The sequence below is a fragment of the Condylostylus longicornis genome, unplaced genomic scaffold, assembly GCF_029603195.1.
Source record: "Condylostylus longicornis isolate FDR11 unplaced genomic scaffold, ASM2960319v2 ptg000017l, whole genome shotgun sequence".
NCBI lineage: Eukaryota > Metazoa > Arthropoda > Insecta > Diptera > Dolichopodidae > Condylostylus > Condylostylus longicornis.
The window spans coordinates 1,410,835-1,532,730 of record NW_026577986.1 but is presented as its reverse complement, the minus strand read 5'-3'; the positions used below and the strand labels follow the sequence as shown (position 1 = coordinate 1,532,730).

At 24.0% G+C, this 121,896-nt stretch overlaps 1 protein-coding gene across 13 annotated transcripts; it reads right to left on the bottom strand.

The window, feature by feature from the left end:
- Positions 1–856: 856 nt before the first annotated feature.
- Positions 857–117,446, bottom strand: LOC129606067 (liprin-alpha-1). Of its 13 annotated transcripts, none has more exons than XM_055516137.1 (22): positions 116,892–117,446; positions 60,220–60,321; positions 37,317–37,481; positions 37,066–37,140; positions 36,007–36,084; positions 34,894–34,977; positions 33,433–33,588; positions 31,576–31,743; positions 29,519–29,638; positions 21,832–21,969; positions 15,282–15,815; positions 14,996–15,189; positions 14,690–14,873; positions 13,707–13,796; positions 6,096–6,268; positions 5,003–5,056; positions 3,309–3,683; positions 3,034–3,236; positions 2,846–2,953; positions 2,442–2,761; positions 2,218–2,334; positions 857–2,151 (listed from the first exon to the last, which is right to left on the bottom strand). In XM_055516137.1, exons 1-22 carry the CDS (start codon positions 117,348–117,350, stop codon positions 2,062–2,064), a joined length of 3,987 nt encoding a protein of 1,328 aa, XP_055372112.1. In that variant the 5' UTR covers positions 117,351–117,446; the 3' UTR covers positions 857–2,061. The 13 variants fall into 13 exon arrangements, with proteins under 13 accessions (XP_055372112.1, XP_055372117.1, XP_055372113.1 ...); XM_055516142.1 differs by having other exon boundaries at positions 3,309–3,551; XM_055516138.1 differs by having other exon boundaries at positions 21,844–21,969.
- Positions 117,447–121,896: the final 4,450 nt, after the last annotated feature.

The window sequence follows — 121,896 nt, the reverse complement described above, 5'->3', positions numbered from 1 at the left end:
TTTTAAAGTTTTTTTGTTTTTTTTTATGCGTATATAATTTTATTTATAATACTGATTTCTTTTGTTAATACGTTAATTTTTCGCTGAAAATAAAAATACACAATAAAAAATATATTATGGGGTTTTTTTTAATTTTAATATTATTTACATTTTTGTATGTAATATTTGATGGTAAAATAATTATTGTTAAAATTCATTTTGAAAATAAACTTTTTTTTTATTTTTTTTTTTAATAATTTATTCTATGCTGCTGCTTTGGTATTTGCACACTAAATATAACATTAATGAATAATATTACAATTTTTGATTATAGTATGAATTCAGAAATTTTAGTTCGATTCTCGAAAATTTGTTTCGATTCTCAAAATGCATAGTATGCGACTGTTATGATTGAATATTGCTTTAAATATAATTTATATATTTTATATTTCTTCTTTTTTGTTTTTTTTTGTTATCAAAATACATTATTTAGTTTTTGGTTATAATTTTAATGTTTCCATTGTGAAATATATAAAATAGGATATTTTCATTTTAATATATATAGATATATATATATATATATATATATATATATATATATATATATATACACATATTTATGTTTTAATATATATATATATATATATATATACACATATTTATATTTTAATATATGTATATATATATATATATACATTTTTATTTTTGCACTAACTTTTAAAATGAAATGAAACTATAATGGCGGCAGCATAATATTTTTTTTTTGAAAATTTTTTAATTTATAAAATACATATTCTATTTTAAATTATAAAAAATATTAATGTATACAATTATTTTATGTAAAAAAGACATTTTAAAAATAAAAAAAAAAAAACATTTTTTCCTTAAATTTTCATATTATTAAATTTTTTATTTCTATTTTTGTTTTTTGTATTATTTGTGTAATTTGACTATTTAAATCTTTAATCTTTTGATTTTCTCTTGTTATTTAATTAAGAATTATATTTATGTAAGTTTTGTTACATACCTATATCAAAATAAAAAAAACAAGCTTTTTGTATATATGTATGTATGTATGTATTATATTATTTATTGTTTTCAATTTCCTTGATTATTCAGCCTCCCCTTCTCATTCATAGTTTAAATTATCTTTATATACTTTTTTTTTGTTATTTATAATTTTAGGTAGTTTGTTTTGTTGTTTTTTTTTTCAAATAATTTCTGTAAATAATGATCTTGATGAAGAATAGTGTCAAAAAAAAGATTTAATTTCATAATAATTATAAGCCGCCACAAAAATATTGTCACAATATTTTATGAATTTAAATATAGAATTTAAAAAATGTCACGATCTATGTATGTATTTTCCCATATGATTTTATGTAATGAAGTTTGACACCATTTTATGACTGTATTATTGATTATATAACATTTGTATCCTTTACGTATCACCGGGCTTTTAATAAAACTTTTAAGTTTGTGTGATATGATTTTAAATAAAATCATAAATGAAAATAAAAAAACAAAAATTAAATTTAAAATTTAAGTAAAATTTTAATTAATTTTGTCAACATTAAGCGATTATTCGATATACTTAAAGACATTTATATAATATTATGCTGTTGAATTTATATATATTTATATATATAATAATATGTAGAGTAAATATGATCGATGGTATTTTTTCTTTTAATGTTTCTAAAATACTTGTTTTTTTTTCTTTTCTTTCCTAAATATTTTTTTTTTAATTTGTTAATGCATAAATTTGTGAAATATTTCTCAGCCTTCAATGAATGTTTTTAAATTTTTTGTATTTTTATAATTTTTTATTTTGTTTTTTGTTTGTTGTTTTTTTTTTCTTACAATAATACTATTGTATAACAAAAAAAATTTTGTTTTTTAATGAAAATATTTCATATGCTTTTTTCTTATTTCTTGATGTATCAAATTTTTTAATTAATTTGGATATTTTTTTTCTTTATTGCATTTTTATATAAAAAAAATTAGCAATTTTACTCTCTGCCTTTAATTATAGGTGAGTTTTTTTTATTCATCGCTTAATGTAGACAAACTGGCGTTTGATCAAGATTTATCCAATTGTTCATTTTCTGGCCTTCTATCAGTGGCAACTTGGAGTAATGTATTAAATTCCAATTGTAAAGTTTGTCGCGCCTAAAATTTTAAAATATTTAAAAAATTTAAATAATAGAAAAAATTTATACATGTTATTTTATTTACTTGTGTATTTTGTGTTGGAATTTGTAATGCTAATGCCATTGAATTGGCACTGAAATTTTCATCTAATGCTATTAAAGCTCCATGAACACCTGATTCTAATAAATTATTGCCATATTCCTATAAAAGTAAAAAGTAAATTGTTGTATTTAAAAGTATCAAAATTAAATGAACTTTACTGTATAATTAAAAAACAAATAATAATAAAATAACATAAATCAACTCACTTTGAGCCCAATATTGGATACCCATCGTATAACACGTTCATTACTCCATACTAGTACATCACTAATTGAGTTTTCACATGCTTTTCGTCTTTCTTCTAACATTTGACGATCATAATTTAAACGTTTCAAACATGAAATACCATATTGTAAACTATTTCTATGAAAACTATCAACCATTTTTAGTTGCCCACGTAAGTCTTTTTTGGTTAAATGATCTAACATTCTAGCATCAACTAAACACTCCATGAAGGTGGTACGATATTGTGGTAGACCTAAACTAGGAAGCCAATAATTTCCAATCCATTCATGATTCATATCACCTTAAAAGAAAATAAAATAAAAATATCATTTTAAATTTTAAAATTCTCAAAATTTTTCAACTAAATATTAAAAAAATATATTACCAAAGGCAAGTGTTGTGCGTGAAGTTTGTGGTGCTGATGGTGATGTTAACGACACCATCTCCTGTATGGCAAGACGTAATTTCAGTCTATGTAAAGGATTACTTATACCTAAAATTCACAAAAAAAAGAAATTGTTGAGAATTCATAAATTTAAAAAGAAATTGCTAAGCTAACAAAAAAATTATTACCGATTTCTCGTTGAATTTCTGTATCACTGAGAGCACTCATAATTGCTCCAGATTTAACATTTGCTCTACAAGCTGCAACATACCAAGCTGGCATACCAACCCATAATTCTAACCATGCAACAATTGTTGGTCCATTCCATAGAGCAAACGGTGTTCCAGCTTTCATAGCTTCACCTAGTAAGTCATGCCGATAATCGTGTTCCCTTTAATGAAAAAAAAAAAATGGGAATGATTACTTCGTTATTTTTCGGTATTATTTGAAAATCAAAACTTACTTCTTTTTCTGTCTACCATAGTCTACTTTACTACTCAATTTCAATGTTGATATACTCATTGTATCGAAATTTGATTCAACATCACTATATTGTGAAATATTACCAATCGACATCATACTAGCTGAACCATCGGGCATTGCATCTTTAACACCTTTTACTTTTTCTTTTTTACTAAAGAATCTTCCTAAACTAGATTTAATTCCTTTTTTCTTTTGTGCTGCTGCAGCGGCTACCACGTCACTCCTGCTAACAGTTGAAGTTGGTGTTTGTAACATCATTGAACTCATTGAACCCATTGTGCTTAAATGCCTTAATGATTCTTGACTACCATGACGTGAACTTAATGGTGATGGACCATAATTACTAACCCCAACCCTGTTAGTTTTTTAATTTGTTTTTTTTTTTTGCAATGTTATTTTGTTGGATTATAATAACAAACGTTTATGACGTCCGAAAAAAAGTAAGATTGAAAGAGAAGGTAATATTTGTTTTAATATAAAATTTAATTAATAAAGCATTATTTAGAGAAAAAGAGGATTAGAAAAAAGGGAAAACAATAAATTTGTATTCAATTTAATGAAAATACTTTTTTTTTTAACCGAAAAAAAAATTAAAAATAAGTAAATTAATAACGTGCATAACATTTTTTGTTTCAACTGATATTTTACTGGTAGCGAGAACACAAACATGCATGGTATTCTATAATACATTTTTATATCATATTTATGTTTTAGTAAACCTTTAAAATGAGAAGTGACATAATGTCATTTTATCAATGTTTTCTTTTTTCATTTAAGTAGCATTTTCTCATTTACGAAATTTGATGCCATCTATCAACTTTTTTATCAGACGTCTTGATTTTTTTTTATTAAAATTCACTTTACAAAATATCCAAATATACACTTACAATGTTAAAATGACATTACAAATGATTATGTTTGATATGACTAAATGAATATGAGTAATGAGATGAATGGATGTGTTGAGATTTAAAATTTAAATAAAACACATATATTTTTTCACCCTTCAACCAATTGTAATAAATTAAACTTAATTCTTACATTAGAAATTTGTAATTTTTATTTTAAATATGAAAGATTAAAGTAAGGTGTGTTAGACAATGGCTATTGATAAACTTCTTTTAATTATTTTACACCTACAATTATTGTCAATATACAATTATCGTCAGTGATGATTTAATTGAATTTATTGTACTTAATTTATGTTTAAAGTGTTGATAAATTCAATAAATCTTAAAATACTGAAATTTTATAGAAAATCTAAGTAATAAAAAATTTTCTTTGCATAATTTCTCTTTTAAAATGGGATCATTTCATTAAACTACGGAAACGACAAATTGTGTATGATCATTGCATTAAATAAAAAAATTTACAATTTACAATTAAAGTTAAAGTAATAATTAAATAAAGATTAAAATTATACTAAATATTAAACTAATTAAATATTTTTTATGTAAAACCGATGTGTTAAATGTGTATTTACATGTTATATATTACATATTATGTAAGTGAAATGTATTATGTATGGATGTGTATAATTTATGATTAAAATTATTTTGTTTAGTTTTGTGTAAATGTGTGCTTCTATATATTTTATAAAAAAAATAAGAAAAACTTTTTCTTTTGCTTTTGCATTAATTTGAATAAAACAAAATATACAAAATTAATCTTAACCTGTAATTATTATTATTTGGTCCAGGTGGATTAGGCTGCAATCCCATTGATCTTCTGTGATGATTTAAAATATACAAATTCCGAATGATTTTATTTTTGATTTGTTTTTTATTTTGTTTATTTTTTTTTTAGTATTTTAAATAATAATGTTATTTAATTTTGAAATTATTTATAATGACATAATGATGAAATATATGTAGATATAAAAGCAAAAACATTACAAAAATTAATTTTAATGAAAATATGAAAATTAACTTAAGAGAAAAAGGCGCCGAGAAATATTCTTTCAACTTCAAGCAAAAATTAACGTTTTATACATATTATGTAATATAACAATTTATTAATATTATCTTTGAAAGCAATTATTTCTATATTATATATGTATAAATTTTTAATTAAATTAGATTAATAATTTTTATTCAATTTCAATTAATAAATATTATTTTTTTATATTGAAAAAACTAATGCATAATGATTATATTCCAAAGTTATATTAAATTCATAATTTTTGGCAATAATATCATTTAAATAGCATAAAATTAAATAAATTCAATGATTTTAAATTTTACGCGCCCGGGTTATACAAAAATGGCTATTATAATTACTAAATACAATCGGTTTTTGAAAATTTCGGTTTTGAAAATTTTAATTACGTATAATTATAGAACCTCTAAACAAAATAGTTTTGATTTAAGAGAACGTGATAAATAGAATAAGTTTATAAATTTAATTTTTAGTACTTTAACATCTTCAGCTTTATTTTTAAATTCATCACATGATATCAGTCGATAATATTGTAATTTCTGTATATAAACTCAAATTTCAACTTTGACTTAATTCTGAAAACTACAATATATTTGAATCATGTGATGTCTCGAAACACATTAAACGGAAAATTGTGTTTTTCACTTAAATTTACTTTAAAATTATGCTATTTTTTAATTACCAAGCAAAGATACTTGATTTTTCTGTTTGTTTTAAAGTAATATGGAAAGTATAAAATTAACGCAAATATGATAATAATGAATACAATTGATGTACATAATATGTAAATATATTACAGTAATATATAAATACTATTCTTTAAACTTACCTTCTTAATTCTTCTTGACTATGTGCTAAAGCTTGAGCAACGCGCTCTAAACGTAATGAACGTGCCGTTAATGGTGATGCTGCACCACCTGAACTAGAATCACCTCCAGGTCCTAACGTCATACCATGTAATTCATCTCTAGAAACATCAGCCGATAATGCTGGTAAATTAAGCTGTAATTTAAAATTTTTCCCCCCAAAGAAAAGAAAATCAAAAACATAAAAAAAAAAATCGAAAAGAAAAAGAAAATATTAAAATTAGATTATATAAAATAAGAATACAATGTATAATTTTCTAAATATTTAATTATAAACTGGCGATTTTTCATTAAATTTTTATTATTTTACAACAAATAAGATTAAAATTTTAAGTTTTCCAAAGAACAAGAGTAGCAAAATTGCATGCTATAACAATAAAACACATTATGAATAAAGTGACATTTTACAATGACAATGTAAAGAAAATATAAAATATGGAATGACAGGAGGTAGTTACCGTTAATGTACAAAAAAAAGGAGTGTAATTAAAAATTTTTTGTAGTTCTAATTTTTAACATTTTTTTTTTTTGTTTAAATTATATAAGTATTAATAAGAACATTTTTGGAGTATTGCATGATAGATAATACTCATACCATAAAACTTATTGTCGTTCATTAGAAAGTGTTTGTCAATAATTATCGATGATAGAAAAGATAATTTGAGTATAACTTGAATAGTCAAATATGGTCATGTATCATGCTTGAATAGTCAAGTATGGTTTCCGAATATTGTACAAAAATCTGTTTTCTACCCAAAGTTCATATTTAATTTTAATATTTTTAAGAATTTAATTCAAAATCTTTATGTTTCTAAAATTTAAAATATTCAACTATTCCATAACAATTTATTACGTTTCATTTAGTTATGCAAAAATATTTCGAGCTGAAAGTCACTAATTCCGAATTATGTAATGTTGAAAGTTTACCAGAGCTGCAGCCGGATGATTCTTGTAAAACTTGGAAGATGAGTACTATCAGTATGCACTATTACAGAATCATAATGACATAAAACTAGTTTTTTACTTTTAAAGTAGAATATCGGTAGTTGGCAAGAATGATAAGAATGAGTTTTAAAAATATTGCATATTTTTCAAAAATTCGAAATTTGTGATTTGTTTTATCTTGCAGTTTATTTAAGATTTAAAACCGGTTTATAGGTTCTTGCAATTTTTGACAATACAGAATATTCATTCAACTTTTTTGATTAGTGATAATTGAAAGATTTTATATTCTAAGAAATAAATACGTTTACCGAATTTATTTTCATATAATTTATAGATCTCTGGATTCCAGATTCCGGATACTGTTCTTTATAAACGACATACAGAGGTAAGATTTAACAATTTAAATTAAATCGATAATTATGATTTTCTGAATTGATTCAGGTAAGTGTATGTAATGTAAAACTAACTAACGTATTATTTAGATATTATACATGAATTAAATTACAAAATTAATAAATGAAATGAAATCAGCGATAAATTAAAAGCAAGTTAAAACTTTAACGTATATATTTTAATTATATACCTATAATTTTATTAAATAATTATTTATTTTGTATGAAAGAAAGAGTGAAAATTATATTTTTTCATTACTTTAATTTTTTTTTTCTTGCAAAAATTTCTTGTGTTTTATAACAAGTTTTTATTAGTTATTTAGTAGTAGTATTAATCAGTAGTAGTATGTTGATGATAATATAACTTGTTAAGTTGTGTGTGCACATAAAATAACAACTTTTAAAAAAAGTAGTTGTAATTAAGCTACGGAAGACAAGACAAAACACAATATAATACACATCAAATAATTGTTTTTTTTTTTTAAATTTTTTAAATTTGTGAAGTCCTTAAAAGTTCATAAATTTCAAACTGAAAATAAGAAATACTATCCTGAGACTATTATATATATATATTTTTTATGTATAAATGTCACAGGATAAAATTTAAATAGTTATAAATCAATAATATTAATAAGGAAAACATAATATAAAAATATAAAAAGTAACATTCATAAATAACATTAATTAAGTATAAAAATCGAAAACAAAAATAAAACTAATTTACTTATATTAATATTATAACTTTGTAAAAAATATATAAATTACATTTCAACATTATTAAATGGATTGAAATTGATTCAAATGGTATTAAATGAGTGAAACATGTTGAAATAATGGAAAACATCGGATTCATGCTATATTTGAACATTTTACAAATTAAAAATATTACAAATTAAAAATTTGAGTTTTGATAATGTGAGTGATTATAGATTTCAATTCTACTTATAATTTCCTTAGTTCTGTAGATTTCTCATAAGTTAATTTATTCAGTTTTAAAAATATCTAAAAATTAATGTCTTTCTGTCAACTTTTGACAAAGTAAACTGTAGATTCTTCAAATGAATTAGATTTACAAAGAGGAAACTTTTTTACTTTGAATTGAAACTTCAAAATAGTTCAAACTGAACTTGAATATGTTTATACATAATATGATTTTAAATAATACTAGATGTTTCTTGTACTATAAACATTACAGAGATTCTATAAATTTATTGTATATAGAGATTACAGCGATTCTATAAATTTAGATCCTTCTAAATATGAATAAGAACAAATTATTTTACCGATAATTAAATAGTAATAATAATTCAAAGTAAACTGATTTCAATTAAAATCTATTTAGACTTCCAGAAAAAAAGATCTTTTAAAATTCTTATCCTTTTTTAAAAACCAAGATAAAATGTAAAAAGAAAAGTCCTAAATACTTTTCAACAATTCAATTTGAAATGTGGAAATATTGAGAATTTAATCTTGATTTAATTTGATATTTCAAGTAAATTCTAATACAATCTTTGTTTTTAAAATTTTTTTTTTAAAATTTCTTTTGTTAAATCACGTAGCTATTTCAATAATAATTAATGCAATTGCATGTACTTATTTTATTAACATTTTTTTTTAATTTCTATAGATGATAATCGGATTATTTTGAATTATTTCTTGTCTTTTACTTTGAAACCATTTATTTATCGTTCTATAATTAAGATCAAAAAGAAATATAATAGAAATTTGACATAGAATTAAAAGCTACTTAAATTCTCTTGTGAACAATTCATTATAAATAGATAATTACATTTTATGTCCCATATAAATTTCAAATGGAACGAAGATATTACAGAAAAAAATGTAAGTTAAAATTAAGTACTGTTTCTGAAAATTGCAGTTATGCATATTTTTGGGCAAATGTTTGTTATTTTATTACAAATTTAATGAGCATTCTCAGTTTTTATAAATACTTTATATTCAATTTTCTTCAAATTTTTCTATACTTTAAAATAAATCGAAATTTATTAGTAAAACATTTTAATTATTTGTTAAATTAATTAAATATCAAATTACTGATAAGAAAGATTAACATTGCTTCGTTTATATTGTTTTAATATAACAATTGTCCTTCAAATGAATTATGATAATCGTTTTGGAAAGTGTAAATTTAAAATATTTTAAATTTAAGAAATCAGGCATCAGGTTATAAAAATATTATGCAATTGAATAGTAATTTCCCTAAAAACTAAAGTAATTATTTTGTGTATTTTATTTTGTGAATTGCTTTTATGTAAAATTGCTATACAATATAAACTTTTTATTATATTTTTTATTTTATTTACTATCTTTGCAATCGCTTTATTTCGTTTCATCAATTTTAATTCAACCTTTAAGAATTTATGACTTTCTTTCGTTTTTTTTTTCTTTTTATTCCTTATTTTTTTTTTATAATAATGATACATTTTAAATATAATATTTGAAAAACTATACATAGTACTTAAAATGTAACAAAATATTAAAAACAAAAACGAAAAAAATGCAAAAAAAATAACATTATCTTTCCGATATCAATTTCAAATGTACTTAAGGATTTATTTTCATTTTTAAAAAAGGATACGTTTCAAAAAAAAAAGTAAGTAAATAAAACCAGAGATCTCCGCATATACAACAGAACTTTAACATTTTTTTTTCCATATTACTAAAGGGTCTACCAGCATTTCAAGTATAATAACAAACAAAAATGATAAATACATATTTAATATAAGATGGGGGAGGAGGGTGGTAAGAAAAAATAAACAAACAAAAAGTGGAAATTTCTTATTTCATTGAAGAATACAGAAAAAAAAATATGATGAAGGAAACGTAGATTTTATAATATAAAAGTATCCTATATAAAAAATATTTTAAATTTTAAATTATATTAGGTACAAATGTGTATAACTAAAGTATGGAATATGGCATGTATGATGTATGAATATGGTAATATGGCATTACATTATTATTTACATTTCATGCTTATATGGTTGGAACACATTAAAACATACAATTTTTTCCCTAGGAAATTATGATTATTATTATTATGAATGTAGATTAAGAAATTTAAATTATATAAGTATACATGGTATGATATGTACAGATTTAAATGATTTTTTTTTCATAAGCTAACATACATTTTTTTTAATAAATGTTACACAAAGTATCGAACAAATGCGTATTTATATGTATATATAGGTTAATATAATAAGGGTATGAGTAACAAAATGTGTTTGAAACTAGGTTAAACTTATGTATATTATTATTATTATTTTTGTTATATTTCATTTTTATGAATGATAGTATATAAAATAAGTAAATGAAATAAATGATTATAAACAATGAGGATTATGAATTCGAATTGATTTTTAAATTGTACTATATGAATATTTACAAGTATAATATATAGCGCACCTTAAGATAAATAACGCATCATTTCGAAATTTGGTAGCTTGAAAGTAAATTCATTCATAGTAAAAGTTTGGCGTTTTCTTTTTGGTATGAAAATACCATATTTTGACATAAAGGCAAACCATTCTTGTTATTTTAGTTTACTTAGTACAAAATGTAGAGCAAATTCAGAGATTTAACTTGAATCCAAGAGAGTAATGAAATTTTAAATTTTGAGATGTTGTATAACTCTTTTATTAATAGATTTACCCAATACGGCAAAATTTTGGCTTTTAGTTGTATTTCTTTGTTGTTTTAAATCGTAAAGAAGAAAATAATAAGTGTTCAACCGCAATAATTTGGGTTTTCACATTTTTTTTTACAAATTACTTTAGAAAAATTGAATTTTGAAAACATTTCACTTAAAATACGAGAATTATGTGGCAAAATTTCAAAATATTGCAGAATTATACAAAAGAAAGAAGAAAAAACGATTGTACTAAAAAAAAATCTGATTTGATCAGCACATAACGGACCGCAATGTGTACTGTCTAGTTAAGTGAAAGTTTTACAGAATATTATAAAAATGTCTGTTAAATCCTTCTTTCCAATTCTTAGGACATTAGTAAGCTTATAGTTAACATACCTAGAAAAATGTAAATTTGGCTCTTAGTAGAGTTTCGCTTTGTGCCACCCGAATTCCCTGAAATGCTCGCCAGTTAGTTTCGGTAACAACCAGAACTCAAATATCAAATTTCGAAAAATTCTATCAATTCGTTCCGTAGATATGGTGAAAAATGTAAAATCGGCCCGCAGATCAGTTTTCGAGCCCCGATCTTTCCAAAAAATTTATATGTTCATTGTTGCAATACGATTAATTTAAATATTAAATTTAAATGAAATCGGTCGATTATTTCTTTTTATATACGCAAAAATGTATATTTGGTCCGTAGTAAACGCCCAGTTGCTGAGTTTTTCCAAAAGTTTGGAGGTTTCGCGGACGTCGAACTGAGCTTACATATAAAATTTCAAGTAAATCGATTGAATATTTTCTTCAAAATGTTCAAAAATGTAAAACAGACCCGCTAAAAAGTGCAGTTCCCGAGGCCTGATATATACCAAAAGTTGATCAATCCGTGCCATGGTGGAAATAAACTTACATATAAAATTTCATCAAAATCGGTTCAGCCAAACTTGAGATACACGCGTACACACAGACCGACAGACCGACAGACTGCTAAAAATAGTTTATTTACACTTCCCTACTATGGAGAAGTGCATCCCCACCGAAAACTCGATATGCAAAATTTGTTGCCATCACATAACCTACCTATTGTTTACACAATACGGTCGGTAAAAATAGAATTAATTTACTCTTTTAGCGTAATTGAGTACTTAAATCAAAAATTTACTATTTTATATCAATATTTTGAGTTATTGCGCTATTTTACTAAGGGTGCGATATTTTAACATAATATATAAAATTAAAAATAAATTTATGAAATCATGTAATATGAATGCAATACAGAAATTGTAAAGACATGGGGAAAAATTAAATATATATAAAAGGAAGTTATATTTTCTCTTATTAAATTATGCATTTCTTGAATTACTGTTCTGTGAATTTATCTTGATATATTTAAGAATTAAATAATTGAATATTCAATTGAAAACAAATTGAATGAATTATTTTACGAGTATATTGAATGAAGTTAATAATTTGTTTTTCTAAAATTTAAAATTTTATTGCTGAAATAGTATGTAATATAGTTTTTATTACTATATATAATTTATGGATCAGTAATTTTTTTAATACGAGAATTATAATATTACAAATGTAAGAATAAAAAAAATAAATTTAATCATTAATTTTTTTTTTATAAAAGATTTGGTAAAAACATATTTTGACTTGAAATTATTTACTTTTTAAAGTTAGTAAAAGAAATTTCATAGAAAAATAAAGTTTTTCAATTTAAAGTTTAGAACAGTAAGAAATAATATTATTAATTACTTTATATAAAATTTAAAAATTTTGAATTTGAAAAGAAATCATTCTTATTTTTTAAAAATAAATTTTAAATGTACAGACCTTTTCGAATTAATAGTTTCACAAGAATTTAGTTATAAGATAATTTTGACATGCATACAAACATTTTAATATTTAAAACATTTTTAAAATTAATTAAAAAAATTAAATGTTGACAAAGAACACATCTATATTATGTTATATATGTACATTACGTAACAATATACATTTTGGATTTTCCTATTTTTTTTTAAGGGAAATTTGTACAATTTTAAGTTTATACATGCTTTTCCGAAAAACAAAAATATCTACTGATATTGAGGAAGGTTTTGAATATTTGAGAATTTTGAAAATAAATTAAAAACTCATATTTTGTATTTAAATTATGAATAATTTGTGGTTTTGGTTTTTATATATAAATGTATGTTTTCTATATAATTGAAAATAAATGTTTTTTATGTGTTTAACATGAAATTGTGCTTAAATTTATATGTATATTTTTTAATGTAATACATTTTATATAATATATATATAAGAAAAAAACCAAAGATATTTTACTATTTTATATTATAAATTTTGTTTTTTTTTTTCGATTATTTTTGATTAATAAAAATATTATCCAAAAATTTTTTATTATAAATAATTGTTTAAGCAATATCTATGCAATTGTTTTCTTAAAATTGAATTGTATCGAATTTTAATATTAAATATAATTTAAATAATTAAAATAAAATAAAATAAAAAAAATATTTTAATTTTTTTTTTGGTAAAAAATATATAAAGCAATTAAATTATATATTTAATACCTGACTCGAAGGAAGAGATTCAGATAATTGGCCTGGACTTAAAGAGGCCGCATATTGATGTAGATGAGCTGGAGACATTGAGGCTGGGGCCTGTAAATTGTTTTTATATTTTTTTTTTGGTTTGTTTTTTTGTTTCTTTGCTTTTTTCGCATTTAATTATATTTATATATGTATATATTTTTTTATTAATTTTTGTTTGATTTTGTATTATATGTTTATTAAGTAAGTAAGTATTAAATAAAAAATTTTATAAATGAGGTTTTATCGTAATGTAAGAGTTCAAATAAAAATTAATAAAGACAATAATTTTTTTTTTCTATTTTTTTCTTTGTTTAAAACATGAAATGACAATATTTTCAATTGTTTTAAAGATTTGTTATTCATATTGAAAAAAAACACAACAAAATTAAGTTAAAAACAAAAAGAATTTGTTAAAAATACAAACAAAATTTATTTGAAATATACAATATTAGAAATTTTAAAACATATTTTTGTTTTCATAACTTTAATTAAATTTTTAATTAATCGTTATTTTACAATAATTAATTTAGTGTGCAAGTAACTAATTTGTAATTATATTGTACATTTCAAATAAACTTAAATATTTCTAATTTTGTTTTTGAAAGTGAATTTTTTCACTAGACACAATGCACCAATTTAATTAAATTTATTTAATCTAAAACAAAAAAAAAACTTTTAACAAGAAATGAATAGAATTAAAAAATTTTCATTATTTTTTTTTTTTCTTAAAAATTAAACAGAAAGAAAATCCATTTTTGTTCATTTAACAAAAATCATAAAACCCTCTATACAGTCAGAAAATTTCATATTATAAGAAAAAGTTAGAAATTTTTTCTTTACAATCACATAAAAGAAATGAAAATTATTTATTTTTTTATTAAACTTGAAAAATCAAGAAATAAAATAAAAAACTTTAAATATTTTCTTCTTTTCCTTCAAGTTTTCATGCAATCAGAACTCACCGTATGGTATTTATGTAAGTAATCTCTATTTGGACTATTTGGTGTACTACGTCCACTTAATTCTGGACTTTGACGATCCATTGATCTACCACGTGCTAATAAATGCATATGCTCTAAACTACCAACTCTTGATTCTAACTCTTCTGCACGTGCTTCTGTTGATTGCTTTTCTTCTTGTATTAACCTAAAAATATTTTCGATAGATAAAGATTTATTCAATTTAGGAAAAAAAAACATTATTTTGTATTTAACAGTAAATTTTCTTTGAAATTTATTATTGATTTAGACAAATTTTATTTATTATACCTAATCTCATTATTTATAGCATCTAATTGTTCTTGCAACATCATTGCAAGTGTTTGAGCATCTGTATGACCTGTTGGTGACATAATTTCCCCTGTATTAAATAATCCATCAACAACTTCTGGATCTTCGCCTGATAAATCGAATGCTTGTTGAACATTTGATAATACATGCGCCTGCTGTAATTTTCCCCATTCCTATTTTATTTAAAAATTAATTTTTTAATTGAATGCATTGAAAATGATTAAGAAACTTTTGAAATATTTTTACTTTAATAATTTAATTATACCTGTTCTGCTAGACTTCTAGCATATTGTTCATTCTCTTCCATACGTGATTTTGCACGTCGTAAAGAATGTGTATCAAAACTAGTATGTGAGGTACTCCTTGAAAATGCAGTGCCATCAAGAACACTACTTGGTGATAAACTTCTAGTTAATGCTTCTGTTTGTTGTATATTATATGCGAATTCTTGTTGCAGTAATTGCCTTTTGAAATTTTCAATTTCTAAACGTGTTTTTGATAATTCTTTTAATATATCTGTTTTCTCTTGATGTAATTCTTCTGCAACTTTTCTTGCCTTTTCTAATTCTTGTGTTAAATTATTTTTTTCATCTAACGCATGCATCCGTTCTTTCAAATGTACTTGTAAACGTTCATTTGATTCTGATAATAATTTATCAACGGTGGATGAGAGACGCTGATTATGTTCCTCATTCATTTTAAGTCTTTGGTTAAGGCGTAATATTTCAGCATTCTTTTCTTCTAATGTAGCTTCTAATCTTTGGATACGATCTTCAGCCGAACCATGACGTTCTTGTGCCTAAATTTATGCAATTTTTGGATTTTCATTAAATTAAAAGAAAATAAAAAACAAGAAGAAGTTATTATATAATTTTTTTTGTTGTTGTATTATTGCATATTTAATAAATATAGTGAATATAAAGAATAGAAATTCTTTAATTTAAATTTAGAATTTTGAAATTTTTATTTTTTTGAATCAAAAATTAAATAAAGTATAAATCAATTCAAAGAAAAGTAATTTTTATAAGAAGGGGCTAGTAAAATTAGTAAAATTAGAAAATTTCGAAAAAAAAATTCATTTATAAATCCACAAACCAAGATTTTTTATGTTATTCTTAAAATTTTGAAAAAAGGTCAAAATCATAAAAGAAGAATTAATTATACATTCATTTAACACAAATATTATGTTAAAAACAGTAATTTTTAATAATTTTAAACCATTATTTGTAGCATTACAAAAAAAGGAACAAGAAAATTTAAATAACATATAGCTTAAATTTCTAAGATTTCTTATACTTTTTTTTACACAATAAAATCAAAAATTTAGAACTTAAAAGTGTAAACACACATTTATATTAGAAACACATAATAATTAAAATTATTATTACAAATTTGTTAATTAAAAAAAAAATTCGAAAATTTCTAGACAAATTCAAAAATTTAGTGTAAAAACCACCAAAATAGTTACAAAACATTTAAAATAAAAAAAAATAAATTTATATTTAAGCATATTGTTTTCAAACAAATGGGATTTTATAATAAAATCAAAATATCTGGCAACAATGGAATTATGAAAAAAAAAATTGATTTTTATTTAGGAATTTTGGACAGAATTTTTTTTTAAGTAAACTTGCGGGATTAGTATTTTTCTTACAATATTTATGGCATTTTTCAGAATAAACAAAATTTTAAGTTCGGGTTAAATAGGACGGGTAACTTTTACTTTATTTGTTTTATAATTTATTATTTCAGTTATTAAAAATTCATGCATTTTTTATATAATTCATTTTTTTTTGCAATTTAATATGAAAGTATTTACAATAGAACAGATTTTTTTCCTATATTTAAATTGTAATTAAATATTAACAATTAAAAGTTTTAAACTCACTCATTATTTTTTTTTTTTCAAAACATTTTCAATATATTATAAATAAAATGATTGTAATTATATTTGTATGTAATAGTAAAAATTAATTAAGATAATAATTTTATTGCCCCGAAATTATACTTGTCGTACATAAAAAAATTACAAAAAAATTATTTAAGGGTTAACAATTCATTTTAACCCCGTAATTAATATTGCCGCAACGCTTCTACATTCTGAGATGTTGCTCAACTCAAAAAAAAAATTAGAAATTATGCCATTACATTGTAGTAAATGACAAATTTTCATATGTAAAGCAAAATTTAGTGTAAATTTACAAATTTAAAAATTGAGTGGCTATTTGTTCACTTCGAAAAAATATTAAAAACGTTAAAAAAAACGTACAATACAAAAACAACAAATATCCAACTTTTTTGAACAAATTTTTCACAGAACGACTTTAAAAAATGTACGACTAAATAATGTCGGAGCGATAATTTAATAAATAAATAAAATGGTGTATATATATATATATATATTTAAGAAAACTTAACTCAATAAATTCTAAACTTAAATAAGAAACTTAAAAAGAAATCAAATATTGGAAAAATATAAAAACTTAAAAATAATAATAAGGTGCAAGGTGTGTCAAAAAAGATGTTTTTTCATTACCTGGTTTCATTTCAAAAAGTAGGTTTTATTATGTAATGTATTTAATATTTTATTTATTATATTATTTTTTTTATATATACTTTAATTAAAAATAAAATTAAAATTATTTTAGAATATGGGAATAAAGAAAAAAACAATGTAAATGAATGTAATTTAATTTAAGTTTAATTTTTCTTTTACAAAAATTATTTTCACTTTTTTTTTAAAGGAAAATTTTTTGATTTCTATGCTGCTTTCATAATAAAATTTTGAGTAACTGTAAAATTATATTCGAATTAATTTTTTCAAATAAATTTTTTTTTTTAAATTAAATTAAAGTGAAATTAATCAATGAATAAATGAATGAGAAAACAAATGAATAAATGAATGAATGAACGAATGAGTAAATGAATAAATGAATGAATGTAGAAATGGAATGAAGGAATTGTTCGATGAATATTTTTTTTTATTTAACCATGAGAAAGTGAAAGTGAAAAAATCTCTTTTTGTTGTAATTTGAATTCCATTTAATGGATATATTAAAGGAATGTAAGGTGCAGTAAAAATTATAAACTAAATTTTAAAAAATATATATAAAAAAAAAAAGAAAAAAAAATTTTATAATATATTTTTTGTTTTACTGAATATTATAAATGATATTTGAATAATTTTTTTTTCAATATTGTTCAAACAGTGAAATAATTTGGCTGTTTTTATTATTAAATATTTTATGTACCTAACTGTTAGGTAATAATAAGGTAACCTAATAAGGAAGTAATAAAGAGTCTTCTTTATATGATTTAATTTCTTGGTTTTGCTTTTCAAAATATGTATTGGCATTAAGTGCATAAACAATATCGGGTACATAAAATAAAACTGAAATATTTTAAGTGTTTGTATCACAAACGTACAAATTCTAATCTATCAAAAAATTCGTGTAGAAAAAAGATTCTTTTTATCTCGGTAGGCTCTTAGCTAAAAATTCTTGTTCATTTTTATTATCAATAGGACAATAAATAGCATACTGATTTAGAATTTTATGTGCTCGAAAAAAAAGTTGCTGATTTCATAGAGCTCGTCAGTGACGTAATATAACAATAATAATTTTTAAGTTGTAATAGTAAATACCAAAATTATCTTTTCTGAGAGTTAAACCTTGTAACTTTAACAAAGCGTCTAAGTAGGAAAGGTTTGGAAAATTTAATTAGTTTTTAAAAAACAAAATATAAATCTAAAATTTATTAAAAAAGTCTTTGAATGGCAATAATTTCAATTATTGCTCTAAGATTAAGCATGATTTTTCTCTTTCAATATGATCAGAGCGTGCCCAAATTATAAATATTAAGTGTTAGGACGATTATTATAATTTCGATTAATATATTGCATTTGAGCATATGATTTTTGGCACTTGCGATTCCATTATAATTTAAAATCGGTAAAAAAACTAAATATAATAAAATCTATTGAAAACGTTTTATATTTATCATGTCAAGATTATATCACTAATGAAGTTCAAATCTATAAAGAGACTCATCAATTACTTCCAATTATATAATTTGTAACAAATTGTGCTAAATATCTATGTGTTTGTGCTTGTAGTTTGCATTTTTTTGCTACCATTAATTGCACTTAATGTTGCAAATAAAATTCGAAATGAAAAGTGCTTTATAAATGCGATAATAAATATGCTATGTATAAAATTATTGATTTTTGGGAAATTGAATAAAATTTTTCAACATCTTCCTGTTTAAAATTACTTTTAGGCTTACTTTTAAGAAAATTTTTTAATACAACAACAAGCATTTTTAGATATTTTTTTTTAGTTTTAAAAGCGCTTCTAACCCATTGGTGCAATTCGTTTCAGAATCGTTGTTCATTTTGTAAAAGATGAATAATAAAAATATTATAAACATGAGTTGTCAATTAACCCGTTATCTTTTAATGTATGAAGGTATGCTAATTACCTTTCACAACTATAATCATTAATGACTAAAAAGTTTGACGTGTAGCGGAGAATTATTTTTTCCCGCTGTAATATTAAAGTATGCTTTATAACAGCATACATTATTTTTTTGTGTTTTGTGTGTGTATTCTTAATTAAGATGGAAAAATGCATGAATGAATAAATTTATAAAATTTATGAAATTCTATTGAAAATATTTTAATATACGTGTATGTATAATACTAAGTAATAAAATAAATTATTTACTTACGTTTTCATTAACGTACAAAAATTGGAAATGATTCTAGAATAATTTTATTTAAATATTAAAATAATTAGTTGCTTCTGTTTTCTTCCCAATTTTACATATATTTTTACTCTAAATTGAAATCAAAACTTTAATTGTATAATAGAGATCGAAAATAGATTTATAAAGGAGAATAAAAAATTAATCAATAGAATGATCAGGAGCACAATTGTGACAGTCTTAGTAGAAAACTGTGGAAAAATTATCTACTCCATTTGTAGATTTTTGTTTATGACAGTAACATGAACAAAAAATGTCGGTACGTAATTTTCATTATTATTTTTAAAAACAAAGGGTACTTTACTTTGAAGTCTTACAGATGGTTTCATTTTATTTTATTAAGATTTTTTCATAATTTTTTTTCAAATCATTTGTTAAATCATTGTTGAGTTTTAAAATGAGTTAAAAATATTTTTTTAATATAATTCGGAAATCTATTTAAAATACACACTTATAATAAATTTAAATACAATTTTTGGAATAAAATAACAGCTAAAAATTTATATAAAAAAAATACAAAATCATGCATTTTTATTTTTTTAATTATTTTATTCATTTCTGAAATTTCTAATTATTTACTTATAAAAACAGCCAAAAAAAAAACAAAAAAAAATATATATTAAATTTCTTAGATAAATTTTTCAAATAAAATTATAATTTTGCATCTTTGACAACACTTCAGTGGTAAGCTTTTTAAATATTCGCGTAAGTGTTTTCGTTTTAAAAATTAGAGTACAGAAACTATATCATTGAAAGTGGTAATTTTTAATTAGTTCCCATTTTAATTAAAAGTAAATGTCTCAGTAGAAAATTTATTTATGTAATTGAAAATCAAAGATACAAAACCAGTTGAAAGCTTGACTTCTAAAAATTTAAATTCACTGCGGAATAAAACAAAGAAAGAAAGAATTACAACAATTTATGAATGAAAAATGTGTCAAAAATAAAATCTTTAAAAAGAATTTAAAAAAATCGTGAATTTCTACCAAAATTGTAGGTGCCAAAACAAAAAAAAATAAATAACATTTTAAAAAACAAAATGTCAAATTTTTCAGGCACAATATGACATTTAAAAAAAAAACTATTCAAAAAACAATTCTAAAAAAAATTCTGTTTTTGCAATTTGACATTTTGAGTTGGTGCAATTTTCTATCTTCAAACTTTAAACTTCGAATATTCACACTGCATTTCCTTCTAAGGAACAATTATTAATAAAGAACCAACAAAAAAATATCTACGGAACTTTACGTGTTTTTTTTCACTAGAAAATAATTTAATTATAATTAAATTTTGTGTACTAATTCAACTTTTTCTTTAAAGAATTTAAAAAAAAATTAAAATTATTTTGAAAGAAACCATTGTTATAGAGAAAAAATATTAATTATATCTTTTAAGAGCGAATAAATAAAATTTTAGAAAGGTAAGTGAATCTTTTTATAAAACGAAAAAATTCAAAAAAGTTGAATAAGCACACATTTTTTAATTAATTAAAAATTCTATTGTCAAAATATTTTTTTTTTTGTTTTGCTAAAAATGAAATAAAATCTTACGTTTTTCTGCAATTGCAAAAAGTGAGGTTATGAACAGTTTTGTTTTGATTGAATTGACAATTTCGAATGATTTTCGAATATTATCGCAAGTAGTATTTTTTTTTTTGTTTTTGCAATTTGTTTGTGTTTTTTTTTCATATTTTTTAATAAATTTTTTTGACAGTTGTTGTAGTTGTTGTTCATATGTTAACATTATTTTTATCCATACATGTTGTATATTTGACGTTGTTGTATATTATTATATTCGTAATTATATTTCAGAAATAAATATACATCATGTCATTAATTGAATATGTATGGGTTGAAATTTGATTTGATTTTTTTTTTTTGTTATTTTGATTTTGTTCGATGACGTAAGTTGACATTGCGAAATGAGACAACATGATGAGACAAATTATGCGTGTGGGTGTGTGATTTCGAAAGTCAAAAATATAAGAGAGCGAGAAAAAAAAAGAGAGAAAAAAAACATCTTATTTGACATTTCTGGTTTCCCTTGCCTACCTTATTTCCTACCTGAGTTAACGCTTCCATACGGGCCTTTAATTGTTCTTCCATTTCAGGTAATTTGGCTTGTTGCTGTAATTTTTGTTCAGATAACTCCAATTTTTCTTGAATTGCCGCGATTTTCTCTTCATGTAACTGTGAAAAATATAATGGATTTTTTTTTTTTTTGGTGACAAAACAACACAACAAAATGGTGGATGATACATTTTTTTAATTATGTACATAAAAAAAAAATATTTAAAAAAATATTTTACATACTTAAATATTAAAGGATATTATGTTTTTTGGAAAATTATGTTGTAAGTACGAGTATAATAATAGCGTTTTTTTTTACTAGAATCTCATAAAGAATCTAGACAATATTTATATAGTTTAGCTAAAAATTATATTCAAATATAAAAAGCAATAGTGTTTCAAATAATAAATTCATAAATACTTTAGAAATTATTTTTAAAAAATTGTCAGGAATTATAAAATTAAATTTTTTACTTTAAATTACGTAAAATAAAATTACAAAATAAAAAAACCAAAAACTTTATTCAGCTTTATAAATTGAAAATTTTAAATAAATATTTAAATTCTATGCTGTAATTTTTACAATAAAGCAATTTGTTTAACATATAAAATATTATTGTAGAGAAGCGAACTAACTGAACAAAAAACAATCACTCAATGGTAAAAAGTTGCGATCTGAAAATAATTAAATTTTTTTCATAATATTTTGAAACTCATGAAATTCATAGAGTTCCAATTAAATTGTTTTTCGAACGATTTGCCTGAATGGTATCCGAGAGCGGTAGCAGAAAATTATAAATTTGTCATTACAAATTATGTGATTGACGTTTTTACACAAAACATTTAGAATAAAACTTTGGAATTTGGAATAAAACTTTGAGGCATATACGATAGCCGTATGCTACTAGTAGCCTTATTTTAGTATTATTAGATTTTAAGTACAGGAACAATTTTCTTTTTTTTAAACGAGCATAACGGATTCCGTGTGAATTTACGAATTGTATTAAAATTTTTATAAGAAAAATTAATCGGATACAGAACAAATTCAACATACGTTATTATAACAAAAACAAATAAGGAAGGTATCGAAAAAAATTTTTTTTTGAAAATTTTCAAACAATGGATCCATATATAGAAATAATTTTCTCTATATAATACCAATTAAAAAAAGTTCACATTTACTTCGAAATAAATAACAGTGATCTTGTATAATTAGTTATTATTAATTAAAAAGGATTAAGATATGAAATATCAAATGAAATTTATTTTTTTCTGGTTCTGGATGATGGTAATTAATGCTGGTATGAAGTGAAGAATTTCGCTTGCTAAAATTACTTACTTGATTTCTTTGGAGAGAATTAGAAATAGATATATTTTCCTATCTAGATATAAATTTTCAAAAATAAAATAAAAAAAATTTTTAAATGAATTCAAACATCACTCAAACATTGTATAACAACATTATAAATGTGTTGTTCTTCAAATCAAACATGCTATTCAAACATCAATAATTTGTTCGTTTTTATAAATTTTGTTTTATTAAATTTGAAAAAAAAAAAAAATTTGTTATTTTACACTTTTTAAATAAGAATTAAAAAATAATCATAACACAGAGAAAAAAACCAAATTATGCGGTGAGTTTTGTTTTATTTTCACGATAATAATCATAATTGACAAACGTGAACGAAACCAAAAACCATCAAAATTACAATTTGATTTCGAATTTTTTTGTTTAATAAAAAAAAACATTTTATAACGTGAAATTTCTGAGGAACGAATATTCACACATACACTGACATACATCTCTATACCATACAATTCTGTACATACTCGTATATGAATGAACCTCGTACTTAATGTATTAAAATTTCATCAAAAATTTAAGAGCAATTCTATTTAAAAAAATTTATTTATTTCCAATTATTTTTTTGTTAGGGGAAAAACACCGAAAAATCCTTAATTCTATAGAATTTTTAATATATGAATAATTTTTTTTTTCATTCCAAATGTTATTTTCTTCATGAATACATCCTCAAAAAAATCACATACACAAACGAACAGAACAAATGGTTGGAAAATCATCATGTAGAAAATCTCAATTTACAGGATATTAGTGAAATTGTAAAATGATTTGTAATATATCAAAATCAGGGTTCGAAAAAAAATAAGAATAAGACTAAAATAAGAGAAATAAAAATGTAGGTACCAATTGTACACATACATACATGGTATTTAAAATATTTGTAAGAAAATTTTTGCAGTGAACACCAGGTTTAAAGAGAACCTACCATTTTATAGAAGTGAAGAAAATTTTTCCATACTTATAATTGAAATTGAAATCTGTGAATTATTTTTCAAATCATAAACTGTTAATTGGAAATTTTATTCAAATGAGTACGTTTGTATTAAGCAAAAACTTAAACATGAAATGACACACGCTGTAAGCTCAATGTTAAACTTTTTACGATTTTATTTTCCTATATTTTTTTCATTTTATTGTAGAAATGACATATTCTAAATTGTCGAATATCTATTTTTGTAACCGTAGAATATTTAGATATATGTACATATATATGTAGAAATAAATGAGAATAAGATAAAATTTTACAAAAAAAAAAAAGAACAGCTTATATGAAATAGGATAATCCAGCTTGCCCTTCTCATTTTTATATCCAATGACCATGTATTATTTAATCGGATATCCTTTTTTTCATATATTAACTGAAATACATAACATATGCTTGTATATAACGCATATGTAATTTTGTACAGTTAATATAAAATAAATAGAATAAAATGAAAATTCTTATTTCGTTTTCCCTTATTCATACTTATATACGAGTACATATGTACATAGGTACATAAGTACTTACATAATCGTATATTTTATTTTCAAGTTGAATGATTTTTTATACATACATATATAATTTTGAATGAAAATTTATTAATCATAATATACATGAGCAAGTACATACATAATTATTTGCTCCTATATATATGTAGAATATTAAATAAATAAAAACTTTAATGAAATAATAATAAAGAATTTTATTTCGCATATATATAATAAGCTATATACAAAATATTTTAAAAAGAAAAACACCGAATTTAAATTCAATCATCATCGATAAATTAACAAAAAAATATAAATTGTAATTATTTCCCCCTTTAAACAATTATAAATTCAAATATAAATCAATTTCAATTAACTGGAAACTTTGTTTTTTTTCTACTTTATTTTCTCCCTCATTTTTAATAATAACACCCTTGAGAGAAATTATTTCAAAGGATTAAAATATTGAATAAATACAATGGAACAAAAACAACAAAATAAATTATAATAACAATTCATGATTTACGATGACGATAGGATTTATCAATCCCATTTAAGATTATAAAAGGATAATGGACAAAAGAAAAAGGAAAAAGAGCTAAGAGCTAAAAATTCAATTAATTTTCATCATTTTTAATCCTAAATTTCTATTAAAGCAAATTCAAATATTCTTATATATTCAATTTTTACTTTTTAATTTGTATTTACACTTCTGTTAACTTTCTATCTCATTCTTTCGCTTTGAACACTTTCCCAAAATTGAATTCTTCAAAAAAATTTTTTTTTTTATTTTGAATTTCGAATAAAATTCAAATAAAATAAACATTTTCAATAACATGAAAAATTTTAAGAATAAAAAAATTAAATTAGAAAAAGAAAAATTCTTTTTCTGCTTTTGTTTTGTTTTGGTTTTCGATTGCCAATTAATTGTTTTACCCAAAAAGTGTTCTAAAATATTTGAGTTTTTGTAGCAAATAAAATTAAAAAATTTTTTTTTGCCTTTTATTTCGTTGAGAGAATGAAATTTTAGGCATTTAATATTTCTAATGTAATTTGTAAAATTGTTCGAAATATAAATAAGGACGTGTAAAAAAATATCCCTAAATTTGAAATTCCGATTGTAATAAAGGTTGAACGAAATTCCTACTTAAATTTAAATTACCTTATTCTAAATATTGTTCCCATGATTATCTTATATGAACTTATCGAAAATTTGAAAGCTGCGAATTAGAGTAACAATGCAGGGATCCTACACAGATCTATTCTGTCTTATGCAAAGCGTTTCTTTTAGAACTCTCCCGAGTATCAAAATCCTGAACTCGAGCAATTTGTATGGAAGTTTAAAATTTACAGTAATGTAATCTCAAAAGTTTAAAAAAAAAACCTATATTTTAAATTTAGTTAATTGATATTTTTGAAAATCGAAAGTACTCTAGAAAATAACATCATTTTCAAAGATAATCCGGTAAATTCTTTGAAAAAACTTTTCTTCAATATAAGTTATGCAAGCATGCAAAATCATAAGTTATACCGCATTCAAAATTAATTTAGTAATTTGTTTCTAAAAGAATTTCAGCAAACTATGTGACAGGTTAAATTAAATTTCACTAATATAGAAAAAATAGTGAATGAAATTCACATTGAGATGGAAAGAATAGTATTATACATATAACAGAAGAAAATAATGGAATTATTTTTCTAATCTATAATTTAATATTTCTGTTATACTTTAAAACAATAAAAATTCAATTATTTTTCGTTTCTTATGTATACGGACTCAAAACCTAGTAAAATAATTTTTATTGAAAAAATGATTAGGTATCTATTTTTTTACCATTATTAATTCTTACCAATTTTCAATATTCGTAGGTCTGAGTATAATATCTTGTAGGTGGATTTAAATACAATGTTCTTATCAAAAACAAATAATTATTGTTATTTTAATACAAGGATAATATTGGTTAATTATATTAAATTGTTGTGTTCATCCGTCTATTAATTAATTTGTTAAGAACACAACATGTTTTTAATCAAATTAACTTTTAACAGCATAATATCCTAGCAACGATGCAACTCGCAAGATGAAGTAAATGAATATGCGACGGGGGAGAAAAAACCATTTCAGAAACAGTTTTTTCATGAATTTCGAATTTATTATTATGAATTTTAATTTATATTTAAAAATGTTTAACTAATGAATTAATTTTCTTTAAAATTTCAGGGAGCATCTTGAAAAAAAAAAAACATTTAAAATTATTTCCATATTCTTTCTTGAATTATAAAATAATTATAGATGTAGCGTTTCGAATTATTGAAATTAATTTCAAATATTTTTTAACTGTTCTATAATTCACTAAAAAAAAATTTCAACTATGTAAAATAACGGAATATATAATATTATAAATAATAAATATTATACTACTTGTTTTATTCATCCTCTGTATATATACAAGAATTTGCATAATTCATTATTCAATTCCTCATAATACAGCTACAAAGAAATACTTTCAAAGAAACATTCATACACAAAGAAAAAACGCATGTTGTAAACTCACAATTTTTTTTATTCACATAGCAAAAGCAACATTCCTCTAAAAATGCTTATATATAGTAGATTGAAAAAAAACATCCTCGATTTTTTGCCGACAAAGAATTTATTCAAGGACATCAAAAATAAAAAGGATAATATTATTAAATAATAATAATAAAAGTGAAAAAAATTAGAGGATAAACAGTAGCGCGCTATTCGTTATTTCAGAAAAAACAGAAGAAAACCAAAACTATAAACACATACACAATAAAATAAACAAAAAAAGTAAAAAAAAATTAGTTATGCATAAAAGTTAGTTCTTTTGTTTTTTTACTTTAAATCTTCATTATACATTCTCATTGACTATTAATTATCCTTGGCACGAAGATACGTGGAAAAAATAATTAAAAATTATATAAGATTAAAAAAAAATCATAATTAATTAGAAAATTTCAAAAAAAAAATTAAATTATAAATTGCTATTTCACATTCATCTCACCAAAAACAACGAAACAACCAATTTAAGAGGGAAAGGAGCAACAACAATAACATATTTAGTACAATATAAAGGTACGTTAAGAAAGCGGGAGACACTCTTATCCACTATTAAAGGGACATTCATCAAATATTCACCATTACATGTGGGGATTTTATAATCAAACCATCCCCCTCCAATACATTCTAAAATATTTTTCCTCTTAACAATTTATTACTTTTAATTTTACTAAAAGGATTATTTGCCTTTTTTATTGCTGTTATAACAATAACAAAAATTAACAAAAGTGTTATTTTATTACACAAATTAAAAAAAAAATTGGTTAAGTAAAACACAATATTTATTTTATTTAATTTTCATTTTAGTATGAAAAACAAATAAGGAAAAAAATATTATTTTATAAACCAAAATTTAAATAATACCACCACAAAGAAAATTATAAATTTGTGAGAATAATCACACTCAAATAACTGACACTCAAAATGCAAATAAAGTTTCTTAGTTTTCCATTTGATTTTGTTGTAAATTAAACGCTTACTTTATAGTATGCATACTTGATTCCAAAGAACATACCCTGTTAAGTTGTTACACATTGCAGTTTAAACAAAAAAAAAACAAATGTTTAAAATTTACTTATACTTCGTTACTTTTGCACACTTTCACTCAAAGCAGCTTTGAATGTTTGCGTTATATTGTTTTTTTTCAAAACTTCAAGTATAGAAGAGTATACATTGCTAGTTTTACACTTTATTTGCATTTTGTATGTCACGTTTTATATATTTGCATATTATATAGAAATTCCACTATCCTTGAAACTAAAAAAAAAAAATAAAAAAAAAACACGTTTCTTCCTGACAAAGAAATAATGTTTTTAAAACAGAGAGGAATAAATTATTATATAAAGAATGCAGAGTGTTGCCGTCTATAATAAGCTTTAACAAATTTTGATTTTTTTAAAGGTTTTTTCGCAGTATACCCAATTTTGCCGCAGGTGCTTAAAACACATTGGTTTTCAAAAATTGTACTCTTGTTTTTGAATTACTTTTGAATTAATTTTATTCCACAGGTTTTTACAATTTATACCAGTATAATAAAAACACAATGGGACATTTTTGAAATCTTTATAAAATAATGTGATCATCAATTTTCGTATACAAAATTTTTTAATTAAACATTAAATGAAACATTTCAATTTCGAAGAAATGAAAGAAAATTATTTATCAATTCTTATTTAAAAAATTTAAAAATTCTATTTGTCTAGTATACTTTAAGTAAAGTAGCTAATTTAGCAATTAAAATTAAATACCTTTCCAAATATAGGTAACTAAAAACCTTTCCAAATAAATTTACAAAACAAATCAACTTATAACCATTTAGAACTTTTGTATAAATTTGGTGCTTCGTAAATGAAAAAGTATTGTCAATTTTATGCTTTTAAAAATTTCATAAGTAATAGGTTCATTTTGTTAGAAAACAAATTTTCCTTCACATCCTATTCTTATACTCTTCATACAATTCTTAGTAAATCGGCAACACTCTGTTAACTTAAAAAAATAAATCGAAAAATAGAAAAAGAGTATTTTGCAAAGAAAAATAAGAAAAGAAAGATAAAAAAAAAATAATCTTAAAATTATAGAAGAGAACACAAAAAAAACAAAACATTGAAATAGAAAATTTTGCTGTCTTTTTTTTTTCTCTTTTGTTCTGTTAGTTTTAGTTTAATATTGTAAAGGACATTGCAGAAATCAAAATTAAAGAGCAGTTTTATAGAAAAAAACCTATAGTACCATACCATTTTGTATAAACTTACCTTCAATTGAGCTTCTTTATGTCGCAGTTCTTGTTCTAGTTTCTCATTCAAATCATGCAATGATGTTGATTCTCTTTGAGCATTTAGATATCGTTTCTCTAAAGTTGTTATTCTCTCCTCCTATAAAATTAAAAATTATATTAGAAATTGAATAAATTTATGTATATATATATATATATACATTTGTGTGTTTTGTTTAAAGAATAATAATATTGCACATAAATTGAGAAGAAAATCATTTACAAATATTTGAGCATAATGCTATAAAGAATAATTCTTTTAAATTATACAAAATGTAATAAAATTAAGAAAAATGAAGTTACAGGTGGTTTTCATTCTATTTATATCCAATTCTCTGAAAATTTTGTCCATTAGTTCTGGTGATAAAAAGAGCACAAATATTAACTTTCAATAAATTTTGTCAATTAGTTCTGTAGTTACGAGGAAAAGTATAAAATCATCTCAAACTAAAAACTCAGTTACCGAGGCCTTTACATTACTCTTATTGTATGTAATGCGGACGACAAAAAACAAAACTCAGAACTAAAATAGTAAAGCAGTAGTTCCGACTCCAGCAATATTTTTTTTTAAATCTTTATTTGTTCTCAAGAATAATAAATATACGTTATTTTAGTTGAATCTTTTTCTTTTCGTACGTTACTCTTTCGTTTTTAATTTCAATTAAAATTTATAAATTTACATTAAGAGACTTAAATTTTAAATTTAATTTTCCAAAATCTATTTACATTTTCGAGTTAAATTTTCAAAAATTATTCATATTAGCTTTAAAAGTGTCAATTGTTGCACATTAAAATACTTTTTAAGTATTTCTACTTACTAATAGAATCAATTTTATTTTATTTGTATATGTCGCAGAAAAATATTTGAATTACTTTTACCTTCATTTTATATTTTCAGAAATAAAATATACTTAAGAATTTCTAGATTATTTTATATACATATGTATGCATATATATGTCTTCACGTATATGCAGAAAAAAATTGGATAAAATAACAAAAAATGGAAGTGATTTTTAGCTCATCACCTATTTTTTTTGTTTTTATTTGTGTGTTATTGTGGCATGGCATGAATTACTATCGTTCATTTTGTTATTTTATTCCCATATGATAAATGGGTACAAAAACTAACGCCATATATTTTCAATAATCCTTCAAATATTGCATTTTAATATAATAAAACACACACATCACATACTTTTTAATATACAAAATTTATTTAAAGTTCTATTTACCTCAATTTAATGAGGTGGAAAAAATGTTCTTTACACACATTACAATTTGCATTTTGTTTAAATAAAACAGTAACATTACGTGCACGAGATTTTAGCATATGGGAATATTTTGTTGAATTTAGAACTCCTTTAAATTATTTATTAAAAACAAAAAAACTGTCAATGGTAATGCAGTCAATACACCAACAAAATGTAATTTTTTTCAGCAAATACATTTTAGAATAATTTAAAAAACAAATTTTTTCTCGATTTATTGTCACAAATGTCTATTGATTTATTTGTGCTGAAGGTTATATCAGACTAAAGAGCATCTTTAAGCTAAGAGGGAACGTATGAATCAATTTGATTTAAATATTTTTAATAAAATTTACAAAATCAAAGATTACTTATTTCTCACTATAATCAATTTCTGCAATACACAATTTCTTAGTAAAAAAAAATTAAATTTTAAAGCTGAACATGATCTAATACAGTCAAGGGAGTGCTGGTTCTTACTTGTAAATTTTAACTTCTTCCCATTATTATTAATATGAATACGTTTCTGCTTAGCAATTTTTCGTTTTCTTTCATTTTTTTCACAAATTTTAATTCCTTTTTTAAGTAAAATGTAACAGAAAAGTTTAGAAATTTCATTTTATAATAGCTTTGCTTTAACCATGGATATTAACATTTACAATTGTATTCTTCTCATATTTATTTTTATTATATAACCATTTAAACTTTGTATTATAAAAATATACATATACGAGTATGTGTATACTAAATATATATGTATATACATTTAAAATTTTTCATATAAATTACCTGATCTTCTTTTTGTGCAACATTTTCACGTAAATCACGTTGTAATTTCGAGCATTGTTCCTGTGATTTTGATAACTCCTTTTGAACTTTCGTTAAATTTTCTTCAAGTTCGCTAATTTTATTATTTAAGTCGGATACACGACGTTGCCATTGTGATAATTCAGCAGTCTAAAGATTTAAAGAAAAACAAAAAATGGAATCAAAAAAATATGTATACAAATTATGTACATACATACTTATATAAATATTGTATAAGATAAAAAAAATTAGTATATAAGTACAATGAAAATAAAACTGTAGTATAAAAGAAGAGCAAACTATGTTTATTTTTTTTTCTTTGCTTTTACAACAAAGTATGAATAAAAGAATAGAATGGTAACTATAAAAAGAAATAAAAAATAAAAAGGATAAAATGATGAATACAAATTAAAGGATTTGCAAAACAAAAAAAAAATAATATCAGAAAAATGAAAACTAAAAGAATAATAAACTTAAATGAAAAGAAAAACTCAAAGTTTTTTTCTTACTATTTAAATTTTGTAACGAGATCAAATTGAGAGCAAATAACTGGCTTTATAATAACTGGCTTTTTATACTTGTTGTCTTATACTTAAAATATATTTTATAGTGATGAAAGCGATTATCTAATTTTCCATAAATTTTTAATATTAAATTTTATATAGAATGATTTCATAATTTTTTCTTGTTAAAAATTTATGTAAATTTCAATTTGGAATTGTTTACTAAGATGGGAATAAATATGAAAATAGAAGAGCAAAGAGAGCGCATTTTCTTAAAGGAGCAAAAGAAATTTGTACATTACAAAATATGTAAATAATGAAAAATTTATTCTATAGTACAAGTTGGTAAAAATATTATACTTGTTCAGGAAATATTAATTAGGTTTTTTAAAGGGCAAATTGGAAAATTGAAGTATTTCTAGGTTAATAATTATTATTTACAATTCAAGCCCTTCTAGAAGTATGCAATAATTACAGTCATCTTCAATTATATTAGAAATTAATAAATTTCGAGTTAATTTTAACTCCGGCAATAGTGGAAATGAAAAAAAAAAATTGTGCTACGCAAAAATTAACTTGGTTAAAGTGGGTGAAAAGTATAAAAAATATTTAATAGAATAGACGATTTCTGAAAATCGACAGTGTCTTTAGAGTACGAAAAAACACGACAGATTATTATTATGATTTTTTGCATAATATCGGGGGGCAATATTTCACAAAATTTTGTAGAAGTTAGTAAGTGTTGAATAAAGTACAGAATCACAGCAAATTACTGAAATATTTATATGAAATTTAAATTAACTTCGCGTATTAATTTGCAAATAACACAACAAAGAAAATGTAATCAACTTTCAAGTCAGTATTTTTATGTCTATAATGCTTTGAAGTTAGAATTTCTATTAATAGAATTATTTTGCAAGCAAATAAGTATTTCATAAAGAAAAGGAGTATCGATTGCTTTGATATCTTAATATATTATAGGGTATATTCATTTGGTTATGTAACCAGTAACATACGGACCTTTCTAACAGGGTACATATCGCATATCAAAATCTTCCTCTCATGAAATTTCCTCTGACGCACATACTACGAAATAACACCCTGACCAAGAGAACATACTACGAAACATATTTTCCAGTAAAAATATTGGATTCATTAAAAAATTTTTGAGTGAAATTAAATACCGTAAGAAAATATTTTATATTCCATGTATACATATTTAGCATTAATTTCTAATATAAAAGAAGATTGTATGCATACATTATGTCACAAAATTATGTACTATGTACAAAATAAATTGAATTATCATTAAAATAATTTACATAATTATAATTACATTTTTCACCTGATCTGTTGAATTCAATTGATAATTAAAACGTGTTAAAATTTTTTCACTCTCTGGTTGTTTTAAAATACTTCTTTTAATATTGGCAAAATCATCTAATTCAAATATTGATTGCGTACCTAATTTTGTGTTTTTCTTTAAATGCCACTGTGACATTTTTTTTTTAAGATAATTACAAAAATTATTTAATAAATTTAACATAATAGAAAATATATGTAATTCTGTAAATAATAATTTTGTATATAAATGCATGTTCTTCCTCTAATAATTAAAAAAAAATTAAAAATATTTATAACAATCAGTTGAGTCTAAGTTAAAGCAATACAGAAAAAATATCTCGGTTCCTTGGAATTTTGGTTATTCAGACTCAACAGTACAAGTATACATATCTATTATCTAAATACTAGTAAAAGGTACTAGAGATTTCAGTTTCGCACGATGCTGAATAACCACAGAATTGAGTTTTAATTTTGAAAATTAAGTAATATTATGAAACGTATAGATTTTAGTATACTAATTCAAAAAATTCTAAAGGTATTCAGAGTAGAATATAATGACTATATCGATCCATATGTTTCATCTATCGATTCAAGAGATTCCAAACTAAGATCCGCGTACAAAATCTAATATTCCAGTATGTTCTATAGCCATACAGACGACACCTTTGACATACCGACACATATGCCTTGTTATTTCAATCAATTATTTAAGCTAGAATTTTTTGAAATATTACTGATAATAACAATCTGCATTACTTAAAGATAAAAAACATAAAGATGAGGAAAAAATAAATGAATACCTCTGATCTCTAAAAGTGGCAAATTATTTTGTCGAATTAATTTAAAAATTAGAGTTGTTTAATGGCGTGATTCATATTTCTTTCTCTATAGACTTGCAGAAGCTATGTAAAATATACCATGTAAAATGTTAGCTAATTATCAAACTACAATTTCTTATAGTTTGCTTTATTATTTCAATGCTCCCTAAAATTCTCCTAAAAATTATCGATAAAATTAAACAAGGTTTTACTCTTGCAAGTTACACGAATAACGAAAAAAGCCCTAAGGCTAAAATATTTTGTAGATCCTTCAGGAGATCCTTCATATATCTCTATAATTAACTAAATTTATAGGTAGTCTCGTGCATAAAATAAAATTTTGTAAAATTACGACAAATATAACATTTTGAATATTCGATTTAATTTTATAAACTAAGATCACTTTCGTGCCAAAATAAAATTTCATGGATTATAAATTGTAGTTATTTAAATAAGAAATTTTAATCGAAATTATTTTTTATAAAATTCCCTTAATTTTAACAATCTCCATTATTTAAAAAAATTAAACACTTAAAACAAAATTTAAAATAATTAAATTGAAATTTGATGTAAATATTTTCTTAATTAATGCGAAAATTATAAAAATGAATTTTGAAAAATGAATTCTTATTTACCTGTTTCTCAATAATTGTTTGTAATTCATGTGTTTTGGCAGCATAATCAATTGAATCCTGACTTTCACCATTAATACCACTTTTCTGTTAAAATGAATTACAAAATAAAAATAATAAATATTTAAATTAACATAAAAAAAATTTTGCAAAAAAAAATTCAATTACTTTAATAAGAATGATAATTTTTATTAATATTAAAAAAAATTGTCTCATAACTTGATAAAATCATTATTTTGCGTTCAACATTTTGGTTTATTTAAAACAAGAATACATAAACAAGGAAAAATTAAAAGATGGTCCATCAAAATTATGGTTTGTAAAGTAGCATAATTTCCGTTTAACAATTTAAGTTAAGAGTTTCCATTCACATAATGTCAACGTAATAAAGACAACCTATTCGAATAATTTTTCTTTTATAATTATATAATATTGCATAAATTTAGGGGAAACCATAAGAGTAATAATTTTCGAAAAATTTATACTAATGCAACACAATTCAAGCATAACGCATTGGTTATTCGTTCAATTAAAACATAAGAGCATAGAAATTTTGAAGTGTAATGATTGTCAGAGGCGGAAGATGGGTTACAAATAAATTTTGTTCTGGTAAATTTAATTGTTGACAAACTGTTCAAAATTTACACACAATCGTGCTATTATCTGGGAGAAGAAGAGCTCTAAAAAATCTAGGTTAAGATAATGGTAAAGGTTCAATCTGACTTCCTGATAATTGCTTATAATTTTTATTATGAAAAAAGTACTCCCTGATGTTAAACAGTTTACCAATAGTTTAAGGCTCCGACACAAATGTTCATTAAAAATTTGAATTTTCATTGTTTTAAAGATGATACAAATTGGTGTGGGAAGGAGGATACCGGAAAATGTTATTCTAGAGATATAACATCCTCACTAACATCAACTTGTGTATAATTTTCTATTTGTATTTTAAATAGTCTAAAACAGTCGAGAACGACAAATGAACAGAGTTACAAATGAACAAGCAGACAAATAGAATTAAACTATAATACACATTTTTTTTTAGAAATATTTAAAAATGCGCTAATGATGAAAAAATATCATTATCATAAACACATAAAATAATTCTTTTCTTACCTTATCACCATCACCATTTTCTTTACTACCATCGCTATTACTATTATGTTGTATTGCACCTGACTTATATTGTTGAAGCTATAAAAATAAAGAAAAACAATAATGAGAAAATTGTGTTAAAAAAAATATTATTAAAATCAAATATCCTTTCTTTTTTTTGATGGATTTTATTCAACAACAACAAACACATAAAAAAGGACATTTCAATTTATTAAAGGATATTATATAAAAATATATAATTGCAAATTATGTTTATTTTTTATTCTTTTTATTATTATATTTTATATAAAAATGTTTTAAGTGAAATAAATTTTTCCAAAGGAAAAAAAATTGTGTTGACAGACATTACTACCATTAATGAAAGAAAGTCATGATTTTAAATATTCATAACTATTTTCACACTATATTCATAAAACGAATGTAAGCGTATAAATGTGCTTTATATAAAAGAACGAATAACACTGACAAAAAGCAATTAAATATTTTAAAGTAAAAAAATCTACAACACTTTTAATTTTATAATATTAATAAGGACTTTTCTTGTAATACTATAATAATATTATATTTTAATATAAGAGAAGAGTAAGATAAATATTGGTGTCAGATAAGATTATCCTTATTTTAATTTCAGTTTATTTTCTGCTTGAATTTCTTTTCCCTTTTAGTATGAAATATAAGTTGGTTTACTATGAGAATTCAACAAGAAATTAATATTTAAGATTTTATTAAAAATTTTGCGAAATCTAAATGTCCTTTTAATCGATCATATTACAAAATTTAAAAATTCATACTCAAGACATATTGTAAAAGCAATTTAATTTAATAAAAATTCTGATTTTTCTCTCAGAGTTTAATAGAATAAATTAACCAATTACAGTGTTAAATTTCGTTATTATGTTAATCCAATTAATAATTTCTTTAAGTATTAGAGTTATTCAAGTAAAATTGTTCTTTAAGTATAAAATATTAGAGCACTGTTAAAGAGCAAATAAAAATTTTTCAGTTTTAAATTAATAGAGTTAATTATTAAATTTATATATAAATACATAAATCACTTACTTCATCTTTGGTTGAATTCAATTCCTCTTCTAACTGTGAATTTTTTTCTAATGAAATTCGCAGTCGTTCTCGTACCTATACAAAGAAATAAAAACAGAAACATTTAATTATAAAATTGTTACCTATATTTCAATAGTTTTGTAAATATAAAACTATTATATTCAAAGAAATTAAAATGGGGTGCTCATTTACATACAATAAAATTATTTAGGAAAATAAGTATAAAAAGTATTAATTAAAATTTATATTACCTTTTCATCTAAAGCTTTATGATGTTCAAATAAACTTTTTAAAGCTTTTAATACTTCAACTTCACTAGAAACACCACTTTGAGCTGCCGCTTGCCTTTTAACAACAGTCATACGTAAGGAACGTTCATGCCGTGATACTAAACATTCTAAATGCTCAAGTAAAAGCTGAAAATTTTAAATAAAATAATAAGAAAATTATTTTAAAATACTTTTAATCCAATCACATATAAATTATATTTTATAAAATGTTTTATTTTTATTTTTGCAGAGCATAATTTTATAATTTTAGTAAAAAAAATTATTTTATAATTTTTTGTGTGCAATTGAAATAAAAAATTATTTCTAAATATATGCACGTATTATAAAAAATAAAAAAAAATAAAAATAAAATGTACAAGAGGAAAAAAAACATTAGTCAAGGAGTTAAACTTATAATTCGTAATTTTCTCGATTTGAACAGCAATGTATAGAAGAATTTTTTATTTAAAACAGTTTTGATTTTTAGAAAAACAAATCATCAGTCCCCGTATTATTATTTTTTTAGGCTAATTCACTGAAAATTTTGATTGAATTGATTGCTAAAATTACGATTATTTTATTTTAACTACGGTTAAGTGGCAATAGTCTAAGTCTAGTTTATCAGGTTTTAAGTTTTGTTACAAATGTAAATTCATCTTTGAACATTACTGAAAAATTAACAGATAAAGTAGCATGAAAAACTAAATTTGAAATAATTTTCCCAAGCACACGTCTTTTTTTACCTTGTGTATTTGAAAACCACAGAAAAATATTTAACATTTCAGTAAAACTCGAATAGTTTTGCCAACAATTCAGAAGCTCATCTTACGAGTAATTATAGCTCATTATTATTCTTAAAATATTAGAAATACAGTCATACTTTCATTACAACACAAATATAAGTATGTAAAATCTCTAAATATAATCTTATAACATAGGTTTCGATTTCTTCCTTAATCGGGAGCTTAACGAAATATAATCAAAAATTTTTTCACTTTTTCCTTTATTTAAAATTTAAAGTGTTATACACAGTATTAGTGAAAAAAAAAATTTAGTTTTTGAATATAAAAATTTTTATTTATTGTCCGTGACACAAGAAACAGGAATAACATAACCAAATTAAAAAGGAACTGTGATGGTATTTATGTTTGTGTATTTTAAATTTTCATTGTAATATTCTTGCCGCGTTCTTTATTATCATCATTACTATTATGATAAATTTAATTAAAATAATGTTTTTCCTTTTCATAAATTTTGCTGAAATTCTTTGTAGATTATTTAAAAATAAAAATTTTTAAACTCTTTAATAGAAATTTTTATTAAAATTGAGAAAAAATTTTTATTAAATTTTAAATTAAATAGCGTTCAAACAATATCCCCTAAGACATTAAATTCGTAAACTTATTCTATTGCCGAAAAATTAGAATAACCCAGTTAAGGCTGCCTTTCTACCGTAATTGGTAAGTACTAATAAAATCCTTTGTTTTAAACATAAAATTTTATTTAAATCGGGGTCCCATTTGTTTTTTGAAGAAAATAATATATTTTTTGGTAGTTTGATCGAAAAATGCGTGTAACTTTAAACATACTTTTTAATTTTTTTAAGAAAGTCAGTATATAAACGATTTCCCAATTTATTCTGCATTACGAGTACATAGCTTCTTATAGTTATCAACCAATAAAGCAACTTCATTCAAAATAAAATCTTCTGCAGTTGCAGAAAAAATATTTACAGTGTATGCAATATGCAATGTGCGTGTATTTACAGTGCACTTTCAACCTATTGTGTTGACTTTTGGTGCAATAACTCTTAAAGTTTTTTTTTTCTTTTCTGCTCCCTACTTCCCTTAAAAGCAATAGTTTTTTTTTTGTAATCATTGTATGTAAACAATGCCGTCAATGTGTAACTTGTTATAACTATGTAGAAAACAATAAGAAATTGACTTCCATTTTCTTGTTTCCTTTCTAAATAATGAGAGAAACGTATGTGTATGCGATACATGTATGTACATATGTACATATTATATAAATGAATTTTAAAAAAAAAATCCTTGTAGATTGTATACTCCTATTGTCTTAGAATAAGTTAAAACAAAAAACATTAAAAAAACAAACAATAAAAGAGAAGTCAGGAATCATAAAAATGGTATGGGACGGATATGTTTTTGTACTTTATTAGGTGAAACTTTCGTTTTGATGGATTTTCTTAAAAATTATTTTCTTTGCTAAGTATAAGAGTTTAAAAAAAATCTTTTATACTAAAGAGTTCATCTTTTATATTTATTTGTAGAAGAATTTATAATAAAAATTTTAATATTGATTTGAATATTAAATGTATATATATAGAAAATTTTTAAAACAGCAACAACAAATATTAATCTTTTTCTACACATTCATTAATTGTTATGATGTTTTGTTGCTCTAAATGAATAGAAAAATATAGGGTAAATATGATTAGAATACAAGATATTTTACTTTAACAGAACCCGTACAACAAATTCGCAATCTCGTTTTCAATAAACTTAAAGAGCAAAATATACAATGTAGTTCAACCCTTGCTCATAGGCTTTAGCACACTTTGTCCATATTTTGTTTAATTTTGTGTAAATTACTCAACTACTTAATTTGAATAATAAATGAATACAGTAGACTAAACTATATCGTATAGAGAAATATGTAAATATTTAAGATCTTAGAAAATATGTGAAAGAAGTTTAAAAAACAGTTTTGATAAATATAGCCATACCTTTTGGGTTATTAGAATTAGTTTTGGAAAAGTTTTTTAATAAATATCTTATACTAATTTAATAAAACTAAAGAACACTTACTTATAAACATTTAAAAAATTCAAAAAGTGAAGAATTTAAAGAGCTATTTTCGACAAAACACAGATACATATATTTTAAGCGAATGAATTCCAAAGAAAATGACAAGAACAACTTAATTTTGCTTATTATCAAAATAGAATTGCCTGCCTATTCTAAACGAATTTGCTTTCTTAAATTTTTACGATAACAGGCTGAACAACAAAAGGGTTGCTTGCAATTTTCTTTAATTCCAAATGCTTTGTGAAAAACTGATTATTTTAAAAAATATTTCAAGGATAATATAAGTAATGTCTGGACTAAACTGTATTAAGAAACAAAAACTTTCCTACTCGTTTTTTCTTTATTCCATTTTGTTTAATATAATCTCTTAAAGAGAAAGTAAAGTTTACCATTTGTTATAAATCGAATTCTCTGTACAGATATAGTAAATAAGGATAAGCTCACGAAACTCAATACGCCTTTTAAATAAAAATTTCAAAATTACAATTTACGTACCATAATTTTCACAGTAATTTTTGTAATTAAAATAAAAATTTAAATACAGAGCCTATGTAAAATCTACTTAATATTTAAATAAAAATAAATAATTCAAACTAAAATTATATTCTAATGCAATACATACATGTAATATAATATAACCTCGACATTACTACATGTACTTACTATGTACATAATTAATAAAACTTTTGCCATCCTGAAGTCGTCTTGTGGCTAAAATTCTTCGTATACTCTTCATATATCCATGATCTTTTCAAATTATTATCTTTCAATTTGTATAACACATACAAACTTTATGTGAAATAATAAATGTATTGTCATATTCGACCATATTATGTTCATAACTTTATTTTTCTTCTTTTATTTATTATTTATAAGAAACTATAAGACGATAAACTTTAAGTTTTGTATGCATATTGAATTGGAAACTTAATGGAGTCCCAGAACTACTTATAAAAATACTTAATTTAAGGATTCTTATATACAATATTTCTTTTGTTTCCTATGAATTCACTGTGCACATTATTTCTTTGGTCTTTATATAACTATGTATGTTGCTATACATATATTCCCGTTTCAAATATAAAATACACATATTTTTAGATACTTGTACTTGTATAGAAAAAAAATTGTAATACTACAGCACTTACAATTACTTACATTATTTATACATAGTGTTAATATTGAAATTTATAAGAAATACAATATAATTATCGCAAATATACCTATTCTTAAAATTATAATGGCTTCATAACATTCTATACTAGGGGGTCGGACACCTATCGCTCTCGGATAAGCGAGCGACTCATTTAATAATTTCAAGTAACTCGTTTTAGTTGAGTAATAAAATTAAAAATTAAGAGCAATTTTTTAAATTTTATTTTGATTGCTGTGCATTTTGTACGCGTACTAATCGAAACGATTGATTTTCGATGAACTTTTTAGTTCAAGGGTTAAAAAGGGTTTGGAAAAAAACAGAAAATAATTTTATTAATATCTCAACGACAATATCACTGACCAGCGCACGTTTCTTTAATTCTCTTACCGTTTGAGAATGGCGATTAAAAATTGTTTCCAACGCCTGGTACATAAAAACCTCGCTATATAAATTTATAAAATATATATAAATTATACCCTAACATAAACGACTTCAAAAATTACTTATTAGTATATAAATAAGAGCTTGCATATATGCAATTTTTTATTAACACCATAAAATTTGCAAAGTAATTAACATCCTTTCCTAAAATATTCAAATAGAACTATAACTATAAAAATGCAATTTCAATGCATAAATAATATTGGGAACTGACAGGATATGCACGTCATTAAAATATTATTATAACGTATAATATATATGTATGCAGCATGTATATATTAAAATGTATATTTGCATACAATACTTATAATATCGATATTATGCATTTAGATACAAGTGGAAAATTTTAATATTAAGTGTATATGTGCAATAACCGCCAATAAATTTAGGGGAAGTAAAAAATTTCAGTTTGTTTGCTGAAAAGTTTATCATAATAAACGAGAGAAAATAAAAATGCATAATAATGACAATTTTTTAAATATTTTTTTTTGTTTTGACATTTACAGCGAGTCCTTAGGGGAATATGATGTCCTTGAATTTGTTTTATACCAAAACTTTATTTAAGTGTGTGGTTAAAGTACTGAAAACAATTTTTTAAATTAAAATAAAATCGAACTCAATTTTATATTTTAAATTTAATAAAATTTTTAATTTTTGCGAAGAGAAAAGTGACATAAAGTGTGTATTCACTCGTATTGCAAACCAATATAGAGAAAATATTGTTAAATTTCTATAAACTCAATAAATCTGTTACACGTGTCTTACTTTTTTAATTTTTTTTTTGTGTGAATATACACGGTATCCGAAATTCGATGGTATTTTCGAAGCTGGGTAATAATGGAATAAGTTCAGACGGACAAAAAATACTTGGGGATACTTCAATTTGTTTGCTATGCTCTAAGAATTATTTCTATTGAACACACTATTCATGTAAATGTCTTTTGGTTTACGATATATTTAAATATTTTGAAATATATGGGAATATTATTCTTATACTATGAAGTCAAATTATTAAATTATGAAGTTACATAATTAAAACCTGGGCTCTATTGCGTCAAGTTTTTACTTTAGCTTTTACTTTTTAACCTCTTAGAAAAGTACTTTTTTTATTAGTATAATTCTTTAATGATTTACCTTTTAATACAATAGAAAATTTCAAATTTTTTCATTAATCGATTAAACAAAAGTAAAAACTGGTTGACGCAATAGGACTCCCAGATCTAATTATTGAAAAGAAAGGAACTAAAAACTAAAATTAAAAATCAAGTATTTCAACTGAGTGTGTAACAAGTTGAAAAAATTAGTTATGCATTTCAATAAATGATGCTATAATACTAAGTAATATGTATTAGGAACCCAGCCACAAAAAATTATAAATAAAGTCAATTTTTATAAAAAAAATTGTGCTATCCATCAATACAAATCATTAATCTTTCCAGTATTCTGATTAGTTCACATGCTACATGTTACAAAAAAATCTCGTTCATTTTAAACCCCAAATACAATTGATGTCTCTTTCCTGTTTAGCCCTAAAACCTGATAATTTATATGCTTATATTTATTATTCTCTTTATACATATAAAAGAAAATAAACTAAAATTTAAAAATTTATCATCAAGAATTGATTGCAATCTTTTTGGAAGAATGAAGAAAAGAAAAATCCGAAGAATTTTTCTCTTTCTGATTGTCTTATTTCACGTTTTCCTGTTTAACTGATGGTTCTATTACCTAATTTAATGGATCAAAAAGAAAATACATTGATGTCAATAACTTTTGAAGAACATTGCTGTTTTTAATAAAAAAAAAGGATTTTTTCTTCCTTTTTATAAAAGAACTTCTAAGGAAAACAGAATGTCATTTTCAATCCTTTAAAGGCATATAGAAAATTTTAAACAGATGCAAAACAATCAAGGATGTCTGTATAAGAAAAAAAAAACTAAATCTAGAGTGATTTTACAGAAATTTTTGAATTAATATTCGAAATAAGGGTTCTCCACAGGAGATTTTGTATTATTACTCTCAAATAATTCGATGATGCAAGTATTGGTGCACTATTTAGAAAAACTAATTTTTCAAATCATCCAGTACTGCATCAACACTTAAACAGTGTAACTTGGAACATAGCGCATCCATATGCATATGAAAACTAAAAAGTCAAGTACCTACATGCTGACTTCACATTGAATAGTACTGCATGAATAGACTGCAGTGAACCAAATTTCATAGGCGAGAGTTAATTTTCATATTAAAATATCAAAAAATCAGATTTGTTTTTGAAACATATTTGAAAAAAATCTCCAATAATTCTGTTTTTTATAAACTTTTGAAACATTTCTAGATTCATCATCACAATTTTGCCTTGATTTTAAGCTAAATGCAGAAACTCACCATATAAGAAGAATTTTCACGTTTCAATACCAAAAATATTGTAGAATAAAATTTTGTTAAAACTTAAATAGTATAAATCAAAATAAACTATATTCCCTATAGAATTAATTAAACAATTCGAATGCAAAAGTGTTAACAACATTGTCAGAAATCTACAAAAAAATTTTTGTTAATGCTTGTATACACAAATTCATTTTCTTTTAAATCTACAGAAATAAATTTGTAAACTCACTCCTATAACTTTAAAAAAAAAAGTTATAATAAAATTAAAATAACTGCACCGAAATCTTACAACATTATTTTTAAAAGAAAAAAAAATAAACTGAGAAAAGTTTGTAGACAGGATAATGAGTTCCTTACAAAAACAAAGGAAAAACTAAAATTTCATTAGAGTATTGAATAAATTATCCATTTATTTCGCAAGGTGTTAAAATTTTTTTTTTTTAATTACAAAACTTTAAACTATTAAATAAATTTTAAAATAATTTCAAAGTTTAAATAGGAACTTGGTGCTGAAAATTGTCCATAAATGAATTTTGAAAAATTTATAAAAGTAAGAAAATTTTGTTTTGAAAACTTTGTTATAAATTTATAAAAGTTTATAGTTACAAATTCAAAGTTTAATAATTAAAAATATTTCAGAAAAATATTAATGATAGATTTTGAATATTAAAATCGAATAAATCTCTACCAGACACACCTGATTAAAAATTTTTAGGAAGAATTTAATTAACAGAATTAATTCAAAAATTCTTTTATGTATTTTACCAGAATTAAATATGCTCGCTAATTAGGTACTCCGTTTGCAAAGCTTTAAAATAATGATTTGAGTTTAAATATTTTAAATATGCGTTTTAGTATAGTTTTGGTTCCTAAGATTTCACTATCTATCTTCTATCTCTCTGTTGATCTGACCCAGTGATAACTCAAAAAATGACTAACATAAATTCTTAATTTTTTTCATTAAGAGTTTAAAATAGTAAACGCTAAATCTAGAAAATGATTTCTGAAATTGCAACACAACTTTAAAAAATATTTTAACTTATACCTCAAAACTATTCGCGGTAAATTTTTGAAATTTTGTACAAACAAACGCTATTATAATTTATTCAAAATTGTAGAAATCTATTTATAATATTTAAAGCTCTTCCTTTTTGCCATAAAACGGACAAAATGGTTGAAACAGAAAATTTCTTGAAAATTATGCGACTATATTCTAAAATTTAATATGACCTACTTAACAACAAGGCCACTTCATGTATATAGCACTTCGTTTATAGTAATTAGTTATTTTAAAGTACGGGTAGTTTATGCGTTTAACACTACCTCATCAACCTTTTAAAGATATTCTTTACATTTAGGTAATGCTTTCACGATTGTTCCTGAATTTTCTTATATTCCTTACAATAAAAATTTAATAATCTTAATTGAAAATTACTGGGGTACAATAATTTTTTATAAAATAATTGCGTTCCCAAATTTATTTACTTAGACATTACTATGATTTGGTGGCGCACAATTTTCTTTTAAAATGGAATTAAATAAATTGGATCCCTTTTATATTTTTATTTCTCCCTATTATGGAGTGGAATTAAATTGGTTCAGCTCAAAATATAAAAAATATTTAAGGACTTTATAACACCGTCAGCGTTTTTTTTTTGTTCTCAATTTTTGTTTTACATAAAAGAAACAAAAATTACAATGACATTTTATTTGATTTATCACCATTGCTCTTTAGAGATTAAAATATAATTTGCTTCTTTTTTTTTATTGTTTTTAGGGAATATTGCCCAGATACAGACATTTTACTTTTTTTTTTTAATTTGTCTTATACAAATTTTTGTATAATCCACCTGATTCACCTTTATTGTCTATTAAGCATAATAATTTCACTTTATATACTTAAGTTAAAAACGATTAAAATAAAAGATCACATATTCTACATTTCTTTCATCATAAACTGAACTTCTACTTATGTTCTTATAGCTATGAGTCTGTTTTCTATATAGAAGGTAAAAAAAAAATATTAAAATAAAATGAAAATGGATATTTTTCTATCCTCGATTCTCAATTAAGGTAATAAAAATTTAAAAGACACAAAGGTTCTTCAATATATGTACACAAAAACATACACTTTATATTTATTGTGTAGCTATAAAATATCTTAAATTCGTTTAATATTAACCCTCCTTAAATTATATTTTGTGGTTTTTATAACAATTTTCAAAATAAAAGGAAAAAAAAATCTAAAATAATTTGACTCACGTGTGTTCAAAATTTTCATAGAATTCCATGCTTCTTATACTATATATCTTTATCTTTATATCATACTATGAGTGGAGACTGAACATTTTACCTTATTATAAAATAATTTTCAATCTTAAATGGTTTATTATATCACCTCTATATAAAAGAGTATATATAGAGTGTTCCTTACCAACTTAATAGCATCATCCCATTTTGACTGGGATAAAATGAAAAAAAAAGAAGACAATAAACATTTTTATTTTTATATTTTTTATAAAGGTAATTTTCTTGAACACGTTTTTGAATTTTCCGAAATTAAAGAAAAAGTATAACAAAAAAAATTATTGAACAAAGAAATTATTGTATTAGTTCTATATATTTATCTACATTGGTAGAAAGAAAACGCAATATAGCAATAATTTCACACATGTTTTTGGAGACATTCTATAGATACAAATTCCCAAATACAGTCAACTTTACACTGCTGAAAGAATAATTTTTAAAATGAAAAGTAAAATTGCTCACACACACGCATTCAAAAAATATTTAATATTGAAATGAATACGAAGTTTAATGGTTAAATACAAATACAATTGCAAATCATTGGAATTGTACGTACACTAATCATTCTAATTTGCTAACTATTTAGTGTTTTTTTTTAAGTTTATAAAACGAAGAATTTCTTATTTAAAAATGAATAAAATTTTATTGAAATTATCGAAAAACTGTTATACAAAAATACGGGGGTTATGGCAGTACTTCACTGTCATAACATTCAATTATATAAATAATATAAAATAAGTTGAATCCGATGATAAATTTACTGACATTGTGTTATTATTCCGTTTACGAACACAATTTAAACTCTAATCCACCTTAAATTTAATTATTCCGGTTAACTACTGTTATTCCAGTGAAATTAATATTCCACAGGATTTTCTGTTTTGACTTAATGTAAAAATAATACGGCTTATTCTGAATATCACATCACTAAATGATAATGCTAATATAGTAATAAATTCGAAATTAATATTGTAAACACAAACTAATTCATACAGGCGTATCTATAACTTTTTGAAACTTTTACAATAAATATCACTATCACTTAGTGATCTGATACATATTTCGAAAATTGCTATTTGAAATTCTTATTCTAAAGCATTTTTTTTTTGTTCTGTTACAACCTACATAAAATTAATTCACTTCTAATGCATGCTTTTTCTGTACCTTATCGAGTTAAATAACTGTTATACAAATCTGAATAATTTTAATATTGAATACTGATGTGAACTTTTTTTTTTAACTTTTAAAAATGTTGATAACACTTGCAAGAAATGGTTAAATTAAAGCTCTTGTTCACTATTTATGCCTTCCAATAGGTAAATGGACTAATTCAAATAATTCAAGCTAGAAAATTCATAATATAATGGCAATATCAAAACTATGCCAAAAATTATCTACTATACATACAAAAATTCGAATAAATATAATATCTCGCTAAATCTATATAGAGCTGTTTTTTAACAATTAAATAACTTGAGAACTCAGTTACTAAATTTCTGATTAATATTAAAATAAAATCAATCTTTCGAAAGACTGAACCTGCACTGTTTAAAATTTAATTCGATATTCTAATTTTATTTGAAAGCAAAAATTCAAAAACGTTTTTGAATAATTGAAATTAAATAGGAAAAAAAATTTTCATTAATTTAATTTTAATAAAATTTTATATGAAGCTAAGAATATCATGAAATTTTTATATATGTATATGAAAAAGAAGTATAACAGATTTGTAAAGGATTCTAGAATTTTACATTTTTTTTTCTTTTAATTTACATTACTTTGCTTATTGTAATTTTTTTTTCGAATTTTTTAACTAGTTAAATCTTGATAATATTTCATATATATGTACATATGTATACATACATGTATATGTATATTAGAAATATACATAAATACTATATATATAAACAAGTAAATACTAATGTGTACACCTGAAAAAATTTAAATGGATTTGATCAAAAGTAATTTTTTCGATTATATCTTTTTCAACAAATTTCGAATACAAAAGATTCATGTAGTACCTACATATATATATTAAATGATATGTCGCATATGTATATATGTAAAATGAAAAAATTAAAATCAACAAATATAAATATGGTATACGCTTCTTATATCGAAAAAGATATTTACAGATTTACAAGGATTTAAAGATATTTGAACAAACAAAACAGAAGAGAGAGAGAAAAAAAAACAAATATAATGAATAAAATTTGAAATTCAGAAAAAATCGAAAAGAAAATCCTTTTATATGCTAAAGTAAATTTGTTAACCAATCAACCTAGAGATTTTCTATATTGATTTCTCAACATATTGGGTATACGAATTGGTACACCTATGTCCATATATGTACGTATATGTATATATAAATATTCAACAACCATCTTTATTGATTCATTTCTCTCCATATATAGTTTTCTATTACGTCCTTATGTAATATATGTGACTGCATTATAAAATCGTAGCTTCTACACATATTTCGTACATACATCTTTAGTTTAAGAACATATTATTATAGAAAAAGTAAAATATTATAATCGAAAAACATAAAAGAAGAAAAACGAAAAAATTTCTAATACATAATATTTTACATGTCCTTCGCTATTATTTTTTATATATTGAAATTTTTTCATGTACGTGTAGTAGTTATAATATAACAGCTTTTATGCTTTATATGCATGCATATGTAGAGAATTAGAAAATTGATTCACACATCATTATCATTTCGATAACCGTTTAAGATAAAATTGAAACCAAAGAATAAATTATTGGAAATTATGTGATAGGATAAAACCTTCGTGAGATGGCATAGAAGAAAAAAAAAAAGAAACAGAATAAAAAAGAATTTAGTTAAAGGTGAACAAAATCACCATGAATAAAGATTATTTTCATATTACATAAACTCTTGTAAACAAATGTACATACGTACATATATGTATTACAGTATGTACACATGTATATATGTTAACATTTATTTATACATATTTATTTAATATAAAGTTATTCGGAAATGTGATTCTAAATCAATAAATATATATTCGTGTGAACAATTCTTGAAACAATGTATACAGCGATACACTGATAAAAATTAACATATAAAATGTAATAAAATTTTTCGTATAAAAGTTATGTAAAAAATTTTTCGAGTTACAAATTTTTTACAGGAATTTATCAAATTTCTTCGCGTTCATAGGGTATTACAATACTTCATGTATAATTAATATGCGAAAGTTACAAGTCTTCGGTAGTAAATGCTTCAAAATTATATGTAGAATGTTCTGCCCAAGAAGGATCATAAACCAAGGGCTGTGAGAGTGATAACAAATCAAGATCCAATAGAGACACGAATAACAAGAAGAAAGTGGGTACGGATCAGCCACATTTTAAGAAACATAAAAAGTAGAGTGAAGGACAAAGGAGATTCGGAGAAAGAGTATGCAGAAAGAAATAGATCCATCAGGCAAAACATTTTTAGAAATAAAGAGATTCACACAAATCAGAGAAAATTGAAGATGCTATGTTGAAGCTGTATGTTCCTTAGCGGAATAACAAGGAAAGAAAAAAATGTTTTCAATTACTAATATATATATCTATATATGTATGTTTACTATATATGTATATGTTACTATATATACGTATGTAAGTTCCCGGTTGGTATGAACCTGTCTCTGAAATCGTAAATTTTAAAAATAATTTAATTAAATTAAACAATAATTACATCAATAGGAATATTATGAAAATTATTTACAGGATCCAATTGTAATTTAACAGTATAATATTATTTATATTGTCAGTATAACAAAAATAAAATTTTAAATTTAATATTGTTTCATGTATTTCAGTTTCACAAACGCTACAATTATGGCAAGTTAATAAGTCTTTGATAATCTATCAATTTCAGGAAAAAACATTTTCAACTTCCAGCGAATTATTTAGGCCAGGGATGATGTGCATGATGTGCATGAATACAAAAAATCTATTAATTTCATACTTAAATTTTTGACTGTGCACTTTCAATGTTTCAATAATTAAATTTTAGTTGATAAATAATTAGTTTCTTAATATATTGGGAATAATAATTTTTCATATACTTGAAATAATACTTCCGTTTGAATAAGTTATTTTGCAAAATTGGTTATAATTAAAACTCCCAAATTTAATTTAATTATTTATTTTATAACATAAAATATACATAAATATACTGAATTAAATAATAGCTTGCATATGGAGAATCAATTTAAGTTTGTATTTATTTAAATATTCATTTAGTAATATGGGATCACGTAACTCAATCAGAAGACTTAAATTTAAGATTTAGAAATAAATTTAAAGAAAACTTTTTATATAGGTTATATTCTGAATCTCGGACGAAACTTTTAACTATTCAGATTATTTTCAATTTAAATAAATCTAGAGCACATTTTGTGACAAACAATAAATATTTCTTGAATTCCAAATAAAAACTTATTTCTTAAATTAAATTATTTTTGAATCATGTACAACGTTTTGATTATATTGCAAATTTAAAAAAAAAAGTTCTGCCAAAAGTTATTTAAAACTTAATTTCACATATGCAAACATATACCAATATAGCATTTGTTTATTTATGCATAGAGGGCATAGTTTTCCATAAATAGATGTACATGTACACGGCATCTTTATATTGATTTAAATCTTCTGAAAACATAATGTTTTCCAAGTCATTTCCATACCTTTGTGTTGTTTTTCTCAATTTTTAGGTATACACGATTTTATTTTGTTTCATCTTTTAAAAAATTTTTTCTCAAATCTTAGTTAATATTTATTTAAAAAAAATTATATATATGAAAATTTAAAATAAGAACACAGATCTAAGGAAAAAGAAATAGAAAATAAGTTAATTTCACATGTTGTAGTCCTTAAAATTTAATCGTACAAGTATGACATTATTTTCATTCGCATAAGTTTCTTCTTTCTTCTTTTATATCATCAAGGATTCATTTTCACTTAAAAATATCACTCTTTAAGAATTTTCGTAAAGCAAATCAAAATAAAAACGAATAAATAAAGGAATACCGCAAAAAGAAGAAACAAAAAAACAAAATAAATATAAAAAAAAGGATAAAATAAAATAAGAAATATTTTTAGAAATTTGTTTTCCTTTTACATGTTACCAGAAATGTTTTCTTGCTTCAAAAGCAATTTAAACTAAATTTTAGGCCTCTATAAGAAAAAAATGTTATTCCTCTCTTTTCGTTTTTTTTTTTAATACAACTTTCATCTTAATATCATCACTTTAGTATTCCTTAACGATTATTTTCGTCATTTAAATTTTTTTTTTTGTTTTCAGTTTTTGTTCGACGAATTTCTGTTTCAAACAAAAAAGGACATTCCAACAAAATGGTACATCGATTTAGTATAGCTTATGTATTTTAAGAAATAAATATAAAAAATAAAATGATAGGAACAGAAATACGAATAAACCCGCCTGATTACAATTCAATAGGTGTAGCAATAAAGATATATGGGAAATTCGATACAGCAAATTAATTTGATTGATTTTTTGTTCGTTACAATTTCAATTCGAAATATTATATATAAGTATATGTATATGTGTATAGTAATATGTTATATAAAGTTGGTATACATCAAACATAATGTATAAATTATAGCGAGGATTTATTTTTAATACAGAAAAAAATGTTGAAAATAAAAAAAAAAATAAAGGGAATAAAAATAAAAATTACTTTAATGAATTTAAGTCATTATAATAAACGTATATCATTGGCAACTAAGTAATTGCCAGGAGCATTTGTTGTATATGGAAAGTGATCTTATGCAAAAATTGTGATGGTACACAAGTAAGTGGTGAAAATTTTACATTTTACTTTTAATGATTATTTTAAATTTAAATTTAAATCATTTTTTTTGTTTATTTAAACTGTGCAAACCCTTAAATACTTGACAAATACTCCAATAATTATAAGAGAGCTACCAACATGAGGTTTTGGATTCCCATTTTTAAATTAAAGTGGTGATTTAAGAAATCGTTATTTTTCAAATAGTTTTTTTAACTTTTAATTATTACAGCAAAAACGGCAGGACAAGCAACACTTTCATTATTTTTGTGAACTTATCGAAATAAAGAATTTAATTCCAATTGTTTAAGTTGTATTGGCGCTCAAAATTATACTCTTTATCATAGTAAGCTGTTATTAATTTCACCTGTCGCAAAATACAGGACTAATTTTTCCATGTATTACCGCAACTTTTAAAAACAAATCACCATTGAAACAAAGCAGGATTATTGCGAAACCATTTATTGTCGCTAACCAAAAGAGAAAATGGCAATGTATTAATCATTAATTGCCTTTCATTCATATATATATCAATAAGGACATGTACACAAGGATATCATCGATTATTCGAAAAATGATGAAAACAATTATCTTAATTTTAGCAGTTTTCTAAATTCAATTAATTCGTTTCTTATTTGAGTTTTCTGCTCGTTGAATCAATTTAGGTTTTTTTCTGTTTGTCTTTTTCTTTCCCTTTTTTTTTATACATTAAAGAAATTATTTAAATGTTTTTGGTTTCACTTATTTTTCTTTATATATATTTTGTTAATTTGATAAGGTTTCGGTTTTCTTTATTTGAGAACTTGTAATATTTAGAAACAACAAGTATAATTTAAAAGATAAACACAATAGTTTCCAAATTTTTTAAGCAGAAATCATCAGAAATTAACCTTAGTAGCAAATAAAAATGTTCTTGCCTATTGTATAGAACCAGTAAAATAACACAAATTTTTTTGATAACTTATTAAGAAATTAAATAAAAAGTTGATTAAAAATTCTTCTAGGTTAAATAAATAAAAAAATTCTTATTAATAAAAAAAAAAACAAAGTAACCCAACAAATATTCTGAGGTTTAGATGGAAAAGAATCCCTAATGAGATTTAATTTTTTCTTTTTTATTTGCAAAAACATAATTAAATAAAAAATTACAAAAAAAAAGACAACTTAAAAGAGAGAAAAAAAACTAAATTTATTAAAGAGTCCATGGAAAATTATAAACTTTGTTTTTCTTTATGAGAACCTATGGAATTCTTTATGCACGAGTTCTATATTACACGAATTAAGTATTTATAGTAAGGGGGAAATTTTGATTTTTGATTTAAAGCAAATAAAAAAAATCAAAGTTTATTGTCAAAATAATTATAAATGGTTTTCATAGATTTAATTAAATGATTTTGTATAAGAGAAAAATTCTTTTGATTAAACTCAAAGATAATATGTCAGAATAATGTACGATGATGTTCATTTTTTATATACATACATGTATGAAAACGATAATGAATTTAATTTGAAATTGAACAAATTGCGCTCAAGAAGAAGCACTGTAACAAAAATCACATTTTTTATGATCGATAAATTTAATTAATTAATTTCTTAAACTTTCTTTTTGATTGAACCTTTTCTTGAAATTTTTATTAAATTCAAAACAAATTTTATATTGTATTAAAAACGCTTATTGGTACTTATTTCTGGTATAAAACTATTACTTTTCTATTACGTTTAAAATAAAATTTGTAGAGGTAATATGGTTTCTAAAAAGGATAATATTCATTCTATAAAGAAAAACTAAATTATGCTCTCAAATTTTTAATATCTGAAATTGTTTTAGGATATCTAAATTGTTTATCGCCTGTAACAGAAAGTTAAAATCCCTGTTATTCGAGTAGTATAACGGTAATAGAACTGACCCATAGCTATTATACTTCAGATAATACTACATATTGAGCAAGTATATGCCATATTCATTCATATTATTATACGGAATTTTTCATAACCTCAGACATACAATATCACATAATGTTTTCCATTTATATTTCTATGGTCTTAAAGTGATACACATTTACAACATACGAGATACGACATCTTCTTATACGACATTTCCAGTTACGACACAATATGAACTTGGAGCATTTTTATTTGACTTGCGACAATTTGCGACATTTGATACGACATTAAAAATTTTTAATTTTTTTTTTCAAATTGTACGGATTGAAAAAATAATTTGTCTAATTTACTTTTTGTTTCCATACTTTTTTTTCCTGCTCAAGCAACAATGCGAATTACAACATAAATTTTTTTTAAAAAAAATTGTCCTATTAAAGTATTTAATTTTAGACAGTTTTTTATTGTGATTACTCCTTTTTTGGCATCGACGTCAGTCCTTCTACTCATTCTGGTATTGACGTGTGTCGAGTGGAAAAAAAAAGGAAAATCAAACTCATCTTTTATTGTTCCCAAGTTTAAAATTCTACAAAAAGCCTGATTGCAGGAGGTTTAATAAATTCTTGGTAAATATTCCAAGTTTTAATAAGAGTTTTTAATTTTAACTTTAGAGACATTTCCTTAACCTAATTAGAATTTTGGAAAGAATTATAAGTAAATGATCATTCTTTTAAAAATTCATTAATTGTTATGATTATAGTCCGCGCTCGGAGAGAAATTCCCGTGAATAGAATAATTGTTATACATATTATATTTGAGTAATTATTTAGTTTCCTATTAATTGAAAAGGTTTTTGTTAAATGGGGAATAAATTTCAGATGTAAAAAACAACTCAAATATTTAGGTCACAACAATCAATTCCAAAAATACCAATTATGTATTTTGAAATCATTAATTTTTATATACCAACACGAATTCAATTAAGAGGTGTGTGCAAATAAAAATTTTCTTTAACACATCATTTTTATTTAAATTAATAATTATAAATAATTATGATTCATTACTGACATTATTTTTATAATTAAATAATAAAATTATAAATTAAAAAAATGGGCTACCATTATTTAGGGCAAATAGGAAATTAATTACAAATTGATTAAAAAAAACAAAATCAATTGCTTTATTAAAAATTTTCCTCTTCACTATTAAAATAAAAAAAAAAAAATCGCTTATTAAAATTTAAATTTTTCATTGATACGAAATTATTCATCTTTTTCATAATAAAAAATTTATAGCTGAAAAATATTTTAAATTATTGTGAAATTTCTCTTAATTATTTTTAGTAATTTATTTATGAGAAGTTAAAAGAATCATTAATGGAAATGAAAAATGTACAATCAATTTCCTCTTAATCTTCTGTGAAACTGTTCAGTTTATTTTAAAGGCTAATTAACACAAGATTCAATTAATTAATACACATGCAAAAATTTAACTTTTGGAAAATTCAAAAAAAAAAAAAACAACACAAGCAATTAAATTGAAAAATATTTTATAAGATTATTAAAAGGCTACTTTAACGGTAATCTGCGGTAGTTGATTTAAAAAATATATAACAACTTTGCATGTTACGTACAGAGTTAATATTTACGTAATTTTTCCATTTTAATCACAATTTGTAAGGTTAATACTGCAAAATATGACTTGACGTTAAAAAATGTTATTTTTTAAAAGAACCTACCTCAAAATCAAAATTACATTTCTTATATACTACAACAAAATTATTGAATATTTTCTGTATAATTTTCATAATTTTATAGAATTGCCATAAATAATAAGTATTAAATATTTCTTTAACAAAATTAATAACCTTACTTGTATAAAATTTTAGACCTGAACACAAAATTGAATGACGTCCTAAATGTTGTTATTTATTCAAATTTTAAAGGTCAAACAAAACATTAATTTAAATAATAATTAGTTCAGTATTTAATATTTTTTTTGCATTGTTTTCCATTGCAGAATAACAATGAAATTCAGTGGCCTCAAACACAAACCGCCTAACTCGAGTTAAGACAAAAATGAGATATGTTTACCAGCGAATTCTCCGCTTTGAGTTTCATATGCTCACAAAATTTGGTGGTTCTACGACTGTTGTAGCCGGAGTTATTGTCGAATTCACACATGACCTAACTCGAAATGGTAGCTATGTGCACTTGCACTAACCGCCTATTTCGAGTTAGGAGCAGAAAACATCTTTTTTATGTTTTTGACAAACCACTTATTTCGAGATAGGCTATTGTTGCAAATCAAAATTAGTGACATTTTTTTTTATTTGTATGAATTTTTACAACCGCTTATCTCAAGTTAGGCTTTTGTTGCAAAATTAATTTTGAGTTTTTTTAAATACTAACTCGACATAAGCGATTTGTGTAAAATAAAAATTGGTAGTTTTTTAAACTCATCTCGAGTTAGGCGATTATTGCAAATACAATTATATTCCAAAAGGCTTCTTATGTCGAGTTAGGTTTTTATAACGCGTGCAAGTAAGAACAAAACATCAAAATTAAGCGTTTAGTGTTCAAAATAATGCATAATCAGTATAGAATATTTTTTAGTTTTTTATAATAAAAAATATTTTATAACGCTTAACATATTATTTTATGTGATATATAGTGTAGGTACTTTATGTCCGTGATTTAAAACTTGTTCACTATAGTTAAAATTAAATCTTACATTCAGCGACAAGTAAGATAGTTGTATTTTTTAACCCAAAATATAAAACATCTGCACAAGTTACCTGAATTTTTAATGCTCTAATTACCCAAATATCCCATGTTTAAGATTTGAATTTTTTTATTTAACAAATAATCTTGTAGGTCATTTCGTGATTTACCTGCGACAAATGTTTTTTTCAATTGACGAAGTTCCCATGTTAAAATGACACGTGGCTAGCTACCTGATGGCAGATTGTTTTGCCTTTGTGGTCTAATTGTATTATTAAAGAAAGTGTAAAGTGTTGTTTTATTACGCCCTTGTAAAACACATGTTATTAGGAAGATCAAATTTTTGTGTTTAACAAGAGTTTTTATTTTAATTATTGTATTACAAAGCAATACTTTTATTATACACTAGTAAAACACATTTTGTTAGGAAATTCAAATTATTATAATATGCAAGGGTTTTCAATAAATAAAATTGTTGCATCTGGGAATAACAATATTTTGTTATACTTTTCATTACTCATTTCCGTGAGATAAAATTTCTTCGATTTTCAAATATTTATGATATTTTTGTTATTTCGAAGGAAGTATTTTTTACAAAGACAGTTATTTATTATTGTTTTTAAATGTGCTGATGTTGGAAATTGTTAAATAATGCAAAAATTATCCAATATAAACTTTATTCACGCTTAATAAATGTACATTAAAAAATTTGGAACTTGCTAGGAGAGCTTAGATGATGTGGCGGATGTTATAGGTATTGCAATATATTTGAAACTAACATAACGGATTCAAAGTGTTTTAAAGCATAGAAATTAGCGAAACTGGTCCTATAGTAAATAAACAAGTATTTACACAACAGATCTTACTTTGAAAACCGAAGTTAATACAGTTTTGAAAACCGCAATTGACTTTGGTCGTGATGAATGTATTAACGATCCTGATTTTAAAATTGACAACATTCAAAAGCAAGTTTTCGGGTCTTATTGGGCATGTGAACATATCTGTAGAGATAAAAAAATATGAAAGGCTTTCTACTTTTATTCTTTTAAGAAAAATCCTTTTACAATTTGCCGAACGGTTAGAAAAATTCGCTTCATCTTTCGCGACCGGGCTTCCTGAATGCACTCAAGTACATGAACGCTCGAAACTGACTCGTGGTCAATTTGAATGGAGTCTTAATTGAAAAGTAAATGCTGACAGCTAAAATAAAAATGTCGAGCAAACTTACAATATTCTTTGTTTATTTGATAATCAAATACTTATATACTCTATGATAGGAGAGCGAATTCCGAACCAATTTACTTTGCCACAACTTTTTACGAAGATCTATATACTTTTTACGGCAGAACTTAGAGAAAAACTGACTCACAAACCATTCTCTATATGTAATTAATAATACGTCTCCAAGATTTAATTTTCACAAGTATCGAATTATTATTTTCTATACGAGTTCGAGTTCACTATCAAATTTGACTTTTCATTACAGTAGTTGTAATGACTCACACTCGATTTCAGTTTGCTTTCGATTTAAAAATTTTAATTAATTCGCATTTAGTATCATTATGAACAAGTAAGAAAGTCATATGGACCATAGTGCATAAATAAAATAACAAACACAAAACTCATAAACTCATTTTAGAGATTACTTTATGTGCTCATTTTTACAATAATATAACGACTTTGTCAGATCCGTTGCACAATGAAGCCTTTTTGTAGTTGAATTACCTTTTGAAATTCTCTTAAGTGGAAAGAGTCGCACCACAGATTTCAAAAAATTGACTTCCAAAAATATTTTACAAGAGCAGTTTATACAAAGATTTTTTATATTTTAAGACGAGGTGTTAATTAGTTAGATTTTCAAGATATACTTCGAATTGAAGAAGAAGAGAAAATTAGTCCAAAAAAAGAAAAACTTAGAGTACTTGATGCAATTTATTCATCCTTTGGTTCACAAATTTTACAAAAAGATTAAGACTGGAGATTTAGCAGATACTCATCCATATTTAGCTGGAGAATCCGAGAGAGAATAAAAGATACTGTCACCTTTCTTAAATTTAATAAAACAATTATTTTTAAATTTTTAGAAATAATTTTTACTTGAAGTTTATTCATTTCTTACCTCAATTTATTCTTTTTATGACAATGATTTGAAAAAAAAGTGAAAAATCAAATAATATAGAAATAATACATATATTTCTTCCCTTTTTAGTATAACTTAAGTCACCTAAAACCATATCTTCAGTTTTGCAACAACAGCTTAAGTCGACTTAAGTTTGACGAAAATACAAAAGTAATTTTTCACAAATCGCCTAAGTCGAGTTATGCTTTGCAAAGTGCTTTTTATAAATTTTGTATAACCGCCTATCTCACTTTTTTCATAATTATGAGAATACTATTATTTGTTTTACTTCAGTTTGTGAGTTAATCGCTTCCTTTTTTAATTATCTTTCAATCAAAAAAAAAAATTGGTTCAAAAAACTTCATAACTTTTTTCAAAATTAAATTTAAAGTTTAAAATGCATTTATCTCGAAATCACTAAAACAGACTTAAGTCGTTTGTGCTTGAAGCCACTGAATTATTGTCGTTAGTAAAATAAATTTATTGTACGATAATCACATAATTAACACGAAAATTCAATTTCTATATGAGAAATTATAAATAAATTCCTCTGTAATATTTTTATAATAATATAGAAACAATTTTTTTTTAATTTTATAGCATAAAATAACAACATTCTATTTGAAAATATTTAATTATTTTAAAGAAAAATTACCGTGTCCTACACCATTTCTAAATTTATCCAAATCAATATTTTTAAGTGAAATTCCATGAAAATTGCATATATTTAGGAGCATGGTATGAAAAACTTATAGTATTTTTTTCTGTTTTACTACTTCCTTAACTAATTTTGCAAAAAATAACAAATATTAAAATATATGAAACAAAAAATGGCCAGATTTTCATCATTTAATTACAAGTAAAAAAAAAGGGAAAAATAAATAATATTAAAGGACAACAAGTCTTTTTCTATCTAATTAAATAGCAATAAATCAAATGAAGGAAAAAAATAATAACGTAAGAAGAAAATTATATATTTTTTTTTTCCTTTTTTATTCAACCACACTATTATTAATAATGGAAAAGGATTCTCGAAGAAAAATATTAATAACTGTAATTAAGAAATGTGTACACACTTAAATACGTGTGCAAATTTTTATATTTGTATATAAATATGTATATGAGAATTATATAGATTAAAAAAAGGTTTATGTGTTAAAAAAATTTTCTTAGAATAAAGAGAAAAAAAATTTACAACTTACCCTTGTATTATTTCGTTCAGCTTTTAATTCAGCAATTTCTTCATCTCGTTCTAATAGAGTTTCACGAGCCTGTGTTAATTCCTTTGTTAGTGTTGCAAACTCCTATTGAAATATAAACAAAAAAAAGAACAATACGTTAGTACATGCTCAAAAAAAACAGAAAAACAAAATACAATTAATTTACAAATTAAATATGAAGAAAAAGGACATTTATAAATCATTTTTAATAAAACAATTTTTTTCACTGCTTTCTCGGTTTAACATTTCCATTTTTTTTTGTATATACACATATAGGGTGTCGTTTTATGATTGAATTACTTGTACATTGCTAAGTATATCAATTTATCAATAGATTCAAGTCAGTAAATTTAAATCCGGTCATATTAAAAATGAAAACTATCATTCAATGTTTTCAAATGTAGAATTTAAAACGAAGATTCAAGTTCAGTATCGGCATAATAACTGAAGGTCTATATTAGAAGCTTCAAATAAATCAGTATAAGAGCTGAATTTTAGACTCTCCCTTCCCGAAATTCAATTAATCAAGAGTTTTTGCTACAAAATCGCATTAGAAATTTAACAAAAATTTTTCATATATTAAAGTGGTGCCCTAAAAATGATTCCTACTGTTCGAACAACATATAAATTATATATTAAATTTTCTCAGTTCTAATAGGATATAAAATTTATTATTTTAATTTTCGAAATTTATGTTATATTTGTAAAGAAAAATATTATGTATAAATAACCATATTTTTTCGAAGGTAGAAACTATAAATTAAAAATAAAAAAAAATATTTTTTAAAAATAGAAAAAAATGAGCAGATTTATAGAAATTCTACAATATTTAGAATTTTAAAGAAACAACCAAAAATATCGTTATTTGCACCCTCTTTTGTACCCTCAAAAATTTTTCTAGAAAAAAATTCTCAACAAAATTTATAAAGGTAATATAATATTTCTGTGACTACAAGTTTGTAGTTTTAATTTATACTGAAGAAAATTATAAATAAAAATTTTTTATAAAATTTTCTCCTTATACAATTTTGATTTTTTACCAAAAAAATACTCCAAAATAAAATTAACATTATTTATAAAAAAAAAAACGTGCTTTTCGAATTTTGAAATAAAAATCGTTTTCCTCGCCTTAAAATTATTTTACATGATTTTATAGATTTTTTTTATTTGCATATGAGCTTCAGTATTTAAATACGGTGTAAAATAACTTAAGAAGCTATCAGACATGCATTTACATTATAGTTCTTAAAAGACGCGACTAGTTTTCCAAACTGAATTATACAAGCTGAAAAGAATAAAACTGTTCTTTAGACTTGCAAGAAATTCTTAAAAAAAGGAGACTTTTAGACTTTTATTTATAAACTACTTAAATGAAATCAAAAGTTACTCACTTTTCCCTAGCAGAAACTACTCTATTAACATTTATTCTCCTTTAATTTAAATAACTCTGATAATTTGTAATTCAAAAACTTCATGGTAACTAATTATAACATGCAAGAATAAGGTAATGCTTCTTTACACTTTTAGTTAGTTAACTATACTTTAATATGAACAGCACATGATCGTGTTGTCGGAATCAGTAATAAGTAAATCGATTCGTGTTAATTTCAAATTGTTGTAAAGGGATCAAAAATATTGGTAGACAATATTGCTAGGCTATTGTACTTAATTTTAAACGTCAAATTGTTTTTACAATAAAAAACTGCATTTGGAATTCGATTTCACTATTAGAAATTCATAGAATAGGATTTATTAATTCTATAATCTAAAATAAATCCGAAACACAAAATTTCAGAAAAATGGTTAATCATTGGAATCCAATATAAGTTTTTATTTATTCCAATAAAATTTGATAAGACCTTCATGAAACAGTCTAATAGATATGAATTTCCATTCGAACTCATTAAATTGGAACAGAAATTCAGAAGTGCATATTCATACTAACAAATTGAGAAACAAGCAGGTAAAAAACCATGACGTTGCAAAAAATTGTTTTATTTTTTATATATTTTTTAACATTCAGTGTGAAAACTACACCCATCTTATTGCATAGCAATACAGTAAAATATTCTTGTAAATAAACACTTAAAATTTTAATACCAAAAGTCTCGAAAAAAAACGCAATAACTTTAAATATTATGGATGATTCCTTTACAATTCTTATTCAGGAATAAGAAAAGCCATATAAGTGGATACCGAAATTTTCCATTCATATTGTATGGTTTTTACCGAAAGGATCAGGTGAATAACGACCAATTTAATTAATTTACTTTTATTATTTTCTTTTATTACTTTTTTTTTGTATGTTTTTATGATGCAATCAATTTAATTACAAAGGACATTATATGAATGACTTGAATAGTTTTGATTTTTTTTCTCACTTTCCATTTGTAATTTTTATTTATTGTACTATATAATCGCATGTATGTCTCGATTTACTCTATAGTTACATTTGAAATTTCATTTTGTATGTCGTGCCAAGTAAAAAGGATAAAAGAAAAAATCATTAAATTTTTTTTTCTCTTTGTTAATTAGCTAATTATTTAAAAAAAAAAAAGTTGTATGTATTCGAATAATTGTTAGCCTTAATTCATTCAAAATGGTGCACCTGTACATAAAATATCTTTTGAATTAATTTATAAAGATGCGGTTGTTGGAAAACCAAAAAAAAAATTATGGGTAATTACTTAAAGGATCTTTTAAATTGTCATCTAAAATCGATAGACGATTATTAATTGAAACTATTTTTGCTGTACACTTATACAGTGCGATAATTTGTTGATAATTTTCTATTAAAGAAGTTGAAGGAAAATTATTTACATACATATTTAATATGTAAATGTAAAAAATAAATTCTGGAATAGAAATATTTCTTCTCTGTATACATACATGTGACGTGTATAGAAACTGTGAGAGTTGTTTTAAAAGTTTACACTTCGAAATGTCTGTAGTTGTTTCTATTGGTTCGCAGTTGTGTGTTCTCATGTACTTATTGCATATTAACATGTAAACATTTTTATTAAAATATTTTACACTTTAAGTACATTACACAATTTTTAGAATATCATAAATTTTTATAATTCACAGTTGAAAATGCATTAATAGTGTTGAACTTCACTTATATATAAACTCAATTATGCGAACAAAACTTGTTAGTACATTAAACTTTATTTGTATATATTGAAAATTTTTCAAATATACATACATTTCTAAAAACACTTAGGAACTATAAATTATTAACCTTCATCTACAATAACAGAAATTTTAGGTCGATATCGAATATTTCTAAAAGATTTTCTTTTAAATTTAAAATTTATTTTATTTAATTAATTTAAATTTATTGCAATAACGAGATTTTCATCTAGTTGATCTAGTGCTCATGAAAAATAAAAAACAAGTAAAACCGTTTCAGTCGGTATAAACCGATTGAATTATACCCTGCACCTTTCGTTATTGTGTAGCAATTACTCGAACCTGTGAGATCATTCTATAGAAACTTCACGGACATGTCTGACCTATGATTGGACATCCGACTGCCAAGTTTCATCAATCTGACCTTATAATTTTTCAAAATATTTAAAATTAGCTTTTGGAGTTGTATGGTAAGTACCTAAACCTGTCAAGCAATTCCATCAAAACTTCACAAATATATCTGATCTATAATCGGACAAACAACTGCCAAGTTTCATGAATCTGACTTTATTATTTTTCCAAATATTAAGAATAAGCTTTTAGACTTGTATGGGATCTACTCGAACCTGTTAAGCAATTCAACCACAACTTCAGAAATATGTCTGACCCATAATTGGACACATGACTGCCAAGTTTCATGAATCTGACTTTATTATTTTTCCAAATATTAAGAATAAGCTTTTAGACTTGTATGGGAGCTACTCGAACCTGTCAAGCAATCGCACCAAAACTTTAGAAATATGTCTGACCCATAATTGGACACACGACTGCCAAGTCTCATGAATTTGACTTTATTATTTTTCCAAATATTTAAAATAAGCTTTTGGGGTTGTATGGCAAGTACCCGAACCTGTCAAGCAATTCCACTAAAACTTCACAAATATATCTGATCTATAATCGTACACACAACTGCCAAGTTTCATGAATCTGACTTTATTACTTTTCCAAATATTTAAAATTAGCTTATGGAGTTGTATGGCAGGTACCCGAACCTGTCAAGCAATTCCTCCAAAACTTCGGAAATATATTTGACCTATAATTGGACACATGACTGCCAAGTTTCATGAATCTGACTTTATTATTTTGGCGAATATAAAAAATTTGCTGTTGGAGTTGTATGGCAGCCACCCGAACCGGTGCAGCTATCCCATTATAATTTTTAGAGCATGTGTAGAATATAATTGGACACATTTATACAAAATTTTATATTTATAGCTTTATTAGTTTTTGAAATATTTAAAATAAACTCTTGGAGTTGTATGGCAGCTACCCGAACCCGTTGTCCGACTTAATCCAATAACAATAGGGTTCGTCCTTGGCACAAAAGAAAAAACTGGTGAAAGTTTGGTGTCGATTGCATTATTCGTTTTTGAGTTATCGTGCGATCGGACGGACGGACGGACGGACGGACGGACATGTCTAAATCGACTCAGAATTTTACGCTGAGCAAGAATATATATATATGTCCATACCGCAGATGACTCCTTCAAGTAGTTACAAACTCCATACCAAAGTTAATATACCCTTCACGAAGTGCAGGGTATAATAACAAGATTATTAATTTTATTAACGTATTATTAATTTTTCTAACATGAAATAATACTATGAATGAAAATGTTAAACCGCATATGTGATTGAGTTTAAAATTAAAATAAATGAATAAAGTCAGATAACTGAAAAAAGATGCAATATGATGCAATAAGCATAGCAACTTTGAGAATAAAAGAAACATTTATGAAAATTGGGAAGGCTTTGTCAATCGTAATTGTTATTATTCAATAATCACCGTGACCTATGCGTTAATTATAGTCAACACAAAATTTGTCTCTATATATAACAAATAGTCTTGGGCTTCATATCTAAATTTTAGGAGATCAAAAGTAAATTTTAAAGTAATTTTAAAAACAAAAAGAAAGAATCACTCCCATAAAGGGTTAATTAAATAGACATCACCAATTTATTTCCAGATGATAAATATAACTGAATTCATAAAACTATGAAATAATTAAATTACATAATTATAGTTTTTTTATATAATTTTAATTCCTAATAAACCCTATTCATTAAAGTTTTATAACAACAAATAATTAACATAAGAATTTCTGTCGCTATACTCTAAATCTAATAACACTATATGCACTTCAACTTCTTCCTACACTATATAATACAAATGAATGTTTATATGTAAACTTATACAATTGAGAGTGTATATTTCTCTCAAAAAAAATAATATTTAGTTCAAATTCAAGTAAAATTATGTACACTTAGACAGATAATTGTAACATAAAAATGCAATTGAGAAAAAAATGAACTTAAAGTATCACTTGAAATGTCATATTAAAAATTCTTTTCCCTTGTAGAAAAACAAAAATGTTATTAAATTTTGAAAAATTCATTAAACTTTTATTCACATGAACGTATACAAATACAAAATTGAATTAATGTTTAGTTTAATTAATGTTTTTAAATAAATTCCTTAAATTCTGGAAAGAAAGGGTAAAAGAACTCAAAATAATGAAATTACCAACTATTATAGATAGAACAACAATATTATTTGAATAAAAATTGTATAACATCATGGCTTCCTTAACATGAACAACATCATTTTACCAATCTTCATTATTATTAGTAAAGTTTGTTATTGTAACCTGGCAAACTGGTAATATTAATTATTTATAAAACATTTAACCCTTAACACACAAACAAAGTCACTCAAATTTAAAACTTCAACGATCTTTCAAAAACAAATTTAATGGAAATTCAAAATTCGAGTGAGAGCTATAACTGCAGCAGTCAAGAGCTACTACTAAAACAGTAGATGAAAATCTAATCAAAACCAAATTAAAATAATGTCTATATCATAATTGAAATTGTTAGAAAATTTAAAAAAAATGTTTGTTTGTAAGGGTTAATGAAAAAGTGTTCAAAATATAAGGGTAAAATGTTTTAAGCGTTTATTGAAATTAATAACAATAACATTCATTTAAAATATTTACGTAAGATAGATAATTAGCGTTACAATGCCAATAAAGTCAACAAAATAACACAATCTTTTAAAAGAAAACATTTTTTTTTAAATTTTAAAACGTAGGATGGTAAGCAAATAAAATCATATAAGAAGTGTATTGAAGGTTTAAAATTACGTTTTTCATGCTCTACATACTATTAATCTATATAAGTATGTATGTAATTATTTAATTTTCGTATTATATAGGGTTCTTTATGAAAATAATCGCCATACACAACATACATCCACACCTACATTTATAGAAAATATTTTTTTGTTATTCAGAAACAGAAAATTAAACGTTTACTCACTCATTTTCAAAAAAAATTAAAACAAAAGCCAAAATATAATAAAATTTTATCTCATCAACAAAAAAAAAAAACAAAAATTTTTGTTTTTAATAATAATATGCTTTTAATATACAAATGCAATTACAAACATATGCTACTTTTGTAATCTCGACAGCCATACCAAGCAACATACTTATAAATATGTATGGGAGCTATTGTGTTTTTTTTTTTGTTTTTTGAGCAACAACATCTGGGCGAATTCACTTAACATCTATTTAACATAATTTAATTTTGACATTCTCTTTTAATTTTATTATTTCCAATTTTATCGACCGCATTGCATACAATAAGGGGGGTTATGTGACAGCATCGAATTTTGCTTCACGGACTACTCCAGTGTAGGAGTACGGTAAGGGTAATAAAAATTCTTTTTATATAAATAAACATAGCCTATTTTATGTTGTGAATCTGTCGATCAGGGTGTCTGCTCGCGTATCTTTACCTCGACTGAACCGTTTTTGATACAATTTTTGATCTATCTTGGTATATGTTAGACGTGCTACAGATTGATTAACCATTGGAATATGTCAGGTCTCGAGAATTGAACCTTTACTATTGATTTTACATTTTATATATTATAAGAAAAAATTTATAATTACATAATAATTTTCGGCTGATAACACGACAAGTCGCCTAATTTTTTGAGAAAATCAGGTGACGGTAACTCAACTTTTACGAGGAATTACATTTTTCCTCAAATACAGAAGAACAATCAACAAATTTCCTTGAAATTTAATATTTGAACTCAAGGTATTTGGGTGTATCATAACAGAAGTGAAACAAAAGTTTTCCATAGGCTTGTGAAATGCTTTCACCAAACCAAAATATATGAACTTTACGGTCGATTATGTGCTGATCACATCAGATTTTTTTTTTATTGAAATTAATTTTTTTAATTTACACATGTTTGCATGTAAATATATAACACAAACAATATCTTTGTATGTACGTCGTCATTGAAATTTATTAACCAAAATGAAATAAATTTTAAATTTGAAATCATTTTTTATGATATTAAAAAAGAAAGTCATATTCCTCGGTCAACTAAATAATATACGAAATTAAAGGAACTGCAAGAAGTTTCAATAGTATTGTTATATATCACAATATTTTTCCTTCGATTACAATGATAGGTAGGAATTTTCAGTATGGGTGGAATAATATTAAAACGAGAAAAAAATAGAGTTGACCTTGTCAACTCTGTGATACCCGTACGAATTTGTTATCCTATGTGCGAATAACTAATGTGCCATAACTAACTATGAGGCAGACTATGACTTTAAGTTGCCGTATTACCATATTAATTTATGCAAAATTTCAGTACTATGTGTTATTCAAAATACTGGTTGTGCCAAACTACTATTGATGTTGTATGGCAGCTACCAGAAAGAGCCAAGAAATTTTAGCGAATTTTATCAAGCACATCGGCCCTACTAATATACTCACTTGTGTGAAATCTCAATATAACAGCTTTTATAGTTTCTGAGATATAGTCAAATAACTTTTGAAGTTGTATGGCAGGTACCAGAAGGAGCCAAGTAATTTCAACGACTTTTATGAGACACATTGGCCCTACTAATATATTCGTTTGTGTGAAATTTCAATACCATAGCTTTAATAGTTTCTGAAATATAGTCAAATAACTTTTGAAGTTGTATGGCAGGTACCAGAAGGAGCCAAGTAATTTCAACGACTTTTACCAGACACATCGGCCCTACTAATATATTCACTTGTGTGAAATCTCAATATCACAGCTTTTATAGTTTCTGAGATATAGTTAAATAACTTTTGAAGTTGTATGGCAGGTACCAGAAGGAGCCAAGTAATTTCAACGACTTTTACCAGACACATCGGCCCTACTAATATATTCACTTGTGTGAAATCTCAATACCATAGCTTTAATAGTTTCTGAAATATAGTCAAATAACTTTTGAAGTTGCATGGCAGGTACCAGAAGGAGCCAAGTAATTTCAACGACTTTTACCAGACACATCGGCCCTACTAATATATTCGTTTGTGTGAAATTTCAATACCATAACTTTTATAGTTTCTGAGATATAGCCAAATAAATTTTGAAGTTGTATGGCAGCTACCCGAACCGGTACCCCGATCATGTCCAATTTAAATAGGGTTCTGGCACTTACTACAATAAATCATTTGTGAAAATTTGGTGAACTTAGCTCAATTAGTTTTTGAGTTATCGTTGGGACGGACGGACGGACGGACGGACGGACGGACGGACGGACGGACGGACGGACGGACAGACAAAGCTAAATCAACTCAGAATTTGACACTGATCAAAAACATACACTTGAGTCTATATCTAACACCGTTAGTTCTTAGCGTTACAAACGGTAAGGCAAATTTAGTATACCCTTCGAACATACGTTCGTACGGGTATAATGAGAACTCACATGAACAAAATAAAAGTTAGCTTATTGGCTATACGGAAAAAAATTTCAAATAATAAAATCTGGGGAGATTGAAAAAACAGAAAATACAATTAATATTTATGAGTAAATAACAATTAGCATTTGGATGCACAATAATGTAAACTTCAATTTCAATAGCATTAATTTTTTTATTTTAAATAAAATGTTATTGTAACACTATCGAAATTCCAGACAGTTGCTGGACTAAAATATATTTATTAAAATCAAATATTTGTTTAAAAAAATAATCAAATTTTTTTTAATATGATAAACTAAAGTACATAATATACAAAATAATATTAATCAGATAATTAAATGAAATATTTGATTTTAATTATGCTATAGCATGGAACAAAAATATTTCATTTTTTTTAGAAATACATAAGTTATCATGATTTTGTGAATTAAATTCAATATCTATAAACAAATATTTAAGTATGTATATTAAAATAACTGATTTGTTCCTAATAAACCTCAAACTCATAAGCGATATAATCTTGCAGATTTTTTTTTTAATTTACAGAATATAAAAACAAAAAAAAAAGTTGTGTCAAATCAAAGATTGTAAAGTTTCACTTTGTCCTTCAATAAGTGAAAATATTGTCTTTAAAAACAATCTACTACATTATTAAAATTTACATTCATTCATATACCAAAATTAAATTCTAGAAATTGCATACATTCCGGATGAGGCAAAAAAAAAAATTTAAAAGAGGCGGTAATACAATGCTCCAAGTTCAAGGTTTAATTAAAAAAATTATTCTTTTTAATGGCATGGAATATTCCGCCAGTTGTGGAAATATAAGCTTACAGTTGTGGAGTTGAAGGTGGATGTGTCAAAAAATATTTCTTCTAATGAAATGAAGAATTTATTTGTGTCTAAAAGTTTTTTAAATTTCAGACTTTCACAATTAAGTTTTAAAGAAAAACGACATCAAAAATTTGGAAAAAACGAATTTTATATAACAGTTAATTTTAAGGGCCTTTTTGTTTTTTTTTAAATTCAGCATTATTGAACACAGCAATAGAATAAACCAGCCGCTACTTTTCTGCAAAATTTGAAAAATATTTATGGTTCATCACAATAAATAGTCAAAAATTGACATTTTAAAATCTTTGAGGGGGGCTGATAGGTAAAAAATTTTTTCTACTAATTATTTTTTCTACTCTAATTATTTTCCTAGAAATAAATTTCTAGGAAAATATTCAGCTCCCTATATTAAAGGGTGTCGAAGTTTTTTAAACATGCCCACAGAATGACCGCATGGAACTAATAATCACATTTTTTCCTAAAATATTTAGAAAAGTGCTAAAACGCTCGCGACAACTAGTATATAGAGACAAGTGTAAAGCTTTCAATAAGTCGATAGATAGGTAGGTAGATTTATATCCATCAAAAACTACACCTTGCAACATAGTCCCCAAATCAATTTTACATAAATGAAATATTTTCACAATTTAATTAGCTTAAATTTATTACTAAATTTAATTCCAACAATATGTGCTACAAAAAATTAATAAATGCACGATAATTCAACGTACGTGTTAATTTTATTGTAATCTGTTAAAAATGTATTAAAAACAGATTTAAAGTAAATAACATTTAATTCACATACGTAATACAGTAATGAATTTTGTAAAAAAAAAATTCTAATAATGTATATAAACATTATAAAAGTATGAGGTAATAAAAAACCAAAGAAAAAATACAAAAGATCATAAATGTCAAAAACTTTGCTACTGTAAGCCAACAATATATTAAATTTAATATTAAATTGTTTTCATTTTTAATATAAACTTACATACGTAGTATAATAGTTTTTCATATCCTTGATGTTAAAAATGCCGGAAAAATACCATTGTTGAAAATAAAAATAACAAGCATTTTATGTTTTGCTTTAAACATTTGTTGACCCCAATTTTGCTTTTAGATTTCTAATACCCACACAGATATCAACCTACACATACATTTAATACTTAGAAATAATATATACTATAGTACAATATTACATGTTAAGAGTGCAATGTAAATCCAGTGTAACGTACGGTGTCATCAACATTGGCAATATTTTGATATTAAACTTCTTTGTAAATAAAATGCTTTTGTTCTCATTGTAGAATGACCTTGAGTAATTAAGTTTTCAATTTCTTCCCTCTCTTATCACTGTTGCTGTTATTCTTACTTAAATTTTAGCAGAGTATTTTATGCGGAAAACAACAATAAACAGTGAATCTCTTAATTATATCAAGATTTATGCATGGCAGAATAGAATTTACAAGCTTATTCTTAATTTATTCTCTTTCTTTAAGGTTACTCTCAATTATTACATGCATATATTAAGTATGTAGTAGGTATTAAATTACAGAAAAGATGACAGCAGTTTCTTATTAATTGTTAAAAATTTACCTGTGGGTAAAATGGTAGGAGTGTAGTAACACAACTATACACACAATTTGTTTCAAAGTTGTACATTTTTTTTCATGTAATTATACAAATCAGGGTTGATGTAAGGATTAAATTACATTAATAAAAATGTAGGTAGCTAATATTTAAATGTTTTGAAAATTAATATTAGAATCATGTAAAATTATTTAATTGTAATAGAATTAAATTTCATTTTGAAGAATAGTTGTTCTGTTAATTCACACTCGAATTTTCTGCATACATATCTTTAGTATACCCTTATTATATTTTGTTTCAAATGTTATATAATTATATGTGCAATCAATTTATAGAATTGCCGTATTTACCAACTATTTTGATTAAATATTGTACATAGTTTTTTAGGTACTTAGATTTTTATAAATTTACATACAATTCTTATAAATTTACATACAATTTTAATTTCAGCATTCATTAGAATTTTAATTTCACAAGGCATTAGAGTCAGTATCACGTTTGCGTTTATTTTGTGTAAATTATTAACCAAAGGAGTGTTAAACAGTGTAAACAATTGTAACTTCCTTTTAAAAGGAATTTTTACTCAAGTATTGCAATAATTTAATTTTTAATAAAATATTTAAAGATTTCATTCTCATAAAAAAAAAATTTCTTGTCTGTGAGCTCCTTTTGAACCCCACGGATTTCTATATTTAAAATAATATGTGTGTATGTATATAACACAATTATTTTGGAACCTGTATTCACAGCTATAAAAGCCAAATTAATGTCAATTATAATTTCATAAATTAACACTCCAGTCTTTTAATTTAACTTTCAATAAAGTATAAAACTTTAAAATTACAAAGTTTTTTAGATCATAAATAAAAATTTAATTTTTGTTTTTCAAATTAATAAAGATAAAAAAAAAATGAAAATATTTTTTACGATTTAAATGGAATTTTAAAAGTGACCTTTTTGTTTTTTTTATTTTTATTAAATTTTAATTAAAAAATTATTCAAGAAATATTTCATATCCAAAAATAAAAACAAAAATTTTAAAAAATATGGAAAGTATCCTTAAAAAAAATACTGGTAGTTTTTTTAAATTTTTTTTATTAAATTTTAATATTTTCTTTAGATCTTGCATATCAAATAATTTTTTATACTTATTTCGAAATTCTTAAATGATGAGAAGTTGTTCCTGACACTTAAAAACGTCATAATTTTAGAAAAGTGCTATTCCAAATTAATGCAATTTCTATTTAAAATTATTTAACGTGAGGGTAACCATCTGTAAACTTTTGTGGGTTATAGGCAAATATGTACTATGTGAGTATGAGAATGGGCCATTCGAATTTCTTACATTACCTATGTATTAAGAAAAGATTAAATTATTATATAAGAAAAAATAACATTTTCAACTAATTTTATTGACTCTTTTGTTTTAACAAATAATTAATTTGTATGAAATTTTATGTACCTATATCTATAACGTATTATCTATGATATCTAACATAACGTATTATCTATGATTTCTAAAGAGATTTTTGAAAATTTTTTTTCCAAATTTTAATAGTTACAATCGAATATTTTTCAGTTCTTATAAGTAAAATGATGGGCCGCATTTTGAAGTTGAATAGGAGATTGTAATTGCAAATAACTTGTAAATATACAATACTTTTGTTTATGAAGATACCCTTATACAGAAAAAATTATAAAATGAAAAAAAAATTAAAAAATATCTAAGATTCGAGACGAATGTGCCTAGCTATATGTTTTTTTTAATTATTGCAGTGTTTAACAAAGCTTTAAACCGAATTGAATTGTTAGGATCACTTTATTAACATTAGTTAAAAAATTATCTAGTATTACGAGTATAACAGTATTTTATGACTTCAGCATGCACAAATTTAAACATATGCAATTTGCAAAGTTTGATACTTCCTACGACTGCCTTTAACAATTCAAAACAAGTGTTAATTTTTAATTCGTAATTCCCTTGGAAATCTACCTATTTCCAAAAAAATTTAAATTAGACTGCTATTCGGAACAGATTTTTAAAGTGGAGAGATACGGAATAAATAACATAAATTTTTTTTTAATCATTAATATCACCTTCCCTCAAAACAACACACTGCCTTATCAAAAACAAAAACTTCAAAAGAGAAGCGTTAAGTTTCATAATTTCATTATCATATTTAATGAATTTTTTGTTATTTTGTGTTTTTCTAAAAGAACCTTTTTTGCTTTCCTATAACCTTTAATGCTCTTTAATTTACAAGAGTGAATTTTTTTTTTCTCATATACATAAACACACGCTATGTTGTACCTTTGAAAAATATAAGAGTAGTGTACTCATAACAAATTTTGTATTCAAGTCAGGTATTCTTTTATTATTAAAGTTCTAGGACAACATGAAAAAACATAAACACAACAGAGAGAGAAAAGAAAAATATAAATTTACTTTTTTTCATATTTCTTCTTTTCTATTCCTTCAAGATGTCCTTTTCAACAGGATACAAATATTTTTAACCAATTTTCGAATATTTTTGTTTTTTTTTTTATATATGAAGGTATTCTTAAAGTTGTGAAAACACAACACTAATATAATAAAAATTTGAGAGAAAAACCCTTTTCAAAATTGATATGGTTGGTTTTTTTTTACATCTTCAATATTCTTTTTTAATAAAACCGCAGGTTTTCGCCACTTAAGGAAAAAAGAAATGAGAAACTTTTTTTTTGTTTTTGTTTTGTACTTCAAAGAAAATAAGATTTTATCCTTTCTGAAGGATACACCAATACCTTATATATCTTTGTCAGATATCATAGTCATGTTTTGATAGTTAAAACTTAAAGATCAATAGGATAACACGTTAGTATATTCTCTTTAAAAGAACATTGAAGTTTTTGAGTAAAAACTTTGGAAAGAGTGTAAAAATATTCTTAAGAAAATTTTTGAGAAGAGATGAAGAAATTTTTGCAAAAAAAATCTCACTTTAAAAGTTTAAAAGAATGAAAAAGAAATTTTGGGATATTTGAGAATAAAAATTTGACTTCATATAGTTAGATAAACTAGAAATGTGGGAAGATGAGAGCGAGTAAATTAAGTTCTTATTATACGTATGGAAAGTAGAAAAGAAAAAAACAAAACAAAATAACTAAATTTCAAAATTGTTATTGGTATTCGTTTAATGTTTTACATTATATTGGAAAATCCTTTAAATGTAATCCTTTTTTATTGCTTTTCTTTTTCAGTGAAATAAAATTGAACAAAAACAAAAAAACAAACACGAGTTAAATATGAAAAATTGTTGCAAAATTGTCGGGGAAAAAAAAAGAAATTTTTGTTAAGCGGAAAACGTGAAATTGCAAACTAAAGTAAAAAGGGAAAAATAAAATTTATAATATTGAAGTAACAGAAAGGAGAAAAATGGAATAAAAATATAGAAGAGTAAAAAAATAAATTTCGGCGAAAATAAAAAAATATTATCTTTTTTTTTTAATGAAAAGAAACGTTAAAATACGTGAAAATTATATTTGATGATGATTTGCCCTCTCGGGAACTTACAGCCATCCACAATATTGTACTCGTATAACAAAATAAGTAATGTTTTTTCAATGTTCATATACACGTTCAAATACACACTTTACATGCTATGTCCCAACTTAAATATTAAATGTAAATTTTACACTAATATACAACAGTACAATCTCAGTAAGTTGAAATTTCTATTGAATCATTTGAAAATATATAAAGGGTACGAAATGCCTCAAGGAACGAAATTCACATCGAATACAATACCATAACCAATTTATAATTAATTTTTAGTAAGATTTAAAGTCTAGCGTTTAAAATATTTTATCAAATTTTTTATAAAATTCAAAAATTTAATCTATTTAATTTATTTATTTATTTTAAATATGGGAGATCCCTTTTTTTTGAGGCAGAACAAATCTATTAATTCATATCCAAAATATTGTTATATATACAATTATATACGTATAATTGTAATCCGTTTATGCACATCTACATGGAATTTAATTTTGGTTGACTTTTCAAAATTTTGCTATAGTATAATTTTCAAATCTTATTCAGCTCGAAATAAATGGTTTAAAACAATTATGTTCCTGCATAGGAGATTTTTATACTGTTATATAATATTATTTTGTAGTATCAGAACATAACATTGTATGTTGAATTTACAGGTATTTTACTGTCTAAATATTGTGATGTAAAATGATTTAAAAACTAGTTTACTTATTACTTCAATTTAAATCTTTTTACGTACAATATATTGGAATATAAACAAAATAAAATTTTATATTTCCAAAACTTAAACTGTTATTCGTTTTACAAATTGTTGAATGTACAATGATTTATTTTAAACTAATTTTCAAGAAAGAAAAATTTTTAATAAAATCAGATGACAGTAAAATGTAGTGAATAAAGCAAAAGTTAAAGTTGAATTTTGACAACATTATTACACTCTTATTGTGTACTAAAAATATTCAATGTCATAATTGTCATGACAACAACTATTCTTGTTTGTTTCTTCTCAATTACAATACGGTACTAAAAATTATAACAATTAATTGTATGACACTAATTAATTTCGTAAATACGTGTCTGATTGTTTCTAATGCAAGTTCTCTTCAATCCCTAATATTTTAACCGTGCTCTAACTCGAATCGTACTTATAGTATATACAGAAAAAAAGCATTATTTCTTACAAGTGTTTATAATAGTGTACTATAATGGTTTTACTTTTTTTTTCGTTAGTTAAAAAACTTTGATTACTATATATTGCTCTATCAATAAATCAAATAATTAATTACTTTTACAAATCATGTGAGAGTGTGTGCGCAAGTAATCACATGTAAACTTTGTAAGAATACCGCAATTAAACTCATAAAATTCTTATATATGTTTATTTGTTTTACTAAAAGCATTTTTCTTCAAACTTTCACCAAAACTAAATTTTTGCAATTAACTTTCGTTTTTCTTCTTTTCAATTTTATCCATCCCCTTGTATAAAAACGTTTAATGTTTCATTACTTCTAATTAAATGTGGAAAATTTATTGTTTTGATTTTTAAAGTAAAAACCAAAGAAAAAAATTAATGTGGTATATAAAAATTTTTATATACATATAAGTAAATGTTTTTTTCACCATTTACAAGTTTGAAGAACCTCTCACACCAATAGCAACAATAAAATACAAAAATTATCTTTAATGGAAGAGAATGATTCTTAATAGAAGAGAAATGCGTTAAAAAAGAACTGCAAAACAAAATTAATTTGAAGAAAATTTCATTTGGGTGAGAGTAAGATGAGAGTATATTCAGTGTTACCGTTGTTCAATAATTCATTACTTTAATATTTAAAATCATTCATCAGTATTTATATGCACGACATTATATTTAACTATCATAGTCAGCTGCTTAGATGGAGAACCCATAGTTTTTACCTCATTATCATTAAATAATCATTGAAAGCGCCTCATTAAATGAGATATAATCAGCAATCAATCTACACTACTGTAAAGATCTTACTGGCACAGATTAGAACAATCGAAGAAACCACTCACCTCAAAGCAAAAACTAGAAATGAGCCCCACCCAGCTACAACAATTACTATTTTTAAACCACATCTAGAATTTCATATAAAAGACAAATTCTTAATAATTATTGTTAAAACGGTAACACTATTTTTTTATGTTCTAAGTATATTGTTTCATTTCTGATTTATTTATAAATTAACATTATTCCTAATAAAGATAAACTAAATGACAAACTTTTGCCTGTTAAAAAATACTTATTTTCACAAAGTAACAAAAATATTTATTTACTTAAATTTACTCTATTGTAAATATGTAAGAAAAGAATTTCATTCTCCAACATTTTAACAATTAAATACACGAAAAGGAGACCACCACAATAAGCCCCACTCCCAATCTCCTTGTTATTTTCTCAACATAGTATAGTAGTGATTAAAAAGGAAGCAACAGAATATACATATATACAATGTAGGGAAGCTATATACGAAAGGAAGATGGAGTAAATTTTAATGGAATAAAGAAAATACGACAGGAAAGTAAAAGGCAGTGAAACTTTTAGAACTGAATTTTACAAAAAGTATAATTTATTTTATAAAAATTGTGTTAGAGTGTGAGAAAGGTAGATTAGGAGAGAAATGTTCCCTCTTCTTAATTTTCTTTGAGTGAATAGATAGGCTGTCGCATTTAAGATATTTAATATATAAAAATTACCTTTATTTTTTCTATATTTTACCTTTTTTTCTCTTATTTGTATTATAAACCATTATAAATATCTACATATTTATTTTTATTTTAATGAATCCATAATTGTACATGCGTGTGTACACTATATGTAATAGCATTACAAAAATGTTTATTTAAATAATAGAAAAAGTTTTTAAATTGAAAGTAATTATTATAAGGATGTTAATATTTATTTATAAATTAAGGATATGTAAGGATATAAATGTAAGGCACTTGTGTACTTTTTTAAACCTATAAAAGATATGGAGAATTTTAAACTATACCTTCCCTATCCAACTTTTCATATACTCTACTTTAAGCTACTCCTATAAGCTGCTTTAATTACGAATGTGAGTTATTATGATGACTTTAGATAATATTTTTATTTTATAAGTATTTTTTCATTTTTAAGTAACAGAAAGGTTATTAATTTTTAAAAAATTATTTTTTCAAGAGGGTGGAGATTTATGAAAAATTATACATAAATATTATTATTATTGTTGGTTTTATTTGCTTTTTATAATTATATGTGTACATAATGTATATAAATAACTGGTAGTTTAGTAAATAAAAGATTACTGGTTACACTTGGGAATTTTAGATTATAAATAAATAAAGTAGACATTTGTCAAATAAAGAGGAGTCGAATGAATACAATAAAATTTATATTTAAAGAATTGTTCTTAATTTTAAATGGTTTTACAAAAATTATTTCATTCATAAAAAAGTAAAATTGTTTAAACATTTTGTGATGAATGAAACAAAGCTTTAAATGCAGAAGCTTTAAAAGCCTAATTGAGTCTAGTTATTCAAGAGCCTTCTGACATTTTTAATACAATTTATAGAGAAAACCTTACAAACAAGTCTTAACATACTATTCCTTTTTAACATACACTATTTTTTTTTTTTGGACATACACTATTTTTTTTTTTATTAAAATTAAAAAACGAGAATGTAAATAACTAGGTACACTGCTTTATTTTAACAATAAGCCTTGAGTAAATATGAGTAAATTTTTTATATTTCTCTTATGATGAATACACAAATATTTTGTGAGATTTCTAAAATTCACTACAAATGAAATTAATTTGAAGAGTTCTAATACCGTATATGATCTCCATAAAGTGAACTTCAGCTAAATAAAAATACCTATAAATTCTTCTATAAAATTATATTCCTGCTCTGACGCAAATATTTCTAGACATATTTTTGTATTGTACAATATTTCCTAAAATTGAAAAATAATCAATAGTATATAAATTAGGAAATTCTATATATGTATGTATATATGCAGAAGCATTAAATTTCATCTTGTATTTCATAAAATTCAATCTTTCCTTTCCACTATTCTAGTTTTGATTTGCAATCATTTCATTTAAATAACACACAATCGGATAAGGGGCAGGAAAAAACTACTTCCGTCTATTTCACTTTTTCAATTTGAATTTTTGTTTAAAAAGAATCATCAATCGAAATAACACAAATATTTCTCAATATAAATAATTTTCTTAAAGCCAATTATAAGAAGCAATTAATTATTTCTTAAACTAATTTTAATAAAATTTCAATGAATTCACTGAACTCAATATAATTAATGCAAATTTTTAAAAACTATTTGAACAATCACCCACACAAGTACTCGTACAATAACATAGCAATTTATGAAAACATTTCCTAATATTTTTCGCTATTCTTAATTAAAATTAACATAATTGCGATAATTTCTTTTTTTTTTTGAATTCTTATATTGTAATGAGACTACATTCATTTAAATTTTTTTTCTTATACATATACAGAAACAGAAGTAATAAGCACATATCTATGACATCATTGAAGTCCATTGAGTTCAACAATTTAATCTATGAATGAGTTTATTATTTTTTACACCAACTATACATACAATAATTTTATTTCACATATTTTGTAACGTAACTAACTATATACACTTTTGTATATATGAACTCCAACTTGATTATAATGCAATCTGCACACGTTCATTTCATAAATATAGTAAGAAACTGACTACTAGCTATTATGATATCTTTGATATACAAATTGTATTTTATACATTATTTTATACATTATACATATAATAGATATGTATAATGTATTTTTAGACATTCTACTATACAGTTAAAAAAGCATTCTTTTGAGTTTCTATAATTTTCGTAATCGTTTCACCACCACCACCACCGTAAGGCGGAATGTAACAAATTTTTAAATAAAGTTGTACATCAAGTATAATAAATATATGTGCATGTAAATAAATACAAATGAAATTTTCAAAAATCGATGATGCAAGAATTGCAATAATGTTAAATATTGGACTATACGACATCAAAACTTCATAAAAAAATAATAACAACAATAACAGAAAAATAAAAATTAAAAAACTTAATCTGGAATAATGCGAGATTATTAGTGCAAAAGTTTTAATTCTTTTTTGTTTTTGCATATGCTCTCAGATTAAATGTATTTACGATAATACAAACGATATTGTGGATATAGGTTTTTCTTTATTGTTCTCTACTAGCCAAGCATATTACCAAGTGCCCAGCGGGCAAACGTTTTCAATTTTAAAATACCCACACACAAATCATACCACAAAAGCAATGGTATAGAGCAATGTATGTTTTTATTTCTCTTCTATACTTTATATTTTTTGCATCCAATTTTTAAAATCCAGGTGTTTTGTACCTCACACAATTTTATTTTTTACTCTTCTGTTTGATTTAGTTTCTTTATTTTTACACATTCTGTAAAAATAAATACATAAATATGTCTGTTAAATTGGAATCTTAATTTTAATTGACAGTCCAGCAAAAAAAAGAGAACAGGAGGGTGGCACGACGACCGCCGACGAGTATAAATGTAGTGAAATGAAACGATATCAACAAAAGAGAAAGATTTTGCAATGATATGATGAAAAAAAATATAAAAGAGCAAGAAATTATTTTTCTCTTCTTGTCATTTCATTTATGTTGCGAATTTTGATTGCAATGCAAAAAAAAGTGCTTTTTTTTCATATTTTTAAGCAAGTATGGACCGGGAGGGAAATTCAGTAAATCAATTTTTTGATGAAAATTTTTCATTTTTTTTTTGAATGGAATATCGAGTTTTGTATAATTCTGAAATCTAATAAGTAAATTGTTTTTCGCAATTAATTTTCTGCATATTTGAGTTTTTCTACTCAAATTTCTGATGAAAAACATTCGTCACGGTATTTTGCTGTAATACATATGATCATAAAGGTTGACAGCTGATTTAAATATCTTATTATTAAGTGAACTTATCGGACTAACTTAAAACGGGTCTGAGTTGTCATAACTTCCTAAAGCTAGTAATATTAACTAGCCATTAATTTTACTTTATCGTCTTTTTGTGCCTACGTTCCTTGTAACACAAAGTGTTAATAATAAGGGGCATAATTTGGTTTCACATCTTTTTTAGAAGAATTTTAACAGAGAAGAATTATGAGTTGGCTACAAGTTTTGTCAATTATTCATTGATTTGTGTCTAGTGTTAAAAAATTACCCGCTTTGCTTAATATAGACAATAAAATTTTTTAAATTAAATTCAAAAACTTCAATTTACTCGTTTCAATATATAAAATTAGGTTATGTGTAACAGGATATAAAATTAAGTTATGTGTAACAGGAGCTAATAAGGAATCTAAGAGCTTTTGTAGTATTCTATAAGCCAACTCTAAAATTATTTCAATCAAAAAATAATTTAATTATTAAGCAATTTAATTAAGCAATTTTTTAAAAAATTACTTCCCTTCTACTGTTATATACCTTATACCTGGAACCTACAAGAATTATCTTTTACATAAAATGAATTTTTCAAAAAAACAAACTATACGTACATACATTTTTGTAAATTATAAATTTTTAATAGAACTAAATAGGGAAAACACTTACAAAATAGAATTCGTAAATAAGATAAATTAGAACTAAAATTGTTAGGTGTGTATGCATACATTTACACATACACAGCATTGCCCTTGTTGTCTGGAAAGTTTTAAAGTACATAGACTTTTTCAAAAAAGTTTCAAACTGAATGTACTATAGAAATTTAATTTCGCTTTTGTTTTTTGTTTCAAAATACATGCAATCACGCATATATTTAAGTGAGTACCTATACGTAATTAGATAATAAAAATTTTTTTCAGAAATGTTTTGTGTTCTAATTTAATTTTAAAAATGCCAAGATTAAAATTATCAAATTTAAAAAATTTTAAATTTTAAAATAATTGTCACAATTGGGTAAAATAAATTATTATTGTTGCAAATAAATTTTTTGAAAAATAAATACACACGAGAATGATAAGCATGTCATAAAAGTTCCGAGTTTTTTAGTTAGTTTCACATGCACAATGCTTGAGTTCATAAATAATAAGAGCTCAACCATTTGAATTTTCAAGTTACAATTTTTAACATGAATTATGGGTTCAACTTTGTTGTAATAACTTCTTCTATTTAATTAAAAAATTTTGAAACAAATTTCTAATTTATCATCAGAATCATATCACAATCTCATATCAAATTAAATTACTTTAACAACAATAATTGTAACAATAATATGTTACTTAACTCAATTATAATAATTTACAAAATAACAATGTATCAATATCAATTTATCATCGCATATTATACTTAACTACATATGTATCTATATATCATCCATTGCCATCACAGTAAATTCAACATAAATAACTAATTAATCACGCAATATTTAACTTTATACGCAATATCAAGTCAAACATTCATAATTTTCTCAATAATAAATTGATGAACCCTGGTAAGTATACTAGATATACACATTGTACAAACATATATATATATACAATTATGCTTAAAATTTTCACTCAAATTATATACTTTCAATGACAACACACAAAATATTTGTGTTATAGGTTAGGTTAGCTATTATACTTTTTAAGTATATACTTAAATGAGTGAGGTGAAATGAAAAAATTCTGACATCACCCACCATTATTCCTTTATATGAGAATAACTACACTTACATATATGTGCACAAGATGACAGCAAACGGCGTAACATTCATATACAAAAATCAATTTAATTACAAGTCTTTTTTATTAACTAACTATTATAGTTTTATGATTTATCAATCACAACAATAACTAATTGAATATCAACTCCATACTAATCGAAAAATGTCTAATGCATCTTTAATAATTTCTGTAGATTCCAAAAATAACACAAAATAATAATAACAATAATTATAATAATAATCAACAATATCAGAAATTATAACTATTATATTTACTCGTATTTTGTTTGCTTGATGATTTCAACATATTATTAACAATTTATTTCAGAGTCTCGGACATGATGATGACAAAATATTATTATACATAATGTTCCAAAAAAAAAAATATAATAGCATGAAAACTTTTCGGTTCGGGGCAATACATTTCATATTACATTCATACATGTATATATACATACATATGTTTGTATAACAAGAATATTGTATAACAACTAATAATATATGATAACAAATCTAATGACCACAAATTTTGTTATTATATAAACAAACAAACTAACAAATTTATAATTAAATAAATAGACAAAATGAAAAGAATAACGGTAAAAAAAAATATTTTTAATTGACATTATGATATCCAATTATAACTGTAGAAATACTATTGAGTATTTTTATACTGTTATATTGAATAAGAGGGACAGAAAGAATGATTTCTTTAAAAGTTTGGCTAATCGGAATAGTTTTGATTAATTAATCAAATACAAAAATAAAGACAAAAAAACAATAATAACAATAAAAAGTTGTATTTTGTGACGTGATGACCTCAAAACATTCAGAATAGACAATTATATGTATTTTGAGTTTAATCTGTTAAGCTTGAACAAATTATGTAAAATGCTTGTATAATATAATTAAGAACTGCGGTTTGCAATGCAGCACATTTCTTTTACACAATAAGACTTGATTAAAAACCATGTTCATTATGTATATTATTTTTTTATCATAATTTTGGGTTCTGTCATTGCATACTTCTAGGACGAAACCAAATACTAAAACAATATTATTAATTATAACCGAATTTAACAACTATGCAAGAAAAATTTCCAAAAATAAAAAATTGTCATAAATTTGAAAACCCTAACTTGGAGAAGGAAGATAAAAAGAAAATTGCTGATAGCGAAATAAACTATATAAATTCAAAATTTCTACAACCCACCGTTTAAAAGAATTTTTAACTAATTCCAGGTAAGAGTTGTTCTCAAATTTAATTCGACTCTTTGACTGGTCAGAAAAGCTGCACTCCTCCATGAAATTACATTTTTTTTATTGTAGAAGAATAAAAATTTTGCAAACAGATATACAGACGCATCCGTACACAAAGTTATATAAATAAGTACAATTTTTTAAGAAATCAATTTGTTGTATTGTCAATCAATTTATTTCCATAATAAATCAATTTTGAATAGTGCCCAATTATTTTAAATGCAGCCAATCAACAGTTCTTTAAGCAAATAATTTATTTTGGAATAATTTTGAATAATCATATACGTATATTTATGCTTCGATATTATTCTACTTCCAATAATTTCAATATACGATACATCCTTTAAAGTCAATATATTAATGAGAAACATTTAAAATATTTTTACCGAAGCCAATAGTTTAAACACTAAAATGAAAGCCCCAATTTAGTTAAGCTATTAAATAAATTCAGGTATGGAAATAAAAAATCTCAGGTTACAAATTGTTATTGCCATAAAACCGAATTAAAAAATATACATACACATGTACGCAATGTCGGCTGATGACTTTATCAATAATGAAAAATTATAAAAATTCCAAAAATTATATAAAAAATTCCAAAAAAAATATTGAATATAAAAAATTTCTTAGTATCAAGCATCTGCACAAGATATTCAAAAATTTGTAATTTTGATCATTGAAAAAACCTTTTTGCAAAAATATTCACTATTTCAATAAGGATAACTAAACTAAAATTAGAATCACGTCTCCTTATTCAAATCTTTTGTAACATGTTCGTCTTCAGAATATTAGATAAGGATTATTATAGAAGCTATTCTATACCCTTCTAATTAATTTAATCTAAAATATATTCGTTTTGAAAGTATTGCAAGTGAATTTATAAAAATTAAATCAATTTATTTTAAAGTCATTTAGTATAAAATTAAATAAAATAATTGAAAATTTCGCATATGAACAATGAACTTGAAAAAAAATTAAATTTTATTTTGTATATTTGACCCTTTTTTATTAAATCATGAATAGAATTTATTCGCTCTTATGAACATCTGTGTAACACATGCATTACAAATAAATGAGTTTTACATTCTTTATTTATTAATTCGTATGATCGGGGAAATCCAACGTAAGGAAAATATTTCAAAGCAAATCAATTATGGTAAAAAATGTTGAAATCCTGAACAAATTGATTAATAGAAATTAATGATTTTATATTTTTTTGTAGTTTGCTATATAGCTGAGATTATATCTTATTATTTATGAATTTTTTTAATTTTCTTGAAAATTATTAGTCGTATAATAAATCAAATTTTTTCATGATAATTAAAGTTTTGACAGAAAATTAAGAATCTTATATATAAGTAATATAGAAATCTAGTTAATTAAATGAATTACATTAGGTGTTGATTAAAAGTAATCTTTCATATTTTATTGTTTAATCAGATTTGAGATGGAAAATTAAAAATGATTGATTTGATATAATTTTAGATGTTTAAGATTTCCCCGTTTAAATACTAAGTATATGTACTTTAGTACTCAGTAAAATGCTCTTGTACACCCTCTTAAATTCACAAACTATTCTCTAAAACCTTTCAAAAAAATATCAAAATCAATAATATTTTTCTTAAAATATTTTTTAACAAGAAAATTTATTGAATTTTTATTTCTCCTGTTTTTTTTTTTTTTACATCATGTTGCGGTTTTAAATTGCTGTAAATTGTAGGTATTGACCTGAAAGTCAAATATAACAAAAATCATTAAAATTTATTTTCACCCAACATTTTTAACCACAAGAATTTCTGTTTTCCTTGCCTTTTCCTGTTTTTTTTTTTCTTTTTTTGAAAATTTATGGTATACAATAATAATTTTCCGCTTAAACGATAACTGAAATAATTTTATTGTAAAGTTAAAAAAATTTTTTTTGAGAAAAGTATATGGATAAAATTATAGCGCTACACCTTAAGTTTAACCAATAATGGTTAACTAAGAATTTATTAAAAATAATTTCACGCTTAACGTAAGTAAGACGTTCTGTGGTGAAAAGTTTTTTTGTTCCCACTATTTGTTTTTGAAATGTGATAAATTTTATACAGTAAATTTTAAATTTTCTGAACTGCAGTAGATTGTTGAATTTAAAATTAGTGTCGTAAGTATTAAAATACCCTTACTGATACTGCAACAAATATTTGAAAAGTTTTACGTTTTAAAAAAAAAACGACATCATATAATATATTTTTTTAGAAAATTAGCAGCTCTTCTACATATTCCAAATCTGGAAAGATGAAGAGAAGATTGTGAGACCAAATTACAAAAAAATTAACGGTATTTTCCAATATTTTGTGCATCTTAATTGAAACCATACCTTTCCGGAATTCTATAGCGACTTTTAAGCTTTTAATCCATTAAGAAATAATCACATTGGAAAAATGTAAAAATGAATTCTATTTATATGCCACTTCTTTTCTGGATGTATTTTAAATATTTAAACTTTTCCAAAGCCGACTTTTGCTAAAAGTCCCCTGAGTAAAAATATCGCTAAAAGCACACTATATAATGGTCTAAAACCTTTGAATTAAATGTAATATTTGCGTTTAAAATTCATTTACATTGTAGAAGAGAAAAATTTTAAACCGTTTCTATCCGCTTAACATGTAAAACACAAAAAAATATTAAGAAAAAAAAGTATACATCTGCTATTCACGTTTTTAGTATTTTCATATACACATTTAACCTTCAAGTATAAACGCCAAAAACAAAACAAACAAGTAAAAACGTTTCAGTATAAACCGATTGGATAATACCCTTCACATATTTAAAGTTAACTTTTGGAGTTATATGGAAGCTACCCGAACCGGCTGCACTGGTTAATTCCATTAAAATTTTCAAACATATGTGAAGTGTAATTGGACACATCTTTGCAAAATTTTATATTAATATCCCTATTACTTTTTGAAATATTTAAAAAAACCTCTTTGAGTTGTATGGCAGCTACCCGAACCCGTTGTCCGAATTGGTTCAATTACAATAGCAACCGTCGTTGACACAAAAGAAAAAACTTGTAAATTGCTGTCGACGGACGGACGGACGGACGAACGGACATATCTAAATCGACGCAGAATTTTACACTGAGCAAAAATATATACATAATATTATGTCCATACCTGAAACGACTCCTTCAAGTGGTTACAAACTCCATACCAAAGAGAATATTCCCTTCACGAAGTGCAGGGTATAAAAAGGCAGAAAATTATAAACAAAAAAAAATTTTTTTTTATCAAAAATATTTGTGTTTCCTCTAAGGAATGCTATACATGCATTCACGTACATATATAATAAATGTGACAATAATAATCAAAACAAAATATAATTTAGTTTGGGTTACCATTATATACTATATACATAGATAGAAAACGAATTATATAGACATACTATTAGGCATTTTAAGTTCATTTACTTAAGGATATACAAGAGTTTTTACTTTAAAACTATTTTTTCTAACATTATAAGTATAATGTACTTTATAACATGCATAAATAATTTTGTTATTTTTTTGTTTTTTTGCTATTTAAATATTTATTTAACAACAAGTTCACCGACAAACAAAATACTTGATTTGATTACAACTCCAACCTACACGCCTATAAAAGGTTCAAAAAAAAAAACATGAAAACACCACAAGAAGAATAACAGTAACAACCACAACAACAAGATAAATATCACCTGAAATTTACTCTCTAAAATTCTTAAAAATTTTCTATCTCAAAAATATATCTATCTCATTTCGTTATAGTTAAATTATTGTTTATTTTTCTAAGTTTTTTGTTTTTGTTTTTCTAATTTAACAACAACTTTTTGTAATAAATATTATTCAATCATAATTTCAATAATAATAATGATGATGATGTTGATGATAGTGATTATTATAATATTGATGTTTGAAAATTATTATTGCAATAATAATGATAATAGTTATGATTTAGTAATGATGTTGAAGTGAAATTTTCATAATTTTTCTATAAAATTAAGTGTGTGATAGATTTTTCTGATTATTTGTTCAATCGAAGAGAACTGCTATGTGAAATAATTTCGTATTAATTTAGTTATTTGGACAAAGGGCTAAATTTGCAAAGAATTTGGTTTTGTTCACTGAGTATGTAAGTGTGAGTTATATAAGTCTTAAATCTTATAATAAAGACTTAAGTGAACTTGTATTTTTCAATTTACTCTTAATTGCTCAGAATCAATTAATCAGAACGGTATTCTCAATTCATAATTTAGAATTAATCATAAGAGAAAACTGATCTTAATTCAGGAAATAATTTTTAACAATTATTCCCTATTTTATTTCTGCAAGAAAAGTATTATCCTTAATTCGGACTTAATTCAGCAAAAGCAAGAAATAAAAGAAACCCAATATTGCACACAATATAAATTTTCTTATGCGAAAAATTTTAATTAAATTGAAAAATTAAAAAATGGATTAAATTTCTTTGGATTAAAATCCATGTATGGATTTTGTATTTAACAGAAAAATAATGGTATACTATAAAAGTAGACATTCAATTTAAACTGTCATGTTCATTCGCACAAACAAAACACACTCTACGGAATTATTAAATATAAAAATCAAAAAAAGGAAGAAAAAAAAAACATAATAAATACAAAAAAAAAAACTAGTGAGAAAAGTTGTTCGCCTACTCGATAATTTTCCCATGTGATTTCTACTCTGTGTTGTGTCGGCATTAATAAGTGATGAATTAAAAATTAAACGGGTTTTTTTTTTTGATTTTCATTTAGGAATGGGTGGGTTTTGTTTTTTTTTTCTAATTTTTCTTATCTTTTATGTATTTTCATTTTTTGTTTTTATAATGCCGTAAAATTTTTTCTTATAAAAACTATCGATAAGCATTTAAAATTGAAAAATACAATAACGAAAACGTTTTAAAGTAGCATTAAATAAAATTATCAGTAACAATGAATGAGATTATTATTGGTGTGCCAATGGCATATTTTCTCATAAATTACTTATATATTAATATACTCTTATTAAAATTTAATACTAATTTAAAATTGTCAAATGCAATAGACTTATCAAAAATTAACGAAAGGTATAGTATACTTAATAGTGTGCGATTATGAATGTTAATGATATCATATAGACCAAAATTTTTCTTGCAAACAATCTTAATTTCATTTAATTAAACAAACTAATTTATGGGTTAACAAGGCTTTGAATACAATTATTATGGCATTGAAACAAAACATAAAAATAAAACTTTCTTTAAATTTAAATTTTTAAATTTTAAGAATTTAAATAAATTCTTTCTTTAAATTTTAAAATGTGCTATTTGCACATTTTAACCCACCGCTGTCTCCGAATCTGGTGTTTTATATTGAAAATTTGAATAAATTAATGCAATTTATCAAAAAGAATTGAATTAAAAATTTAATAAATTTGTGAAAAGTAAGAAAAATTAATTTCTTAACGTACATGTTAAAATGTTACAAACACGAATATAGCTGAATTAGAAAACAAACTACTCAATCATAATCATTTTTGCAAATTAAAAAACTCCTATAGCAATTTATCGAAAATAAATCACATTTACAATCGCTGTGAATCAATAGATTGGAATACATTATAGATTAATACTATAAAACTTGAAATCTTACAATTCAAAACTATTTGTACATATGTAATTTTGTACATATATATATACATACATATGCATGTATGTACATGGTTAGGCATAAATAAGAAATAAAAATTACAAAATTTTTAACGTGTTTATGACATTTGTATACATTTATAACAGCAATGTAAAAAAATTACAAAAAAAAACAAGGGAACTGTGATTCACACACTTAAATTAACCATAAAATTAGCAAAAACAAAACAAATCGATAACAATACTGCAGTCATGACTATAACAGCTTTTGTTTCATATTATCATTGATTCATTATTAATTCACATCATTCATTATCACTCTAAAGTTCTACATATAGTATTGTGCATCCATTTCCATTATTACAATTACAGACATTGTATTCGAGTACTATCATCCTTGATCAATGTACATATTATACACCTATGAAGTAAAATTAATAAACACGTCATGTATATTGAAAAACATGTTTTATTCTCACTATTATTAACGATGCTAATGATAATTATTATCATGATAATATTTAGATTATCATCAATGTTTGTCATCGAAAGTCAATTCATATAATTTTGTAAATTCATTAAAGATTGAAATCGTTTTGACGGAATTATTTTTTTTTGAACTAACACTTAACATTTTATTTGAGCAAATCTTGACATTAAAGTAGAGACAAGCAAAAAATAAAAACGAGAAATAAATAGAAAAGAAAAGTTGTATAACTCTAATATTGTACATGCAATGCAGTCAAACAACAGAAAAATAAAAAGAAAAATGTAATGCCATGTAAGTTGAAAACTATAAGTCTAGTTTTGTCTAGACAAGTTACTGTTACTGATAATATCAAAAGTATATAATAATAGTAATTTTGTTTACATTGACAAAAACTTTATAAAAAGAAAAAAAGAAAAAATTCTCTTGTACTCTCGCACCCTCCTTCCTTTTCTCTGTAACTGTTATATCTTTGCATTCTACACGTTTAAGAGAAAGAAGAAAAAAAATCAACATTTTATTAAAAGAAAACATGATAACTTCTAAAATTGGTCTTTTAATAACTGTTTTCATTGTTTTGTTGTATTTTGCCGCAAGTTGTATACATGTTTCTCTTATATTAATCATATTTTTTTTTCAAAGAAATATACCATTATAATAATAATATAAAAGTAATGATAATAATTTGATATTCAACTAATAATACCTTAATTTTTAACTGTTTTATTATTCAATTCTATTTAAGGATTTATTAAGACAAGCAAATTAGCATTATCCATAAAACAACATCATCGTAATGTTGTGATCTGTAAACAGACTACATAATGAAAAAAAAAAATTTCACCACCGTGATAAATTTCCACAGAAATGTATAAGGCAACCATAACTATACTACACTTATAAAGAAAAAAATAAAACAAAAATAAAATAAAGAAAAATCGATATTGTGATTAAAAGGAAAAATAGAAAATTAGTTAAATGGGAAAGAAATCAAAAAATATGGACACACGTTAAATGAAATAAAGTTGGGTCAAAATAATGCTTTGTATTGTATAGCACTTTTCCCTTTACCAATTGAAAACACTGTCTCTAAAAACGATCTATGTATATACCTGCTATACTATTTAAATTACATTTATTCATATACGAAACTATTTCATCAGAAATTTCATATATTTAGGATTAGCAGTTTTTGAAATAAAGCAAAATAAATTTAAAGAGGGCTTAACATAATGCTCTATTTTAAGAGTTAATTGTGTGAGTTTAAAAAAGTAATTACATTTTTTAACGGCATGAAACTTACAGTTAGCTTTCTGCGTTTATAGAAATCTGGAAAAGTTTGCGGTTTCAGAAATATAAGGTGCCAAAAATTCAAATTTTACAAGTTTTGAAAGGCGAAACTTGAAAGGGCTGAGGTTTGAAAAAATTTCTTCTAATGAAATGAGCTTTTTATTAGTGTCTAAAAACTGTTAAAATTTCAGACTTTTACAACTTGGGGTTTAGGAGGAAAACGACATCTAAAATTTAAAAAAAACGGATTGTAGTAAAGGTAAATTATAGCGACCAATTTGTTTTTTTAAAGTTCAAACATAGTATGCCGTGTTAGAAGATGGCAGCCGTAAGGTAAAAGGGTGTAAAAGGGTGTAAAAGTTCAAGGGTGTAAAAGTTTTGTAAATATGCCCACGGACGAACGGACGGACAAAGTGAAACTAATAAGCTAAATTTTTTTCAAAAATTTTTGGAAAAGTGCTTAAAAACATTTGAAAAAAAATCATAGTTAAGGTTTTGACGTTTTGAATATTGAAAACATTGAAATTTTTTCTTGCTTTTCATTAATGCCTAAAGCTAAAAGAAAAAATCAAAATATAGTATGTATACTAAATAAGGAACTAAAGAAGACCAATACAAAAAAAAAGTGTAGAGAATTTATGAACAGGGATTTTGTATAAAAGAAACAATGTAAAGTACGAAAATACTATTTCCTTTCCAGTCACAAAATGAAATTTAATTGAAATCATAAGGTAGTTTGATCAACTTTGTGGTTTCTACGCTTGAATACCATGCTCCTGTATTAATAAAATATTTTGTGGTAGAAGTTTCTTATGTGTTCAAATTGCATCCAAGATTTTTGATTTTAAAAGAGACAGCAGCAGAATTCACCCAATGTGTTGTCCATGGAATTATTATTAAAATATAGGAATGTATGTATGTAGAAATTATGTCATCATTCAAGAAAAAAGATGTTAAAATCATCTTTTGTACTTATTTTACTCAAAGCCTATTAATTTTTTTAGCGACTCTTTATATAATCCTCAATATTTCTTTAACAACCTTAATTTTCGAATACATACTTTAATTGAATCAATAATAAATATAAGGGTATACGCTTATTAAAACCAGAAAAAAATTTATTTCATGTACACCCGTGTATTTCTGCATCACAAACGGCAAAGTAAAGCTATTTGAATATATCACACGGGCTTTTAAATATAAATCGCGATCTAACAAAAACTAAACCATCATCACTACCATCTTATGCTTTACTTCTTTGATTAAACAAAAAACAAAACTGTAACAAAAAACGAGTCAACATTTTGCATAAGAGAATTTAAACAATGCATCTGAATTAAATTGTTACCGCAACAAGATTAAAAAATATTCAAAATATAGGTCATAAGGTAGAATTGTACAATTTCCTAAAGCAAGACATTTATTCTTCCAAGTTGTTTTTTATTGTTTTATATCATGCCTTTTTTTTGATTGCAAAACTAATTTTCTTATTTTGGACCATTTTTTTTTAATCCCTTTTGTTTGCTCATCGTGTTCTAATTTGAATGTCACGCATTCGTGTTCGTTTTATGTAAAAAATTCATTATTATATTATGATTGGTAGTTTTTTTCACCAAATCCTTTGAAAAATAAAATGAAATTTTGTTGGAATATAACAGAGTGTTTCAGTTAGGAGAGACAATATATACTATAGAACAGAAATATCATCTTTGTAACTTATTTTAAGAAAAATAAATTGTACGAAGTGAGAATGTTGTCTAACGGTGAATTAAATAGTGACTTAGATGCACTTCAAACTAAATGGCTCACAATTTTATTTTACTGTCATTTTCACCTGTCACTTTAGAAATTCATAAAATACCTTGGCTTTTATGTACCTTAAAAAATTTAATGCGCTTACAACATAACACATATGACACAATGTGTCCTACATTGTCATAAAGACCTATAAATTAAAATAGCACTATAAAGAATACACAACGCTTATTAAAGTACACACCCATGTAAGTTGAAATTTATCATGATCAACGAAAGAAACCATGAGAAAAAGTGTAGTAAATGATAGAGGTCGATAGACATATGAGGAAATAAAAGAAAAAAATATCCTAATATACAAAATAATTAATGCATTCATTTGCATTTCATAAAAAATAATACTCTTCTGATGCCATATTGATAGTAGATGTGGTGTATATGGTATAAGATTTGGCAAATATACCGTCACATAAACAAATATTACATGAATATATGTAAAAGATGTAATCTGATTTACATTGTAAAAGGATTAATTGTCCTGACCTAAATTATATTCTTCTAGGCTAAGATTATAATTCAAAACACGAAAATACTTTAATGACAGTAAAATCGTGATCAGTGATGTTTCAGTAATTTTGAAAGTAAAAAACAAAAAAAATTAAATATGAAAATTTCTCTGTCATTTTGTTTTTATTCCCTCATATATTTTCGGAGCATTTGAAATACTTTTACTTTATAAAATGAATACAAACATAAGTAAAAAGTTTTATAAATTATTATGCTTAAAAGTAAGCAACAAACGACAAAAATTTGCATAGGTGGTTCTTACTAAGAAAAAAACACTTACTAATAAAACCAAAGAAATTTTTTTGCAACAAAATTTTTTGTTATTTCTCAAATAAGAAAAAACTGCATTTATTTTAAAACTAACAAAACTATCAACCACCATCATGTTAACACGACATTGCAGTAAAATTATTAAGAATATGGTAATGATGACCAACATGTTAATGATAATTTACATTTGAAAAGTAATTTTACATAATATCTTTGTACACTCCTCTTGAACATGTGACTATTTTGTATGCATTCTTAATATGCCTTTAATAATTTAATATTCAAGTCATTTTAAGCTGAAACCAGACAAACATTGAGGAACAAATTTAAAAACGTCTTGAAAAAGTTTTAAAGGATAAGGAAAATGTATTTTTTTTTTTAATTTGAGAAAATTGGTATAAATTACTGTCGTGTATAATATTCTAGACGATATTAATATTTAACACACATTATTTGCAGAAACAACAAATAGGCACGACACTTAAAACGAATTCGCCATACTACCTTCCGTGTTTTGTATTAAAAGAAATTTGTAAACTTATTTGGAATAATTGCCTTATTGAGGGACCAAGAATTCATTCTCTTTCTATAAATTAGAATAAAGATAAGCAGGAAATTTGTGTATAAATGTAATGGAAAAGGTATTAAAAAAATTCAAGTATAGGCATTTTAGTTCAAAATTTAAGCAATAGCTCTGATTATTATCTTAAGACTAATAACAATGAATATAACATAATTTTGAACTCAACTAAGAGTACTAAGCAAAATTTATTTGCTTAGTATTTGCTGTTATTTCCCCTTAAAGTATACAATCGAACACGCTTAATATCACATAGAAAAATGTCTAAGAATTTGTGATTTCTGTGACTTACACTTCTTGTTTAAAAAAGAAAGAATTGTTCCCCTATATTTTTTTATAATTTTTTTTTTCCCAAATTTTAATTTTGCGACTTTCGCTGAAAGCGAAAATTTAATAAAATTAAATATTTTGATGTCGAGAATTACTTGATTTTAGGAGAGCTCTAAAGAGCGGCTTTTCTATTAAGCGAGTTCGAATATGTGTAAAAGTATATAGAGATTGTTCTTGTCAAAAATTTTGTAAATTTAGCCAACTTGTATATTACACGGGGTTGATATTAAGCGTGTTTGACTGTATGTATGTATTAGCGATTTTGAAAAGCACGAATGATAATATTATTTTGTAAACGACTATTTTATAATTTAATATAAGAAATATTTTGATTTTAATTATTTTTATTTGAACTTCTTAAAAATTAACTTTAACAAACTTATTATCACGAAAACTCAATTTGTTATGAGAGAATGTGTACCACTAAAATAATTTTCAATCCTACTTACATCCTTAATTTAACCTTGAACCACATGTACAAGTCAATAATACATTGGACTACAATTTAATACCAACTATAATTCTAAAATATTTTTTTATCTAAACCCAAGATCATGTGAAAATGTAAATAAAAAAAAAAATTCACCAAATATGCAATGTCTCTAAATTTATGTAATTTTAAATTTTATTATTAAAAATATATGACCAACTAATTGCAAATAATAAAAAATTCTGAAAAATTAAATATTTACATTAAATAAAATGACCTAAATATTTGCAAACGAATGCTACGAGTGTTATTAATATTTAACAATTTTTCTATAGTATTTATAACATTTATAATAAAAATAACGTGAGAGAAAACGTTGGAATTATTAAAAAAAATTTTGATTACTTGCAGTCATATTTTGCTTTATCGCATATGATCTAGTAAAAACTATTCGCTTATTTTCTTAAAATTTACAAAAAAAAAATTTTTTTCTCAAAGTCACTTCTTAAAATGCAATTTTAAACGTAGGCGTTCTTATGTTTTTTATGCTTAAAAAAAATTCATTTTACCTTAGAAAAAAAAATTCATTCAAAATAGGTATTTATGCCGCAGTAACTAAGTATATCACATATATGCAAGCGTTGATTCAATTAAATTTTTATGAGCGCCCCTACACAAATTTGTAATTAACAAAAAATGAAAAATTATCTATGTTTTCAAAATTCATAAATAGAATGCGCAGCGCGTATAAATGTTTTGTTTTTGTAGATCGCGAGCGTCATATACAGAGTGTATCTTGATGGACTTAATGTATCTTAAATAGAATTTATAAAAGACATTTAGTAAAGCAACTTTCTAAATTAAAAGTCAACAATATTTAGAAATTAATAACAAAGTTTGTTTTAAGTTGATTCGAATGAAATTGTGAATTTTAAGAATTATCGAATTAAGTTGTCCCACAAAATCTAATATGAAATAAAATTTAAGCATTCTACTTAAACTAAATGACTACTTAAGTTAAATATTTAATAGTGTAGTTTGATTATTACTTTAAGTATTTGGAATACATTAATTAATCTCGAAAATTTCAAAATTTTCAATACACTTAATTGCTCAAGCCCTTATTCAAGCCTAATTCAAGAGTAAAACAAACTGATTTTGTTTTTAAATTTTCCGAACATCTTAAATTTATTTCTCAAACAATATTGAGCCACTCTGTATGATAAAACTTTAAGTTGAGAAAAATATCAAAAATTAATATTATTTATATGAAATGTGGTGACATTTTTAAAATTACTTGGGTTAATCAGGTATTATACGAGCGTTTCTCTTACAATTTATAGCAATTAATTTTTATTTTATTAGCTTTTCTTTTCTTATATGTTATGCATAACTCATAACAATAGAAAAGGGCTTTTGTGTATGAAAACCAAAAATAAAATGCAATTAACAGTTAAAAATATGGTCTCATAGAAAATTTTGATTTAAATTAGAAAAGATTTTCTTGAGTGAGTTTGAACCAATAATTTACATTTAAAATATATGCATAAAGAAATTCTAAAGTCATTTTGTTTTAAAAAATATACCGTTATTTGTCATGAAACAAAAAAATATTTGTGATAGGAGAATTTTTTAATTTGACACTCAAATTGAAATGAAAACGAAAATCTGAAAATTTATTCAAAGAAAAAAAGAAAAATCACACACTTTTGGATTGAATCATTCTAGCGAGTTGTAAACCTAAAACTTTAATAAATTCTATAATTTTATGTATAAATCAGCTATTGAATTAATATTTTACAAAGCAATGGACAAACTCAAAATGAAAAACAATAATTTGATCTCATACATCCCACGTATACTTTAAACCCACAAAAATAAAAGTTGGATCCTATAATAAAAAAAATATAGATGCCTAATACGAGTATTACAAGGTATTTATTATGTGATAGGAAATAAACAGAAAACGAAAAAATTAAAATTTACCACCTTTTGAAATGTCATCATAACCTATAAAAATCAAATATAATTATTGTAATCTAAAGAATCATTAAATGTGATTATGCCAGAGACGCCATAAAATTAAATTTTTGTTCATTTGGAATAGCTTTTCTGTATATTATACATTTAGTGAACTAATGAAAATTTATAAACGAAATTAAACATTAAATTTGCATTTTTCATAAAAGAAAATTTTTTTAAATTACATTTACATTTATTTTATTATTTTATATAAGAACAAAATATTACAAAAAGCTAACATCAATAAAAAGATTAGATAATGAAATTCGTGTCAGTTAAGGTGTTAGAAATTTGTACTATATTTATTATGTAATTTGAGATTAAATTTAAGTTTTTCTTATTTAATTAAGATCTTCAAAATTTAGGTTATATTAGTTTTAAAGTAAAATTCGAAAGTGTTTGCATATATAAGAAAATTTAATATTAAATCTAGGATTTAGAATGATGACTATTTCATCATATCATCAACATATTAGACTGAAATCATTTGATAGAGCTCATACAGAATCAAATTTAATAACAGCACGTTCAATCAATTTTATTTTCACTGTAATATTTCAATAAGAGATTTGAGATTTCTATGAATTTAAATGCTACCTATTTTTTCAAATACTACGAAAAAATTAATATAAAAATTTAAATTATAATATTTTCCCCTGCTTTAATGGATCCTTAACATTTATTTATTAATCCAATGGATACCAGACGATTTTAAGTTTAAATTTTCAATAAACTTTTTGTTAAACAAAATTTTCAATCAAATTTTCATATGAATTTTTGCACACGATATCTTAGTACAATATCAATAGAAATGATCACATTCCCACTACCCATAGATAATAGAATACTAAATATTTGTCAATTCAAAATTGCCAAAATTTATTGAGAATTAAAAAAAAAACTAATCAATATCTTGCTTCTAAATACAAGTAGAAAAACATATCTGATTTAAAGTAGACTAAAATTTAATATGTAAAATTTCCTCCTTAAAAGCATTTCGAAATTAAGTATATTTCCCTAACAAGTGTATTTATTTTTGAAAAAAATCAGCTTTATATTTTCTAAATCATTCATAAATCACTTTGTATGCGACACGTATAATGTCAATGAGTCGTAAAATGGCAGAAGTTCTATTATATTATACATATTTATATATGCAATATATTATTTTTTACGATATATAAATCTCATCCTTCAAATCAAAACATACTAAACTTTTATTTTAATACCAACAAAAATTCACCAAAAGTCTAGTTACCATGTTTATGCTATTAAAATGTGGTCTCTTACATTAAAACTTGACATTTAATGCGATGACATCATAATAATAATTTCAGAATCAGAATCATACCATTTATAAATTAGCAATTATCAAAATATTCTTAAAATAATTTTTACTTTTTTTTTCTACATTTTCTATCTAAAAACATTAATGGCAATATTAAATTTCCCTCTGAACTTTTTAATGGTTTTCGTTTCTTGTTTTCTCTATTTTATATAAGGCTGGATTAAGCTTAAAAATATATTAAAATTAATGCTTAATAATAATAAAATAATAATCTTCTCCCTCCCTTTATATTAAAACTAAAACATTGTTGTAATTATGTATTGCATAATAAAAATTTTGTATACAATGTTTAAATTGTGTAAGTACAAAAGTTCAAGAAGAGAAAAAAAAACAATAATAATATGAAAAAGAATGTGTTAGAAATTTTTTCTTTTTTCTGTTATTTTTATTATTTTTATAAACATGGAATAAAAATTTTCACGCTTTATTTTAAATATGTAAACATATTGCAAAACACTATACAAACTATATTCTTGTAAATCATTACCGCATTCTATACTAAAATTATTTTAATATCAGTGGTTTCAAACTATAGCGTCATTAAATCTATAAGCATGCAAGCCTTAGTATTGAATTTGCAATAAAAAATTGTGATATTAAAATTTGTTTAATTTAATTTTTCTTCGAATATATTTCTTAAATTTTGACAATAACATGGGCTTGAATTAAAGTCGATAACAAAATATTTCTATAAAAATAATGTAAAATTTTAAATTCTCCAAAATAATTATGTTCTCTAACACTGTTATATACAATATTATTCTATCTCATTTCATCATAAGATATTTTGTTTATTATTAAAAAAACACATGTAAAATTTATCTTTCTAGCCAAATATGACACTGCACTTTTTTGATACTCAGTGATCTCATGTACAAGAGTAACAGTAGTAAGCCTTACATGCAAGATTCTTGTACATGATTTTTTTTTCTAATCATATAATTTTCTTCCTCTCTCTCTCCTTCTCCCTCTTTCTTTTTCCGTTTATTTGTTCCCTTCATTTCTTCAACATTCCAATAATTCTTAAATATTGTGAAAGTTAAACAACATGTCAATTGTGTAAGTACAAGTACATAAGATAAGTAGATTTTTCTTTCTATGTAAGATGTTTAATTTTTTTTTTATCGTACATGCATATATGTATACATACTATGTAGATACATACTTATATCCGTGTATTACATAAAGTATCTTATTCTAAAAACCTATCTGTGAATGTACGATTACGTAGGAGGAATGTTATTTCTATTCTTTTGCAATGTTTAAAATCAAGATTTATTGAAATTTCAACATTGGTATTTTATAGGACATGTTCATCGTAAAATATTTTTTTTTGGTATATTTTCTTTGTTTTCATTTTTTTGCTTTTGCTTTTGTTTTGTCGGTAAAATTATGTTGTATGTAAAAAGTTATACTTGAATTAAAAATCATGCAATAATGATAATCTATGGTTTGTAATGAAATATTTTTATTTTAATGTTAAATTTATAAAAAAAAACAAAAAGAAAATAAGTGTGTAATAAAAGAAATTCATTTATCTATATATAAATATAGACAGGGTAAATCACTTTAATTGAGTCAAACGCGAATGTTTCATAAATTAAAGAATAAAATATGAAATTTATTCAGATATAAATTAAGCGATACAAGGCATATTTCGATTTTCAAAATAGATGGGCCATGAACGAAAATTTGAGGCGTTATTGAGAAATTCAAAGAGTTGCGGTAAAACTCCTTTGAAAAGTGCATAAGTAAATTATTTAATAAAAGCTTGTATAGTTTTTAATTTGCCAGCAATACTTTGTGATTTTAAATTTTAAATTATACAACAAATTTGGTAAAACCAATGACACAGAATCCAATCATATTAAATTTAATTTAATTTTCGAATATTAAAATTTTTATAAAAATGGTCATATCCGTACTACCCAAATTTTTTAAATCCTCTAATAACAAATCTAATTTTTTGTAACCTAGTTTATTTTGCACATAATTTTTTGAGTTTCATTGAACATTATTGAACGTAGTCCGGAATTCTATGAATCATGTCTAGAAATAAATTATGTTGCAATTTAAGATTTTAATTTAGCGCCATGCCATCAAAATATTAAAGTACGCAGTACTTAAACTCCATAACAATTTCTATAATTATACACAATGCTTATGAATAGCAAATATTCCTCACCGACATCCTATAATATACCATATATAAAGTGGTATGTTTATAATTTAATCGTATTAGACATTATTATTGCAGGCAATAAATTATAATAATGGTATAAAAAAATTAATATTAGTAATTAATTAAATAGCAGAAATAATTTTCAAAAAACAATATATTTGAAATAAGTCATGGTATGTTGTGATTGTGGAAAAAAAAAATTCAATGCCAGTCAATTTTTTTATATAATTTATTTTATGGGGTTTAAGAAATTGGCATTAATAAAATTTGATTTATTCTATTACAATCATTTAATATAAATTTAAAATAAAAACAAAATTACTTTTAAATAAATTGGAGTGATCTTAAAATTGAAAGAAATCCACAAATTCGGCTATGTTAGAGAATATATAAAAATTGACTAGAAAATATTTTTCTTCTCTTATGTACAAATATGTAAATGTGAGTGCACAAAGAAAGTAGGAAATTACAACAAAAGTTGATTTCCAATTTTTGTACCATTATTGCTTTCTCTCTGCCTACGGTGCCTTTGTTTTAGGCAGTCGAGTATTCGTGATTAATTTCATATGGCGAACATATATTTTATTCTAAAGAGTATTCTGAATCTATCTGAATCTATCTAAATTTTTTATACTGCTGTGTAATTCTTCTATACCTGGCATATTTTCTTACTAATATAAATTAAAATTGACAATATAAAATTCAATAAATTAAAGATTTTTTATTAACACAAACAATCATAATACTTTTAATTAATTAAAAAAAATGCCGACAGATATGCAATTTTTTCTTTTTTAATTTTATAACTTTATCATTTTTCCCTGGTAAATATTTTTAAATTATATTATTTTATACATTATAGACCTTGGAGGAATCTTTTTTTTCTCAAAAAAAAATGAATAATCATTTTTATTTTCATGAGCTCTTATAAACCACTCCTTTAATTTAATATTTTTTTAATATCCTTTTTCTGTAAGGATATAATGAAAGTATATTTTTATGGGATATAATGCTGGATATTTTTTTTAATATAAGTAATCAAAAGAAAATGATTAAAAGCGTATATTTAATTTTTTCTTTATTTTTGCAGTTTAATACGATTGAAGACATTATTTAAACTATAAAATTTAATTCGCATTAAAAACGCCATACTTATAGGCACACATACGTATACAAATGTAGTGTATTTAATATTATTTTTAAAATAATAAATGATGTAATTTAATAACTTATATATTTCATCGCGTCATATGACAAAACCAATCAATCTCATTAAAAATCAAAGTTATATGAAAAATTCATTTTCACTTGGATTATATTGAAAGCTATTAAAATATTCGAATTAAATTAAAACAAAAATTATTAAACATGTTAATATTTAAATACCATTATAATTTAGTAATAAATTATTATTAATAATAAAGTTAATAATTAATATTAAACCCATTTTCATAATGAAACATTTTTGTCTCTAACATTTCCTATACTCCTATTGTGTGAAAAACCATTAGAAACATTTGGTTTCTTGCAACATTCTCCGGTCTAATAACAAAAAACTAAATGATTACAATAAAGTTCGTGATACTTATTAAGATTATTTTACAAATTAATTAAATCAATTAAAACCTTCTGAATTCTAGTACAAACAGTAACACTCCTCTCAAAAACTTGAAAAAATTCTGCTATTGCATAAATAAACAGAAAACAATCAAAAAAATCAAACAGTTATTCTTTTTTCTATCATTCTAGCGTAATTATTAACTTCCATTTGAACATCCGGTACTCGTGATTCAAGACAATAATTTAAATTTTTTATATAACAATTTGCGATAAAAGCATGTAAAAATCGAGTAAAAAGCAGAATAACAGAAAAAAATAGAAATCAGAATAATATAAAAAATAATTTTAATACAAATATGGCAATCGAACAAATAAAAAAGAAGAGAAAAACAACATATTCGAATAAAATTTCAGAAACGTTCATTTATAAAAAAAAAAACAAAGTCTGACATAATTTACATGCATGCGTCCATGTATGCTGAAACTAATTGGAAATCAAAATCGCGCGTATAATATTATAGTTTATATTTTTTTCCCGCGCTTTTTTCTTTGCTTTGGTTTTATTCCAGTAAAGTGTTCAGTAAAAAAATCGAAATGGATGTGGAAATGTTTCAAAACATATGCCAAAAAATGTGTCAGGGATGTTGATAGTGCGGACTTTCAAACTTAAAATTTATTTGTTTTATTATTAGAATTGCCTTTTGATATAAATAACAAAATTTTTCTTCTTCTCTCCTTGCCTTATTCCCGTTATGAGTTGTCGGCTCTAATACATATAAATAACAAAATTTTTTTAGAAAAATTTGAAATGAAATTTTGCAAACAAATCAAACATTTTCTTCTTGAATGAACTCAAAAACTCCTTTCGTCATCAATCTTATTTTTCAACTAGCCATGATATACATTGATTAGAAATCTTTGTATATCAAGGCTTGTTGGCCAGGTTCAATAATTGTTTGTTTGCTTTGTTTTTCGTCAAAAGTATGTGTGAGTTTTGGGTTACATACATCAGATCTACGTTATGTCTTGCTTTAGTTTGAGATTCTTAGAAGGCATAACTGAACAATCGCAATGAACAATCGCAAAAATTTTGTTGTATAATATATTTTAATTGCAACGTACAAAACCTAAGTATTTGTTTCGAACTAAATCTGATCCTAAATTTAGATTTACCGAATTTTAATTTTGTATTTTGAATGTTTTTTGGCAACTTACATCAATCGAAATATCAAAAATACCTTAAGTAATTTAAACAATTTTCTATTGTTTTAACTCTATAATAGAAATTGAAGAAAATAATTAAAATATTCCTAGTACGTCTATGAAATGTCCTAGTACGGTCGGGTATAAACCAAAAATATTGAACGATTCCCGAACAAAAAAATTAATATTATTTTGTCAATCAAAATGTCGACAATTTACAATATAAAATAAATAAAATAAATATCGAAATTAAATTTTATATGAATTAACTTTTATTTATGTAGTTTTTATTATAATAAATTGGCTGGGTTCATTTTTCACATTCGATTCTCGAAAATATTTCAAAATATTTTAAATTTACATAATATGAAATGACGTGTTGACATTTTTAATAGTTTTGTGTACGGAAGTAGAAATAAAAATTAAATATTGATTTTGTTTCAAAAGACAAAAAACAAAAAAATAGAAAATCATAAAGAGACGAACAAATAAATTATAGAACTAGCATTAATATTATTGCTTCTAATTTCAATAGAAATTGAAAATGAAAATTATAATGAGCTTGAAATGATTTTAATTCAAATTGAAAGTTTTTTTTTTTAATCTAATTTTGGAAAATTTAATTTCACACAAAAATAATCATCAATTTTTGGAGCTAATAAAAATTTCTAATTAAATAAAATCAATATTAAATATTTAAAAAAAGAATATATGATTTAATATTAAATTTTAATATTCTAATCAGAAATTATTTATGTCTGATTTGATATTAATATTTTGGTAAAAATGATGGGTTCTTTAAGAATTCACTATATTGAATATGACAACACGTCACGATTTCTTTACAAATTCTATTTATAATTTATGATACGAATAGTATAGGTATGTAAAAAAGTATATAAAAGGTATGAAATTTATAACTTTCATTATAAGTTTTCATTTTCAATTCGCTGAATTACGTAATTTTTCCATTTGAGACAATTTAGTTAAGCATAAATAAAACATTAAATAAATTATTTTTAATTAATTATTAAATTATGAGTCAAACGAAGGTGATGGAATAAGAATATTGTGATAAATAAGAATAAGGAATATTGAAATTTTAATATATGTATATTGATATATTATGTTCTTATAATAAAGAAGTTTTTAGGAATTATATAGAAAATTGGCAAATATCCTGTATGATTTAAAAATTCTGTAATAATCTGTATATACATCTGTAAATATTCTGTATTATCTCTGTGAAAGTCTAATTCATGTATGATTTAAGAAAAAAAACAAGGATCAATTTCTTGTTTCAAGATTTCGTTAATTGTATAAAAATTTTTACTACACCAGAAATAATTTATTCAATAGAAAATGAACAAAGCTGTAAGAATACAGTAGCAACACATTTATGCGTACCGTATAATGTAAGAATTCTATTAAAATGCAGATTTTCCTTGAAGGTTAATAGGAGTTTTTGTTGGCCTAGTTCTTGACATCTAATGCAAAAAATTCCCTTTGCCTACGACCTAAAACCTAAGCTATTTTATAAAAGCAAGTTAATCATATCGCAAAATTTGTTAAATACAAGGCTAACTTACTTTATATAAAAAATACGACATATAGCTAAATCAATATACTTTAACTAATACGCAACAAAATTATGGGACTGCAGTGTTACAACCGAATTTTCATATTAATTGAATCGAAACGTTTGTATTCAATATATTTAAATTACAATAACAATTGTATGTTCCTGATAAAATTTCAAAATACTTGTACAGGAACAAAAACCATAACGTATATAGATTCAATTATTTATTCCTACCAATCTAAGTGTATACAATATGTTAACCTCAAAAATTCTTACAATGTTTAAAACATAATTCACTACAACGTTTAAAACATATTTCGACTATACAACAATACGAGTATTAAATTCAAATCTTAGAATTTTAACACTAAATTATCGTTTATTCACCTTACTCCTATTTTGTTTTTTTCAATTTTGATTTTTTTTTTTTGCTCCTTAAATGTATGAAAATTCTTATAGCTTTCAAATTCAGGGAGCAAAATCTTTTATTTCTCATTTTATTTTCAAGACTGTTAAGATTTTTTTTTTATTTTTTTTTGTTATTTTTTTAATACTTAATAACAACAATAATAGAAATCAAAAGATTTGGCACATTTTTGTACTATTACAGAACAATGGAAATGATTACGATAATAATATTTTTGAAAATATTACATTAGAAAAAGGAAAATAAACAAAAAAAAACCACACACAAAAAAAAAAGAAAAAAAACGCCTTTAATATTCAAAAATTTAGGAGAAGAGATAAAGTAAGCATAAACCTAATCGGGTTTTTCTTAAAAGGCAAAAGGTATAAATACGAAGCTGAGCTGTATGTAATATTATGTACAAGTAAAACATAAAAACTATATAAAAAGTAATAGTAAGGCACTAAAACAATTTTGTTTTTTCGTTTTTTTTTCTGGGGATAAAGAAAAACTAGAATAATTCGTTCAGGTATTAACAATGACATTATTTTTGTATAACAAAATGTAAATGACAGAAACATTGTATATTAGAACAGCACATACTTATACGTAAAACAACAACAGAACAACATTGTTGACTACAAAATACACACATTTTCACAAAAAATAAAAATATAGGAGAAATTTTCAAGAATTAAAAAAAATTAAGGGAATCGAGTAAATGTAGTGAAAATTTTGCTTCTTTTTTCGTTTTTCCTTCGTTTCTCTTCTTTTGTTCTCCTTTTTAAACAGAAAAATAATACATAATGAAGTTGTCAAGAGTGAACAACAAGAAGACTTTCATACAGATTAGCTTTTCTTACCATCAGGAAAAAAAGAGAAACAATTAAGTTGCTCATGTCAACTGTGTAATACCAGTAGGAACTTGTTGTTCTATGGGCTAAGAAATATGCCATAGCTGTCATTTTAATTTATGCAAAATTTCAGTACTCTAATTCCAATAATTTCTAAGATAAAACCTAACAAGTATCAAAGTTGTATGGCAGCTGCAACAAGAAACCAAGAAATATTCACATAACAGCCATGATAATATACTTGCTCGAGCAAAATTTCGATCTAATAGCTTTCAATAATTTCTGTTACAGAGATCTCTCCTCTGTCTCGATCACATCCAATTTAAATACGATTCCGAAATTTACTATCATAAATCGTTTGTGAACTTTAGCTTAGCTCAATTAGTTTTTGAGTTATTATTGGAACAGACGAACAGAGATAGTTAAATTGACTCAGAATTCTACATTGATCAAAAACATACAATTACGTTTATATCTCAGACCATTAACATGTAGTGTTACAAACGCTAAGGAAAATTTAGTAAACTCTTCGAATATACGTTTGTACGGAGTTGTATAACGAGGGACAGAGGAATAATAAGTAGGCACTATAATTACGTAATTTTCTCGACTAATAGGAAATTTTCAAGTCGTTGTTTAACAAAATGTTCTAAAAGATATTATTCAAATTTTGTTTGAATTTCAAAAACTTTAAGGAAAAAAATTTTAAGCAATATCTAAAAAGTTGGAATTGAAAGTTTTGAAATAGAAATCAAGTATTAAATTCTTTTTAACTAGTAAAAATAGAAAAAAATTCGAAAATTTTTGGACCATTGGCGCAGATACCTGAATTTAAACTAAAATATTGTAACAAAATTATTTTAAATTTGATTTTATGTTAATCCAGTGGAGAAATGCACAAATATTATTATTAAATCTTTTCTTTGAATTTTTACGCTCGATGTTGACATTTTTTGAATTTGTAGAGTGAAATCAAGGAATTCGAAAATTTATAAAGCATAGAATAAATTAAATCTTTGATAATTTTGAATTTTATTGGTAATTGTTATTTATTTTTAAGAATATAACCGAGAAAATAATATTACTTTTCTTTTAATTCAAAAACAATTTCAACTACAAAGATATCCAATGAATTAAAGAATTTAAGAACAAAATTTGGTATTAAATTTATTTAATCCAAGCAAATACTTTAAATCTATTTTTTTTCCATGCAATACACCTATATCAACCACCATTTCTCATTTTATCTGTTTTTAAATTACATTTAATATTAACCTAAATGTTTTAAAATTTAAATGTTATTGTTTTCTGGTTTCTAACTAAAAACTATAGAAATGGAACACAAAACACAAACTAAATGAAATTTCAAAAACCCTAATATGAAGGTTTTTTTAATACTATAATATTTAAATAAAACCTGGTTAATTAATCCTCCAAATATACAATTGAAATATAAATGAATTAAGCGAAACCAAAAAAAAAAATGAAAAAAAAAAACTTATAATTAGATTTGTTGTAAATTTTCATGAAAATTTTCATTATTTCTTATAAATACATACGTATACATATGTACACAACTAATACGATTTTACCCTAGCTCCAGAAATGTATTATAAACATTTAGAATTTACCTTTAATTTTCATTTTTAATTCTGCGGTTATTTAGTACATTTTTGCAATAAGAGGAGAGAAAAAAAAATTCCCAATATGTCATGCATTAACCTAATTATTTTAAACATGTCAATCTATTCAATATATAAAGTTACGGTTAAAAATTATCATAATGATTCCAATGAAAATTGGATGAAAACCAGAAAAGCCTAAGTAAACAAGAAATATTCGTGAAAAGAAAATTATTTTGTTTTAACTCAAAAAAATCGACTTGTTAGATTCCGATATCATACCAAAATTCACATCTTAGCAATATTAAAATACTTATTTATCGGTTAGCATTCTAATCAGTTTATAGGTCACCCTAGCGTTTCATTAACATTCATTTATATTTTAATTTTTAAATTTTCAACAGATTTTTTTATATTAATACGATTGGGGCAGCGCACAGTACGAAATTTTCTTTAAAATATGTAATCAAACATGTTCAATATACTCTCGGTATTAAGCATGAAAATCACAAATTTCTGTAAGGTTTTCAAACAAGCATTAGGCTGTTTCAAAATTTAAAAAGTTCATTTAACGAATACCTTTTAAAATCTCTTCACTTCTAAGAATAATTCAAATTATTCAAATCATTGAATTTTTAATTTACTTACATTGATTATAAAGGATTTTCAAAATATTTTAATCAGTAATGTTGAATTCATACCTGAAATTAGAAAAAAAAATTAAAAATTAAAGGATTAGTTATAAAATTTATTTAGAATTGCATAATTACAGGATTTATTTTTGAATATTTTATTATTATTAATTTTATAAAATAATATATTAGTATATTTAAAACCAAGGGCAATATATTTTAAAAATTAACAAATTATTTAAAAAAATCTTCAAGTACACAAATTAAAGTAATGTTTTAAAATTTATGGCCGAGAGCCAATAAATTACATTAGAACCATATGGAATAATTTGTATAAGGTCCATTGTACATATGATGTAATTTTAAGTACTTTTAAAATTTAGTCATATACATAAGTATATGGAGATGCATAAATATCTTGCTATATGTTCTTAACAACTGACCTTTAATACAATATTTGTTGTTATATTATTAAGACAATTATTGTTGATGTTCTTTGGATTTCTCACACATTTTACTTTTAATCAGAAATAAATGCCCTTCATAACTTAAATGTAAATCTCTACATAAACTCTCTACGTAATTAATGACGAGAATTTTAAGAAGGCGTAAATTTAAATAATAAAAACCTCATGAATAAACTGAAACCAAAAATTAATGTTTATTTGAATTTTAATTAAAAATTTGATGAAGTAGAACAATAAAGTTAAATGATTTAGTCTTAAATTTATTAAATAATTTTATTTGTCTTTCATATATCGAAAAATTTTGTGTCCCCGTCCTATCACAAAATTAGAACCCGTTTACGTATTGTAAATTAGAACAATCCAATCTTAAGTACTGTAATGTAGCTAAATAGTATTTAATGGTAAAAAAAAACTTATTTTTAAATCCAATTGGTTTTCAGTTTTTGCACTCTAAAAACATTTCCAAATGCAACTACTTATCAGCCAGTTACTTTTAAATATTTATGAAATAATTGCCCTCATTGGTCTCTCTTTATTTTTTGATTACCTTAAGCCAGATAAACTGGCACAATAATTCATAATTTTTCGCAACTAAACGAAAAACCATAGTATTTGACAAATTCTCATTTTTACCGACCGTATTGTGTAAACAATAGGTAGGTTATGTGATGGCAACAAATTTTGCATATCGAGTTTTCGGTGGGAACGTACTTCTCCATAGTAGAGAAGTGTAAATAAACCATTTTTAGCAACCTGTCGGTCTGTCGGTTTGTGTGTGCACGCGTGTATCTCAAGTTCGGCTGAACCGATTTTGATGAAATTTTATATATAACTTTATTTCCACCATGGCACGGATTGATCAACTTTTGGTATATATCAGGCCTCGGGAACTGCACTTTTTACCGGACCTGTTTTACATTTTTGAACATTTTGAAGAAAATATTCAACCGATTTACTTGAAATTTTATACATAAGCTCAGTTCGACCGTCCGCAAAAATTCCTATGTTTTGAAAGAAATCAGGCATCGGCAACTAGACGTTTACTACGGGCCAAATATACATTTTTGTGTATATAAAGAGAAATAATTAACCGATTTCATTGAAATTTAATATATGAATTCCTCGTATTAAAACAATGAACATGTAAATTTTTTGGAAAGATCAGGCATCGGCAACTAAACGTTTACTACGGGCCAAACATAAACTTTTGTGTATATAAAGAGAAATAATCAACCGATTTCATTGAAATTTAATATAGAATTCCTCATATTAAAGCAATGAACATATAAATATTTTGGAAAGATCAGGGATCGAAAACTGATTTGCGTGCCGATTTTACATTTTTCACCATATCTACGGAACGAATTGATGGGATTTCATGAAATTTGATATTTGAGTTCTGGTTGTTACCGAAACTAACTGGCGAGCATTTCGGGAAATTCGGGTAGCACAAATCGAAACTTTACTAAGAGCCAAATTTACATTTTTCTAGGTATGTTAACTATAAGCTTATTAATGTCCTAAAAATTGGAAAGAAGTATTTAACAGACATTTTTATAATGTTCTGTAACACTTTCATTTAACTAGACAATACACAATGCGGTCGGCTATGTGCTGATCACATCAGATTTTTCTATTTTATGAATCAAGTGTTCTTATCCTTTTTTTTTCTGCTCACGTCTGCTAAATTTATAATTTCTTCCATCTGTTCGTATAAATATTCACAGTTTAAGGAAAAATTTAAATCTTTACGCTCTTCTTCTTCCTTTTCGTGGAAAATCAAAGAAAAAGTATTTTTTTGTAACTCGAATGAAATATAAAAAAAAATAAAAATATTTTTGAATTGCAAAATTGTACATGAATTTCAAAAAAATAAAAAAATAAAGTAAATTCGAGCAGAATAAAATACCAAAGTGCTTTAAATCAGATTATCCTTTTTTTATACGTATTTCTTTTTTTTTTGTTAAAAATTTTACCGGGGAAAATAAATAAACATAATCCGCATCCAAAATAATTTTATGTTGTTATTCATAATTTAAAAAATGTTCAGGTATAATGTTTGAGTGTGTGTGTGTACTCATAAAATATCACGTCCACCATTCTTTATCAACATCATCGCAATCATTAGAAATACTGATAATCATGAGGGTAATAATCATAAATGGTCGGTTTTTTCATAAAATTTTTATTCCCATATAACCATAATTTTATTTTAATTCCATTTCATTTCTGATTTGTTTGCCTTTTTTTGTTGCTTTTTAATTTTCATTAAGAATTTATATTCGCTTAACAATAATAGAGCATAAGGCCATAAAAATGCACAACATACTACTCTTATCTACACCTAATTAGGGAAATGAAAGCAAATAATGGTGTAAACACCAATACGTTAAAAAACGTTTTGTGACCATTAAGTCGTCCCAGTGATATAACTCTAATCCTAGATATTCCTAGGACTGATTTCTCTAAATACTTGTATGCTTCACAATCCCTTAGTATTTAGGTAATCACAAATATTGGTAATTTTAAATATTTGGAAATATTTTCTACTTTTTTGTTTTATATTATTTTCAATTTTACTATGATTGCTCAACTAGTAATAACTATTAAATCTACTTTATCAATTTATCTAACATAATGGCATTGCGTTGAGTTGGAAATTTCTTTTAATGTTTACTAATACTCGTAGTTCCATAATAAAACAGATTCTTTGAATATTAAATTTTCAATAAACATTTAACCACTTAACCGATTAGTCGAAGCGGGAAATATTAAAAAACATTTCGTGTTCATTATAAGTTCGACAGCTATGAAAACTTCGAACTATTGCAGGGGCTGGGAAGAAGAGAAAATACGAAAACTACGAATGTTGTACTGTGTACTTAAGATTTTTGGCGATTGAAGCTTCCGTTTTGAGCTCTAAGAATCGGGAAAGATTTATTCTAAGAATCTGGAAAACAATTTCAACTAATTCATTAATTTCATTTAAATTTAAAAAAAAATCAATTTAAAAAAATATACAAAGTTCGCAAATAATTTTTAATATCACAAGCGAAATTCCATTTTAACCTTTTTACGGTCATGGAAAAGCCTTCGTCGCTTTTTCTACTTTCACGTTATTGAAATTCTTTAATAAATTTGATTAATACTCAAACTAATGAATTTAAAAATCATTTTGTTCTACGTATGTATTTTATTTAATAATTTCATTAAGTTAACTGAATATCATTCACATTCTATCATAAAAATAGAAAATAGCAGAAATCATTAGTTTTATTGAAAATGACATGTTTTGAAGTAATAAAAAAAAACTACAAATACAAATAGGAAAGAGGAAGTTAATGCTAGTATTGAAAGTTAATGTTATTGTAGTTGGCAAAACTTAAGAAAGGATATTGAATTTTGAAAACGAATATAAATAGCATGAAACATAAAGAGGACATGAATTAACTATTTATTTGGATGAAGTCCAAAATTTAATTTACATATTAAAAGTGATACTATTTACAAATATTTAATAATTACTACGGTATGAGAAAATTTCCGTACTTAGACAAATTTACACGGATACTTTGCCCATTCGACATTATCTTTACTCCAGACCGACAAATTCTACAGACGTGAATCTGTTTCTCCCTTAGTTTAGAAAATAGGTTGAAATTTCTATAAAATAAAAGTACGGAGAAAAAGAAGGATTTTATTAAATTTTTGTTAAAATTGAACTCATTTGACATTTTATTGAAATTTTATAAATAGGAAATTTCAATCAATATTTTTTTATACTGCTGCCTTATTTTTTAAATAATGAAAAAAAACCACGTTCCTACTTTTCCCAATATATTAAGAGGAAATCAAAATATAGAACTCACAATGAAAAAATTTTAAAGCCTAAAAATAATAAAATAATGTAGAAGATAAAAAAAATAGGAACAAAAAATAAGCACTATGAGAAATGAAAAAAAAACAAAAAAATACAATACCCTTATTCGCGAAAGAAAAAAACAAAAATGAAAAAAATGCACAAAATCTAAAAATCCTTTAAAAGGATTTTTCAGGTCTTATGGTTTCTGTGTTTCAAATATGCACTTAGCAAAAATCATTTGTTAGTAGTGCTAAAATACTGATGGCAGTAGCAGTATAGTAGGAACGCGTTGGTAAAGGATTTTTTTCCCTTTCTATTATACTTATTTAGTGTACCTACATATTTCATTTGGCTTTTTCCTAACCGAACTATACATTTAGAATAGATACATAAAATATGCAAGCAACGGGCCACATGCAACATTCGAAAATAAAATGCTGGCACGCCAATATTGTTTTGGAACTGTTCTCCAGTGCACCTTTTTTCTGCAGCAAGACGTAGAAGTATAAATTAAATCAAAAACACATTTTCTTCTTTGGCATAAAAACTGTAAGAGAAACTGAACTCTAGCAAAAATTTAAGACAATGAAAAACATAACAAAGTGAGCTGTTACTTTTAAAAACACAGATTTTTTGCAGCTCGGTACCATTTTTGTCAAAAATCAAGCTATTACACTTTCATTTTATACGAATAGCTTCTATTTCTAGAAGAAAAAAATTCACATCCACGTAATATCTAACACTTTACAGAATAAAGGCATATTAAATAAATAATAGTAACCCTAATCTATTACTACTACGTACAAAAATTCTAATCAACACAAAACTAATTTAAAATCAAATGGCCCCTAATATCGCAAAAAGTTTTACTTGCCTGATCCAAAATAATTTTATAACATAACCATATAAATTAAAAATTTTTTTTTTTTTGTGAGGTGTATTGACCCTCGCAAAAAATTCCTTAACCAACAACAATAATCTACACAAAAATAATAACAAATCATATTGTGGCATGAAAGTTTTACCACTATACAACACAATATAGTAAGAGAAATTTATTATTTACCTACCACACTACCACTCTTACTATTCTTTTTTGATTGCAATCAAAATAATTCAAGTTATTATAAAGGAGTGAAGAAGTTATGAAATTTTTGTGGCTTATTGCAGTAAAAAATTATTTTTGTGAAGCAGTTTTGCAGATGTTTTTTTGATTAGTTTTTCCTTCCCGTTTTGTTCTTTTCCCATTTCTCATGCTTTTCTGCATACATATTATGTAGTTTAAATAACACGAATATCGTACAGAACAAATTCAAATGTTATATATTTTTAGTGTGTTGTCTAAGTACCTACTATATAAAATAATTGAGAGAGAATAAATGTACGTGTAAACCTATACAATATAATTGTATTTTTATGTGTTGTTGTTATTTTTCTTGGGTAATTTATGAATGAAAATATTTTTAGTGGTTTTGAATTTTCATACTTTTTTACTATGATATGGAGAGTTGGATTTTGTTATTTTTTTTTTTTTAAAGAATTTTAAAGATATTAAATATAAAGAAAGAAAAAACAAAAAAAAAAAACAATAAAAAAAAACAACAACAACAATGGGAATAGTTCACAACTTTTTTTTTGTTTGCAAGGTAATCCAGGAAATAAAGAAACAAATAATAAAAGGATAAAAGTATTTTAATTTGATTAAAACTTATTTATTCAAAAAAGGAACTGAAATTTTTATGTTTTATAATAAGTTTTGGCTTTCTTCTTTCAGGAGAACGAACCGAAATTTGCAAAAGTTTTTTTCCTTTCTTGTTTTATTATTCGAAATTTTTATTATGAGCATTTCATTATTCTTATATTATTTAAAATTTGAAAGTTCTGAATATTTTTATATAATAAACTCATGATTATAAAATTGGATTTTAAAAATGATTGGGAAAATAAAACATAAATGAAGGGTAATTGTGTAAAAAACTTTTATATTTTTAATGTTATCTTATTAGATTTCATTTATAATTGCAAAATATTTAAGATATTTCAGTTTTTATGTCTTGCACTTTTAGGAAAATGTTTTATGCAGGTATAATATGTTTGTCCTATTTATGTTTTGTGTATTATTAACTTTAGTAATATTATAAATTTTTATAAAGTTACGGGCCTGATCGGCTATTTTACTAGGCAAGTAAGAAGAAAGTAAGTAACCATCATATATTTGTATAATGTAATTTTATTCGGTATTGCGTATCTCGTGTTTTTTTTCTAAAATGTATACAAAAATTATTCACTTTGTTTTTGAAAGTGTGACAGACGTTCAGCCGATAATTTGAGAAAACATACAATTCCAATTGAAAATATGAGTAATTTTATTGGAAAATTGAAATATTCATTAGAAAAATGGATAATTCTGATTTGAAGGTGAAGGAAGAGTGAGTAAAAAAGCAAGATTCACGATTAGGCTACAATATTTTTACAATTTCAATAAATAAATTCTTATAATTTTAAATCTACATATTTAATAATGTTACGTTGTACTAGCAGCAAAATAAATAAACAAGTTATTTTTTGTTTTAACAAAAAGTTAAATGTTACCCAGCTATTTTAAATAAAATCTAATTATTAAAATAATTTTTTTAAAATAAAGGGCTGAAAAGATTAAAAGATCAACAAATTTTCTGAAAACTGAGGTGTTATTGAACCAATTTTTAATTATTCTAGGGAACCGGAAGTATCAGGGTCGATTTTTTAAAAAAAGGTCCTCGAATAAAACTGTGACATCCAAATTGTCTCAAAACAAAGTTTTATTAGTTTGTGTATCGCACTAATACAAATTTATATTACCAGAATAATATTTGGCAAAAAACAAAGTTTATTTTTATGTTTTGGATAACTATTTTATAAAAAAAAAAATGAAATTTAAAAAAAAGAATTTAAATTTTAAAGAAAAATGTTCAGTTGTTCGATTTGAATTTTCAAAGCATACTATAATGTGTTTCAGTAATCAAATTTTTAGATACGCGGTTTGCTGAACTTCTTGCTTTCAGTTAGCGTTCATTAAACATTTTGGATCATTTGATATTGTAAAAATTTTTTATTTTACAATTTCGATCATAAAACTTTGCAAGGTTTGCGTTTTACTTGCAATTTAAATGTCACAGAAGTTAAGATTTACAGGACCTTTTCAACGATATACTATAGCTATATCCAGTTATTTTTTTTATGACTATTTGCAGGTTTTTTTTTGGAAACTGCAACCTTATAAGACTTATTTTTAAAATTATTGCTCGAGCAAAATCTGTAGACACAATGTACATTTGCATCTAAAGTCTGAATGAAGTGTAAGAACTACGATTTAGCCTTAAATTGTTATGTCGATCCTCGAATTGAATTCTCAAAAATTTATTGAATATGAAATTAAATTTTAATTCATTTGTTAAATACTAAAACAATAGTTTAATTTAGAAATCAATTATGTATATAATTCTCAAATAAAATTTATAGTAATAATTCTGAGCGATTAATTTATCCAGAAGTACTGACTTTTATACTTATGCATGTACATATACATACATACATATATTTAAATATTTAATTTTTTAAAATAATTTTAACAAACCTTTATTAATATTTGATGTAATGAACATTTACAATTTTTCGTCCAATTAATTGATTTTTTTGTATTTGTATCAGCAGTATTTGTATAATAATATATTGGTCGATTAATTGTACATGTATCTTGTAAATAAATTAATGCTTCAAGAAAATCAACATGTAAATTACATTTTGATGATGATGTACCGGGTGGTGTATCAGATTCACTTGATGATATAAAACCACCATGACCACCAGCAATACCACCTGATATATTATGACCACCAATACCTGCTGGACTACCACTATTATCAGGATTAAAACTACTCTGTTGTTGGTGTTGTGAATGTTGCTGAATTTGCTGTTGTTGTCGATAATATTGTGAAGTTGAAGCTGATAATGATGTTAAAAATGGTGTCGGAAATGATGATGGAGGAACTGATGTTCTTTGTTTTGGAATATCGCCTTCGTTCGTCGACGACATTAATAATTGATTTTAATTTTTATGGTTTTCTTTTTTTCTTTTTTCTTGAAATTTTATTGCTATTTTTTCGCTAATTATTTAATAAATTAAATTATAACTTTTAAATTATATAAATAAATTATAAACTTTTTTTTCCCCTATATTTTTATCACAGACTTTGTACTTTTTCCTTTTTTTAATAAAATTAAATTTTTTCTTTTATATTTTTTTAAAGATTAATTAAGAAAAGACGATATGATTAAATTAAATTTTCCAAATTTGAAAAAGTTTTTAATTTTAATAATATCAACAAAATTTGAACACAACAATTTTTATTTTAAGGTTTTTGTAATTAAAATTTTCTTTTAATTTTCCAACTTTTGAATGAATTACAAATTTTGTAAAAGTAAATTTTGCAGATTGAATTCATTTTTTTCTAAATATTTTATGAAAAATTTTAAGAATTTCATTAAAAATACAATGATTTCTATTAATTTATTTAAATGGTAATTTTTGATTATATTTGTCAAATTTTCTTAATTATTATTATAACACTAATTTTAATAATTTGAAGGCAGAAAATTCCAAAAAAAGAAAATAATTTATTTTTGTCTTTATTTCTTTTCTATTTAATTGTTTGCTTTTATAGTAATAACTGTTCAAATTCATCGAAACAATAATAGCATTGTCTTTTAAAATATCTGGTTGAATCTGTTAATTAAAATTTAATATGTTGATAGTCATAAAAGGAAGCAATTAAATGCTAATGACTTGTTCTTTTGTATACAGTTTTGAGTACAAGGCATTTCATTTAATATACGCTATTATGTGGTCTATAAAATGTACAAGAAATTTCAGTGCATAGGAAGGTTATAACTTATGAGTTTATTGTTAGTAAATTTTAAATTATAATTTAATGAAATTTTTAAAAGTTATTAAGAACATGCATAAATGGTATAAACACCAATGGTTAGTGTGCATAATGTAAAGTCTATCAGTTTTTAATTGGAATAACTTAAAATAAATAAACACATTTCTCCACAAATAAACACATTCTCTATTTCTCCAAATTCATATTTTTAATTAAATACCTTATAATTTGTAGTATACGCATGAAAGTAGGAGCATGTACATATGTATTTTAATGCCATTATTATCAATATATGGCTAGACTCATTTTGAGTCTTCCTATATTTTACGATGTTGAATGGGAAATTTGGAATACTTTTAAATAATTTTTGATTTTTAAATATACCCAAAGAAATGGAACTTTTCACAATATTTATAGACTTTATTTTTAATAATAATGCTAAAGAAAGACAATAGCTTTAAAGAACACATTTATTTGCAACACATGGAACTGAAAAATTATATGCGGATTTTTAATGTTATTATTTATATATCTATATGTATTGCATTAATTCCATTTCGTTAAACAAAAACGAAAGAAGGCGACTCGATGAAAATAAATGGCGGCTTTGTTGCCGAAATTACTTTTGTTTGTCAAAAATCGGATTTTTTTCTCCATTTTCCTTGCATTTAATACAGTACTAAAGACAAGCTTCATTTATATATACGAGGACAAAAAAAATTTTAAGCCTTATTAAAATTGCAATGAGAAATTAATTAACACGTGAACGGACACAAAAAGAAACAACAATAGACCTGCAATTACAGAGACCAAAGATTTTATTTAATATTAGCAATAGAAAGATGAAAATTTAATTCACGTCCTACTTGAAATTTTCAAAAATAACATGCTGCAGAATCAACGTCTACGAACGTGCTTAGTGAAATCAAAAACAAAGTGAAATGTTAGCGTTTAATTTACGAATTTAATAAACTTTTTAAATAACAATCATTAAACTTATATGAAATTTTTACAAGAGTTTCTCATAGAAACATTTTCTTGTACTTCAGACTCACAAGACTTTCAAAAAACCAGTTTTAACAACTATAGAAATAATTTCTGGTTGCAATTTTTTCTGAAAAGGATTTATAAGCTGTTGAATATTTTTTTTTTAATTAAGTACTTCTCATATTTGAATAACTTCATATAACTTACATTAATGGAATTTAATACTTATTTATATTATAAAGAACATAAAAATCTTACTTACTTAAAGCATTCAATCAAAATAAGTAGAATTATTTGCCAAGTGTACCATGTCATTCAAAATCATTAACATTATCTCATTTTTATGTTCCATTTCAATCTAATTCATATAAATCAATACGTACATACATATATACATATATCAACAATATATCAATCAATAATTTTCCAATAAATACAAGTGCCATTCAAAATCAAACGTATATTAGATTCAACTTCCTCCACATTATATAAGTAATAAAAAATTGTAATAAAATTAAAAAGAAAAAACACAAAATTTTCTTACGGCTTTAATCGCCTTCAATATTCAATCAAAAAAACCAGTTATTTAATTCGAAATGAAATCAATAAATATATAAAATAAATAAAAGTAATAAGCATTAAAAAAATACATACATATATGTAATCTAAAATCCGATCAAAAATATTATGTAAATAATGTCCTTACGCGGAAACATAATAAAGTATATATTTAAAATAATATAAGCAGACAAAAGGTGTACATTATATTTGGACAGTTACATAGTATTTAAGACATAAATTTTTGAATATTTAATACAAAGTTGGTGTTTAATGCACACATATACATACAGCGAACATTTTGTACATTGTTGCAAGATTGGAAGTGTTAAATTGTATTTTAATTTCCATTTTAACGTTTTCTATTCTTAATACAGCAGTGTTTTTAGAGTTATTTCACGAAACTGCATTGAAATATGCTTTGCAAACTACAACTGAGTTTACTTTACAAACTGGCGATTGTGATGTTATGATTAAAGTTCAATTTTCATCTAACTGAAATTTTGAGAACTGGTACAACTTACAAATATAATTACGTTTTACATATTACTAGAAGGCCCCAGCGCGAATAACAAGAAAAAATTAAAATTATATTCGGTTTCCGTCAACTCGCAAAATATAAAAACTGATGTCCATATACGGCCCAAAAATAGTCATTGCACTTGATTTAAAATAATCTTGAATTTTACATTTCAGATATAATCAGATTTACATCAGATATAAAAATCTTGCATCTCACCTTTCTATCATTTTGCTTTAGCACCTGTAAAATATTAATGAATGGTATGTTTACTATACAGCTCCGTATGGCTGTATCGTATGGCGTGATTTCGATTGATAGACGTACATAACAGTATACTAATGATAGGTGGCAGACTTATCATTTTCAAGTAATACCTGGATTCAAGTATTGAACACAAACGCTAATTTATTATATCGAAAAAGTACCGCAATTTTTTTTCTCGCTGCGCTACGTCCACTTCCATCTACACAAAGTTCATAGCACGTGTGCCGTTTTTTAGGCAAAGTGATAATTTATGTAATTGAAAAAAATATTCCGAACACAACTTCGTTCTAGTTTTTACAACTTCGAAGCTATAATGCATATTCGTCGGACAGAATTTTTTCAATCCGGTTTTGTTAACTCTTCAAAACTACGCCTACACTTTTTCTTTTTTGTCATGCTTTTTACTTCGTTTTCTCTTTCTGTGCGTTATTTCATTTTATTGCAAATCGTGCTAAAATTTGTGTATTTATTATGTATGTATTATAAGATTTCAGCGAATTTTGTAATTATAATTTTCGTCAGTTGCATTCTTAGTTTAATGCAAATTTTCCTCTTTTAAATATATTAAATGAAGTTTTAATCTCGGAAATTTCTCCCAATAAAATTTTTCATAAATATTGTCGATCGAACCTTCATTATTTCAAATATTCTTGCTACTTATGTATATTAAATTACATCACATATGTATGTACGTACGTTAATATATGTACTCTATAAAATACATTAGTAAATTAATATTTCAATAATGATAGCCCCCCCCCCCCCCCCCTCCCTTCCCGCTTCCACATTCCGTGTAAATAACAATAACTTATCTATAGAAAACCTACTATGCATTTAAGTTGTCTGATATTCCAGTCCAAGGCTAAAAATCTATTAAGAACAAAATTATGCTTTCAAACAATTTTTCAGTTATAATCAAAGAATCTATCACTTTGTAAAAATTTATGTAAGGCAAAAAACCACTTTAGATAAAAATTTCCAAAACAAAAACAAATAAAATATTAAAATGCAAAAAAAACTCTTGATTTTTTTTTTGCTGTTGTTGTTTTAATACAAAGACTTAATTTCCATAAAATGTTTTGACAAAACATCAATAAGTTCGATTCAGTTTTATCATCATAGTTCGATCTCATATGTATACTAGTATGTATATACCTAGTTCGTGTGCAGTATTATTATATATACGAGTGCATATTATTATAATGAAATACGAATTGCACAAAAACAAAAAAAAAAACGCATTATTTTAAAAAATACCACCGATTGAGCGTTCAACTTGAATATGTTTAGTTAAATATCAAGTGTGTAAATGAATGTTTTATTTGCTGCAAGGTAAAAAAAAACAAACAGAAAAAAAATCAACA

Coding starts and splice junctions, on each gene's coding strand:
- LOC129606067 (XM_055516137.1), bottom strand. CDS start 117,350: ATGTCGTCGACGAACGAAGGCGATATTCCAAAACAAAGAACATCAGTT. Junction 14,874..14,995: donor GCTATAAATAATGAGATTAG/GTATAATAAATA, acceptor AAATATTTTTAG/GTTAATACAAGAAGAAAAGC. Junction 2,152..2,217: donor TTCCAACACAAAATACACAA/GTAAATAAAATA, acceptor TTAAAATTTTAG/GCGCGACAAACTTTACAATT.